A 121472-nucleotide genomic window follows, 5' to 3' on the forward strand; every position below is an offset into this window, starting at 1 on the left:
ACTGATGGGCAGTCAACCCTGCCTCTCAGGAGGATCGCCAATGGAGGGGTCAGACTGTTGGCCACAGCAAGCATGACAAGTGGTTTCAGGCATTGGACCTTTGACTGGGATAAGGAGATGCATTTTGTAAATTAAGATAATTGCTTTGGTCATCTCTAAGTCATTTTAACCATTGAGCCTCTGACATTTCTGCCTAACTAATCACATGTTAGCTTTTCCAGGCTCTTGTAAGCTAATATCCTAGAAGAGGGGACCTTCTTCATCCTGTCCAATTCTCTGAGACTTAGATTTTAATATCAAGGAAGTATTTTATGTCAAGGCATTAAGAGGAAGAATGTTTGTCTTATGCAAAACTTGAAGCAAGCTGGAAACTTGTATACTATTCCATCTTTCCATTCCCTCAAGCTCAATTTTTATGTATTTATTTTTTTTCAGCTCAGTTTTTATAAAGAAGTATAGAGGCTTTATGTGGGATTTTATGCATGTCACAGCAAGGTGTTGGAGCTGAAGCATCCACTAATCAAACAATCAGATCTAAATTCCTCACCTGCCAAATCCTCACTCTCTACATATGACAGTCTCTGGTGAATTCATTCTGACTTTCCCTGGAGCTTAGGCTGGCAATCCTTATGAAATTTGTTGCAGCCTGCAAAATATGCCTAAATATAGATATAAAATCCTCAAATAGTCCTCCGAATCAACGTTAGCCATTTGCCTCCCCCAGCTAGGCACCCATAAATGTTTGTTGAATGAAGGAAAGAAAGCATTAGTCCTTAAATTTGTATCTGCCTAACACCAAATAGTTTGGGAAGCTAGTTAAACTTGTTCTGTTTTTACTGAATTGACTAGTCATTTTGCCATACATACTTTATCGCTTATGTTTTCTTTTTTTTCGAACATTTAGCAGGGATAAGAATATGTTCACGCCTACAGATTGACCTCCCACACATGTGACCATTTAAAAATATAGGGGGCAACTTAAGGTCACTTTCATCATTTTAAATAGTGCAATAGCTTTGTAAATTTAAAGGAATTGCTTATATTTGAAACCAATAGTGTCAAAGGTAAAAGTGAGTCAATAGATTACATTTCTATCCTGGAGGGATGGAAACTAATCCATTTACTAATGTGCACAGATGTAATATTTCTTTAAACTATATGTGGGTGTAAGAATTATTAAAGAAGGAAGAAACTTGCAAAAAATTTCAATATTTCGTTCAGAAGGAAAGGATATAATAGATCAGCCCATAATAAAATTAAAATTGTACTCAAAGGAATTGAAAAATAAAGCTTAACTAAAAATTGACAACTCAGAATCTTAAATTAACTTGCAGTTTTTTTCTGTATCCTGATTTTATGAGAAGCATATCGTACTCCCCTCCGAAAAAGTCTAACAGTTAAAGATATTAAAATATATTCCACTGTATGTTCTGATAATCTGGGGTCCAAATATATTCAGCCCAATTCCATACAGAATGCATTTTCATTTAATCTTTGATTAACAAATGTGTTTGAGTAACTGACCAAAACAGAAATTTTACTGCTGGGGTCTTCATTTCCTTTAAGGCAGGTACAAGCATATTGTTTTTCCACTAGCTGGGATTAAATCGAAAACCGTGGAAACAAACATATGCTTAAATGGGAGCTAGTTTTGCCATGCAAATCCACTGGGTTGCACATTTTTAAAAAGAACCATGTGTGTCCACTCTTTTGCTCCAATTCAGGATTGCCCTAATATATGAATCAGAGGAAAGCTGTAGATATCACTTTGTGTCAGTCACACCTTGGCAGTTCTTGAGAAGACTCCCTTCCCCTCCTCCCAAAAAAAAAAATAATAATAAATAATAATAATAATAAAAAGAGAGAGAAACTTGTTTCTACTTGTTTCTAAATATGCAAGGAAATGTGCCAGTGAAAAAATATGTTAGGTAGTTTGTAAATGCAGTTGGAGACAGAATTTTAAGTCGAAAGTCCTTTTTGTCCTCATTAAAGCTGGCCTCTATTCATGTATTTGGAGATGGACACCAACGTGGTCGAAGATTCAGAACTCTAAAACTATTTTTTTTTTTCAGTGTGGTGAAATGGATGTAATTAACTATAAACCTCTCAGAACAGAAGGGTATCTGTTCTGAGTGACTTAAGTTCCCTTTCTACCCCTGGAACTTCCGTGAGTTTAGGATCTTCCATGATTTGCTTCCATGAACAATGTCACCCCTTGGTTTCTTACTTGCTTGGAAGGCATTTTCATAACAAAGTACAGGTTTAGTAAAAGTAGTAAGTAGGAGTCTCCATGCAAGAGAAATTGGAGTTTCCTAACATGCACATGATTTAAAAAAAATAAATAAATAAAAATAAAATAAGATGCCTGGAGATGCTGGCAGTTTTAACATTTGGAACAAAAGAGTTCATATGTATATTTACATCCTAATTGCTCAATTTTACCTTACAAGCTTCAATTTAGGAAAATATACAGTACTTTTGCATATAATGGTAACTTGTGAGCCCCTGAGTCAAGTAGAGAGGATTTAAATACAAAAAAAGGAAAACAGCCATTAAAAGCACTTACATTGTATGTGGAGTAAATAGTACAAAATGATTATTTCCCCGGAAGACCAGGATCAGAAACATGCCTATGAAGACCCAAGATTCCTACAGTGCTTAGGGATGAATCTGTCAAAGAAGGATGCCTAATTGGATGAAGGTAAGTTTTTCTTTGCCGCGGGTGAAGCTCTAAAGAGAGATCACTGTCTTGTTTTAAAAGTGAAGTCAAGTTGTCTTCCGAAGCTGTGTTCAGATGCACCCCACTTGAGAGGGAGTCTTTGGATTTAAGTTTAGATTTTTCAAGGTCTAGAAATTCAGGACACTGAGAGAAAGACAAGAAAACACGTTTTTACAATTCATTTGGACAGATTTCTAAAATTACACTCACGAAATCAAAATACGTTTTATTTCCCCATTAATCTATGATTAGTGGTATTAACCAAACTTTCCCTCCCAAGGCTGGATCAAGGCTTTGGAGGTTGGGCATCAGTTTATCCTAAACAATCATTCTAAGAACTTTAATTTTGCACTGAAGCCAGATCAGATTCATACAGATACATACACATACATACATACATACACACAATTTAACATTGAGTTTGAGTTTCCAGATGAGTCTTAATTCAAAATTCAAGACAAAACTAAGATCAGAAATGTGTGTCATTTGGTGACTAGACAGTGTAAGGAGGAGAGGGAAAAAAAACGAAGGAAAATCACCCATCCTTGGTCAGAAAATATTACCTAAATCCACTGAAAACAAAGAACAAAGTACACAGTTTTGCAAGATCGGAGACATTCAAAACTAGCTAGGGAAAAAAATTTCTACTTTCATATCTCAGAAAGATTTCATTATTTTCTTTCTTCACATTTCTCCCTGTTATTAATGTAGCTTAATTTCCCATAATATTTTGCACTAAATTTCCAAACTTCTAAAACAATCTTACAAGACTGTGCTAGGTCCACCTTCCTTAGAGTCAGTTTGGCTATTCGGCTTAAGTAATTAAAAATAATTTGCCATGCAGACCTTCATATTAACATAAGTCAAAAGGCCTTAGAAGTCTTTAGGGGCATCTGGGTGACTCAGTCCGTTAAGCATCCAACTCTTGATTTCAACTCCGGTCATGATCTCATAGTTGGTGAGATCGCACCCTGAATGGGGCTCTGTGCCTACAGTGGGGGGGCTCTGTGCCAATCCCTGCTTGGGACTCTCTCTCTCTGCCCTTCCCTCTCTCTCCCAAAATAAATAAACATTTTTTTTAAATTTATTAAAATATTTTATTAAAAAGACCTTAGAAGTCTTCAGAGGCAAGATAAAGGATACTTTAACATTACTCCTTTTACTATCATGGAGATGTGAAAAGTTTAGAGATCTCTGGTGATGGGTGGGGCACAAATGAGATTACTAGTCTGATCTCACTGGAAACCTCAGATCCTCTGTGGACAAACTGCTCTTTCTCCTCCCTTACTTCCTTCTGGAGACGGTGCCCAAGAGCACCTCTTGTCACCATAGTAAATTACAGACCATTCTTGAAGTGCTTTTGGACCCAGGGCTACCGCTTTCAAAGCTCTACCATATATAAACTCAAGCAGATTGATTCTTGAAAAGAACTTTTTCTTAGGGGAAAAAAATTACTAGTGGTTTAAAATCATTCTTTGAGGTCCACTGTTCTCAAACTTGAAATAAACATAACCAAGGGATACGGCATTTTTTGTTTCAAAGGGACACATTGCACCCCAACGTTTATAACAGCACTATCAACAATAGCCAAGTATGGAAAGAGCCCAAATGTCCATTGATGGGATGAATGGATAAAGAAGATGTGGTGTGTGTGTGGTATATATATTAATATACACACACATATAATGGAGTATACTCAGCAATAAAAAAGAATGAAATCTTGCCATTTGCAACTACCTGATGGAACTAGAGGGTATTATGCTAAGCGAATTAGTCAGAGAAAGACATATATGACTTCACTATGAGGACTTTAAGATACAAACATGAACATAAGGGAAGGGAAGCAAAAATAATATAAAAACAGGGAAGGGGACAAAACATAAGACACTCTTAAATATGGAGAACAGAGGGTTACTGGAGGGTTTGGGCGGTGGGATGAGGGGGATGGGCTAAATGGGTAAGGGGCATTAAGGAATCTACTGAAATCACTGTGCACTATATGCTAACTAACTGGATGAAAATTAAAAAAAAAATAAAAATAAATGAACAGAAGAATTATTGGGGGGCTGGTTTAAATTCAATTCTAGGGGCATTCCCAGAAATTTAATGGAACAAAACAGATGGGGATGAGACCTTTATTTCCCATAGCACCCCAGATGGTTCTGACTCATGTGGTCCCCAGAAACACCCAGAGAGAGACTCTCGTTTATACAGCATCTACACTTACTTGTGAGGAAGGACTGAAACTTCGATCAGTCTTGATGGATGCTGCTGGATGCTGGATCTCATCAGGCGAATAATGGGTCTCTGATACTCCGCTCCGGCAGTTACCATACTGTAGGCGGGGGGAACCACAGTGGTTTGTTTCTGCAGCAACTGTAAGATGGTCTGGATGTCAGCAGTCATTTGGGATTCAAGTCTGCAGGACAGACACAAATGGGGGAAGGACAGTCCTAAAATAGTCCAGGATTGCAAGGCATTTGAGGAAAATTCAGTACCACCAACAAACAGAATTATGGCATGCTTTAAACAAGAAGGACAGGAGAGGGAGCACACAGATTCTCTCCTGGCTGCTGCTCACTTTTCTCTGTTCAACTAGTGGTTCTGATAACACCATTGCTTTCCTGCTTTCCTGCTTCTTTAATAAGATCTTAATGGAAAAGCAGCTGAATTGAAATAGACTACATTTTTACCACCTTTATTGATTTCACGTGTAAACATACTGAGAATCCGTTGTTAATGATAATTTTCTTTGCTTTTTAATCAGGCTTTTGCCAGTTTCTTGAGAACATTTTTGTTTACTCTTTAAATATGGACTGGTAGCATTTCTTTCATAGCTGCAACAATGTGTGATTTCTTCTGTATTTCAAGTTACCTTTATTTTTACCTTGTTTCTGTCCTATTCACAGTATGCATGTTATTCATTGCATTTTTTTTAAAAAAAAAAATTTAATGTACCTATTTTTTGAGGGGGGGAAGGAGGAGCAGAGAGAGAGGGAGACACAGAATCAAAGCAGCCTCCAGGCTTCAAGCTGCCGATGCGGGGCTTGAACTCGTGAACTGTGGGATCATGACCTGAGCCGAAGTCGGACGCCTAACCGACGAGCCACCCAGGCGCCCCCCATTGTGTTTCTTATTGTTAAATGCTGTTAGATGCTACAATTTCTAACCAATTTACAATTCAGGCCTTTGGCATTTAAGAAACAAACCCAAATATACAAGTTCACTTGCTTCTATTGACCATCTGGCTTGCAAGATGCCAGTCTGATGTTTTTTTCCCCCAAAGCTCAGAAGGATCCAACTGGCCCTGTTAAATTCATTCTCTATTTTAAATTAAAATTTGAAGGAAAATAGCAAATACAATAGGACTAATTTTCTTTTTTTGCATGTGTTAACCGCACTTTAAAAAAGGAAAGTTTGTGGGCATAAGAACAGAAAATTTGGACTGTATGCATCTTTAGAAAACTTTAAATCTTACTTGTGCTATTTTGTCTCTGAATGAAAGGATGCAAAGAGAAGGTAAATCTTACCAAAATTTTTAAAATCATAGAACTAATTTTGTCCAATTATATACATGCTGCATTTGTTTGTGACATTTGAAGTGGAGACAACTTAGTCTTTTGATTTAAGAACAGGTCATTTTGTTTTTCTTTTAGTTCTTAATCCTGCCACTACAGATCTTCCTCCTGAGAATCATAATAACATCATTCGTACAGGTTTTCTATACTTGGTATACTTAACCATATAGCTTCCTGTCTTCTAAACCAAAAGCTATAAATATACATGATTGTGCCTCACAAATGTCAAACCACACACTGAAATGAGACAAAAAAGGAGTTATCGACCAGTTTATTTATCTACTTGTTACCTGTAGGTCTGATCTATTTCTTTATGGTGCCAACTAACTGGAGAAGACTTATTATTTTGTTGTCATACGTCAATTTTTCCTTTCATTTCTCAAGCTCCAGTTCAAATTTTATCTGCACCCGAAACTCTTTCCATCTTGGACTCATTCAGAATTCATTTCTCCCTCCTTTGCACCCCCAAAGAAAAGTCTGCAAACAGGACTAATGTTTAGTGAGTGGCTTACAAAGTATTTATTACATTGAATATAAATAGACTTGGGGGTGGGAGATGGAATAAAATTTCAACACATGGATTCAAAATGCAACAGAGAATAAAAATCATGATACTGTTTTTGAGTCCTTTATCAACAGCAGTGGTCTCTGAGAAACGGGATCTTAATATCATGGATTCTATTTGAATAGTCTCCATGAAGAAGAAATCTGTTGGAAGGTGGGTCTTCAGTAATGGCAATTGTACTACTGTAAGTAGGGCTCATGCATGCAAGGTCCCTGGCAGGTGAAGTAGCAGGTGCAGGGTGAGAACTGAGACTGTGTGGACCACTTCTGTCAACCTGACTTTGTTGTTCGTTCGGGAAAACCTTGCCTGAAAAAAATAAGACTCAATATAAACTTCACTTCACTTCTTCAGGAATTTCTATAGACCAACTCATTGGAGACAACAGTCTGCTCATCTGAGCAAATAATTTGTTTATCAAACAGAATTTTATTTATTCAGATTTGCTTGAAGATCTTCACCTCACTGTGTCCCTCAACCTGGATTATAACAGCATGAACTTTGCCCAATTCCAATTAGTTCCCAGCCTTGAAGGGCCCAGATTTCAAAGTCCTAGGAATGTCCTACTTACTTCCCCTCCTGAGACACACTTAGGCTCTTTCAAGATAGCATTCTCTCTTTCCTGCAATAATTTTGGAATACTTAGTTTTTGTTTATTAACTGGTTATTGATATTTTGGGTAGTTCAGTGCAATGGCTTGAATGTTTATATACTCAAAATTCGTATGTTAAAATCTTAACCCCCAAGGCGATGGCGTTAGGAGGTAGGGTATTTAGGATGTGATTGGGTCATGAGGGTGGAGCTCTCATGAGTGGGATTAGTGTCCCTATAAAAGAGACCCCAGAGAGCTTCCTTCCTTATACCTTTTACCATATGAGTACACCCCAAGAAGACAGACCACCTATGAATCAGGAAACCAGCCTCACCAGACACTGAATCTGCTGGTACCTTGATCTTGGACTTCCCAGCCTCCTGTGTTGTGAGAAATGAGTCTCTGTTGTTTATAGACCACCCAGTCTATAACCCGGTTTTCAAACTTTTTTTTTTTTTTGGCCAATGAAAGGTATACTTTGGCCTATTGATTATTTGAGTTGTAGGCACATGAAAAACAGAAAATGCAGAGAGAGGCTTTCTCTGAACTTCCTTACCTTCCTAAAAGCAAGATCCAAAAGGAACTCAACTGTGATAAATTCACTCCTCTGGTATTTCATCAGCAAGAGACGATTGGCTCTTGTCACAAGAGAAAGACTGGAAGCCGACACCACACTGAGACAAACTTTTTCACAAACTATCAATCTTCTACCTCTTCTTCTGACTATCCATTTACCTTTCCTAAAAATCATTTACTCTCCTCTAAGAGGCCTACGTCCCCCTACACTTTCCCTTAACAAGGTGGTGTCTAATCACGGATTCTAAGCGACCTTGGGGATTTACTCATTTTCCTCTGTATATCTCCCATGTATACATGAGGGCAATGCGTTAAATAAACTTATTTGTTTTTTCTTGTTAATCTGTCTTTAATTACAGGGTCTTAGCCAAGAACTCAGAAGGGTAGAGGGAAAAATATTTTTTCTCTCCTACATCAACATAACTATTCAGCTGCATAAAGTAAATGCGTTTCATGCACTTAAGATCCAACAATTATACCCAGGCACTTTGTTGGGCAGGAAGGGTGAAAAGGAGCACCTGATGAGTGATATACGTAGATCTCGAGTCTAAGGTGCTGCGAGAAGCTGACCACGTAGGAAGGAAAAGAAGGAAGTACATAACTAAGTATAACACTAGGTGAAGCACATGCTCAATGCCATACTAACGGCACCACAGTAAATTGCTCTGGATGATCTGTAAGACATTGAATCATTATTAAAGCTTTACATGCTCCAGAGCTCCCTACCTGTAGCGTGGTCAAAGCTGGGCGATTGTTAGAATGGAGTTCTAGATCTACGGGACCTTAGAGTCTGCATTTTAATAAGATTTCCAAGCGATTCCTTCACCGTAAAGCTTGAGAAGCCCTGTTTTCGGATCAAGTGCTATGCCCTAAATATGTATGTCTGTAGACATATATATAAATATGTAAGAACCCTCCTTTTGTAAACCTTTAACCCTACATATAGTTAATGGTCATTAAAGCAGGAAAGTGGTAGCAGCAAGCTGATTCAAGATAGACCCATTTATATCTGTTCTTATTGCACAGTTTGCTTAATATGAATATTTGAAGGAGACAAACGGGGTGTGATTCACAGTTCTACATTCGAAACAGAATGCTGAAGCTAAACAGGGCAGACCCAATTCCAGAAATGTCCCAGGATTCCCACTCAAAGTCAAAGTTTGAGCTGAGTACCTTCTTCAAACTTGTTCTTTATACTTTGCCTTCGTGAGTAAAGTGGAGGAAAGATGTTGGAGACGCCAGTGCGGTTAAAATGTACTATTTGGATTTCAAATCCAAAGAGGCTAAGCTGAGTTAGGCCATAAAATGTTTGTTGAAAATATTGGAGAGAAATAGAAGTAAGTCAAAGTGAGAAGTAGATCAAAGGACATATAGATGCTGGGACTATGTCAAAAGAGATGCCAAGATAGATTTTTTAAAATATGTTTATTTTGAGATGAAGAGAGACAGAGAGTGTACACACGTGCATGCACGAGTCAGGGAGGGGCAGAGAGAGAGAGGGGGGAGAGAGAATCCCAAGCAGATCCTTAACGCTGTTAAGGCAGAGCCTGATGTGGGGTTTGATCTCATGAAGCGTGAGATCATGACCTGAGCCGAAATCAATCGTTGGACACTTAACCTATTGAGCCACCTAGGCGCCCTAGGAGACATTTAATTGTACTTTAGAGATGAAAAGTTTCATATAAAAATCATAATAAGTAATGTAATAAGATAACAATAAAAATTATTATTACTAATGGGCTATTGCAAATCAAATGCTCCTTGATGGGTGTGCCCTTAAGAGTTTACACTTTTGGCCCCGGGACATATTGAGACATACGTTTTCAGTAATCTCCGACTTATCTCAGCAGCAATGATTGGGACCCCTGTAAAGGCAACTAAAGGGATCCTAACACCTTAACTTTAATCCTGAAGAAAGGACTAAGGAAGCAAATATTAAACTAGGAGAATACACTCAGGAGGAACACCAATAATAAAGTAGAGTTCATTGTTCATCAGATTTTACCTAGCTGCTGGTACAACCCCTCCCCTGGTGAGCATCTATAGTTTCCACATATCTATCTTAGTCCTTAAATACCATGCAGGTGTGTATGAGTCAAAGACAGAAACTCGAGGCCAGAGAACCATAAACCTTGTACATAGTTAAGTAGCAGAGCTATGACCTTAATCTAGGCTAACCACAAGTATTTTGTAAAGAAATCACTGCTGTCCCTGTCAATTCACTTATTCATTCACTCATATTTATTTATTGATTGATTGATTGATTGATTGATTTTTATATTATTTTTTTTCATTCACTCATTTTTATATCCCCTCAACAAATTGAACACAATTTTTATGTCCTGGCAGTAAAGAAATGGACACTTATTTTTCCCTAAGTCACAGGAATCAAAAAATTCAAGTCCAGAGATCACACATATCAATTTTTATGTGTGTACAGTATATATTTTTGTGTATGTTGTGGCTAAAGGATCAATGTGACTTGGTAAACAAGGCAAGGAGAGTAAAAAAGCAAATGTATTAATTAAGCCACTAAATATGCTTCTCTGACCAATAATAAGTATTACCATGGCAAGTTCTTATACTTGAATTAGGGATTGCTGACCCTAAGTAAATGACACGATACTTTAATCTTCTCAGGTATGTTTCAATTTATAAGACTTGCATTTGGCACTTGAAAATGGTGTACGGACCTTAGCACCAGGAGGTTTTAAATTCAACTAAAATCCATGAAAAGACAAAATGCAAAATAAATCTTAGCTCCTGCAATATTTCGTACTTTTGTTTGAAATGAACAAATTTATTTGAATTTACAAATCTGTAGATTTTCTATTGTTTCAATTCCTAATTTATTTTTTTGTGGCACTGTATATGTGTGTGTACACGCATTTTAATGTGCTTACTGTATTGTTTGTCCGTATTCATTTCTGGTGTAAACATTAAAAAAAACCCATGAAAGATAGATATAATGGATAAAGCACATAGGAAACATTAAGCAAGTAGTTAGTAAACCAGGAGCTTATGTGGTGTAGGCAAAAGTCATAGGACGTGTTAGTTAAGTATAGATAATGAGTAAGTAGCTTGCTAAACGTGGAGAGAATTATAAGGTGTATTAAATACAGACAGCATGCTAGGTACCTGTAAGACCTTCCAAAGATTAGAACAGACATAGGATGTAACAAACCAGAGTGTGGCTTACAGAGACAGAGATAGAAACAAGAAATTATTCTCAAGTCAACTCAGGACAGACAGCTGTCACCCCCAAATTTGGCCATCCAGTGGTGACACACAGCATAGGCTCACTCCAGCTCCACATGGGCTTTACCTACAGAGAGCAAATAAAATACATAGTTGTTGAGCAGACTAACTGGAGAGCAGCCACGGCTGTGGCCGGCATATCCAGCCTTACGTCTCCGTGATAGAGCAAGTGTGTGTCACTGGAACAGATTTTTTTGTCTGTGGATGCTTTGTGCAAACTGTCCACTGTCGTCCTAGTCACCACACATCAGGGCAGGATGATGCAGCATATATGAACATGTCATAAATCAGGATTCGGGTGTGTGTTCCTTTTACCGCGATACCACTTATTAGAAATGTGTTAAGTATCTCATCTAGCTTTCCTCAACTCTCATTGATGTTTTTTTTTCAATTTTTAAAATTTTTTAACTTTTTAATTTTTTTATTTTTGAGAGAGAGATGTAGACCCAGTGAGAGCGGGGGAGGGGCAGAGAGAGAGAGAGTGAGACACAGAATCTGAAGCAGCTCCAGGCTCTGAGCCGTCAGCTCAGAGCCCGACGTGGGGCTTGAACTCACAGACTGCGAGATCATGACCTGAGCCAAGTCGGACACCCAACCGACTGAGCCACCCAGACGCCCCTCTCATTGTATGTTCTACATTGATTTAGTAATTGTGTGATTTGAGCATTTTAGTTTAATCCATGAAGCTTTTCGTCTATGAACACTGCCTTGCCTGGTGGTGTATTCAGAGGCTACCTTTGAATCAAGGTCAATTCCCACGTGAAGCACAACTAAAGCAGTGATATTCATACTCAATCACATATTTTTTTTTTTCCTGACTTAGTGACCAGTTTGATTTTACGAAATCTACACAGATTGCGTTAAGGAATTCCATTCTCCTTAAAACCAAAATTCATGCCTCATCTTAAAAGGGTATAGATCAAAGACGGAAGGAAAATGGAAAAGATCTGGGCTTCAACGCTGTGCTATTTTGATTCAAATACATTTTTCACATGTTGACTGAATATCTAAATGTTTAAATAATTTTGTCTATACTTAAAAAAAATGCCATCACACATAACTAAGTTACCAGAAACAACCAAAAGTGTAAAAGCAGGATTAAAAGAGGGTGTTAGTAAACAAGCCAAATATGAATTATTTTGAGGGACAAAAAGGATTTTTCTTCAGCAGCTGGTGTGGGTGATATACTAATTTATGACAAGTAAGAAAAAATAGGATTATGTTGCCAGAAGCATGACGGTTCTAAATAAATGCTCCTTGCAACACAGATTAATAATTCTGTCAACTTGTAGTCTTATTTTACTAAGTGAGCATATATGAAAACTACGAGAGTATGGTAGTAGGAATTTGCTATTTACAAGGAGAAAAGCTAGACCCCACCAAGGTTTGAGTGATGCTCTCTCTTTGCCTTGCCGTTACTGTACCTGTTAAGTTGTTCTTGAAGCAAATCTAATCTTTGCTCCACTTCCCCATAAGTGAGGTCACTTTCGGTTTCAAGAGATCCCCCAGGCAGCTCGCTGAAGTGCTGAGGGGCTAGACTCATCAGCCTGAGTCTGCGCGTTTTCTTGCTCCCAGCTTCTGGTGTCAGCGATATCTGTGGGAAATAGCAAGATGGATGTCAACTTCTTTGGGTGCCTCTTTGCCTCAATAATACAGAGACTTCTACAAGATAAGCAGGAAAGGACCTCAGAGTAGAAGCCTAAAGACCCAGGAGAGTGATTCAAGGACCTGTCCAGGGGCCACAACCAATTGGTAGCTGAGCCTTACCCTCACCCTGCCTGCCACCTCCTCTGTCCATTTCCATATGAATGCACATACAGGAGGGCAAGAGTTTTGAACGTGATTTTGTCTCTGATTAGACAAATTAGATTACTTGGGAAGAAACAGCATATTTTGCTTGTTTTACTGCACCTTGCTTTGTTGCACCTCATAGATCCCGGTTTTTACAAATCAAAGGATTGCGGCAACTCTGTGATGAGCAAAAGTCTATGGGCTTCATTTTTTTTTTCCAACAGCATTTGCTCACTTCGTGTCTCTGTGCCACATTTGGGTCATTTTGCAATATTTCAAACTTTTTCATTATTATTATATTTATTACGGTGAACTCTAACTAGTGATTACAGCTTGCTGAAAGCTCAGATAAACTTCAGCATATTTTTAGCAATATAGCATTTTTTTTGTAAGTACGCTTCACACCCAGGGCAGAGCCCCATATGGGGCTTGAATTCACGACCCTGAGATCAAGACCTGAGCTGAGATCAAGAGTTGGATGCTTAACCGACACACCTCGACAACACAGTATTTTGTAACTGAGGGATTGTACATTGTTTTTTAAGCAAAATGCTATTGCACATTAAAGAGTGATACTCACTTTTTTTGCAGTTGTCTGGAACTGAACCTGCAATCTCTCTGAGGTATGCCTGTACTGCTTTGCCTTGCATTTAAGATTTTAGGGCCATTCTCCCAGGATAATCAGCATACTGTGTGATTCAGAATGGGCCCAAGGAGAAAGCCACAGAAAAGTGCCGAGCTTCAGGGGTTTCCCTTGGGGCAACTCAACTCAAAGTGGAGCCCTTAAAGATGGCAAGGGCGTTAAATGTCCTGTAGGCCCACTACATGTTTTTATCTTTCCTTGTAGCTCCTTCTGCACTGCCCTTTACTATAGTCTATAGTCACGTTAATTTCCAATATGCTTTCTTGTGGCGCTTTCATTTAGAATATTTTTATGTTTCTATATTTGAAACATACCGCTTATCTGTTCAAGTCCACTTTTCAAGTGCTCTCAGTCTCTGTTATGTCCCAGACACTGCTAAATGTGGAGGAATTTAAGGCAAAGAAGACAGGCCCTACACCGGAAGAATTTGGTAGCAAGGTTCTGATAGTTTTCGTACAGAGATTCATCTGTTGATTAATCTTTTAATTTACAGCTTCTCTTACGATCTGTGCTTGCAAGTTATCACTATCTGAGGACGGATGTAATATCTTACTTTTCCTCTCATTTATATCATATACTTTGATGACTTTTGCTCTGCTTTCTTACCCTCTACATTCCACAAGAGAGCATATAAAATGATTAAAGGGTTGGAAAATAAAGCCCATGAAAAATTACTTGTGGAGCTGGGAGTTTATTTCAGGGATAAAGAAGAAGTGACATCTTCTCACTGGGAGGGTTGGTAGGAGGAAAAGAGTATCTAAAACTGGTCTTCATTTTCACATAGAAATATATTTGAATTATAGAAAGTGATTTTGGTTTGATAGAAAAACTTTGTTTTTCTTTTCTTTCTTTCTTTCTTTCTTCCTTTTTTTTTTTTTTTTTTTGGACACTAGCTATGATTAAATGCGAACAAAAGTTATATAAACTTAAGGAATTTATATCCGCAGCTATTTAAAAAATGGGTAGAAAGTAACTGATTTGGGAAGATTAGGTATGATTCTAGAAATAGGGAACAGGATTTGCAGGGCTTCTTGTAGTCCCTTTCCTGCAGTTTCTCCAAAAGTACAGTCAGATAGCTCAGAAGCATCCCCTCTCTTTAAGGAGCAGAAAGATCTCTGTATTCTTTCTTCATGCTTTTTTTTCTATCATTATCTCTTTATCATTGAATACACAGAAATTTCTCTTAATGAGAGGCCTACAATTGCTGTCTCATTTGGGTGAAGCTGTACCAAGGAAGCAGCAGCTTCAAAAAAAATTTTTTTAATGTTTATTTAATTTTGAGAGAGATAGAGCATGAGTGGGGGAGGAGCAGAGAGAGAGGGAGACACAGAATCTGGAGCAGGCTCCAGGTCTGAGCTGTCAGCACAGAGCCCGACGCGGGGCTCGAACCCACAAACCGTGAGATCCTGATCTGAGCCGAGGTTGGCCACTTAACCAACTGAGCCACCCAGGTACCCCGGGAATCAGCATCTTCAAAGACAGCATTAGAAAAATAGAAGGTCGGGGTTCCTTGTTCTCTTGAAATGGGCAACAGATCTCATAGAGCTTGTTAAGCATTCCAGAATGGCTCTTTGTGATTAAGGCTTCTTAGCCTATGAGATCTTTGGTGTTTTGTTTTCTCTTTTAAAGGGACAGTATATGATCTCTTTTGATATTTTACCAACACAACAAAAGGAAAATGAACCTAGAAAAATGACAGTGCTGAAGTTTGGGTAATATATATCAGCAGATTTTCACTGAAAAGTATGATTTGCCATTCATAGAATTGTGACTCTATTTAAAAGGAAAAACAATAATATAATGTCTTAGTACACCAGTTTTTCAATTTGGAGCATCAATGTCCAACATTTAGGGCACACATATAATGGTTTGGGGATGCCAATCCTTGTCTCTGTCTAGCTACCTGCTAGCCGGCTAGGAGGAATCTTTACAGAAGACAGTAAGAATCGATAAGATGGAAGTTACATATTATGCTCAGAAGTTTTGTGCCAAGAGAGCGTATAGAATTTCTGCCTGTGCTTACAGCTCTTTCATTCTCAAATCATGTATAATAAATGATTTTTAAATAACAATGGTGAATCGCATGCAATAAATTATGTATGATTATATATATATTTTACTGCTCAAGAAAAAAACTGATTATCTTCTCAGCAGAAATGAATAAAGTGTAAACTATCAGGTAAAGGCTTCCTTAATTGTAATTTACTTTGTATTAAAATCTGGCTATGCATGATTAGCTTGTTTTAACAGTAACATAGAAAAAAGTTCAAAGGGGGAAATCCTGGTTAGTGGTCTTAATCAAAATGAATGTCCTTGTAGACACTTTCTAAATATAGCTCAGAAAGAATCTGCACTTGGTTGCCTTGGAAAATGTTGCTATAGTTGCAAGACGCATTTCTGGAAACGGATGAACAGAAAGTAAACTTTCACTTTGCTCTGGGTACACGATATTTCTAGAGTTAACTTTTGGCCTCAATCTAAGTAGGGTCAGAGTCCACTTAATTTGCTTTTTTCCTCTTAGTTTTGCCAAAAGGTGCTCTTCTGCTGGATTCAGCATAAGTACCAGGAATGTGAGTAATGGAACTTCCTATTGATGACAAAACTAAAATTTGCGGGGATTTAGTAGTTCAAACTGTAGCAGTTACAGCTACATCCTACGTATTATTCAAATTCTCAAACATTCCATAATACTTCCCCTTAAAAAATCATTAGGGAATAAAATTTGCAGTGAATGAAGTTTTAGAATTCTCCATCAGTTGATCACATTAATTAACCAGGTTAGGGGCGCCTGGGTGGCGCAGTCGGTAAGCGTCCGACTTCAGCCAGGTCACGATCTCGCTGGTCCGTGAGTTCGAGCCCCGCGTCGGGCTCTGGGCTGATGGCTCAGAGCCTGGAGCCTGTTTTCTGATTCTGTGTCTCCCTCTCTCTCTGCCCCTCCCCCGTTCATGCTCTGTCTCTCTCTGTCCCAAAAAAAAAAAAACGTTGAAAAAAAAAAATTTTAAAAATAAAAAAAAAAAATTAACCAGGTTAACCATGTGTCACAATGCTATAGGCCATCAATTATTTTTATTCAATTGGCATGAATATTTAGCTATGTATTTCCATTCAAGGTAATGATTTATGACTGAATAGGGATTGAATTGTACATTTCTGAAATTAGAAATCTGGGAATATTAAGATTATTTGTTAGAATACTTTTTTTATTATGCATGTAAAATAGCTAATTAAAAATAATTGGAAGGGGCGCCTGGGTGGCGCAGGTCGGTTAAGGGTCTGACTTCAGCCAGGTCACGATCCTGCCGCTCTGTGAGTTCGAGCCCCGAGTCGGGCTCTGGGCTGATGCTCAGAAGCCTGGAGCCTGTTTCCGATTCTGTGTCTCCCTCTCTCTTGCCCCTCCCCTGTTCATGCTCTGTCTCTCTCTGTCCCGAAATAAATAAACGTTGGAAAAAAAAAAATTAAAAAAAAAAATAATTGGAAGAAGCGGCCAAGAAAATACAAGATGAAGAGCATGACAATTCACTGTCAGCAAGAGTCATGATAAAGTCAAATAAAGTCCCCCAAGTATATCTTCAGTGCCCTGTCACTTGAGACTCTACAACTCAAGAAGAAAACAATGGAAGGTACTTTTTAAAAAATCAAGTCCACATTATGCTGACTTTTGGAGAAGTAGAGATGGCTCAGTGAGCTCTTCAGAACTTCTGACTTCGATGATACAACCTTTTCCTATTTTTAGCACTTCCCAGAATCTGATTTCATAAATAACTAAAATGGGACATTTGGTAATCACATCGAATATTCCATTCTTCCATTGTGATAAATGAGGTACTATTTTCATTCACTTCATCAAGATTTTAAATTGTCCAGAGAACATTTGCATATATTCTTAGCTTACTTCAACACAGGGTCATGGCAAAAGCTGATTTTATACACGATAGGGAAAGATGTAAGCCTAAACATCCAAAATTCAATGAACGATTGTTGCTAGGTATAGTCACTTCCAATAATGGTGACAATGATACGTAATATTTATTTACCTGGTGCCATAATTTTGCTATCCTGCCAGGCCAAGAGCATCCTATTTTTCCTTCAATTCTGTTACATTCTTTTGATTTTTTTGGCTACGCATTCTTTATTTCTACATTTTTATAGCTCTATTTGTATAGGCATTTTATATATACATTCAGTAATTAAAAGGTTAGGAAATAAAACCTGTGAGACAATACTAGACTGATTTAGGGATTTTATTTCAGAGAAAGTAACTTATGCATGTTCTCCTGTTCAATAATTGCAATCAACTATTGTTGGTTAGAAAATGTTATTGTATTTGAAAGAGGAGCAAGCTGGGGCACTTGGGTGGCTCAGTCCGTTAAGCATCTGACTCTTGATTCAGCTCAGGTCATGATCTCAAGGCTCATGAGTTCAAACCCCACATCTGGCCTGCTCTGACAGTGCAGAGCTGCTTGGGATTCTCTCTCTCCCTCTCTATCTCTTGCTTGCTCTCTCTTTCAAAAATAATACATGAACTTAAAAAAAAAAAAAGCTGAGCAAGCTGAGCCTTAGTGGGGTCTGTCAAGTCACTTATTCAAAGACATAAAGGGGCAAGTGAACAAAGCAAAGAATAAAGGGAGCCAGGTTGGGACCCAAACACCTGTTCTTGCACCCACTTAAAGGTTAGATTTAACCACATCTGTAGCTCTAGCTCCTGTTATGCTAAGTTATTTGTTCTTCCATGTGATAGTTCTCAAGTTTTCCTAAGTTTCCCATCCTTTAGAACCAAATCTGCATACATTAATTAAGCATTATTATCCATCTCATGCATATTTTCTACACCCCCCCCCCATATTCCTTCTGGTAGAGATGTTAAACAAATGTGTTTAAATGAGTTGGATAAAGCACATACTTTATTTACGGGCATTTCTTCCCATTTCTTCAAATTCCCTATAAACAAATTCTTCTTGGCATGTATTATAGCGTTACTACATTGGCTTTTCATGCTATAAAATGGCTGACTTGGGAGTGAGGAATAAGTACAGAGGGTACATATAAGAATCAACTGGTTAGCTCTCTTAAAATACCCATTAATCCCTCCTCTCTCTTAGAAGCACAATTGACCTTCCCACAATGTTCTACGTGACATTATGTTAAAGCTCACTGCCACAAAACCTCTTACACTATCAATGTTAGAAATAATTAACACTGTTCCAGAATTGCACAAAAGCTTCGTAGATGATCTGAGATCTGAACTCTGCAAATATTTCATGAAGTTGTAAAAGATTAAATTAACACGTGTCAGTACAGTTCTTGATTTGTGAAAAGCCACCGTTTTACAATTAGCACTAAAGGGAGACAACGTGACTCCTGAGAAACTTGATTACCTTTGCAAGAGTGACTTCTTTTATCTATGTGAATTCTTCCTGAGGTTGGGACTGTTTCTTCAAAATGGAGTCCAGCTGCTTTCCCTATTCCTGGAGGAGAATCTACTATTCCTGAGAAGAGAGGCTTTTGTTCATCATCAATGGATGAGATGAAAGATGAAGATCTGCTTTTTTTCTCTTCAAAGTGTTTCTTGGAACTCTGATAATGTCTTATGGTATCTACAGAGTCTTCGGGACCATTTGTACTGTTCCCTTTGCCAAAATCTATCAAAAAAATTATTTTATACAAGATAATCAAATGTGAGACTCTATGCATATTATACTGCCTAACTATACATAAACTGCCTTTTTAAGAGTTATGGCCTTTAAATAATTTTAACATAGAATTTCCTTTAAAACCACCAGAAAGGATGTTCATTCTCCTTTTCCCATTGAGAATGTAGCTACCTAAGGAGAATTTTTTTAATTCAAAGGACATTAGAGTATTTTTGTGAAATACATATCTGTTTCAGAGTTAAAAGAATATCTACAATAGCAATAATGTTTATATCTCAGAAAAAAATGATAACATAACCTTATTTACACATGCTCAATGGTCATTTGTATTCTTAAAATCTGGTGCATTATCTCTTTAAGGAAAGGGAATAGGGAGGGAAAATATGTCCCAATTCTAAAACACCACGACTATGCACCTTGTTTGTTTTTAGCCTTCATGCTCTCTCATGTGGCAGCCATTCATGCATGGCAAAGGTCAAAACAGGAAGCCTCCTCGTAGCAAAGGCTGAAGGGATGAATTTCAACCTTAGTTCAATGTATGTAAAGGCCTTGACGTTCCAGGTAGTTTGGTCTTGTGGCATATTGCAAAGAATATAAAGCTTAAATACAGTAATTAAGGTGAGTTTACCTAATTACATTAAAACCAGCAGTGCATATTGGCTGTATTATACTGAAATGTCAGGATAATTTTAGCCCTGAAGGTTGTGTTAGAACATATTTCAGCAGGAAAAGCTCAAAAAGACAAATCCTGAAACTTGTTTCCATTAGTGTCCTGGGGAGACAGTATAATTCTCCATCTGCTTATGGCTAATAACTAACCAACACAACTCCAGAAAGTATAGTATTTTCAAGAGAAATGGCTGAGACGGTGTCCCCATCTACTTAATGCCTGATTGCTTACTCTCTTATTTATGGAAGAGGCCAAATGAACTGATTTAAGGCCACTCCAGATAAACTACCAACGATTCTTTAAAATTCTTATATGGCATAGAAATTAAACATAGAATTTTTCCTTTATTAAAATATATATATATATATATATATATATATATATATATATATAATAATTTAAAATCTGAGAAACCAGGGACGCCTGGGTGGCTCAGTCGCTTAAGCGTCTGACTTCGGCTCATGTCATGATCTCACCGTGATTTGAGCCCCACATCGGGCTCTGTGCTAACAGCTCAGAGCCTGGAGCCTGCTTCAGATTCTGTGTCTCCCTCTCTTTCTCTGCCCCTCCTCACTCACTCTCTGTCTCTGTCTCTCTCAAAAATAAATATAAACATTTAAAAAATTAAAAAAAATAAAATAAAATCTGAGAAACCAGAAAGCAGCCCAAGGTAAAAAATGAATAGAGTTTAAAAATCAACTTGATGTGATTAAGGAATTAGTTTATGTCCTGTCAATTAAAGTTAAATGTGGCAAAACCAGACTGCTTAATTTAAGATTTCACATTTGCTCAATGATTTCATCGCTGAGAGCAGAGAAGATCACAGATCATTCTGGTTTCCAGCACTGTGGGCAGCATTGGTTTCTTGGTGTCGCGTTTCCCCACTGAAGCGCTAATCTAACTGCCTGTAAATATTCAGATCAGCATTTTCTTTTCTCTCCAGTGACACGGACATGAACCTTCTTAAACTTCTAGAGTTCATTATTGTCATCTCACCCTCTGTTTTTTTTTTTTGTTTGTTTGGTTTTAACTTCTCCCCTCCTGAAAATTTGATCCACATTCCCCATCTTATGAACATATTTCATTCCTCAAAAATAATAATTGTTTCCAGTTGTATGCTAGTAAAAGTAAAAAAAAAAAAAACAACTTTCCTTTTCTAAATTGTTCTCACACTTGCTTAGTGAATTGCATCAGTTTCTTGTACAGCAGATAGGTGCAGTTTTGGGCAGCAGTAGGATTTGAGTCAACTCTGGCTTGGCTTCTCATCTTCTTGAAAATGCCTTTCTAAAAAACACTTGCATGGAGTCTTTTTCCAGTATATTCAAAGGTAAACTGAATTAACCATCACTTCTCATGCCTCCAATCTAAGTATGGATAATGCTAACATGGATCTTTGTCATGAAAGTACCTCACAAATTACACAACCATTTTGTCTTCTTGGCTTGAGAGGTCTTGGAGTTCTCTGTGGATTTTCAAATCCTCCCAGATGGTAAATGTTCTGTCCTTCCTACTACCTGGGCCTCGGTCTTAGTTTAACTATGACTTGATTTTGGATGCTTAGGCACAAATTCATCATATTTTTTAATTGAATTCTAACTTGCTGATTTCAACTCAGGACAAGTATTTGCGACATGTGGTGAAGGAAGGATCATTATTTTGTTCTCTTGTAAAACAGAACAAATTACTTAAATTTTTTTTAAAATTTTTTAATGTTTATTTATTTTGAGAGAGGGAGAGAGAGTGAGCAGGGGAGGGACAGAGAGAGAGTTTAGACACAGAATCTGAAGCAGGCTCCAGGCTCTGAGCTGTTAGCACAGAGCCTGACACGGGGCTCAAACCCACGAACTGTGAGATCATGACCTGAGCTGAACTCTGACGCTTAACCAACTGAGCCACCCAGGTGCCCCAGAACAAATTACTTTATATACATGGTCTCTAACTCCTATAGTAAAAATTCCAGGGAAAAGCAGAATCATGAGAGAAGAAGCAAGAGTTAGGTATCTTTGAACTTTTCCAGTATGTAAGGAGAATTACCCCACATTTATTCTGGGTTCACTGCCACTGGATAATAAACCAGCTGCTTCCTGGAACACAGGCCACATGGACAAGTTTCTTGAATGCAACCTAACTGCAACAACATTTTCTTATTCCTTATTAGACAAGTCAAAACTTCACATTTTATCATATAAAATGAAAGTTGAAAAGACAATTTATTTATGGCTTAAAAATGGAAACTGCTCAGGGTTAAGCTGGAGGTGGGTTGAAGGAATACATGAAATTAGGCTAAATGTATTATAATTAGCCTCTGGGTACCTCTAGATTTTGATGGACTGTTCCATTTCTGTTTTTTTTTTTCTAATTAAACTGAATTCTTTGATAGATATTAAATAGTATTAGATACTGTTTTTTCTTAATACTAGTTTTTTCTTAATGCTATTCTTATTCTATGTAGAAATAGTACTCTGAAGTAAGCTGAGGGAGTTTCACATTTTCCCCTTTGCTAGAAGTGAGATTGTATGTTTGCTCCTGTTCCCACCATTTTACAAAGAAAAAGTTTTGCTTGTCGATCTGGAAGCAAATGCTTGTGCTCACTCCATCTTTAATGGAACCTTTATCTCAGATTAATGACCATTTTTATTCATCAGACCCGATAAATAGATGCAAATTTTGGTCAAAGGGAGGCATTTAATGTGCCCTGTCAGCATTCGAGTTTTGTATTTTCTATTGGTAACAGTTTTGGAATAAGCTGAGCATTTTCCAGCTAGATGCCTTTTAAAAAGTTATTCCATGAAAAATTGAGGTCTGAGATAAATTTTTTCATTTTATTTTAAATACCTTAGTTCCTCTCTAGCGTCAAGGAATGTTGAAAGGGGACTAGTGTCATTTTTCTATACAAATGCAAGATAAAAAACATTTAAGCTATCTTAAAAATGAAAATAAGCAAATCACATTTATATATCACTAAAATACGTAACAAAAGCTAACTACTGTTCGTATTGGAGGAGATATTCCAAAAAGATGCCAAAGTATACCACCAACATATTTAAGGCTTAATTTAATAGAATTAAATCACCTTTATTCTATAAAAATAAGTTCAACTGCATATATTTACTACTTACTTCAATAACTTTCATACTACTATACCACTTTGATACTGCATATTCTGTGCATAGGAAGAGTTGTGCAGAATATTCCAAATATTTAGTTACAAATACCTTGTCGGTTAAAACATACATGGGTGTGAGTGTGTATGTGCATATCTCATGTGCTATTATACATGCTAATGTACTTATAGACTATGTATTTTATAAAATAAACACAACATAAAATCTTAATTATTATTCCCATTACCCAATGAATCATAGGGTCATACTCTGAAGTAAGCACAACTTAACTCTGGAAACTACTTTAATCCAGACAATTTTTTAGCATGTTCCAAATGACTATACCTCATTTACTTCTGTTCTGTCCAACCATCTTAACAAGTCCTTAATAAAGGCCACTAAATAGGTCACTAAAGCATCATTTTTCTTCTTCACTTTCTGTAACAATGACTTTATTTCCATCTCAGGAACTGTAGGACCTCTTTCTACAATGACCTTAATTAAGTTGGGGGGTTCCGGGGCACCTCCAATCCAGAATTTCATGAAAGAAAGAGAACTACTTGAAGATTACAAAAAAAAAAAAAAACACCAAAAAAACACTAGATATTCTGAAACTCATGCCTAAACTAACAACTCTCTCTTGTTGAGAAGTAGGTTTATGTCATCAGAAGAAATGTGAAGCTCATGAGGACAAGCACGTTTATTAACACATTAATTCTAAGAGATAAGTCCAAAATGTCTAGCCTCTATTTTGTTCAAGTCAACTTGCCAGGGATTCTATATACCTTTTCTTTTTAAATATTTCTTTCTTTCTTTCTTTCTTTCTTTCTTTCTTTCTTTCTTTCTTTCTTTACTATTTTTAATGTTTACTTATTTTTGAGAGAGAGAGAGAAAGAGAGAGAGAACGCATGCAGGGAAGGGGCAAAGAAAGATGGAGACACAGAATCTGAAGCAGGCTCCAGGCTCTGAGCTGTCAGCACAGAGCCCGATGGTGCAGGGCTTGAACTTGTGAACTGCGAGATCATGACCTGAGCCAAGGTAGGATGCTTAGCTGACGGAGTCACTCAGGCATCTCTTAAATATATCTTTTTGAATGTAAGCTCCTTAACAACATGTAGTTGGCATGATTGTAAGGGGTAGGGGGCGGTAAGGATTGAAGTCTGAAGAGTTCTGGTGCCTTAAGTAGATAGTGGATGGCACTGTAGGACTTAGCCTGTCTCTCTATCCCCAGTGCTCAGCTTTGTGTTCTTCTGTCTGGTTCTTGGTGCCTCTGCTGAGTGATTCAGAATCATCGGCGCTCTTGGATGTCTATGTTTCACACAAGCAGTAAACAATCGATGCATTTCATGGGCAGCTTTTAGTTGATGTACTTCCACAGTATTTAGCGTCAATAATTTTCTAAAAGTTCCCTGTTCTTCATACTAGTGTATGTGTTTTTCTCTTACACATTAATTCTACACCAAGATACGTATCAAATGAGTGGCCACTCATTTGTGGAACATTAAATTGAGTCCATGGGGACTAAATTGCTTTCAGCAAATTTTATACTTGCTGTAGTGCTATGGAGTCCTAAAGACTAGTGCTAAAGTCTAGAATCGGTCCTCAAGCTGTGTATAACCGGAGTTAATTTGTGTTTTCTCATTGCCCAAATCATGCTTACTCACTGACACACCAGGAAATTTCAAAAAGAGGCAGGCAGGCAGGCATATCCCTTACTATCTACACTTGATATAAACTAAGTCTCATAGATTAAGACTGTGATTAAAGGAAAAGTTTCCAGAATTAATAGAAATGTCCAGTTGCATGAGCACAATATACATTGTGACACACTCTGAGGGCCTTATCAGGAGATATAAACAGATTATTTAGCTTGAGACTGAGGAAACTAAACAAGATTGAAAGGAGATTTAATTAATCTTCAACTGTATGGGGAACATTATTATATAGACACATTTTCAAGTTTTCTTCATCTCCAGAGAGATAAAAATAAGAGATTAACACCAGGATAAGGGATTTTGGTTAAGCCTACAGAAAAACAGCTTGACAGTAATCGTGCTTATTTTAGAAAAAGTTACCAAGAGAATAATGAAAGACACTGCAGAAATAAATTAGCACCTATCTGAGTGGCTTATTGTTCTGCGATCAGCTAGAGGACTCAACAATTAGCCCAATTAAGCAAATATGTATCAACCATTCTTTGTTAAAGGAATCTACATTTTTGTGGAGAAAAAAGACAAGAAGCATTAACCACTGTGCAGGGCATATTTTGACAATATCACCAAAGGAAACTGACACAGGAATTCATAAAAGGAATAAAATCTACATATTTGGGCAAATCAAGAAAGAGTTCATGTTGGGGAACATCTCTCTACTTGTTAGATAGATGCTGCCCAATTCACGAATTGCTTATAAAACCAATTACATCTCTCTAAAAAAAAGAGAGAGAGAGAGAGAGAGAGAGTTAACGTTGAATATATCATTGGAGATTAACCATGACTAAAAAAAAAAAAAAGGGTAATTTTGGATGGTGGATGAAAACAGTGGTGTGGTTGCATGTGCCTATGCTTGAGGATAGGGAGGTAACTTCTGATTAAGGGAATAGTAGAAGCAAAAAGACACATGATTTACATGGAAGAGAGGGAAGTGAAGTTTACTCGAAGTGTAGTGAGTGTTGAAGCTAGCAGACAAGCTTCCCAAGGGAAAGAATTCAGAGAGAAAGGGCCAAGGAAAGAACCTGGATGAAGGCAAAAGAAGAGAATCAAAAGGAAGATGCTCAAATTCTATTTCATTATTAATTTGCTCTTTCAACAAATATTTGCTGAATACCTGCTGTGAGACAAACACTGAATAGTCTTTAGGTGACTTATAGGTGACACAACTTATAGGTGACTAAATATTTCCCACCTTTATAGAGTTTATAATCTAGGGACAGATAGCATCAATTAAATAATGATGCCAATGGACATAGAAGTACAACTGGAATTAATGCTGCAAAGTAGATGAGCTGCTGGGAGAAAGCCAGATTAGGGTTGTTGAGGGAAGGGGAAGTCCTTAGAGGGCTTTAAATATGGGCATGACATAAACATAACTGCATTTAGAAAAAAAAATCACCAGTGGTCCAGAAAATAGATAAGAGAGGGGCAAGTTAGATCTGGGGAGGTGAGTTGGGATGCTGTTTTGGTATTCCAGGTGACAGATTATGGTAGCTTGGCCCAGAGGTGTGGCTAAGAAGGTGGAGAGAAGTTAAACCAAAGGGACATTTGAAAACTAAACGAACATGTGGGGCACCTGGGTGGCTCAGTCGTTGGGCGTCCGACTTCGGCTCAGGTCGTGACCTCGCAGTTCGTGGGTTGGAGCCCCGCGTTGGGCTCTGTGCTGACAACGCAGAGCCTGGAGCCTGCTTCGGGTTCTGTGTCTCCCTCTCCCTCTCTGTCCCTCCCCTGCTCGCACTCTGCCTCTCTCTCTCAAAAATAAATAAACATTAAAAAAAATTAAAAAAAAAGAACATAAATGAATGTGTAGTGGAGAAACAATAACAAGAATTGATGGAGAGGTTGAGAGAAAGTCACCTCCTAGATAGATAATTGGATTAGTGCAATTGATTGGGTTGTGGTTCCATTTAGAGATCTGGTAAATGATGGAGAGAGGTTTCCAGAGGGCCATGATGAGTTCAATTTAGGGAATGTTCAGTTTGGGCTGCCTTTGAGATTTCAAGTCAGTGTTTTTGTTTTGTGGTTTTTTTTAATTTTTTTTTAATGTTTATTTATTTTTGAGAGACAGAGTGCAAGCAAGGGAAGGTCAGAGGGAGAGTGAGAGAGACACAGAATCCAAAGCAGGCTCTGGATTCTGAGCTGTCAGCACAGAGCCTGACACGGGGCTCGAACCCACCAATTATGAGATCATGACCTGAGTCGAAGTCAGATACTTAACAGACTGAGCCACCCAGGTGTCCCACAATTCGATGGTTTAATAGGCAGTTGGATATATGAGATTGAAGCTCAGATGGTCTGGGATTACAATGTGAATATTCACATCTTTTATGTGAGAATATAAATAAACTCAATATAAATGAGATCACCTAGGAAAGAGTTCGTATAGAATGAGAAGAGAAGAAGAGCTAGGGCCATACCTTGAGAAAATCTAATAACTAATAACTGGTTTAGAAGATAATGATCCTGTAATTCTCCTCAGGGAATTACTGAGCATAGAAGGAAAGTAGGAAGAGTGCAGTAACACAGATGCCAAGAGAATATTATTCAAGAAAAAGAGGGGACTTGTTTTAATGAGAGCCAAATAAGGTGAAGAATAGAACACTTATTGGATCAGCATGGGAAAAGTGTAGATGCTTCTCCAGAAAAGCCTTCACTCATCTGCCCACGCACAATTAAATATACCTTCATCTGGGTTTCCATCGAGGTTATTCTGTTACAGCACCTGCTGTTTTTATTCAGAATTATAAAAGGTATGTGCCATCTCTCTTCCTAGGAAGGGTAAGGGCTGTTTTACACAATTAGTTTCTCAGAAATTGAGTAGTTCTTTAAAAATGTGAAATGTTAAATATTTTTTGAATACATGAGTGAAACATAAAGAATAGTTAGAAGGGCAGAAAAACCCAGAGACGAGTAGGAGTGGCAAGCACTTCAGAGGGTGTAAGGATGAAGAGACCTAACAAATACCACCTTCATCCATGTCACACACGCCTGTGAGAGGGTTTAGCAGTCTGGCTGTCACAAGGGTCCTTCTTCCAGAACACTCTGTTCAAGACTTTGAGTGTAGTTATTCATCTGCTATTAATTGGTCTCCTTTTTTTTCTCTCTTTTTCTTTTTTAACCAACCTACTCTATATCTCTATCTGTGATGTCCCTGTAGATATCAGATGGCTTTGCTGAATGACATCATTGATAACTATCAATCAGAAAACACATTATTAGCTACTGAGAACAGCAAAGGATTTGCCTTTCTAAAATCCAAATGAAACTTACCCATGAAATCAGTAGTAAATGGGCATTTAGTAAGAGGAGCTAATCACCACATGCTCTACGTTTAAATTTTAGAAATAAAATGCATTACCTTTGTCTCCTTCACTATCAAATGAAAATTTCCTTCTTCGTAGCTTACAGTTGTCTCCTTCAGAATCATTCACAGACTGTGATCGTAGTAAGAGATCAGCCTTTGTTAATGGACATGAAGATAAAATGGAAGATTATTCAATTTGAACATATTATCAGTAACTTCTCTACTGTTTCATATCATTTCAACCACTTTGAGACTTAACTATTAGATTGCAGGCAAATAGCTACAATACTTTGTTTCCCGGTTGTCTCTAAATTATAAAATGGACTAATAGAATAATTCAAGTAGTTTCACCATCTGATGGGGAAATCATAGTTGTATAAGTTATTTATCAGAAATGTTTAGGAATAATGTCAACATTTAGAGACAACATATTTCTTCATGTAGAATGTATTTTATGTAACTTGGTAAAGTTAAAATAAAAATAATAATTAAAAAAATTGCAGGGGGCTCCTGGGTGGCTCAGTCCGTTAAGCATCTGACTTTGGCTCAGGTCATGATCTCACGGTTCATGAGTCTGAGTCCTGCATCGGGCTCTCTGCTGTCAGCACAGAGCCTGTTTCAGATCCTCTGTCCCCCTCTCTCCCTGCCCCTCCCTTGCTTATGCACACACTCTCTCTCTCAAAAATAAATAAATGTTAAAAAAAAATTCAGAATCTGTATTACAGCAGGGAAAAAAGTGTAAGCTAATTATAATTAGCTATGATGTTTAAATACATGGTAATGATTACAAAGTTAAATTTCACAACAATAAATATAAAGTTAAGTTCAATGAACACTATGCTGTAAGCATTTTCTTATTTTGAGCTATTTATTATTTCTCCTTCCTCCCCTTCTGGAAATTATGATCATTTCTGTAATAAAAATGGAAGCTCCCAAATAAATAAAACAAATGGAAGTTCCTATTTTCTTTATTTGCTTGCTGCTTAAACTTTTTTTTAATGTTTATTTTGAGAGAGAGAAAGAAAGTACACATGTGCAAGGAGCAGAGAGAGAGAGAGAGAGAGACAGAGAGAAGCCCAAGCAGGCTACACACTGTCAGCACAGAGCCCAACATGGGGCTCAAACTCATGAACCGAAAGATCATGACCTGAGCAGAGATCAAAAATCGAATGCTCAACCGACTGAGCCATCCAGGCTCCCCTGGTTGCTGCCTAAACTTTTTATGTGAAGAAGTTATCTGGGGAGTCTGGGTGGCTCAGTCCCTTAAGCGTCCAACTCTTGATTTTGACTCAGGTCATGATCTCATGAGATCAAGCTCCATGTTGGGCTTCACACTGAGTGTGGAGTCTGCTTAAGATTCTCTCTCCCTCCCTCTGCCCCTCTCCCCTACTTGTGTTCTTTCTCTCTCTCTCTGTCTCTCTCAAATACAAAAATAAATAAATAAATAAATAAATAAATAAATAAATAAATACATAAATAAATAAATACATAAAAGAAGTTATCTTGCTGTTCATCAAGGCAAAATCAGAATGAGGTTGGTGACATTAAACAGATTTTAATAAAGTACTGAATTCAAACCATTATAAAAAATATATGCTCTTGATAACTTGAATCTCTTATCACCTAGATATTTTTCAACTTCAGTGTTTTGAAAAGAAGCTATTATCTGAGCTGGTGCTTCAGATTATGAAATGGTACCCTGGTGACCTTACAAGTTTGTCTTCTTTAAGTTTCTCACAGTACCTGGGAATGACTAATTCCGGGGAGAATTAAATCTACTACCTTTTACCTAACTATTGACTTGAGGATTTTTTCCTTCCAGAGAGTATATTAGTTAGCATTAACAAAAAAAAAAAAAAAAATAAACAAACAAAAAAAAATGCAAGAAAAAAACCCAAAAAACAAACAAAAAAAACATTTAGAAGTTTCAAAAGCCCTAACGTTTGATTTCTGGCAAAAAGCTATTTAGAATCAGAGCTGAGGTGATGGGGTTTTGGGGAGGAAAGAAGGAAGAATAAACTAGTAATAAATTGTAGACTGCAATTCTGTATTCTTAGCATAGTGATGTCATAAAGACACATTTTTAATAGTAGTAGAGAGTGAAAGAGACAAAGGCTACACTCTTAAAATTCACTCAAGGTTAAATTATGTGTAGAATCATTTAAAATATTATTTCTACTTGACCATATGCTATTCATTTTTAGCACTAATTTTGACTCAGGTTTAAGCCTGATTCATTTATATTTCTGTGATTTGGAAATTGTGTGAAATATGGACCTAAACTTGAGTGAGTTTAAATGTTTCATTTTTATTGAAAAGACATTGCTAACCCATGTGTGGTATAAATAATAGCTTGGAGAATATTCTAACCCTTGTGTAAAATAAGCTCTTCTAGGGGACTTAAATAGTCTAAGATCATTCATATCTTACAAATAATTGGCACACTCAATATAAACCAAGGCTATTTTAAATTTTTTTTTTTCAACGTTTATTTATTTTTGGGACAGAGAGAGACAGAGCATGAACGGGGGAGGGGCAGAGAGAGAGGGAGACACAGAATCAGAAACAGGCTCCAGGCTCCGAGCCATCAGCCCAGAGCCCGACGCGGGGCTCGAACTCACAGACCGCGAGATCGTGACCTGGCTGAAGTCGGACGCTTAACCGACTGCGCCACCCAGGCGCCCCAACCAAGGCTATTTTAAATCAAGTATGTCACCTAAGTGTTTCTGAAAGGTCAAATTTAATTGACCTCCTTGAAGTTATTCAATATATTTGAAAGTAATTAGACAGAATTCCTTCCCTATAATTTAGAAATTCCAAAATTAAGAGTTGGTATCCAAATATTCAGAGTTGGTAAAGTTTGCTATATTTTGCTTGATATTGCAGAAGAATTTTGGCAATCCAAGAATAAAATAAAATGTCATAAATCCAAAAATAAGTAAACCATTAACATATACCTTTGCACTCTCATGCCTTAGGTTAAAAGTCAACTCTAAGTTTGTGAGAAAGTGGTCGGAAAACTCGGGATACATATCCAAAACCTCTAACAAGTCTTCTCTCTGGATCTTATGCAAGTCACAGTACGTGAGAGCTCTTACATCTGCATTAGACTTTCCAGGTTTGGCATAAAGATGAACCATTTCTCCAAATATATCGTTTTTCCCTAAAAATAAATAAATAAATAAATAAATAAATAAATAAAGGAGGTAAAAGGAATGTGAACTTAATGCTTTCTTTCTAAAAATACAAGGGGACCAGTGACCAATCCATGGGCCAAAGAATTCAAATGGAAGATCCCCTGGCCAACAGACACTAGAGCCTCAAAATTCTAGTACCTCCTACTGATTGCTTCAGTCATGTTTGTTTGCTGAGTGGTATTTTACCTCTTAACATACTGGTCCTGATATAATGACTATTATTTCCATGTTTTGATTTTTTGGCTACATGCCTAGAAATGTAGCAAATATGGCTTTAATCTGCTATGCTTTACATGGCTAGAAAAGGGTCTTGCCATCCAGTAGGTGTGGTCCAATTTTGTCAATCCAGGAATATGAGAAAGGCAGCAGTGAGTCAGATTCACAAACTTTCTAACTCAGGATGGTCTCCAGGGGTGATGGCAAACATGGGGGTATAGTGGCACACTTTCAACACTTACAGGACTAGGGGTATAATTTGAACATACCTTGTTTCCTTTACTAACCACTTCAGATTTGCCCGTAATGACTCTGTCCAATTATTGAATATATCTAGCTTTATTTATAGTCTTGCTTTTTACCAAATGGCCTTTACTCTAAAAGTGTGTCCTCCTTGCTTTCTTGCCAAACCTGGGATTATCTCAGTGTCTGGCTTCTGATGGGTTCTCCTCATCCCCTCTCCCTGGCCACATGCCACCTACTTTTCCAGGCTTTGTTTAATACTGAGGATGATGACAGCAACAACAAATGCTTATTAAGAATTAAGTAGGTGCCAGGCACTGTGTCAAATGCGTAGGTGAATTATCTCATTCAATCCCTAAAATAACTTCATAAGGAAGTTACTCTCTATTATTTAAATACTATGACTATGACAAGAAGATTGAAGAGGTAAACTGATTAGACCAAGGTCACCTACTTAGTGGGTGAAGGGAGGGAGAGAGTAGCCATGTTTAAATCCCATGCATTCTGACTCCAGTCAAAACTTTTTCACACTTGATATGTTTATCTCCTCCCAATATTTTACCTGAATGTCATGGCCATTTAGGTTTTTCTGTCTCTGAATGTCAAGACACTTAAAAATTATAGCTGTGAAATAAATGCTTAATAACTACCAATAAATTATCTATCATAGATCTTTTAAAGATCATCAGTGTAAAATGGTACTTTCTTATATATATCCTGAAGCTTCTTTTCAGATTTAGAAAAAAACTTTTTGGATCTGTTAAGTTATTTTTTGACAGACAAGCTTATATATACCCAACTATAGAAACTATCAAAGACTTTTAAATGATAAAATTCTAACCAGTCAAAAAATGCTATAATGTTCTTATTTTAAATGTGAATTTAATGGGTAGAAATCAGAGAGCACATCTCTATGACAGAAACTGATATGGGAGAGAATATATTAACTTTGTTTTAAATAAATACTTAGCTTCAAAATGGAACGAAGAATCATAATTTGTGAGGATTTTAGGTGCAGATTTACATGGAAATGGGGACAGAAGAAAAGAATCTCTTGAAATTCTTTATAGTTTTAATACTTCAGTATAGATATTGTCAAAGAAAAGCTCTCAACTAAATTCAGCATGGGCTTTGCATCTTAATTAGTTTACACGACTGTAAAAATGAGCAAAAACTAAGCCAGTCAGCGTGTACTGCTTAACTACACTCTAAAATTACTGTTTTATAAAGCAAGAAGTCTTGTTACCTCCCTGTAGAAGGTGGGGCAGGCTCATTCTAAGATCAGGAAAGCACTGAAGCATGCTTCTTCCCTGGCAACATACAGAGCAAACTGTCAAGGCCGAATGTGGTGAAAATCCAACTTACTATGTAGCCACTACCTGATTTATGTTTTTATTCTTTGCCTTATGCATCTTGTCAATATGGGATTTTAAAAAACCGTCATTAAAATAAAATGATCAAAATATATAGGAATCACTCAAATTTCTTTGTCCTGTGCTAGGCCATACTCTGGTCCTACTAGGCAGCAGAGAAAACAGACAACATCCTGTCCTTTTGGATGTTGACATCACGAATCTAGTGAGAGGAAGTCATTGAATTACATGTTCATTATCTAAATGGACCTGGATTTAATCCACAGGAAAACAAAAAAGTGCAAATGTTCACAAACATTGGGAGTGGATGTTCCCTCAGGGAGACTGAGTCTTAAGGCTGCTGGCTAGGTGTTAGGGACGAAACACTGATCTCCCTTCTCTCTGCTTCCTTCCTCTTCCCCACTCTTCTAACAGTCCAAAGAAATCCTACAAGATGACACTGACTAAATTTGCTTTTGAAGACACAGATTGGACAGACGGACATTCTTTTGCACCCAAACCAGTTTAATTAGCTAGTAATTTTAATTTCCTCAACACCTTTATCCCTGAATGCTAAGTTCATAGCTCATAGCTCATAGGTCATAGTTCACAAGTAAGGACTATGTAATTCCATTTGGTGGGACACAGCAAGTAAAAGTGCAGAGCATATAGATGAAACCTATCAATACATAGACACAGTTCATGACAGGGCATTGGCACATGCTAGCAAGTAACCCACAATGGACACATTTTATTTAAGGTGTTAAGGGATCCGAAATGAATCCAAGGCCCTCCAATATGAAAAGCGAAATGCTGACTCTTTTCATACATTTGGGTTCTGATGTTTAAGTAGCTTCCAAGAACTAAAGAGAGTCATGGAAGTGTTTACACATTGGAGGAAAAGTGAGATAGTCAAGAAAACGTATTTTCTGCAAGGTCAATTTGATTTGAATTGAATTTTAAATAAAGCTTTAAAATCACTATCAGTCTTAAATAGTACTCATAAAGAAACAGATCAATCCTTTTTTTCTATCATTTTAAAATACACATTGCACCATCTAACAACTGAATCTGTCACCATCCAGTTCTAAAACACTCACCCAGAATAGCTACCACAATGTCATCTTTGAGGATTTCGATGGAGCCTCTGGATAAGAAATAAAGTGCAGTGAGAACATCCCCACAGTGAACCAGGGTGTCTCCTGGAGGTGCATGGGTGGTCTTGAACTTCATTGCCAAAGCTCTAAGGCAACCTTTACTTGCCCCCCGAAAGGCTTTGCAGTTTTGCAGCAAAGTCTGGTTGAGGTGTAGACAAATATCAGCTTGTAAACATTCTGGGAAACCCTTTAGGACCTGAAGAAAAAACATAAAGAGTTTCATACTACCAGTGCACAGGGTACATCCACTTGAAATAAAGTATATTTCTTGCTCCCAGAACTGCAGGTGTAGTCATTGTCACACGAGTTCTTACAATGCTTCTACCTCGCCAACCTTAATGAATATTTGGTTTGCTAAACATGTCAGAATTTTAACTCAAATACTTGTTCTCTGAATTAACTGCAGGCATTCAGACTCAACACAAATGCTGTCTCATTAAAATGTGATGCCGATGTTTCACACTGCTTCTCATTCCCTGAATTATGTGAGGTAGCATCATACTGTGCACATATATAATGCAATGTGACAATTAATAAGACATAACTAATGAGAGGCGGTACAGCTAGGAAGACAACCTTTTGAAGGAATCTCAAGTCAATTTGGATTGCTATCTCTGGTATACATTTTAATTATAATTAGTAAAAATAATGATCCTGAAATAGCCATGGCATTTGTAAATGTCATATACAAGAGAGTGCTCTTAGCTAACAGTACGTGGAATATTTATGTTTCATATGCACACTATTAATACTAAATATTTTGATAAGCACTGAAAATAGAGAAAGGGAAGGATAACAGCAAACATACTTTAAAAGTATAGTTCTGTTTTCAGAAATGGAAATCGTGCCAGAGTTTACAATGCAAACATAAAGCTTCTAACAGCACTACTGTTTTGACAACTTATTCAGTAACTGATTTAAAACTTGTAGAAGAAATTAAATAATAACTTGTGACAAGTGCTACTCAGTTTAAACAGAATAAAATTGTATATTATTTTATAAAAATCCCCAGGATATGGGCCAAAGACACTCAACTCTTACTTCTCTTTGTGTGTCTCAGTTATCTTGGGTGTCGTATCTAGATTTTAATTCTCATGTTGACTGTCCTCTGTCATTAAAAATAAATCCATTTAAATATGCTTTGGAGTAGAGGGAGGAGGCAGCACATAGTACCTAATAACGCAATTTTAGGATTTCCTAACCTTTGGGTCAACCTTGCTATTTCTGTCCGATAAAGCTAAAAATAATCATGAATCATTTGTACAGATAATTGAAATGTATATGGTCCATAGGAGAACTTCAACTTAGATCATATTTGAGTTACCTTACACTTATTTCTATTTTACATGTTAAAGCTGCCACAGGTCTACTGCATCTGTAGGACCACTGTGTGATGCAATTGGTCAGACCAGTTGTGGTATCAAACAAACGGATCAATTAGAGACCTAAAACATGGCAGCCACTATCTGCAATCTTCTTTCCTTCATGGTAACGTCACCCATAGAAATGGGTCAAGGGTGTTTTAGAAGAAAACTCACAGAACATGAGTTCTGGTCATGAATTTGCCACAGGATGACACTTGTGCAAGTCACTTGATCTATCTGTGTTTCTTTACCAGAGAATAAGAGCTTTTACAATTTTGAAAATTGCCGTAAGTTACCAATGCATAGTGTGCCAATTGCTAGATACCGCTTACCCAGCTCCAAATATCTGTAGGAATTCAGACATTTGTCCCGAAGTTTCTGTATTACCTGGCTCAGACCTGAAAGAAATGAGCCTTCCTCTGAGTTCCTGGGCACTCATCTGAACCTCTGTCTTTAAATCTCCCTTTCAGACTTTGTCTACATGACTGGACTTCTGCCAGATTTCCTGCATGGATGGAAGACCTCTCCAAAATGATAACTTGCCTAGTCTTTGCCCATTTTTGCTTTGGGGGGGCTAGTGGATCTTTCTGCACTCTGTCAGATCCTACACAATCCAGCTCCTCTCCTAGAGCCAACCCTCTGGTACGTCACCGATCCCTCCTACATGGGATTCTTTGGCAAGTTATGCTAGACTAGAATTGAGTGATGTTTGTATACGGTTTTCTGAAATGGGACCACTTTATGTGGAGGTGTTACAGTAGGAAAAACCCCAGTTCACTGGTCTTCCTGCACACTTTTCCTCCCTGAAGCCCATTGTTGTGGTCTTGGCATGATTTTCAGATGTCCCCAACCAGGTAAAAATGTAAAGGGCCTCACACCAAGTAACAAGTTAGACATGTTTATTTTTCTCCTAAGATTTCGCTTATTTATAATAAGGCACAAAAAGACATTTTATATTTCACATAAATGGGGAACTAGCACTTCTACTATAATAGTTGGAATGAGATTATTGAGCTTATAGCTGCTATTTCTGGCATTTTCCTGAAGTTCCTCCATTACACTTTCTGACTATAGCTTGCTTATAAAAGGAAAAACTGTGCATGTGTGTGTGCGTGCACACGTGTACACAGGTGTGTATGCATGCTTTGAATTGGAAGGTACAGATAAGATAGACACAGGGACTACTCATTTCTCTGAGCACATTAGATGCGCTATGGATTCAGACAGGCATGAGCTGAAGTTCTAGTTCCATCACTTACTAGTTGGGACTTTGGTTGATTCAATTCAATTTCTTGAGATTCAGTTTCTTCAATTGTAAAAATAATTAATAATATCTACCTCACAGGGTTGTGCTCACGATTAAATGTGATAATGTATGTAAATCATCCTATCCATTGTAGATGTGCCATAGACAGTTTATTTCCGACTCTTTTTTGTCATATATATTTGTTGTTCCTGAAGAGCTGGTAAATTATCTTTAGCCAGAAATTGAGATATGCAACATCCAGTGTATTCTCCTTGGTCTCTGGTGAATAGAAAATTCACCACTAACTTTTGTGTAACTAATTGTCTCAACAGAGCTTAAGACTTCTTTTTTTCTCTCCTCTTTCTAACTTCTGTTTCCTGTTTCTGACTTGTGTTAAATGTTTTGGCTTACTTGCACTTAGGTTTTCACTGTGAGTGTTCTTAAATTCTTTTTGAGAGTAGGCATTTACTAAATTAATATAAATATGTTATTGAAATTCCGATATTCTTAGAAACACTCAGAAGACCATGAAAGGCTCTTGGGAAAGTCTTTCAACTTCATTCTACTCTCTTCTCAAGTGTCCTTGTTAAGTGTCATTTTCCTAGCATTTATCCTATCAGATGTGACACCCACTGGAAAGACTGGTCTCAAGTTGGAGGTACCATAGAGTTTCATGGAGAAGTCTTTGCTTGTCCACAGAGAAGATACACACCTGTTAGCATGAAGGACTTGTCCAGATTAAGGAATTGTCCTGTGGGGTTAGTCCTTCACTGACTTTCTTGATTTTCTTAAGTCAGTTATGTAGATCACTCAAGTAAAATTCCATAGAAGTTAATATTTAGTAATTGAATGTCTTACTAGCCCAGAGATTTAAATGTCATACATAAGTCAGCAGCTTATGTATGAATCTGGGGCATGCCTAAGTAAAGAGACTTTATAAAAGCAGAGTTAAAAGACAGAAACACTAGAGAAATAGAGGTAGAAGAACACTGGAAAGAGTGAGGAGAATGGGGTAGGTTTAAATAGTAGTCATTGGAGACACCTATTTCCATTGGTCCCAGCAGTGTTCCCTTCCTTACTTCCTACTGATTCATTGTACTTTTATTTGTCAGTTTTAGTTCCTCTGCTAAATTCCCTGACACAGAACTTCCTCATTTAACACTCAAATATTGGCATTTTTACCAGGCCTAAAAGATCTGGTAGTAAAGGGTAGCTATGTCAAACACACAGGTACAAACTAAGACACAAGCTGGCTTTGTGATTGTTAAAATTATTTCTACTCCACGCAATATAACCTTCTCTGTCAAGTTCTGAAGCTCTGAGGGTACACAGCACCTTTCACTGTGTATCTTGAGTCATTATTTATTGAGTTAATTAGATTTCAAAGACCAAGGAACATCACAGAGAATCAAGTTCATGGCCTGCAGCTTGGAAAAGTAGCTCTCACTCTTTTAGCAAATATGTAATAAGTATCTACCCTGTACCAGGCACTCTACTGGGTATAGAAGCATAACTATGAAAACACACACACACACACACACACACACACACACACACACAAAATAAACAAACAAAACAACAACAAAAAACATGTTCTGAAAATATCCCTGAAAATTTACCTAAAGCCCAGATTTAAGTGCCCAGATTAAAAAATATATATATATTTTATATATATATAAATTATATAAATATATATATAAATTATATAAATATATAATATATTTATATAAATATATAAAATATATATATATTCAGAATTTCCCATTGTTTGCTCTGCATGGACATTTATAGCACACATTTGGACATTTATAATAGACATTTATAATACCAATGGTTGTTCAAATGAACCCTCAAAATACAGTTAGTTAATTAGGTGAATGAAAAGCTCTCATTTAACTTTTCTAATATTTGCAGTTATGAGGGATTTTTTAAACTTTCTGATGCTCCAGAAAATTTTTTCAAGGCTAATAAAAATCTCATGTCTTTTTTATGGTATAAGGTCACTTGAATATTTTACAAATGTAAGGTTATCTCCCCTTTACTTCACTTTATGTGAATAAAACTCTTTGGGATCCTCAAATTATGTAAGACAAATGAGACATTCATTCTTTTGAGTTTGAAATGCTTTCTGTGATTGTTAAAAGCAATCAACCCATAGTTTAGTATCAAAGGACCCAAAGTTTAAGGGCATTCAAACAAGGATAACCCAACAATTACAAAATACAATAGCATGATCAAATCAAACTAAAACTCTGAAGAATCACACAAAGAGCAAAAATGGAAATAACTATTCCATTGTAGGCACCTATCAAACATGATTAAATATTAATTCAGAGTATTTAACTTTACACTAAACTTCTCTCAAATGTGAATTTGCTGACACACACCTAATGGAATAAATACTACAATACTGTTAATATTTGCAATTATGCAGTGTGTGAAGTCAAATTTCTTCCACACTGAGCAATGAATACAAAATTTAGAAAGGAATGGTGGCTGAGGTTAAAATAAACCTGCAATTTCTGATTTGATATGAATGTGCCCATCAAAATGACATTAGTCTCATTTTCTTTTTAGTAAGCAGATCTTAAATTAAACTTTTATACTTAGGTCAATAAAAACAATTATAGTACCTAATTTATGTATTGGGGTTTCAGTGAAAAACAAGTTTGGCTTAAGTCTATGACAGATTATAATTAGAAAAATGTGTCCAGGGCTTCCATCAGTGGAGTCTAAGAAAACAGATATTAATGAATATTAATTAAGATGATTATTGTCTTTTATATGAAACTATTATATCATCCTTCAGGGTGAGGGACTGCTGTCCATTGGATTTTGCTCTGGAAAAAGTTCTCTTGTAATCATACTTCAATACAACTTTGTCTTTTAACAGTAACTATATGTCTGGTGGGTAGGGCAGGTGACGTATAGTCTTAAAGCCACATTCTCTTCCCCATCCAGAAGTTCAAGGCTTCCCTTTATTCTATGAGTCTCCATGGTCCTGGCCTCACTCCTATGTGATTAAAGGAAGGTAGAGGTTGCAAGAGAGAAATGTAGTTAGTTCCTCAATCAACTTTTACTTGGATGCTGATAGGTAAGGATTTTCAAATTAAGTTAAATATTCACAATATACTCTATTATTCCTTCCTCAAATTTAAGATACATGATTCAATGTTTGCTGTTTATTAGGCTGGACTGCCAAATACTCTTTTATGGTGGGTATATTGTCTAAATTCTGTTAGAAGAAATCAACAATGGAGTTTTTTTTATGAAGATGTTCTCCAGACACCATCTATAGTGTTTTAAACCCTCTATGTGCTCTGGAAAGAATCACAATGTATTTTCTTATAGATATCCTCTATCCAGATAATATTGGAAAGTTGGTTTATGTTGTAATGAATGCATTTGTATTTGTTTCACTTAGCATAGCTGCAGAGAGGAACATTCCTAAAGGCAGGCTGAAAAGAGCACCGTTGAAGAAGACAGTCTGTGTCAAATGATTCCCCTAAACAGCAAATTAATCTTATGAACAAGTTTGGTAACTATGATAACTCACATTAGGAAATTTTCTGAGGGGCTTCTCTGGTTCATTAAATACACTTAGATCTTGACAAATTAGGATTAATCAAAACACAAATTAGCACTCCCCTTGAAACACTAATCCTCAAGTGTGATTATCAAATAGAAGATGCAGGCAATATATTAAATCTTAAATCTCTGCCCTTAAGACTTTATAGCATTTTCTGATTCTGATAGAATCACTGTTTGCCATGTGGGCATTCAGCATTTGATAAATCCTTACCACTTACAAGATACTGAACCTTGCTTTTGTTGTTTCTAGAAACTCATGCATTCCCTAATTTTGAGGTCATCCCAGATCATGTTATTGCTATGGTTATGGTTTATCATTAAGGAATAGGAAACATATATTTTTCATCTTTCCTTGGAGATTACATGTTTAATACTTCATGTTTACCCACTGATCATGAAAAGTGGATTGTTTTAGGAGTTATAAACATTCAAGTGTATGCAGCTGTGGTCTGAAGCTCAAACTGCTTTGCTATCTGCTTTCTTATTTTACCTTCATGTGACTAATGAGAATAAGGAATTATTTTATTGTATAAGGATACCATATCTGGCCAGATTGTTGGCAAAGCAAAGTATCCTGCAATCCATGATAGGGGGCTTTATAAACCTTGAGAAAATTAACTAATTTTAAAAATGTAACTTTTCCACATTTGTCATGTCACATGGTTACATCATTTAGAAACAAAATCATGAACAGAACACAAACGTGCCACACACAGACAGGGAAACCAGTGTCATAAATCCTGAACCACTTTTGATACAAGTAATGATTCCTTGAAAAATGAAACAGTTTTCCCTCCTGCTTCTTCTCCTTGCCTCTCTCAGTTAACAGCATGATATGTGAGATGCGTCTTTGCTTCCAGAAGGACAACTTTAAACTGACTCCGATTAAGTCAGGGCCAAGGATGAGGTGGAGTGTGGGTAATGATGAGTAGGCAGAAAGGATTTATTGCTTTTACATCCATGTCCTTGTTACCCAGATTCTGGAGTTCTGACTCAGCAGAAGACTGATTATTTTTATTTTATTTTTTTTTTTAAAGGTGCATTAAGATGTATGCAGTGAAATCTCAAGGGAAACCCACGGAACCCACTAGGTTTTCTTAAGGTAACAGGAGGAACCTGGATACTGAGAACAATTGCAGGACCTTCCCCTGAACCCAACTCCTTGAGAGAGGGAGCGAGGGCAGGCATTAACAGAATAAATTACAGTGGGGTCTATTGGATGCTTTGAAAACACTTCTTCCAAAATGGATGAATTGTAAATGACCTGAGCTTGCTCACAAAGAAAGGAAAAGGGAGTGCAGCCTGCCAGGTAATGAAAAGAGTGATTTAAGTACCACCCTATAATTGATATGCTGTCTTGAACTTAAACCTAGTTTTGTTTCCAGAAACCTTTCTCATGTGATAATATTTTAGAATCAAATGTTTTGATTCAACTTTATATAAAGCATAGAGAGTGGTGATTACCTCATCTTTTATATGTGAAAGCTTAAATATAAATGCATTAGGGATTTTATTTGTGGAGGAACTAAGACTTCAGACTTAGTCTAGGGTTCCTTCAACTATTTGACTTACCACAGCTGTCCATTACACTGGATTTCTAAAGTTGCGTCTAATGTGGTGACAAAACGTTCCCCATTCATTTCATTTATTGGTTTTTATCAATAATTAACAAAGAGTAGAAATGTAGCATAAATGTCATTTTCACTCTGTACCAGTTAGGGTATTTGTTCCTTCGAATGGTTAGGGTCAGACAACAATTCCAATTGTTTCCTAGAAAAAGTGATGACTATATCAGCAACTACCAAACTTTTCACAAAATAGGAGAAGCTCTCAAAATAGCAGAAGTTCTCTTCCTCCACCTATCTGATTCCTCTTCTGTAAAATGTATTGATTCTTGCTACCCCGGCACTCTAATAAATGTTTCAGATATTGTTCCTACACATTTCTACGTCTGCCAACTGAATTTTAGACCAGCTGTGCGTGTTCTGAAATCTATTTATGCCAGCTGTACTTGTTAGTGGAATCATGTAACTTAACCATGTTGCACATAAAATAATAAAATATGTGTAAAACAAGAGAGCAGTTTCCTTCATCCCCATGAAAAAAAAAAAGCTAAATGCTTTGGAAAGACTTCATAAAGATGAGTCATCTTAAAAATTGCAACTACAGATTGTTTTTACATTAAGTGTATGTGCTTAAACATTTATAAAAGTAGAAATGTTATATAGTCCATTAACTCTGACTATAATCCAAAAAGTTTTAAAAATTATTAAAACATGACCAGAAAATCAGAAATACATGGATATTAAGAACCACACTTTATGATAACCTTTGGATCAAAGAAGAAATAATGCAGAAAGCAATAAAAGGAGAACAAGTCATACCAAAACCGATGCAACCACAGAAAAGCTTGCATTGAAAGGAAAATGTACAGTCTTAATGCCTTCGGTATTACAGAAGAAAGACTCCAACAATAAAAGACCTTAATACAATCTTGAAAATAATAGACCATTCCAAAGGAATAAAAAATGGGGAATTAATGAGGGCAAACTCTGGAAATAAAAAGAATAGTGGCAAGTATAAATTAATGCAAAGGCTAGTTCCTTGAACAACATCCAATGAAATTCATAAATCTTTTGAAAGCCTGCTAAAGGAAAGTAGAGAGAACAAAACATACAAGTTTAGGAATGAGAAGGCAGATGTACCTGCTGATACAGAAAAGACTGGGTTAGAAGAGAACCCTACATGCCATTTTACAACTCTGAAAGCCTAGATGAAATGGACGAATGCTTCACAAAACAAACATTACCATATTGGCCAAGGAAGAAAAAGAGTAAATAAATACCTAGTAGAGTTGAAATGGTGATTAAAGACCTATATGAAAACCTCCAGGACCACATGGTTTTACAGATAATTTCTTTCTAACATTAAAAGAACATATAAGTGTATGCCATATCAAAATAGAGGCAAAATTCTAAATAATTTACTATCCAACAGAATCAAAAAAGAATAAAAAACTCAGTGACCAAGTAGCGTGTATTTCAGGAATGCAAAGATATTTTAAAAGTATTAGTCTTAATGGTGAAGTTATTTTTATTGAAGTCAGCTATCCCTATTCAAAATTGTTTTGGAAGATCTAGTGAACTAAAAATCATAATACATAGTATTTAAAAAGAGAGAATGAATTTCTTTCTTTTTGATGCTGATATAACTGCACACCTAGAATATCCAACATAAATGCTCAAGGAAAATCCTCCAAAACCCCAAACCAAACCAAATTACATTAAACTAAGAAAAAGTCCTATCAAAACAATGTAGGGAATGTACTAGGTTGCTGTAAAGAAGATAGTTTGACTCCTTATTATCTATACACAGGCAAAAATGGAAATGTGTAATATATGTCATTTGTTTGACTATGCTGTACAAAGTTGAAGAATAAATTTAATAGCAAAGATAAGAATTTCTTAAAAAATTTTTTTTAATGTTTATTTACTTTTGAGCGAGAAAGAGAGACAGAGTGGGCGTGGGGGACAGGCAGAAAGAGAGGGAGACACAGAATCCCAAGCTGGCTCCAGGCTCTGAGCTGTCAGCGCATAGCCCGACCCAGGGCTCCAAACCACGAACCGTGAGATCATGACCTGAGCCGAAGTCAGACGCTTAACTGACTGAGCCACCCAGGCGCCCCCATACATTCTTTTCTTTTTTTAATGTTTATTTATGTATTTTGAGAGACAGAGTCTCTGCACTGTCAGCACAGAGCATGATGTGGGGCTCAATCTCACAAACTGTGAGATCATGATCTGAACTGAAATCAAGAGATGGACACTCAACTGACTGAACCACCCAGGAGCCCCAAATTATATACATTCTTGACATTGTTGGTAAATCTTGATATTGGTTACAATTTCCGACTCTCATTAGCCAGATCTGACAATCTCATCTTTGGATTATCTCAAATGTCAATGTGGACTTTGTTGTAATTGAATGAAAACAGTCATATATCTTATCTGGAAGAATAAGAACTCTCAAGTAGCCAGGGAAAATAAGAAAAACAAGATTAGTTAGGGTTGACCTACTTTGTCAGATATTAAAGCATAGTATAAAGTCACTAAGTACAAATTATTATATTGCCATAGGAATGAACAAATAGAGCCAATTTGAAAGTAAAGATACGTATACCAATTATATCTGACAATTTAATGTTTAAATAAGATGGTATTTTGAATCACAAGAAAAATAATGACTTATTTACATTCTACCTTCTATTCAGATAAAGAAAATAATCTACAAAGTTACATTTCAAACAGAATATAGAATTTTCTTTCTAATCACACAACAAAATTTACAAGCAAATCTGGCACACTACTTGTATAATCCATATGTTTCATAGGACCTTTGAAAATCAGGACAAGATCTCTGAACTATATAAGTTGACTAACTGGACCATATTTAAAATAATTTTTAAAAAAAAAAAACATTTTTAAATCTGTAAGATATTTTTAACAAAATCAACATATTGAAAAGAGATTAGAAACAAATTGCAATATAGATGACAGACAAAACACTATTATCTATAATTCACAGAGATTTCTTATAAAATAAGAAAAAGGTAACCAAAAAACTATGCAAAAATGCTACGTATAGGTAATTTATAGAGGAAACATCTTGATTAACCATACATGCTTTATTATAATGCTGTGACCTCAGTGTTTTGTGTCTATTGTTCAATATGAAGCACTGGTCATTGACAAAGCAGACGAAATTAGAGTCAGATTCTGGGCTAAAGTGCCCATCTTAAAATACGACTAACACCCCAATTTCCTGGCATCCACACATAGTGATTCCACTGTTAGAACAAGCTGAGGGTGGGGCGCCTGTGTGGCTCTGTTGGGTGAGCGTCCCTCTTGGTTTTGGCTCAGGTCATAATCTCACAGGTCCCGAGATGGAGCCCTGCGACCAGCTCTGCGCTCATGGCGCAGAGCCTGCCTGGGATTCTATCTCTTTCCTCTCTCCCTGTCCCTCCTCTGCTTGTGTGCACTGTCTCTCTCTCAAAATAAATTCATAAACCAAACCAAACCAAAAAAAACAAAAAACAAAAAACAAAACCAAGATGAGGGCTAGTAGAAATGGAGCTCTATGATTCAAATACAAGAATTATACCTGCACAGAATGAACCTTTGACTTATCTTCTCACCCTGGTTAGGTGTTTCTAGCTACTGATATGTTTCAGTTCTGTGGTGGTGTAAAGCATTGTGATCTAAGAAGATTCCAGTGGAGTGGGAAAAAAATGAACTGCAGCACTTATATAAATGATTTAGCACAGCTCCAGAGTATGAAAATGTACTATCTTAGGTGCTGGAGCCTGAATAAGAATGATTCTTATCAGTTCTTAAATTGAGTGTAGACTTCTGGGGGTGACCCGCCTGACCAATAGGAGCCCCAAGATGCAAACAAAAAGAGGTTTTTAAGGCACATCTGCTATAAAAGAGGCAAGGATTATATATTTTTTCCACTCACGCTCATCCACACGGATAGCATAATGGGTAAACCAAGAAAACAATTAAAAAATATGTCAATTCCTTAAGTACTACTGCCTTAAGACTATAAGAACAATTGAACTGGATGAACTTACTCTTGTTTGTTTTTACCCCTAAAAACTGATATAAAAAAAACTCTGACATCTGTTTGGATGTATATTAAAAAAATAAATTAAAAAAAAAAACACCTAAACTCTGACATAGTGGGTGGACTATTTACATATCCATTTCTTTCTTTCTTTCTTTTGTTTTTTTTTTTTTACACATCCATTTCAATATAAATTTCCAGGTTCCTGCAATGTCTCAGATAATTCTCCCACTAAAGAAAATACTGGACTTTATTTTGTGAGAAATTGTGAATGGCTTGATTTCATTAAGTTTGATAAATGCTGAATTACTCTGATATTTGAATTAAAAGTGACTTAAAGTCATATTTACAGAATGTTGTAAAGCTAAATTTTGATGTCTTTCTGTAATTTTTTAAATTATAGGCTAAATCTGTGTTGAATAGTAAGTGACCTCAAACTGAATGGAGTTTGAATTACTCCTGTGCTTCTAGGACTCCAGAGAAAGTGTTTGGAAACGCATCACATGCTCCCGCAGGAGAAGTTGCACTCTAGAGTCCTGTTTGAATAGTACCATTATTTCAAAGAGCTAAAAAAAATTGGACACATCATTTCCACTATCCTATTGTTGGGAGAAGAACATTATTAATGAACGGAAGAACTGCAATACGTTCACTGCCTCAGTGTGGTGTTTTTGCAATGACTGTTTTTTCATGCATAAAGCCCCAGGCCACATTGTCATTTCCCGTGGTTCAGGAACCACCAAAGATAAAATCCCACTGTTAAGAGCTCCCTTTGCACAGAAGCAGCATGGTGCCAGCCGTAAATAAGTCCTTCTTGATAACAGTTGGAGACAAGGATGAAGTGACCATAATCATTTGTGAAACATGATGGAGCACATACCATTTGGGACACGAAAATACCAGATGCCTGTCTGAAGTCTGCTATTGTGCATGTCAGGGGTTCCAGATGGTACTTACTGTTCTATGTGCTATTTTTGAGACTTTAGAGTAAGTAGCTTGGTAAAAAATAGGAAAGACATGCACCTTGCCCTTTCTAAAGCACATATGGTTCAGGTACTGGCTACACTAGGCAAGCACGTGTGTTAGGAGATTTCTTGCTAGCGAGAAACTTTGCTGCCTACATAGTTTCTGTAGAGCCAGGCAGTTTCTGTTAACTAATCAGCATGCAGATGAAAACATCTTCTAAAGTACATTGTAGACAGCTATTTTAATACAACTCCTAAATAGTACCTAGGTATTTCCTTACAGAAAACTAAAAGATGTCTCACCAGTCCTGATGGGATGAGCCCTTGGGTGTTGTAAGTGATGAATCACGATATTCTACTTACTGCTGAAGCCAAGACTATACTGTATGTTAACTAACTTGAGAATAAAAAATAAATAAATAAATATAAAAAAAAATAAAATAAATGCAGGTTTTTGCCACTCTCCATGCCCCATTTTCAAATGTGTGAATTTACTCGCTAGTCTGTGTAGAGAAGCAACATGTTTTTTTTTTTTCAAATTCGGCAATATCTGCAATGCTTTTTGCAGGCTGACTGCTGGTTTTGAAACTATGCTTTTTTGTTAAGAATATTACCGGTCAAACAAAAAAAAAATATCAATGCAAACTATACACCAATGTGAAAATTGTGTTGTGCTATTGGTATCTTTAAATGTAAGTGATTTTCTTCTCTAAAGAATTCCTAGAATCCTTGCCTGCTAGAGGGGTAAATATGAGGCCACCGTATTTTTAATCATGTTTTTAAACTTTATGACTAAAGAATCAAAGGTTTTCCATTGAACCTATTTATCAACTTGGCTGCATAAAGGATCCTTAGAAAAAGTTAAAGGGGGATGAAAACAATATGGTAAAAACAAGCCATGCTGTTCTGTGTATTTTGCTTAACATTTCCAATGGGGTTTAATGTCACAAGGACTGTTTCTATATGAGTGGCTGACTTGCACAGGACTGAAAGAGCTCATCATTACCTTTCACTATGGTGTATCAAAATAGACTGAGTGGAGGAGATTTATATAAAGGTCTGGCATAGATGAAGTCATTTCAGTTAGCATAGAGAATGGGTACAACAAAGTGTTCGATGGCGTAGAGTTAGATCATGGATGCAGAAATAATCAGTATTTGTAGTTAACAATTAAGTAGAGAGTAGTCAGCAGTCAGTAGTAGTCGTAGGTAGGTAGTAGTTAGTACTTAAGGTCAATAGGTAGAGTTAACAAATGATTCTCTGAGGGATAGCAGAGGAGCTGGAGAAGAGCTGTTGAAGGAAACCAGATTTTCACTAAGATGCTTCTTAGACATCACATCAACTCCAAGGAGTAAGAATTTCTATTAAACAATATGCTTATTATTTATTTGTCTCTTCTCCATTTTGATTGGCTTTGTTTGTTTGGGCTATTATAAATGAATGATTTGTCACTCCGAGTCCTATTTTGGTTCTAAGCATTTTTAGCCTACTCAGTTGACTCTTGAATGAGATCCCTAAAAGTTCTCCCTGCTTCTTCAACTCTTCTCCTATTTTATACCTCCTTCTTTCTGAGGACTTAATTTACCCTCTGCTTAATCAAGGAGATTGGACCATGTGGTGCTAATACCATTGAGTTTTCTCCTTTTCTCCTCAAAGTCAGTGCCTTTACCCTTTTTCTTTTTGTACCTGCCTGTCTTTAAGGAAAACTTGTCTGTCTACCCTGCTGAAACATTCATCCCTCTTCCTAGGTTCTCATTCCAACTCCTTTCTATGTCTCTTTCTCAAAAATTTCTCCATTAATACCTCAGGATAAAAAAAAAATGTCAGTTGCTCTCTTTCTTCCTAAAATAAATTAAACAAAGTGGTTTCTGCACTACCTGCCTTAATTTTCTCTTGTGCTTCCCCACATATGGGACTCAATTCCTGTCCTAGTGTTTACCTGAAATGGTTCCCTTCTGTTCTCTGTCATCGACAATTCACCATAAAAGAGAACCAGAAGCTCACTACAGATAGCAAGGGAGCAGGCAGCAGGTAGGTTTGAATCTCCATCTTTAAGCAGAAAATCTCCCATAGTAATTGTTGTATATGTTTAGCATATTTGAGTTCTGGTGCTTTAAAAACATTTGACGATGACAAGTTTCATGAAATTACAGAGAGGTTAAGTGACTTGTCCAAGATGAGTGGCAAATTGAAGAGCTGGTATTTAGGTCTTCTGAATGCCTATTCTTATTTTTTTATATTATTAGGCATAACTAGGGGGGCATTTTTAAGATAAGAAATAAAATTCTCCCTCAGTTGTTCATAAAGGATTGTCTTCCATGTCAATATAATTTTAAATTATGAAGTCGTTTCTGTCATGAATGATTTATTTCCCTCCCTCCAGGATGATGTATAGAGCCTGGTCACATGGCCAGGCCCTTGTGTGTAATATGAAGAAATTTGACTCTATATTGACTTTCAGTTCTTGACAATGTTGTAACTAAAATCAATGTGGGATAATGTCAGAAAGTTTCAGACTGGGTCAGAGGACAGCTTTCAATTTGGGAAAATCCTTGAGATACCCTTTCTCAATCTTAATCTGAGAAAGTATCTCCTCTTCCTAACTGGTCAAATTTGGAGGAGTAGAAGGGAGAGAGTTTTTCAGAATTGACCTATAGACATTTTTGAAAAAATTGTCATTATTCCTAAGCTTGACATCAGATACAAAAGAACACTATCCTTTCTTTAATTTCATTATCTTGACTCTTTTCCCTTTGTACTCTGAACCATTTGGTTCCATTGAAAGGGAGCCCATAAATGTCCCCAGAATACTTTTGGTTCTGGAATATTGTGACAATAGCTATTTCACAAAAAGCAAAAGATCCAGGGAATAAGAAATATGGCTGCACATTTTAGGCCTATTTCCTATGTTTTGAGTTCTGTCAAGGAATCCCATGTTTTGGATTATGAAAAATAATTTTGAGTCAGTTAATACATGTAATTGGAAACCTTATACCTCATTTTGACATGGTTGGACAGTAAAAAAAAAATGACCTGAAATGTTTCACGAGAAACTACGTCTAAGGTTGTGCTTAAATGAAATAACGTGAAATGCTGATGTAAAATACACCAGTTTGATGTACTTTATGTATCACAATACATAAATTTAAATCACTTTAAATTATTATTAAATTACTATTTGGTTAACAATAAACTAACAAGACACGGGGATTATAAGAATGTGGTTTTAGAGGTAAAAAAACCACTTTGTTTTTTTTTTAACCTCTCAATAGTCTAAGAGTACAGTTACTTTTCTCTAACTTTGTTTTGTTTTTTGCACATTGTGTGTAACAAGCAGGCATCTTCCACTTGCTGAGTTTTCAGTTATCTTGCACTTTGATTTTTTTACTCACTTTGCAGTCACAAGATGAGAAATGTAGACACTGTGTACAAACAAGAAGTTCGTGCAAAGTCAAGCTCTCAAAACCACATGCAAGACTCAGTGGCACATGGTTTCGAGCTTACACACTCCAGGATCATGTAATTACAGGCATGCAGATGGAAGGAAAGTAAAGCACCTACATCATGAAAATAGAGGATGATGAAAGAGAATGACATTTTCTTTATGACAATTATCTAATGCAAACCGTATACCCATAACCTTTATCAGAGTGGAGGAAGGAGCAGATAAGTAACTTTTTGTGGGGAGGGGGAAACTGTATATAAATATTACTAGAGGTCAAGTTCTTGTTAAACTTAAGGATTTCTATTCTGTACTTGGCCTCTTCCAGGTTATCTTCTCCAGGTCCTTGCTTTGTATTTCCTTTGCTACATCATGCAAAAAAGATCAGAACTAACATTGGAAATCACTTAACAAGCTCTAAACCTGACAGATAACAAGGGTGTTCTCCACAATTTACACGAGAATTAAATTGGATATAAATACCTCCTGTTCTTACCGGTGGGTGTTGTGATTCCATGTATTAAGGTGTGAAGCAGACAGGAAAGAGATAAATCTTTCATAAGTACATTGTAAATAGGCAAGTGGTATATAAACCATATTCATAGGTAATAGAGTCAAACAATGAAAGCTAAATAGTTGTCAAAAAGAGACTTTATCACAAAAATGGTCACAAAACTAGTTATATGGAGAGGGGATGTACAATATATAATTGTTTTATTACTGTTAGTGAAATAATCTGGCAGTATGGAACAACAAAATTGAGTGACACGTGTTCTGATTAAAAAGTCTTGACACTGCTTCAGCCAACCCAGAGTTACAGAATCCCCAATAGTTTCTGAATGCTGGTATCTTTGTTCAACAATAATACAGATGGAAGCATCGAAAGTGATAAATTGGTAGGTGCTTTCTTATGAAATTTAAGTTATATCTTAGTGATATAAATTTATCAAATGAATTTTCTCAAGTAACTTTGGGATAATTAGAAATAACTCATGGAATTCAGTTATGCTTTTATATGAAATGTACTAATTGATTGGCTTATCAAATGTCAATTTTTATACCGGCATGTCCTTACTTCTCAGTCAAATACATCACATTTGGCTTTAATCTGCTTATCCTTACATGGCTTTCAAATTGGGCAACATTTGCCATGCCTTCTGCCCTTTGACTGCTAATTTTGAACCTTTGCTTTTTTGTCAGAATATTACCAGTCAAATAAAAAATGTCAAATTAAATTGGATAGGCTTACTTATGCAAAAATTGTATTATGCTGTTCATGTCATTAAATGTGAGTGGTTTGATTTTCTAAAGAATTCTTAGCAACAGGGTCCTTGCCCACTGGAGGAGTTGACACATGGGAGGCCATCATATTTTTAATCTTTCCTAATAGATCTGTGATATGCCATAGAATTTGGGTGTGTCACATAATTTATCTGTAGGAATCAGTCTCTGTAGCTATACAGGTAGGTCAAGAGAATGTGTGCAATTCACCTAATAATAAAAAGAGCTCTTTATGCCATGGTGATGTCCTTAATTATGTTGATTTTTAAACATTGATGGACGTGGGAGGAATTATGAAAAGTGATTGTTGATGTTGAATTTGCTTAAAAGTTATGAAGAAATCCATATTTCCTCCTTGAAAGGAAAGATGCATTAAACCAGGTACAGTAAAAGGGCACATAGTTAATTGTTGTAAATATAGAAAAATTTGTCCTTAACAGAAATATGAAACTTCCAATCATAAAATGTTTATGGCATGCTGAAGTTCCCTAACCTCTCCCACAAATCCTCAAAATGTCCTGTTTTTTTTAAAGGAATGTTAACTTTGGATTTCTGTTTGGGGGCATCAGAGTGATTGTTACTATTTACTTGTCAAATCTTAACACACATGGGTCCAACTATTTTTTTGGGTGCTGGAAGCTAGGACAAGTGCTGAAAGCCCAAATCCTATGTTAATCATGTTCTCCCTAACCAGAAGTGGGAACTCTACTACACAGTTATATCAGTTTGCATCATGTTATAATGCCTTTGCCACACAGTATAACTAGATATAGCACCATGCAATGCCATGAATTGAGAATGAGAGACTATCTCCAGGGGAGAAAATAAACATCCGAGAGGAAAACAAAAGCAAGGGGTTCAAAGCTGGTGAGACTGGCTTTCCCATTTGAACTGTAGCTATAATGCCTGAAGTACTTCCATTTTGGAAAACAGAAATACATACCATGTTCATGTCAATGCCATTGGTGTATGTCCATGCATGCTGGAAATATTCTTCAAGCCGCTGCCTCAGAGGGTTGGGGATTTGGTGAAAGCGAATGAACTCTTTTACTCGAAGCATCTGCATGTGGTACCTGGCAGTTCCCGAGTATAGTCTTTGGATAATTGCAGATACATTTCCAAAAATGCTTGCATACATTAGTGCTGGATTGGATAAAAAACAAAGTTATAGGGGAAGACTGCACTTGGGCATTTTTATATCTTGTCAGAATCTCAAGTTTGTAGATTTTTTCATGATCTCAATCCAGTTGTAAAGATTTATCACTGGCCAATGGGGAAAAAGTTAAGTTAAGCCAATATTATAAATTTTATAAATTTGATAATAAACCTGGAGAATCCAAATTCACCATGGATTCTAAATTAGAATATAAACTCAGATTGCTTACATTATCAACCTATGATCTGGAATATTGACTACAGAGATAAAATGCCTTTAAAATAAACATTTTCTTTGTAATGTAATAAGGATATATGTCACAGAGTTACCACAGATATGTTTTTCTGGAGCTGGATTAAAATGTTTATTTTTAAACTGTGACATCTCTGCCTCTCAGACTCAAACCTGACCTTTTAATATTAAAAATCTATTATAAATCTCAAGATTATTTTGAATATTTTGGTTTTGCTAAGGAATGATACATTGTTTTAAGGAACTCATACTTTCCTTATTTATTTGTATACGATTTTTAACCTATTAAAATTCAGTTTTACAGTATTTTTACATGAGAAACAGATATCTCAGGCTTGAGTATGAGGACATCATTTTATTTTTGTAGAAAAAAATAGAATATACATTTCCCTTTTGTCTGTGAGAAGAAAGAACTGCAATGAGAATCCTTGCTATACATCCAGTACTTATGTAGGATACCCTTCTAAGTGTTTTCCGGGCTAAATCTTTGTGATTTAACATAAGTTCTTTGAGTATCTTCTCTTTCTTTTTATGTTTGTATTGTTTCCAATAATCCTAAAACAGTGCTGTATTCTATACGGAAAGTCAAATCATGATACATGGACCGTATTCTGATCTCTGGGCATGTGCCAGAACCGTAGAGAGAGGGTAGCATATGTTTAAGGCACTGGGCCTGCAATATCCTGAGCACGTGGTAAAAAATGACCACAGTGTTTGATTCAATTGTATTCAACAAACACATTCCCCACCCGCCCCCCAAGAGCACAACACACTTTACAAACCTTTACTTCTATAAACCCCTTAATCGTTTTTCAAGTAGATTTTGACCAAATTCGGGTTAAGCATTTTAAAACAACTTATCTTCTTGGTCATTTGCTTAATTTTCCATCTGATCTTTGTCTCTTGGTTCATATGGCCTTGTATACCATAGATGTCTCAAGTCAGAGAATGCCATAGAGAAAGGGGTGCCCCTTTGTTTTTATCTATTTAAAGAGATGAAAGTTGGGGAGATCTATAGTGAGCCTGACCTGGGATGTGTGAAGGACAGTAATTCTCAGTAAGGTAGACAAGCTGTTTAGATTGGACCTTCCAAAGATAAAGACTCGTGCCTAATTTGAGTAAATGAGTACTTGATTAAGAAGAGAGTTAGCAATACTTGCCTGAAACTGATTCCTGTGATCCAAGGAGATTCCTGTGAAAAATGCATTTTACTCTTCCTAACTGTAGTGTCAGAAATATTTATGCATGCTGTTGTGTCTCCAAAGTATCTATCATTTTCTCAGGAAACAGTTACAGGTAGCACACATTAAGTTCATTTGATTTAATCAGGGGGACATAATCAATGCCAGTTATTTTTTTAAAATTTTTTTAATGTTTTTATTTATTTTTGAGACAGAGAGAGACAGAGCATGAGCAGGGGAGGGGCAGAAAGAGAGGGAGACACAGAATCTGAAGCAGGCTCCGGGCTCTGAGCTGTCAGCACAGAGCCCAACGCAGGGCTCGAACTCAAGGACTGTAAGATCATGACCTGAGCTGAAGTCGGACGCTTAACCAGGTGAGTCACTCAGGTGCCCCTCAATGCCAGTTATTTTATTTAAACCACATAACTACTTGGAGGCGGGTCAGGGAAAGCACTCTTAATTTGTTTGTAATACATACTATGGTTTCATTTCTACATTGTGGCTTTATCTCCATACTGCTATGAAAATGAACCAAAACATTAGTCTGGGTCATAGACAGGTATTTCCATTCATTGACAAAATGGCAAAATCTAGATTAAAAGCATGTAGTTTAATATATGAATAACATATATTTCTCTTAGGCAATTCTATGTGGTGGCTTTTTAAGTTGTAATGAAGGCACAAATTATTTTTTCTGATTTTTTTTTTTCAGGAGCAACTGGAGCCGTAAGCAAGAAAGAAGCACAACATAGTTATATTCTTTATACATTATTCGGTTAATGCTTAACAATTGGCATACGAGTCAAAAGTAAGATGGCAAATATGAATCCAAATATGAGTCAAAAGCAAGATGGTAGACTATATAAAGGCATTTCTCTCTTCAACTCAATATTTTATTTAGCTTTCCTCAATAGATAGTTGTAATTTCACCAGATGGTTTGTTTTAGGCTTGGATATTATAGAAACAAAACAGGTATATCTTAAAACTTCTTTCAGCACACCACACCTAAAATCTGATATGCTAACCAAATGAATGTATTTAGTAGGCCATTAAACATTAGCTGAAATGTACCGATAGAGCAAATACACGTTTTCTACCTAATACACAAACTTTTAAAAAGTTTTAACCTAAAAAATTAGATGTTATAGGTGTGTAATTTACATACAATAAATTAAATAGGTGTTAATGGTACAGATCAATTAATTTTTACCAATGTATACGCTGCTATAAACGCAATCAAGATATAGAACATTCCATCACCCCAAAAGATTCCCCAGCGTTCGTTGGCTGCCTGCATACTCACTTCAGAACCTAGACAACCACTAAGCTCCAATGTATGTCATTAAAGATTAGTTTGCATTTCCTAGGTTTTCATATAAATGGAATCATGATGTATACATTCATTTGTGTTGACTTCTTTTGTTCAGCATGTTTTTGAAATTAATCCTGTTGTTGTATAAATCATTAAAATGTTCTTTTCTTTTTTTTTTAATCACTGTGCAGTATCCATCCAATGGCTCTACCAGTTCAGTTCACCTCTTCTGTTGACAGAAAGCTCATTGTTTCATTTTTGGCTACTATGAGTAAAACTGCTGCGAACATTTGTGTACAAGTCTTTGTATGGGCATATACTTCCATTTCCCTTTCAAACACCTAGGAGTGGAATTGTGTGGTATGTTTAACTCTATAAGAAACCATGCGACTGTTTCTCAAACCTGTGTCAATTTATACTCCCTCCAGCAATATGTGACAGTATCAGTTGTTCCCAAACCAACAGTTGGTATTGCCAGTCTTTCATTTTAACCTTGTAGTGGCCATGTAATACCTCACTAGAGTTTTCATTTGCATTTCCTGATGACTAATGACATCTTTTCCTGCACTTATTGTCCATTAATTTATCTTCTTTTGTGAAATGTGTTTAAATCTTTTGCTACTTTTTAAATTGAGTTGTCCTTTATTACAGAGTTGTAAGAAGTCTTGATATATTCCAGATACAAGTCTTTTTTTTTTTTTTTAGGTCTAAGTATGGAGAGTATTTTCTTCTAGTCTATCATTTGTTCCTTTTCTTAATAGTGTCCTTGGAAAAGCTGAGGTACCAATTTTGATGAAATACAATTTATCAAATTTTATTGTATGGCTCAGGATTTTTTGTTTCAGTTTTGGTAATTTGTTTCACTATGGAGCTTTTCTATCACATCTAAATTGTCATATTTATTATTATAAAGTATTTCATAATCTTATTTTATTATTCTTTTAATATCTTTATAATGGATAGTAACATCTTTTCTTTCATATAAGACATGTTAACTTATGTCTTCTCTCTTACCAGTCTAATAGGAGGTTTATCAATTTTATTGATCTTTTAAAGAGCCAGAATTAATTTTCTCTAATGTATGATTTCTATTTTATTAACTTTTGCTCTTATCTCTGATATTTCTTCTACTTATATGTTTAATTTGCTTGTCTTAAAATAGAAGCTTAGATCCTTGATTTTTAGATCTTAAGACAGAAGCTTAGATCTTTGATTTTTAGATCTTTTTTTTAAAAATATAAACACTTAAGGGGTGCCTGGGTGACTCAGTCAGTTGAACGTCTGATTCTTGATTTCAGCACAAGTCATGATCTCATAGTCATGGAATCGATTAAGCCCCGCATCGGGCTCAGCACAGAGAGTGGAGACTGCTTGGGATTCTCTCTCTCTCCCTCTCTCTGCCGTTCCCCCAACTCATGCTCTCTCTGTCTCCAAATAAATAAATAAACTTAAAAAAAATAAAAACACTTAAAGGTACACATTTCTCTCTGAGCACTGTTTTAGCTGTCTCTTACGCATTTTGATACATTTTATTTTCTGGTTCCCTCCCCCATTTTCAGGGAATCCACATACAAATTTGTTAAAGTGCTTGGTATTGTCTACCAGTTTCATCATTTCTGTCAATTCTGGCTCTGAGCTTCATTTGTTTGTTTTATTAAGATATGATTGACATATAGCATTATATTAGTTTCAGAAGTACAAAGTAATGATTTGATATTTGTATACAGTGAGAAATGATCACCAAAATAAGTCTACTTAATATCCATCACCATAGTGACAAGAACTTTTAAGATCTACTTTTTTAGGGGCACCTGATGGCTCAGTCGGTTAAGCATCCAACTTCTGGTTTAGGCTCAGGTCATGATCTCACAGCTTCGTGGGTTAGAGCCCCACATCAGGCTCTGTGTTGACAGCACAGAGCCTGCTTGTGATTCATTCTCTCTCTCTCTCTCTCTCTCTCTCCATCTGTCTCTGCCCCTACCCCCCTTTTTCTCAAAATAAATAAATAAACATTAAAAAGTAGCCTAAATTTTTTTTGGTAGTTTAGGGGTGCCTGGGTGGCTCAGTCGGTTAGGTGTCCAACTTTGGCTCAGGTCATGATCTCGCGGCTTGTGAGTTCGAGCCCCATGTCCGGCTCTCTGCTGACAGCTCAGAGCCTGGAGCCTGCTTCTGATTCTGTCTCCCTATCTCTCTGCTCCCCGCCTCCCCCCAGCCCCTTTCACGCTCTGTCTCTCCCTCTCTCTCAAAAACAAATAAACATTAAAAAATTTTTTTTGGAAGTTTATAAATGTTAGTTTAAAAAAATTTGGTAGTTTAAAAAATTTTAAAAAAAGATCTACTCTTCTAGCAAGTTTCAAATGTACAATATAGTATTATTAACTACAGTCACCATGCTGTACATTACATCCCTATTTGTTTATTTATTTATTTTTTATTTATTTTAATAACCAGAAATTTGTACCTTTGATTCCTTTCACCCATTTTACCTACTCCTCACCCCAGTCTCTGGTAACCACCAATCTATTCTCTGGATCCATAAGCTTGTTTTTGTTGTTGTTGTTGTTGTGGTTGTGGTTGCGGTTGTATCTTACTCTACTCAGTTAACTAAAGTGTTTTCTCTTTTCCTAAAATATGAAAATTGTCTGAAGAAACCAAGTATTCTTCTTAAGGAATCAATAGAAATAGCTTAGTGCTATATTTAAGAAGGAAGGTAGGAAAGAAAGGAAAAAGGTAGGAAGAAAGGAAGGAAGGTAAAAAGACTGCCAACAACCCTGATTTAGGGATTAGAGATTGGGTATAGGCCAAATAAAGAACTGGGTTTTCTTTAATTTAAGATAATTCACAGGATAAATAGTAGTATGTATTTAACAATCCTCACAAGTGATGGGTATTCCCTAAGTGGTGAGCAGGTTAAATTTCAGTGCATTTGAAAAATTCCTTCTTGCAAATTCTAAGTTTCAACATGCAGGTTCTGTTTTCTTTATGAAAAGTATATATATTTTTTCTATACAGATGTTTGAGTAATTAGGAACAGACTTTTAAAAATTTTGTTTGCTACCTGTTTCACTAAGATTGATAATCTCTTTAAAGTATTTACTGGCAGTTGTAATCACAGAGTGGGTGGGACTGTGCTTGTTCCGAGAGATTTAGTCTCTCTGGAATGAATTTTTCCATTTTTCCTAGTAGGTCCCTCTTCATTTCCTTCTGGGTACACGATTACGTCTGTGTTTGTAGTACAGACTTAGCCTGCATCTGTAGAATATCTCGGGTTATTTGAATATAATACCATTTGCCTATAGCAATCCTAGCATAATAAAAATACTAAGACATACATATGAAAAGTAAATTTGAAATACATTGAACAATAAACTGGGTGAATTGATTTAAGTTTCATAATAAAGGTTATCTAAGTATATTTCATTAGTTAATGTGTTAACATTTAAAAAGCAACTCTGGATCTGTTTTCATATTTGTATACAATCTAAGGATGATGCCCTTTTTTAAGCATTCAAAATCCATTATGCTTTTGTCAATTGCTGTTTGGTATCAGCAAGGTTATCTTTAGTGACTCCACAGTATGATTTTTAAGAAAAATTATACATCTTTTTTAATGTGTTTTTTTTTTTTGCTTCTTATTCCAAAAAAATATACCTCATTAATGACACTGATGTCATCATCCTATTACAAGGTAAAGAGCAATAACTGAAATTTGGCCTGATGTCATAGGAAAAGGCATTTTTAGTCAGTAAGTGGTGAAGAATAAATATATTTGTGCATATATGTGTATAAATGCAGATACATAAGAAACATTTCTATTATTTCTATATATTTTATATAGAAATATATATTCTATATAGATAGAAATATATATATTTTATATAGAAATATATATTCTATATAGATAGAAATATATATATTTTATATAGAAATATATATTCTATTACTATTACATTACTAGATAGAAATATATATATATTTCTATCTATCTAGAATATAATGTAAACTAGTCTTTCCCATTGTAAGCTGACCTCAGCTTAAAATAGAAAATAACCATTGGTAACAAATTACAGACACTTTTACAGCAGTAAAAGTGAACTGCAAGTCTCAGTTCCTGGATCCCAAGATCCATGTCACTCCAGTTTTCAGTTTTTGGTTTTCTGAAGTCCTGAAAGTCCTTCGGTGTCTCCCTTTCACAGAATCAGTTTTGATAGAATATAGTACCCATATATGTAATCCCATTATCTCTACAGTTTTCTATAATTTTTTCTTTGCCTTATTCTTAATGTTCTAGAGATATCAATTTTGTGATATTATCTCATCCTAATAGATAACAAAAGAGAAATCTACTTACAGCCAATCAACATGACACAGATTGAAAAGATTTTCTCCGAATTGGTGTTAGGAGACACATTCCCGAATCCTACACTGGTTAAGCTGCTGAAGGTAAAATAAAGTGCTGTGACGTATTTGTCTTTAATGGATGGTCCAGAACTTGAGTCACTGTCATTGTAACGTTTCCCAATTTGTTGTCCTAAGGAATCCAACCATCCGATTTTGTCTGTCAAGTAGGGCCTTTCTACATTCCCAATTGCATACCAAATGCAAGCCAGCCAGTGAGCAATCAAGGCAAATATGCACATTAAGAGCATTAGAACAGCAGCGCCATATTCTGAATAGCGATCAAGCTTCCGGGCCACTCTCACCAGACGAAGGAGTCGAGCTGTCTTCAAAAGACCAATTAATGTTGTTGTCTGTGGAAACAAATGTGTATGGTCAGAAACAGTTGGCAAACAACTCAGTGTATGTTCCTGTGAAGCAAAGTAGGTAGAAACAGGTCAAAACAAGGTGGTAGCATTGAAGATAAATGCATATTTGAATGAAGTATTAAGGTTAGTTTTTGTTTGTTTTAACTTTACGTCTGCTTTGGAAAATACTTTGAAAGTGTGTGGTACATTCATATCTTGGCATGCAAGACCCATGGGACAAACACTCCATCTGTCTAGCTTTATGCTCTAACCAAGTGCCTTGGAGATAACGAATAGTCAGTAAATCATTCATTCACCAAGAAACGTCCCATGTGTTACTGGTGTGCCTAGCAAGTGCCTACACACTGGGATTATAGCGTTGAGCAAACAGACGTGATCACTTTTATAATAGAAAGATATTTATTTACTAGACAAAATGCTGTCTCTAGTGAGGGGAAATGAGGTCCACTGTCTCGAGGGGAGAAACAGATGTTTTTTAAAGAAACGAACAATAGGATGTTTAAAGAGTAAAAAAATGTGACAACAATAATAAGACAAAGTGATATGATAGAGGGTATTTGAGGGCATGAGTCAGGATGGAGACTGCTTTGGAAAGAAAGGCCAAAGAAGAACTTGCTGAGGAACTGATACTAGAATTGAGAGAAACCTGCATAATGAGAAGAACCAGGCAAGCAGATAATTGGGAAACTTATTGGATGATTGCATGTATGCCTTAGACACTATATTTAAATTCATTTTTCCTTCCCAAATGTGTTAAATTGATAAATTGTTTCTTGAAGTCCCAATGATATTACGTATTTTTCTTTGGGGTGTGATATGTGTAATTAATTGTATGATTATTACTGACCAGGTATCTAATGATAGGACACTTCTATATAATAACAGGATACTTCACTGGTTGTTTGGATTTGAAATCTGATAAGTACAAATTACAAGTTCATTTCTTAGGTTTCCTAAATAATGTCAGCTATAAGTACTATATAATTCACAGGGCATATAATTATTCCATAGTTACATGGTGTTTACCAATCAATTATTGAGTCATTTTATGTGTTCATTGTTGGTGTTTATTTTGCAAAGTACATCCAACCGCATTAAGAATACTTATATTTTAATTAAAGAAACAGCACATTGCAGAACTATCACCCTCTATCCATATTGATTTGGTGGAAAAAAAGCACTAAATATTATGAAAAATAGTTTCATCAGAATTCTATAATAAGTGTTGTAGTTTCTTTCTTTTTTCTTTTTCTTCAGAGTGGTCACTAAGAGGAGGGGAGATCCCTTGGTCTCCTCTAAATTCTTTTTAAGTTGTATTGGACCCTTCTAGAGGTGAGAGGAACTTGTGTAGTTGGGATGTGCTTATTACATTTGGGCTCTGGTCTTTGTTCATTATGGGATGTGTGAAGAAGTGAGTCTTCTCTGCTCCCAATGTTGAATTATTGTTTTTCAAGGTGGAATAAAGAAAATAGCATTTTTTTTCTTCACAAATGTAAGAGTATATCTCTTCTTAAATAAAGGGAGAGTCTAAGTTATTATTAAGTAGTTTTCTGGAAGAAAAAACTTTCCATCATTTGAATTATTAACATTTTAGATGATCAGTTTTTTTTTCAAATTTCGTTGGTTCTTTGTTTCAAGTTTTTGTTTAAACTCTATTTAGTTAACATATAGTATAATATTGGTTTCAGGAGTAGAACTTAGTGATTCGTCACTTCTATGTAACACCCAGGGCTCATCACAAGTGTCCTCCTTAATACATCACCCATTTAGCCCATCCCACACCCACCTTCACTCCATCAACCCTCAGTTTGTTCCCTACAGTTAAGAGTCTCTTATGGTTTTGCCTCCTTCTGTCTCTTTTTTTTTACGTTCTTTCCCCTATGTTCATGGGTTTTGTTTCTTAAATTCCACATATAACTGAAATCATATGGTATTTGTCCTTCTCTGACTTACTTAGCATGATACACTCTAGCTCCATCCACATTGTTGCAAATTGCAAGACTTATTCTTTTGATGGCTGAGTAATATTCCATTGTATATATAATGGAATATATATTCCATTATATATCTATGTCTATGTCTATATCATCTATATCATCTATATCTATATCTATATCTATATCTATATCTATATCTTTACCCAGTCATAGCCCAATAGACATGGGCTCTTTTCCTAATTTGGCTATTGTTGATAATGCTGCTATAAACATCAGGGTGCATGTGCCTTTTTGAATCAGTATTTTTGTATCCTTTGGTATAAATACCTAGTAGTTCAATTTCTGGGTCGTAGGGTAATTCTATTTTTAAATTTTTGAAGAACCTCCATACTGTTTTCCAGAGTGGCTGCACCAGTTTGCATTCCTACCAACAGTGCAAGAGGGTTCCCCTTTCTCCACATCCTTGCCAGCATCTGTCATTTCCTGTGTTACTAATTTTAGCCATTCTGACAGGTGTGAGGCAGTATCTCTGAAGTTTTGATTTGTATTTCCCTAATGATGAGTGATGTAGAGCATCTTTTCATGTGTCTGTTTTAGCTGATCAGTTACATATTGGGGCTTTGGAACAAACAAATGGATGTATGAATTCTGTATCCATACCCATCTATCATCTTGGAGAAGTTGTTTACTTCATTTCTAGACCTCAAATTTTTCATCTGTAAATGAGCATAATAATGCCTCCTCATAGGTTTGTAGGTAATTCCCAGTAAATAGTAGCTTTTTGTTCTTATTTAAATATCTCATAAACTTTAGTTTCTATCAGTAAGTGGGAACACTATATTGTAAAATGGATGGATACAAATATTTTCCAAATGCATTACTTCGATATCTAGAATTCCAAATGGAGGCTTTTCCAACACTGGCCTTGGCATCCTCAGGAAAGGGTGGGAATTTTAAAGACAAAAACATCATCTACATGCACTGATTGCTTGGACTTTAGTAGCAGGAATCACTGGTTCAACGTGTCTCTTTCTACACTTCACAACTTGTTTGTGTGTTTATATTTCCTCCATGCTCTGTTAGCTATTTACTTGTGTTGAAAAATCAGAAATATTGAAAATTATTGCTTAAAACTTCTTTTCTTTGGAAGAAAAATTTTCTCTCAACCTCAAAATAAGTGAAATATAATGAAAATTCTCTAAGGTATTTGGTTAATGAAGTGAAATGCTTCAAAACAAATGAGATGTTTTAATAACATCTTGTGATAATAAGTACTAATAACTCTTCTGGCTGCCAAGATAGTAAAGCAAAAATGATGTTATATAATCCATCTGCTGTGTAGGCCAGCTTCCTCCTTTTTCTCTCCCTTCAAAGAAACATCTGATGTTTCTTCTAGGATTGTATCAAAATAAGGCAAAACCTAAATGACAGTAAGTTCTCTAAGCAGATAAGTGAATATAATTTATATAATAACACACAAATGACATCTTTTCTGGACAAAAAAAAAAGCTTAACAAATATGGTACACGATGAAGTCTCAAACCAACTGACATGATACTAAATGACTGCAAGGGTAGAGAGAGGGAGATGGGGAGAGAGGGAGGGAAGAAGAGAGAGAAAAGAAGAGGGAGAGAAAAGAGGGAGAAATTTCTAAGCAGTTGTTTTATCTTTCAGTTGCTTCTGAGGATGAATGAAAATGGACTTCAACAGTCAAAGCCATTCTCTTGTGATTCCGTAAGATGTACCCAAGCATAACTACATATGTTGTTTGGCAATGTAACAAATGACTTGATCTTATTTGTATTGTTATCAAGATGCTGCTAACACACCTGGGCTTTCTTCCTTAGCTACTGTTGTGTGCAGCCTATCTTGTAGATAGATGACACGAGACTGCAATAACACTTTTCTTCTTCTTTAAATTTCTCTTTAAAGATTTAAAGGGTTTTTCCCATTTTACACAAAGGAAAAACGACTGCAGCAAAATCTCAGAGAGCAAAGACTAAAGAATGATCAGTTTCCTCTTGCTGATTTGTTGGCGACTATTTGTCCCTTTGTTTACTTCAATGTACTATCTCCGTCTTATGCACAAATGAAAAATGAGACCCACACCTACCTTATAGCTGTGTTAACATCAGAACATGGCTGAAGGGAATGTTTTTGGCATACATGTTTCTCTGACCATATGTCTAATTTCATGTAATACTCAGCTATACTATGTAAATTTATTTTGTGTTTTTTTTTCAATTTTTGAAAATAGAAATAAATCCATCCTTACACTTACCGCAACAATTAAAAAAACAGTAGAGGTACAAAGAATCTTAGGTATTATTTTTTAACTTTCCACTGGTATCAGAAAAAATATTGTCTGCTTTTTGCTACTTTGGGTAGACTAACCAAGCATAAGAGCTCACAAGAGGTATGTGTGATTATGCACTACAAAGATATCATGACAATAAATAAGATGGAGAAAGAGGTGAGCGACTTGGTAGTAGATGGAAGCAAGGTACTTTGTTTTTTGGTCGTGCCCATGAATTGCAGCAAAAGAGACATAATGAACTCTAATAAGTCATGTCTCTGCCTCATCAGTACCTATGCCACTTCAGAACTCCTTTCACTGTGATTGAATGGTATTTCAAACTCTTTTTGCCTGAATGCCACAGTAAAGAAAGTGTACTTGTTTAAGACTTGTATTTTTAATGTATTTTGTCAGAACTTTTTAAATGTAAAATGATTTTTCCCCTGGAATTTCAAATTATTGACATTTTTGGGTGGCTGAAGCATATCATCCAATTTAAATTTTTTTAAAGACCTACCCACATCCATAGTTTATTAAAGCCTTGGATACTTTCTTATACTGAGGTAGAAGTTAGTCTCCATTATTATGGATGACTTTCTTAATGAAACTGTATTTAAAAATATATCCTCTAAGCAATTGAAATTTTGTAAACACGTTAGATACCAGACCCAGACTCAAGATATTTTCAAATGGTTCAGGCAATAATCTCTCTCAGGGTAAGTGGGATTCATTTTAAAGACCTGAAATTAGAATAGGGGATTTCTTGCTAGTGTCCAACAATTCTCTACTCAAGAATAAATTTGGCTACAGTCAAACTGGGAAAGCCTCCTCAATACGAAAAGTCTTATGCTCAATAATTTTTCAAAATAATTCTACCTTTTTTAAGTGAGCACTTTCAAGAATCTTACGTGTAAAATACTTTATTTCAGAGGCTTACTCTTCACAACTTTCGCCTGTAGTCAGCGGACAGAATTATTCTTTTATAAATGAGGAAATATAAGTATGTGATCTTCAGTGTTGTCTACAGGACTGAAAGAATGAATCATCGTTGAAAATCTCTACTTAATCCATCATTCTGTTCTGTTTGTCAAGAAATATTTGGGTTCAAGTGGAGAAATGGGAACACTTAGTGAGTAATACATTTCATAACTCTGCATTCCTGTTTTGCTTTAGATTTCATTTCAATTCCCTCCTAAGCCCTGGTACTTGTATACACCATTCCATGAATTACTTATCCAATAAAACCCAGTAATATTGAAGCTAGTTTCAAGTTCCTTCAGCTTGAGCCACATTTTTTCAATATTTCTAAGGACACATTCACTAATACAATAAAAAAAGCCATATTTGAATATGTAAAAAACCTTAAGGAAATCACCTAGCTTATCCTTTCCTTATGTACCAAAACCTCACAAATCTCTGCACAAACTGTGGCTTTCAAACAGAAGGTTTTACAACCTGTCTGGGACAGTCACTCCAATATTTAACAACCTTTACTGTCAAGATGCTTTTATACTTATTTTGTTTATAATTAACATTCTATTTTTGCTGCAGTTGGAACTCACTTTCCCTTTCTTTAGTTACAATAACATGGAAAACTGGTCATCAAGTGATTTTAAAACAGCAGTAAGATATGTTACAATGAATAAAAAATTATGGATGTTGTATTTTTAAAATGGAAGTTTGACTTGTTTTGAGAAATATATAACCAAAAATTGAAACTTATATCATCTCTAGCAAATTGTAGACAAAGGATGACATATACATGATGAATAAATGATCCACTTAGTGCAAAATATATTTTTTGATGGAATGTTCTTATCTTTCCTTCGTTCAAAAATTACTGCACTGGGGATCCTGTGTCTCTCACTTGTCATGCCACAAATTTCGGCAGGCATGACCGACAGCCTCAAATACATGCCAATGAAGACATCTGCCTTAACTCCCAAAGAACTATCTAAAGAGAGATGCAGTCACTTTATGTGTAGAAATATATTATGTACACAGGTCTTCATAATGTATTTTTTTATTTAAATTTGAACATGAGTGTGTCTAATGTTTTAGCAATTCACTTCTAACAAACTAATGGTAACTACTGTAGAAATCAGGTTCAGAAAGAATGCTGACAAGATGATCAGAATTGCTATACAGATACTTCCTAAGTTTTTCCTTGTATCCATTCTATGATGCATCTAACAGACTAATGAAGCAAACATACCAATGTGAATAGAAACTCCTCTTTTCTATTAAAATTTCCCCCAAAGAGCACTGTAAATACTTAGGTTTCAAACACCTTACCTGCATTCAGGATTCATGAAAAATAGCAGTAAAGTGGGAATGGAGACAGGTTGACAAAGCAAGCGATGAATCAAAAGAACACCAATTTTCAGGAAAGGAAGAGGTTAATGAAGTGTGTAGCTAAAGAGAGTGCTCTAGATTCTAACAGTTGATCTATCTGAAACTAAGATTTGCCACAGATAAGCAAAATATGGGAACACTTGAGGCAGATAATGAAAAGTTGACTTTTTGGACACTGAGCCAATAGTGTTATTCTCTTGCATCAGTGATATTGAGATAATTTTCTATGGATGGCATCATACTTGACGATGTAAAAATTAAGAAATAGAGAATCCCTTCCTTCCTGGGTCTGACTGGATGGCACTGACATCAGGAAGATATTAATGACACAGGCAAACCAAGTTATTGTTAGTATTCCTTTCTTAAACATTTTTTTAACATTTAAAAAGATTAAATGGTTGTTTTGAAAAAGTGAGCAATTCTGCTCATGTATCTGCTTCAGTAAAAATGTATATGTCAAACGGTCCTCAGCATTGCTAGCATGTATGTATTATAGCTAAAATAATATAGATCCAAAATTTGTAAAGGTTTCCTTCTTCAGAGTTGAATGTAAATGAAACTGAAGTGTCACAGTCGCTTACCACTTAGAGAAATTGGCAAGGAAGACATTAATGTTTAACTGGCATTGACAAAATTGTTTTCTCTAAGGTTATCCAAGATGCTGTGATGCATAGAAAACAACATTTTAATAATTCAGCTAGAATTAAGCAATTACGAAATCATGACTGTTCTTATATTTAGTTTTAAAACACTCCTTCAGTTGATTATTTATGTCTTCATTTCATGGAAATGTTCACCTATGAGCACATGAAAGCCCTCTCCTGGACTTCCTCTTTGTCCCAGATAAGGCCACCAGTTCTTGGATATCTAAACAGCAGAATCATTCCTGCCATTTTTAAAAATGCAGGTTTCAAGGCTTTACTTTAGACCTACCAAATATGAATCTACAAACTTTTTTATAAGACCCACACAGAAATCAGTGCATGGTCCTGATGGAGAAACACTGATCTAAACCAATCTTTACCATGATTTCATCTAATTTATGTGTAATTTAATGGATCTCACTTCTTTTTGTTATATTCACATATATATCTTCTAGATGCTCATGGAGTCCTCGACTTGCCTACATGCCATCTGTACTCGGATGACTGATAGGCATCTCAAACTTCACATGGTTCAAAGAGGAATTTCTGCCCTATAACGCACCTTCTTTTCCCCAGGCTTTTCCCATTTGGATACATAAGTGGCCACCTATAAAAGTTGCTTACGTATTCTCCATCCTCCAAAATATTTCAAAGAAGAAGAAAGAAACAACAAAATCTTTGAACCATCATTAATTCTGCTTTTTTTTTCTTACTCCAGCAAAATTTAGTCCATCAACAAGCCCTAACAGCTCTTCTACCATTTCCCAAATGTATTTACATCTCTTCACCTCTATTGCCACCATGTGGTGCAAACCCTTGTTGTTTTGTCCCTACTACATTATAGCAAAAGCTCTAATATCATTCCTCTGCTTCTACCCTGACTAAACTTTCTGCAGACATCCACCATGAGGTCTTTAAAACTGTCCATTATATCATATTATTCCAACTCAAAAGGCTCCACTGCAGCCAGAATAAATACCAAATGTCACTGCTCCTTGTGATTTGGTCCCTGTCTCTGCATTCTCATATCTTGGCACTCAATGGTTCAGCCTAGCTGCCACTGGCCTTGTTTCTATTCTAACACACCAAGCTTGTTCCCCAGTTCATTTTCATTAGTGTTTTCTTCTGCTTGAAATGCTCTGCATGTGTTTTCACGAGGCTCGTTTCTTTGGATCAAGTCTCAACTCATACGGCACCTCCGCAAAGGTCTTTCCTAATTTCCCCATCCAAATTAGCTACCCACTGAAGTCGCACAGCACTACATGGCTGTTTTCTTGTCAGTTCACAAAGTTCTGAAGAGGAAAAACAAAATAGCCTCTTCCTTCACCATGTGCAACCTTCTAATACCGCTCTTTCCTCTTCTCTTTATTACCAAGATTCCAGCAGGAGGGAGTCCTACTCCCTGCCTGTTAATTTCTGAAGATACTTCAGTTTGGCTTGGGACCAGTATCTGATCCATTTGCTACCAATGCATACTGAATTGACACACCCAGTGACTTGTTTTCAGCCTTTATCCTACTTTATATATTTACAGTATTTGACACCATCTTCTTGAATTTTTCCTTACTTCCTAGTTGAGTGAGGTAGTAGAAGTCCGGTAATGCCTACAGTGGTCTCCAACAACAGCAAAAATCTTCTGTGTCCTATATAATTTTTCCATGTATCACAGTCATTTGTATGGGCAAAAACGAAATTTATTTACTAAGCGTCACTGGGTTTTAATATAACAGATATTCACTTTTGCACATTTTAACATTCGTGAAAATATCCAGGAATTTAGCTACCATGTAAACTGAGAGATGATGAACTAGTCCAGTTTGGACCTTCATTAACAGGTGTTTGCTATTTCAGGAAATTACATCTTCAATGATATCAGGTCTTGTAGTACGTGTGTACTGTGCATATACATCATGGCTCTGCCAGTCTATGAGCACTAGGAGTCTATCTCACAGTCCTGAGATTTCTAGGTATGTTAATATATGCATGTATATACGTATCTACCTGCATACATGTATGTATACACATAAAAACCTATATAAGCACATACATATATATTCAACCCTTATGTTAAGATGCAAATATAAAATAAACCAATAATGTCCAGTTTAATGTTTAATTTATTGCTCAAATATGAACTTCCTCATTATAACTAAGTACAAGCATCTGCTAACTCCATTATATCATTTAATGTAGACCTATCTGAAACATTTACATATTCAACTAGGTATTTTATGAACATTTATTTCTTCTTTATATTAAGGGTGGACATTATATTTCATATTTGTGAAATTATATGTATAAGAAGGCTATACCATCTATGACTCTTATTTAACAATAGTAAAAGGGGGCATTATAAAATATTTCTTATATTGGTTCTGATAAGAATGGGAACCGACGCTTTATAGCTCCATGGTTCTAGTGGGCTTCCTCTGTAACTGGCTTGGCTTTCCTAAACTCTCTACCTGAAAAACTTCTACTGGCAATCAGGAACCCTTCCTTCCATGCTCATATGTCCTCCTGTACCTAACATTATGAAAGCATTTATCAGATAGTACTCCAGCTGCTTATCCACTGCTCCCCATTCTAGACTGCAAGCTCCCAGACAATGGGATCTTGTCTTACTGTTTTTGTTTTGTTTTGTTTTGTTTTGTTTGTGTAAATACAGGATCTAGCCTGTTGGCACATAGTTTGTTCTTAATAAATGCTTATAGAATGAATGAACCCACCTGAGTGGAGGCTACCATAACACTTTCTGGGAATGGCAAAATGAATTAAGTCAATTCTCATTCAAATTTGTTAAAAAACTACATGAAATTCTAACTGGTAAAGCAGATAAAATCAAGCCAATCCTTTTTAGTGGAGGTGGATGGCTCTGAGTCTTATCAGTCTGTCTTGATGTCAACTCTTGAGGGCCTCTGAACTCAGTCCAACTCTCTCAGGCACCTCTTTGATACTCCAGTTTGAAAAACATTGCACTGGATAATTCTCATCAGAGTGACCTCTAGCCTAATGATTTTAGGATTTGTCACTTAATTTGGGGTTAAAAATCCCCAAAAGTCTTTTTTATTCTATACTCATATGATGAAATGTCCAAAAATAGTTCCTTTGAATATAAGAGCTATTTTCTCTGGAAGCATTTTTCTTTTTCTTCTTCTTCTTCTTCTTCTTCTTCTTCTTCTTTGCAAGAAACAAAATGCATGCTGTATATTTTTAATACTATTATTACATGACATTATACACTTTTGGAAAAGTATTATTCTGAAATATCATTTTGTACTGAAAAGCCTGATTAAGAGTTTCATTACAATTATATACTATAGTTTGTATATAAAAGAAGTATCTTCTTTATTACTCTTGAGAAATGTATGAAGTAGTCCAATCCATCACAGGTATTATTATTACCTCTCATAGCTGACTCAGCCCAATAGCTGATAACCCTTAATCTCCTTCCAGACCCATCCCTGCACTTGCTACCTTTGATGCCCACATACTTTCCTCACAATATGCCTCATGTTCCTGTGCTTTGCAATCCAGTAACTGTCCTCAAAATATTTTCTTTCTGTCTCCCATTTCTTCAGGTTTCCTACATGCAACTAGCTAATCTAATACTATTACATGATCATAGATAATAAATATTTGTTGAATAAATGCCTTATTAAAGTATTTGCAGATTACTGTGGTAATGTGTAAGTAAAATGTAAGTAAAATGTAAGGAAGATTTCATTAAGAAACACAGACTTTAATCCAAAGGGATGGGAAGAAGAGGAGTAACCTTTGGCAAGCACATATTACGTACCTAGTACTGGGTTAGTCTCTTCATATATGCTGTTTTTATTTTTTTTTATTAAAAAACTTTTTAACATTTATTCATTTTCTTTTGAGAGACAGAGAGAGACAGTATGAGCGGGGAAAGGCCAGAGAGAGAGGGAGACATAGAATTCAAAGCAGGCTCCAGGCTCTGAGCTGTCAGTACAGAGCCTGATGTGGGGCTCAACCCCATTAACAGTGACATCGTGACCTGAGCCAAAGTCAGACACTTAACGGACTGAGCCACCTAGGTGCCTCATATGCTGCTTTGCTGCTTTATTTTTAAAAAATCACAAGAGCCTACCTTTCACCATTTTACAGAAAAATAAATGAAATCTTAATAAACTAAGTATCTTGCCAAAATATAGCAAGTAAGTGACACAGACGAAAACCAAACCCAGGTCTAAGTTCAAAGTCAGAGCTCTTCACCTATCAGATCACATCTTAAAAAAATGAGAGGTTGGGGCGCCTGGGTGGCGCAGTCGGTTAAGCGTCCGACTTCAGCCAGGTCACGATCTCGCGGTCCGTGAGTTCGAGCCCCGCGTCAGGCTCTGGGCTGATGGCTCGGAGCCTGGAGCCTGTTTCCGTTTCTGTGTCTCCCTCTCTCTCTGCCCCTCCCCGGTTCATGCTCTGTCTCTCTCTGTCCCAAAAATAAAAAAAATAAAAAATAAAATAAAAAAAAATGAGAGGCAGCTTTGGGAACATGGGGGAAGCCATGACAGTACACAGGAGTGGAGAACTGGCATTGCTTTCTTTAGGCAAACTTCACTTTTTCCTTGATGATATATGGGAAATGTGGTCCGGAGACCATTTTTTTCCAGCGACTATTTCATCCTCTACTAATGTGAATCACATAAATTTTCTCCTGTTTCAGCTCTCTTAAACTCTTGCCTAAAATAGTGATTATCTAAATTGCATATAGTAATATGATATACTATATCATATATATTATATATATCATATAATATGATATAGTAATGGGATTAAACAAGTCAAATGTTGCATCCTAGAAATTCTACCTTCATGGTCATAATCAGCATATCCAAATACTCACTGGTTTGATTATTACGGATTAAATCTCATCAGTAAAGCAACTACACTTAACAATCCTATTTACTTATTTATTTGTTCATCCATTCTTCTATTTCACCAAGTTGAAATTTAATTTGCTGTTGGTGTACATATTTTAAAGTTTGGAAGAGTGAGATTTTATTCTATTGTTTACCAATAAGAACATATTTGGTTTAAGTACATGGCTCACCCATTGTAAGAAACTCATAAAGATAAATATCTATAAAGAAGTATTTCACTTTCTTCCCTCTTACTTAACAACCAAAGTTAGGAGTATCTGACATGAAAAATTCAACTGGTTTAAGAGCAGCCAACTTTTTTTGAGTATATTTCTAAGAGTTTCACATGCATTATCTCCCTAGATCCTCAAATTAAAAATAAATAAATAAAACAATGTAAGGGGGGGGTAATATCATCCTTACAGAGGAAGAGAGTCAGGCTTGAGGCTTTGTGTGAGGTTTGTAGAACCAGGAAGGATATATTGCTTCATTGCCCTGCTCTTAACTGCTCAGAGTTTGACAGGCAGGGTCTGTAGGACAGAATTTACTTCTAAAGCAATTGTTCCTCTTGGCAGAGGAGGATTCCTTAATCGGTCAGGGAGCAAACATCTGCAGAGGCATTTTTGATATTTGATCTCCTCTTGAAAAAAAAAAAGAAAAGATGCGGTTTACCCTGAATTTTAAAAATTCACACACTGAGGTTATCTTTTTTTAAGTTTATTTATTTACTTTGAGAGAGAGAGAGAGAGAATGACCTGGGAGGGGCAGGAAGGGAGGGAGGGAGAGAGAGAGAGAGAGAGAGAGAGAGAATCTCAAGCAGGCTCCAAACTGCCAGCATGAGACCCGATGAGGGGCTCAAACTCACAAACTGAAAGATCATGCCCTGAGCTGAAATCTAGAGTCTGACACTTAACTGACTGAACCACTCATGAGCCCCCACATTGAGGTTATCTTTCCCAAGCCATTCCCTTAGAATTACTTTCACATCTTCTGTAAATCCTTCCATGACAGAATCCAGGAAACTTATTTACAATAAAAATTAGTGGCAATTAAGTGGAGGGAACGTTAGGAGAACTTCTTTTGGATCAAAGAACCTTTTGAGAATCTGATTAACGTTATGGACTCTCTCCAGAAAATGCACACTATACACGTACTTGTCAGATTTCCTTGAAGTTTCCAACTTTATAACATATTGGGGACACAGAAGTATTTTCCAACGTAGATATTATTTAAGAGAAAGAGTTTTGAACACGACATTTCAGGAGATGCCTCTTCTACATAATTTGGACATAAACTAAGCTCTGGCTGTCTCAAACTGCAATTATGAGTTAAGAAAGAAAGAGACTTTATACCCATGAAGTTAACATGTAGAGACTTTACATTCTGGAAATGTGTTATGTGTTATGAAACACTTTTCCTACAGTCTGTTTTCTTGGTTAAAAGATAAATAGTCTTTAGTATCTCTTAGTAGAAAAAGAGAGAACTGTGAATTATTTGCACTGGCAAAATTGTTCCATTTCATTTTATAGCATTTCCAATGAAGTGAATTTCATCTCTGAGATATAGGACGTTTGTAAAGCAACCACTTGTGGTTTTTTGGCAGTCAAGATAGATGCACTTTGGTAATTGTGATTTTTCAGAAAATAAGAGTCTTAAGCAGCTCTTACCTCATCAGAACCAGATCCAAAAATCAGCAAGTCAAAAGGAATTGCTGCCACCATGTCGATCAGGAACCAGCCTTTGAAGTAATGTATTGCTATTTTGGCCGGGTCACTTACCACTTCTTCATTCTGATTTACATATGTGGTTCTGAAGTTTATTAGAATATCTATGATGAACATAATATCCACAATCAAGTCCACCACATTCAAAGGGCTACAAGAGTAGCCGCATTCTCGTCTTTTCTGTTCTTCTCTGTCATTGAGGAGAAAGGCTGCAGAGTAGGGCGTGAATATAGCAGTATATATGACCAACAGCAGAATAAGCCAGTCCCAGACTGCCTTGAAGGGGCTGTAGTGCAGTATTGTAAACTTGTTGATACGTGGTGTCTGGAGTTTATATTCTGGCAGGACATCTGCTCCTAAAGAGAGAACCTGAACACAGAAGAGAACATTACACAGTGTATAAAAATGTCATTATGTAACCTCTTAACCTATAAAAATATGAAGGTAATTATACGTCAAAATCGATTAGGAAGAATGCATGTAATTGTGAAGTGTGTAAGTAAGAAAAACACGTACATTGAAACGAACCCAAATACTGCCCCCCCCCCCCACTATGTGGCATATTTGACCCCAGAAAACTCCATTGGTAATTCTTGCTAAACATGATTTGCACTGAAAAGTAATGGATATTGTCACTCTGATAGCAAGGAATGGTTACGGGTTCCTTTGAAACATACTACTACTCAGAAATAAAAACACATACCCGTTTTTAGAAAATCATAAAATCAGACTGATACACGAGTAATTCAGTTTTCAAGCCTTAGAAAGGATTGTCTGTAATGAATAGAAACAGCCTACTTGGATCCAGATTCATATTTAATTTACATATATTTAATTTATAATTAAACCCTGATAAATTAAACTCAACTCATTGAAATCTTTAATTACAATTTTTCCACCTGCAATCTGTTTTTAACCTTGGGGGGGGCGGTGCAGAAAACACAACAGATTAAAATAAACACAAAGGAGTCTTTTTCCTAAAAGGTTGAGAGAATATTTTATAACCTGGGACAAATGTACTTTCACCCAAACTCCTCCATCACATGTAGAGAATCACGAAAAGACAATGGTGCAAAGAGATGTTCAGAATATCGATCTGGAAATGTTGCAAGATTATTATCACCAAGGGGTACGTAAACCCTGAGATTTGTTCTACATAACAAGACACTGGGTAAAATAAAATAGCTCATCTTTTAGAGTCTTGATTGATCTGAAAAAAATGAGCGTTCAATTTGAATCATAACCCAGTAGAAAATTTCATGAGTTGGTAATTTTTTTAACTTTTTAAATGTTTTATTTTTGAGAGAGAGAGAGGGATAGAGTGTGAGTGGGGGAGGGGCAGAGAGAGAGAGAGAGAGAGAGGGAGAAAGAGAGAGAGAGACAGAATCCAAAGCAGGCGCCAAGCTCTGAGCTGTCAGCACAGAGCCTGATATGGGGCTTAAACTCACAGACTGCAAGATCATGACCTGAGCTGAAGTCAGACACTTAACCAATGGAGTTACCCAGGTGCCCCCATGAGTTGGTAATTTTAGACTAAGTTTCAAGAACAAAGCTCAAAACAAAAAGGTTACCTAGCTACCTAGAAAATGTAATTAGTCTAAATATATGGGTTTACAAAAAATAAAAAAAAATTTGATGACTCCATAAATGGTACATAAAGACATGTTTTAAGGGAGCAGTGAGTTATAATCTTGTATTATGAATATTCCACCTATACACAATGGCCCTATTTCAGAGTTAATTTCACTAAATAAATTTTCTTAGGCTAGATTCTTGTAAATACAGCTAATATATGCTCATCTTTGCAGTATGAACCTCAGGCAATCTCCTATTGGTTAGAGAGTATTATTTTTGCGTTCTTGATAATTCTATCCCTGTAGGTTTTAACTTGACTATAACAATATCTTAGGCAAATTTCATTCTTAAATCTTATTTTCATTGTCACATCCCACACCTTTTTTCTCCACATATAATGAGTTACCATTCTTATTTTTAAAAAAAACTTGAGAAGTATAGTAACAACCACAAGTGAGGTACAACATGATTTTTAAGTATACCAGAAGAGTTCAGTTAAAATAGGCAAAGATGTTTGAAGATAAGAGCTAAACTGATTTAATTCAGTTTAAAAAAATAAATAATAATAATAATAACAAATCAATAATAATAATGAACTTAACCATTTTTTCAGTCCAGAGTAAATCTGAACAGGAAATAGGGCTTTATTTTAAGCTATTATGAGAAAGGACAGGAATTAATTATTGGTAAAAAAAAGAAATCTAGAAAAAAAGCGATTTCATTGTTTCTGGAAGACTAAAAATCTTCAGAGTCCAAGATTTCAATCTCGATCTGTAACTCTAAAGAGGAATATGTTTGGAAAATCTGTCAGTTGATGAGTGCAAACTGATAGGACTCTAATCCTGTAACGGTCAGTACAGAAAACAAGCCTATAACATTTCGATCCAGAAAGAATGGATCAGCTCTTAAGATGTCATTATATAATGTCCTTTTCTAAAAACAAAACAAAACAAAGCAAAACAAAAAAAAGCAGGGAAGATTCGGAGTGTAAGAAGTAAAACCCAAAACCTTATTTTGCCTCTCAAAGTCATCTAAAACATGGACCTATTATATCTTTCCAGTTCCCTCTCTCAGTAGATTCTTTTATGCACTCTGACAAGTCTTGGCTAAAATTTTTCAACGTTTTGTTTTTTTTTTTTTATTTATTTTTGGGACAGAGAGAGACAGAGCATGAACGGGGGAGGGGCAGAGAGAGAGGGAGACACAGAATCGGAAACAGGCTCCAGGCTCCGAGCCATCAGCCCAGAGCCCGACGCGGGGCTCGAACTCACGGACCGCGAGATCGTGACCTGGCTGAAGTCGGACGCTTAACCGACTGCGCCACCCAGGCGCCCCTTGGCTAAAATTTTTGAACTGTGGAGATCTTACCAAATCCCTAAATTCACAAATATCTCTCATTAAAAAAGGGTATATAGTTATTCAAAGAGAATGCCAAAAAAGTCATTTTTAAAGAAAGGGATATTTGTCTAAGTTTGTTTCCTGCTTAAGTGACATGCCCCTGATACCAACCTCCCACAGAGGGCAGTTTGAATACTTGTTTTAGCAGAAGTCTAAGTTAGAATGCATTCAGCACAATGGAGCATCCCCTGAGAAGTGAAAACTGTGGATGGAGCCCTTTCCATCCCACACATGCAAGCATTCTTTTAACAGTTAGATAACCACTGTGCTAAGGGCTGGAGACTGAAACCTTGGGAAGATACTGTCCTAGACATTGCAGAGTTTACGGTCTACTGGGAGAAAAAGACATGCAGGAAAATGGGAGCCCTGCTGAGGTCCACTTGGTTCATTTCTGGGGTTGGTGGTGGTGCTGATGAAAGGGGCCTCTAAAGAGGACTTTGAGGGAAGGATGTCACTTGAACTAAGACTTCAAGTGGGAAGAAGAAAAGAATGCAGCTGGGGAATGAGGATACTGGCAAGGGAAGAATAGTACAGGTAGAGGAAACAGAATGAACAAAGGTAGGGAAGCATGGAATAATCTGTTGTGTGTTGAGGAATTACAAGCTGCCTTATGCTGCTGATGGATAAAAGGCAAGGGAAGCTGTGGTGGGGATGGCAGTGCCGAGAGACAGTGACAGGCTGTGGAAGATCTAATGTGATAGGGATATCTAGCTTTCTCCTATAGGTCAGTTTCTCACACTTGAATAAAGTACAGACTCCTTTTAAGGGAAAGATACTTATTACAGGATCTCAATGGTAACGGCTATTATTTTTATTTATAGTGTTAAGGAAATACATGCAAAAGTAAAACGAAGTTAAAACTCCTTATGTTTATATCTCTTAATACGACTGTTGTGGGTTGAACTGTGAATCCCAGAAAGGTATGTTGAAGTCCTAACCTCCAGTACCTGTGAATATGACCTTAGTTGAAAAGAGGGTCCTTGTAGATGTAATCAAGGGAAGATGAAGTCATCTTGGATTGGGGTGGGCCTTGATGCGATAACTGTTATCCTTATAAAAAGAGGGAAATTTTGGGGCAGAGACACAAAGAAACAGAGGGATGATGCCATGTGACAATGGGGAAAGATATAGCTGCAAGTCAAGAAACACAAGGAATGGTGGTAGCCACTAGGACCTGGAAGAAAAGCCTGGAACATATTCTCTCCCAGAGCCTCCAGGAGGAACCAACCTTGTCAACATCTTGATTTTGAACTTCGAGCCCCCAGAATTGTGAGACATTAACTTCTGTTGTTTTAAGAAATCCATTTTATTTTGCTATGGCAGCCCTAGAATACTAATACAATGACAAAAAATGACAATAGATGAATTACAAAATATTTGCAAGCCAATGAATTCAAACTACCATCACTAATTGAGTATTTGACACATCTGTAAGTCAAAAACTGTTGACTTTTGGCTACTGTGTGGGGTTTGATCTAATGGGTAAACTATTTTTCTCTATTCTTAACCTCAATGCCTTTATATCAGGTATGCTGTCAAAATACTTCAAAGATTGGAGTCCTAGGTGGCTCAGTCAAGTGTCCAATGCTTGATTTCGGCTCAGGTCATAATATCATGGTTGTGATATTGAGCCCCACATTGTGCTCCACACTGACAGCAAAGGGCCTGTTTGGGATTCTCTTTCTCTCTCTCTGTGTTTCTCTCTCTCTCTCTCTCTGCTCCTCCCCCCTCTCAAAATAAATAAATAAATAAATAAATAAATAAATAAATAAACAAAATAACACTTCAAACTTTTACTGTTATTTTAGGGTAATCTGATCTAACTCTTAATTCAAATTTTTCTCCTACTGGGCTTCAAAAGCCCATTTAAATCATGTTCCTCCATACTGTATAAAAGTCTTTGCTTACCTGAAGTTCAGTTTTGCTTTGGGGCATTATTAAATTTTATATTTAGTGATTATCTACTCAAATGATTTTTGGAACCGCTTCAGAAAGTTAATCCATTTGTTATATTGCAATATACCTATTGATAGCTAACCATTGAAATTTGTTAAATATAGCAATGGAATGTGTTTTGACAATGCATTTGCAGTAATTGGTATGGTACCAAATTATATGGTACAAGTTCTTTTGATTTCTGCATGGGTATGCCTGTGTTATATAATCATTCAATTCTCTCATGAATTCTACTAGCCAATCACTTCAAAACTTTTATTTATAGAGCATATTTTAGCACCATGAGGTCTCATTATAAATCCAAATGTGGTCATAGGCACTGAAGTCAGGTAGCACTCTGTTATTAAGTGATTATCTTACTGAGTCAGATTATTTTGTCGTTTTGAGCTTTCACCAACATACACAAATTTTTAAGATTTTCTGGAGGAACTTAGGGCTGTTTGAGAATATTCTTTTCTGTGAATATTGGTTTAAGAATTGTTAAAGGTTACCATACAGAGAAGGCAAGGTGACCAAATTTAGTTTTAGATAAATGCATCTGGCAATGGAAAGCGGGAGAAACCAGAGGGGGCAGGATTAGAGGCTTGGAGATAAATTAGGACTTTGGTATGGAAGAAAGACAGACAAATGCGGAGAGATCAGGAAAGCCTATATTAAGGAAAGGCGGCAGAGACTGAGAAAAGGACACTTTTGAGAAATAAATGCATCTTCAGATAAGGATGAGGAGTAAGGAACCATTTGTTTCTTTGTGGTTTCAATGAGTTTTATTATAGCCTATCATAGTAATATAAATCTATGAAGGCTAACCCATTTATGGAATAAGGCAAAGAGTTCTAGACTTTACTTATTTTATTTTCAAATTTTATTTACATTCTAGTTAGTTAATCTACAGTGTAATATTTGTTTCAGGAGCAGAATTTAGTGATTCATCACTTACATATAACCTCAGGGCTCAACACAAGTGCCCTCCTTAATCCCTATCACCCTTTTATTTTTTTTTTTTTTTAGAATTTTTTTTTTTTTCAACGTTTATTTATTTTTGGGACAGAGAGAGACAGAGCATGAACGGGGGAGGGGCAGAGAGAGAGGGAGACAGAATCGGAAACAGGCTCCAGGCTCCGAGCCATCAGCCCAGAGCCCGACGCGGGGCTCGAACTCACGGACCGTGAGATCGTGACCTGGCTGAAGTCGGACGCTTAACCGACTGCGCCACCCAGGCGCCCCCCTATCACCCTTTTAGCCCATCCTCCACCCACTTCCCCTTCATCAACCCTCAGTTTGTACTCTATAGTTAAGATTAAGAGTCTCTTATGGTTTGCATTCCTTTTTTCCCCCCTGCCCTTATGTTCATCTGTTCTACTTCTTAAATTTCACATATAAGTGAAACCATATGGTATTTGTCTTTAACTGACTTATTCTGCTTAGCATAATACACTCTAGCTCCATCCATGTTGTTGCAAATGACAAGATTTCACTCTTTTCATGGCAGAATACTATTCCATTGTGGATATATATATATATATATATATATATATATATATAAAATTTGGGATTCTCATATATATATGTGTGTATATATATATATATGTATCTATCTATATATCTATATATATCTATATATCTATCTATCTATCTATCTATCTATATATATATATAATCTTTATCCATTCATTAGTTGATGGACTTTAAATGTGAAGATCTGGCTTTAAATTCCAGATACATTTTTTTCTTGTAAGTAATTTAATCTCTCTGGATCTAGGCTTTTTTGTTTTGTCTTATGTTTTCATCTGTGTAATGGAGATAGAATCTTTGCTCAAATCACCTCTCTATACAGAGCTACCATATCACATTAGGTAATTTCTATAAAAGTAGCTGATAAAATGGGAAGTATTTACATAAAGTAATTTCATTATTGTTTAGAATTCTAGGCTTACTTATTTATATCTTGATTCAGACAAATCAACTATAACCAAAACATTTATGGACCAATTGGAGAAAGTTCAACATTGACTAGACATTGATAATATTAAGGAAATGTTTAGTTATCTATTCACTGGAACACACTAAACCAAAACATAGTGGCTTATAGAGTGGCTCTCTATGGATGAGAAATTTAGGCTGGGCTCAGTTGGGCCATTCTTCTGCTCCATAACAGTGTCAACTGGGGTCACTCAATGATGTTTTGGTGTGGCTGAGCTTGTGTAGAGAATCCAGAAAGTCTTAACTGATATTTCTAGTGCCTTGGTGGGGATAGTTATAAGGCTGGCTTCATGACAGATGCTGGAACAGCTGGGTGGCTCTTTTTTTCTAGATAAATATAGATATAGATAAATATAATCTAAAGACATATATCTATATTTACTTATCTAGATATAGAGAGACTTTATATATACAGTTTTTATAGAAACTGCGTGTATATATAGAGTTATATAGAGAAATATATAATATAAAGGCTCTGTGTGTATGTATATATATGCATATGTGTGTATATATATATACATATACATAGATACAGTTTTTATAAAAATTATATATAATTTCTTCATATAGTCCCTTTTCATGGCACTTTTCCCTATGGTCTCTGCAGCAGGGTAGTAATATGTCAATGTGGAGATTCAGTTCTCCCAAGAGAGAAATAGAAACATCCAGCCCTCTTAAAGTCAAGGTCTAGGTATAGTACAGCATCATTTTTGCCATATTCTATTAACCAAAGCAGTCACAGGCCAGCCTAGATTCAAGAATATGGAGGAGTAGTCTTTACCTTTTGATAGAAGAATAGCATAGATGCAGAAGGAAGGAATAAATTATGGCCATCTTGGAAACAAACTGTCACAGGAATTATTGACAATTGTTTTTAGGTGTGATGATATTGTGGTTATTTTTTACTAGTATTTACTTTTTAGGGGTACATAGTGAAATACTTTATGGATAAAGTGCATTTGGGAGTTTGCTTTAATATATGGAATAACTGTGGGGCATACATTCCAAGACCCATGGTGGATGCCTGAAACTACAGATGGTACTGAACTCATATATATATATATATACACACACACACACACACACACACACACACACACACATATGTTTTTCCCTATACATACACTCTTATGATAAAGTTTAACTTATAAATTGGGCACAGTAAGAGATCAACAACAGTAACAAACAATAAAATAGAACAATTGTAATGACATGCTGTAATAAAAGTTATGTGAATGTGGTCTCTCTCTTTCTCAAAATATCTTATTGTAGTTCACTGACCTTCTTGTAAGGAAGTAATAACATGTCTATGTGATTAGATGAAGTGAGATGTATGTATAGGTATTGTGACATAACATTAGGCTACCATTGGTCTTTTGTGATAATCAGACGATCAGACGGAGGGTCATCTGCTTCCAAATTATGGCTGACCATGGGTAACTGAAACTGAAGAAAGCAAAGCTTCAGAAAGTGGGGGTGATTGTAATCCAGAGAGGTGGAATGGAAGGCAGAGAGAAAGTCTGGTTATATGTAGCAACGTTAGCCATATGTTGACTATTACTGAAATTGGGGGGTGGGCATATAATATTCCTCTTATTTTCATAATAGTCCACATTTTTTCACAATAATAAAAAAAGGAATTTTAGAAGTTCAGCCAGAAAAGCCTAAGATAATTTGAGGATGTAGTTTCCTGATGGAAAAAAAAAGAACTGGGTCTGCACAAATCACAAGGGCTCACTCTTATCAGAAATGAGTTGGTTCCTTGCTGGGTAAGCTTGGATTGCTATTTTTACAACAGAATGTTTAATGTGCTCTCTGCACATCTCATTCATATTATGTCGGTCTCCATCCATCTACACAGACTACACACAATGCCAACTTTGCCAGCCTTCAAATGTTTGCCTTTAAAGTCCCGTGAAATTGGTGGCTCAGACAAATCATGTTACAAGAAGACAGTTGAACATGCTAAGTCTGCAGATGCTCATTCCTGTGGGTATACTTGGCTACTTTGTTCATTAAGTTAGATTAAAAAATACAGCCACATCTCAGAGACCCATTAGGTCAGACCTTGTCTTGAAATACTTTTACTTTATTAACAATTCATATTCAAACTTCAAGCTTTCATTCTGGATTGGCATATGTATGCTTTTGCATTTTTCCTCCTTAATGCTGCCACTAAACACAATGTTTATGTTAGTTAATGTCATTTTGGTAAACATTGGCATTATATAATCCTATTATAATCCATTTCTAGGAAATAATCTATATTGAGAAATCAAACGGTTTAATTTCTTTTTTGTTTAAAAAACATGACAATCAAACATGATGGGAATGCAAGCTGGTGCAGCCACACTGGAAAACAGTATGGAGATTCCTTAAAAAACTAAAATTAGAACTACCCTATGACCCAGCAATTGCACTACTAGGCATTTATCCACAGGATACAGGTGTGCTGTTTCAAAGGGACACATGCACCCCCATGTTTATGGCAGCACTATCAACAATAGCCAAAGTATGGAAAGAGCCCAAATGTCCATCGATGGATGAATGGATAAAGAAGATATGGTATAGATATACAATGGAGTATTATTCGGCAATCAAAAAGAATGAAATCTTGCCATTTGCAACTACGTGGATGGAACTGGAGGGTATTATGCTAAGTGAAATTAGTCAGTCAGAGAAAGACAAATATCATATGACTTCACTCATATGAGGACTTTAAGAGACAAAACAGATGAACATAAGGGAAGGGAAACAAAAATAATATAAAAACAAGGAGGGGAACAAAACAGAAGAGACTCATAAATATGGAGAACAAACTGAGGGTTACTGGAGTGGTTGTGGGAGGGGGGATGGGCTAAATGGGTAAGGGGCACAAAGGAATCTACTCCTGAAATCATTGTTGCACTATCTGCTAACTAATTTGGATGTAAATTTTAAAAAATAAAAAATAAAATCAAAATAAAATAAAATAAAATAATCGAAAAAAACATGACAGTAAGAGTTCTTTCATTAATTACAGTCTTCATTTGCCTCCTTGCAGAAAACTGAGTTTAAAATTTCAGTACAGGAGCACCTGGGAAGTTTGCTTGGTTAAGCTTCTGGCTCTTTATTTTGGATTAGGTGGTGATATCACAGTTTGTGAGTTGGAGCCCTGTGTCAGCTTTGCGCGCTCTCTCTCTCCCCTCTCTCTCTGCCCTTCTCTCTCTCTCCCCACGCCCCCCCCCAAAAGAAAAATAAAATAATATAATGTCACTTCATACTTCTTTGGAAATAGGATAAATATATAAATCATAAGTCACAAGTAAGTTAATACTAATCATGAAAGTGCTTTAGAGCCATTATGTTGGAAATGACATAGTAGGCAGGCAAATATTTGTTTTAAAACTGTGAATAGGATTCTAAGGTGCCAGTGATTGAACAGACAAAGGCTGCTACACAATCTAGTACATTTCCTTAAGAGAGCCAACTTCTCCCACACATTTGAGAAATAACATACTTGAGAAACATAAAACATGATTAATTGAACTATTATAAGGATTCTCTTTTAAGAGTGAAAGAAAAAGGGAAAAAACCTCTCACTATATAAAAAGGGGAACTCCATGGTCTCCAGAAAGACACTTCTATTTTCTCTTTCCTGAAACCACCAATTAAATGTACAGTTTAACACAGACTAAAATATGGTTTTCTTTACCAAATTCAGTTTTTCTTCTTGCTTGCACATTGCTATTTGTTTAACCTGTAACAGTTCAGAGTTATATAAAACCAAAATCTTTATACAAAATAGCACTATTTATTCAATGAAGATCTACTGCGAGAATTGTGTGCGAATACCAGGATTAATAACTACTCTTCTCTTTTGAAAAGTGCAATAGGGAACGATTAAGCTTTCCAAAAGATTATACAGTACTTTTGGCAGCTGTTAAACTCCATGCTGAGGTGTTGGTAGAAACTGCTCATCTGTTATTTATCCTTTACTTGGGACTTGCAGTTAACTAATAGGCTAGCTGTATTTTTATCTATCAGAAAAAGTAGTAACAAAATGAATCAGAGAGATAAGATAGCATCAGGAGAGATTTAAATTCCCCTGGCTTTTCAGGGGATGATTTAACAAGTCCAGCAAAATCTGAGTAATTTTCCTTAAAACAGGCAGCCCCACTGATGATCACCCAAATATTTAAATTAAAAGATGCAAAAGATTCACACAATAAAGTCTGTCACATCGGAAGCTTTTTAAACAAATAAAATATAGGACTTAGGTAGTAGAAACACTGCAGCTGTTCATAATCAAAGAATTTTCTAAGGCTTAGGTTAAAGTAGACATCTTACAATTTGTGCCTGTGTGTGCATATATATGTTTGCAGGTATATCTGGCTGAGTCGGATGACAGTACAATTTTGTAAAAATCAGAGTCATGTAGGCTCAGTTAAATGTTACGATTAGTGTTTTGTTTTGTATGTAATATATATGCTAGTACAAAAAATATCTGCTGCTCAAATTTTGTGACTCAATATGAGAAATAGTTTAGATAATATCTTCAGCATTCATAATATTCATAAATTACTGGAAACACATGTCTATTAAAAAATTACAGGTTCTTTCAGAGCCATAAACTCTTAACTCTCACACCAATGGCCAGCTGGACACGGCCTTTGGTTTTGACACCCCACTTCTGGCCGATCTGGGGAGCTCGTGGTATCACCTTATTGCTGATACCAGATGCTCTCTGGCCTGTTTGCTTCCTTGCCTCCTCTCTCTTTTCTTGTGGAAAATTCACACATGCACTCTTCTCTCCATTTCTTTTATCTTTATTTTTAAATGGATCTGATTTAAGGAAAAGGAGCACGTAGCACACTAGTTTGTAAGTAAACCTTTCATAAATGCTTTTCAAAAGCACAGATAACTAAGAAACAGACTTAGAGATGGGAAAGGGAGATACAGAGTTTAGCTAGGATACCTGGAGGTAGACGTTCCAGGTGCCAATAGGAGAAGATACCTGGAGGATAGAAAGTCTAGGATGGAACCCCCAAGGGGGGTGGAGCTCAACATTTCATCCTGGATAGGCAATGGTTGAAGTTCTGGAAAGTGGATTTGCCAAGAGAGTATAAAAAGAGAGAGAATATGCTGAGAATAACTGAATGTGGGAAAAAGAAAAAGGGCATAGCCAGTATTTCTGGGGCTTAGCATTGTGACTGGAATACATACATAGTAAGTATGCCAAAGAGTGGGCATGTCTGTAGTTCAGAGAGAGAAAGAGAGAGAGAGAGAAAGGGAATGGAGATGGCAATATGGAAAATACATGAGAGAAAGGATTATGGTAGACAGCTGCTGTGCACCAAAATTTGTTGTTCTTCCTTCCATAGAATAGAATTGTTGTTGCTGGAACATGTCTGCTTAGCCCCAAATGACATTCCCAATCCTATTTGAATCTAGGTATGTGTATGTGTCTGATGAATAGCACTTCTTGGCTGAAGCTTCCAAGAAGCAGGTGTTATCTTTTCCTGCTCTCTCTTTTTCCTTCCATTTGGTAAGCACAGATGTTTCCGAGGCCTCAAGTCCTTAAATCCAGTGGAATGGTGGAGCCTCAAATTTAGGAAACTTTGTCACCAAATTACAAAGGGAAAGAAAATCACTCATTGCACAGGAATATTGGCTTCTGCTATTGCTTGAGCATGAAATATAATACTGGGTAAGCTACAGTAATATGGGTGTTTATTAGTTCCAGCAGCTAGCATTACCCTACTACTTGGATCTTTTCCTTGGAATATGCTGCAGAGATTAACACGGACTCCCGACAGATAACTCCTACACATTTTATCAATGCTTTGTCTTTGAGAGAGAGGGCAGTTAATACTGAATATCTTTCACGTTAGTTACCAGGCTCAGTACTGAATTATAGCATTCAATTCTCTCAACAGCTCTTTTAGATAAGCATAATTATCTCCATTTTTATAGGGTAAGAAACTGACTCAGAAAGACTGAATAACTTATTTGAGTTCTCAGAGCCAACTATAATATTATCAATCATAATATTCTCTAACTTTATTGAATGCCTATTATTTACTGAAAATGATATGGGCAGTATCTCATTTAAATGTCATAGTTGTAGGTATTTATTGTGGGCAGAACTGCATCCCCAACCAAAAGATATGCTCAAATCTTAACATCCAATACCTGTGCATGTGACTTTATTTGGATACAGGGTCTTTGCAGATATTATCAATCAAGTTAAGATGAGTTCACACTGGATTGAAATGGGGCCTAATCCAATGTGACTTGTGTCTTTGTAAGTAGAGGGAATAGACACAGAAACAGATCCACAGGAGAATGTCATGTGGCAATGGAGACAGAGACTGGAGTGATGTATCTATACACCAAGGAACACCAAGACCGCCAGCAACACAGAAGCTAAGAGAAAGGCACGGAACAGATTTTTCCTTAGAGGAGAGGGAGAACATTCTTCTGCTGCTAACACCTTGATTTCATTTTCAGCCTTCAGAACAGTAAGTGAATAAATATCTATTGTTTGAAGCCACGTAGTTAGTGGCAATTTGTATGACAGCCCAGAAAACTAAGACAGTGCTATTGTCTTTTTCACTCTACAGATGTGACTACTGAGGTTAACTAACTTCCCAAAGCTGTCTGGTTCCACAGTGTCTGTTTTCTTATCTAAGCAGTATACCAATATTCAACATATTTTTTAAGGGAATAAAGTCTGTGTATTTTGACCAGAAATTCTATTTCCAGAAGAAGAAATTCTTTTCTTTTAATTTTTTTTTTAATTTATTTTTGAGAGAGAGAGAGAGAGAGAGAGAGAGAGAGAGAGAGAATATGAGCTGGGCACGGGCAGAGAGAGAGGGAGACAGAATCCACCAATCAGACTCCAGTCTCTGAGCTGTCAGCACAGAGCCCAACGCGGGGCTCGAACCCGTGAACCACGAGATCATGACCTGAGCCAAAGTCAGACGCCCAACTGACTGAGCCACCCAGGCGCCCCAAAGAAATTATTTTCTAAGGGTCTGTGTGAATGTTTTCATAGTTATCAAATACTTTCTAAAATCCTAATCACCTGTGACAAAATAGTAAAGAGACTCATGTAGAACCACTTCTTGTCAAGAGCCTAAATGCCACTTGTTTGGATGGATATACACGTGTAGGACATTGAAAAAACAAACAAACAAACAAACAAACAAAAATGTTAGATGGCCATGATGGCACCAAAAATAAAAACAAAGATAATTTCCATGAATTAGTAATCCATAATCTGTCAAATATTGCTGAACAGGACAGACTCTGGACTGAAATAGCCCTGTTACATATCCCAGCTCTGCCATGGCCATTTCATTTTGAGCCTTCAGAACAGTAAGTGAATAAATATCTATTGTTTGAAGATAGATAGATAAAAACTCACCCTGAGGGAGCACTTGGGTGGCTCAGTTGGTTAAGTGTCCAAACTCTTGGTTTTGGCTCAGGTCATGATATCATGGTTTTGGCATAAGGCCTGCTTGGGATTCTCTCTCTCCCGTTCTCTCTACCTCGCCCTCACTAGCGCTGTCTCTGTCTCTCTCAAAATAAATAAATAAACCTAACAAAAAATAAAAAATAAAAATAAAAATAAAAATAAAAATAAAAGATCTCCCTGAGTATTAGATTCCTTAGTAGCAAATTAGGACAGCAATATCTTCCTCACAGGAAGCTGTACAATAAGTACAGTACACAACAACTGTATAAATTTCCACAAATAATTCCCGTCTCACCATAAACACCAAATAAGTGTTATCATTATAATTTTCAGTGTTTTTAGTTTGAACAACTCAAAATTTAATTATAGATAACATTCAATGCCAAATGTAGTTATTGACTGAACCAAGTTCTCTGAGGTGACCCTTGGAGAAGTCAGTTATGCAAAGACAGAGACAGCAGAAGAGAGATGGTTCCATTTCTTGATTGCATGTGTTTGCTGGTAAGATAGCAATTTGTCTTTGTTTATGAACAACTCAATTATGCTATATTGACCCATGGTCCAGGTCTAAAGTGGTGATTTAGGAAATCATCTGTTTTTTAAAAGATCTCAAACACTTTGAAAGGACCCAGTTCAAACAAATGATAGGATATTTTTTTTTCTCATGAAAGGATGTGTCCTAGACATAGAAAACATCTAGTTGATTTGGTTGGAATGCTTTCACAACTGAACATCTGATGGGTGGTTGGTGAAAATTACTCTTGAATATCTTTGAAGAGTGTATGGATTTCTCTATTTTGCTGCAAATAATGGGATGCTATTTCTTTAATATGAATTCAGTAAGTATTTATGGAATCGCTGTCAGTTTTTAAACTTGATTATTCTTCCCAAGGATCCTATAGAAATGATATACACCACAAAATCAGTGGTGATCTCTGAAATTCTATAATCCTGTTCTTTTTTTTACCTAACAGGTTGTTTACCCTATTACACGAAATTAGTGTGATTTTACTGCGTCTGCCTCATCTGCAGGTCAAGGATCAAGGTATTTAAGGGAAGAAATTGGAAACCCTCTCCACAAAAATTTCGGGATGATGGGGAAATGTAAATGTGTATGTACGTGTGTGAATAGCACAGTGAATTATCCTGAGATGTATAGGTGGGCTTTTGTGAACTCCTTGAAATTATCTAAAAAATATGAGATAAGTGGTGCTATTTATATCTCAGGCAATATGTGTACGTGTCTTTTATCAGAGTTTCAGGCATCTATGACCTACAAGTATTTATAAACTCCCTGACTTAGGTCATGAACTTTTATGGGTCTCTGAATCTCTTAGGAACACAAACACATTTAGAACCATCAAGTGAAAGAAGGAGATGCAAAGAGAGAGGCAAGAAAAGTAAGAACAGGAAATGTTTAGAGAAAAAAATGAAGCAGAAGGTGATGGCGGTGACACTAACAGGGAACGTGCTCAAAGTTACAGTGAAGACAAGATGGTATCTTGACTGAAGCACAGTTGAGCTGTTTCTCTATTATTGATAGAAATTTTCTGAGTGTTTACGGGGTGAATGGTCTGTTAATTCTCAAGCCTGTGTTTTGCTTTTAAATAACTTGGTTTCAAGGACAGTTTCTCATTCCTGCTAAATTTTCGAATGAAGAATGTCTTCCTGTCCCAGATGAGTACATTCAGTTACTAAGCGGCCTTAGCAAGTGTGACATTGCTACCAAATTTGTAGTTGAGAGTCTTACTTGGTTGGGTCAGGTCTGTTGATGCAGCGGTACTCTCAGGCTGCCTTGCTAAGACAGTCAGGCGCCGGTGACGTGGCACTATCCCCTGACTTGCTGAACCCCCGAGAGTGAAGGCAGCTGCAGCACTCCTTCGCTCCCTGACCAGGGCATTCTCCTGCTCCCAGCCTAAAGCTGGCCGACATATGTAGACAAAGCACTCACCTACTGTCTTCCTGAAGCCAATGGGCCTGTACAGTCAAGACATTCTCTGCTGCCTTTCTGAAGACTGCAAGCATGCCCTGCCCCCTACACTCTACAGCCGCCTTGTTAAAGCCAGTGGGTATGCACAATCCACACAGAGGATTCCCCTTGATCTCGCCTGGCCCTGGTGGCCAAAGGGGATGGTGTTCCTGAGCTCCACAGGAATGTAACAATTGGAAAGACAGTTCTTAGCAGGCCACCATTCCCAGGGCACTGCACAGACAGTAGACTGAAATACAAACCCCATCTTCCTGCGAAAGATGCCTATTTACTTAGCCTGGAGCTTCCACCTGAGGGACAGTCTTCACGTTTCCCACATATCTAAAAGCTAAAGAGGTGCTCCCAAGGAACATAAACAGGGAGACACCATTCTTATACACTGCCTTGGCCTCGTTACCACTTGACATGACCTCCCAGAAAGGAGCTGATATGCTTGTCTGGAGCCCCTATTTTTACAACTGTCATCCAGGGGACATGTCCAGATTTCTTGGTCTGGAGGCTAGCAGGGATTATGATTGCAGCCCCACAGGATTGTGTATATTCTTATACTTCAAAAGCTGCTGTCTGTGGCTCAGGCTTCCAATCAACCTGAAACTAGGTGCTCAATGAGATTCTTCCCCTTGGATCACTGGCAGGTGCTGAAACACCCTCAGTACAACAGAGGTTTATCAAGAATAAATCAAGCAGTTTAGATGACCACAAAGGTTTGAAAGACAAGCTGAGGGAAAGATTGAATGAGAAGTTTCATTACCTGCACAAGGCCACTCCTTTGAGACTGAGGGACGTAGCTGTTTTGTTACATAGAAATACATAGAAACAAACACAGAGAGTCCAGCAAAATGAGGAAATGGAGAAATATGTTCCAAAAAAAAAAAAAAAGAACAAGATAAAACCTCAGAGAAGTAATCTACCTGACAAAGAATTCAAAGTAGTGGTCATAAAGATGTTCAGCAAACTCAGGAGAAGAATGGATGAATACAGTGAGAACTTCAACAAAGAGACAATATAATAAAGTATCAAACAGAAGTCACTAGATAAAGAATGCAGTAACTGAAGTAAAAATACCATGGAAGTGCTCAACAGTACACTGGGCAGAGAAGATATGCAGATAAGTTAGTTGGAAAAAGAAACAATGCAACTCACCCAGACACAGCAAGGAAAAGAAAAAAGAATTTTAAAAAATGAAGATAATAAGTGACCTATAAGACAATAGCAAGTAAAATAAAATTCACATTGTCAGGGTTCAAGAAGCAGAAGAGAGATAAAGGGACATAAAACTTATTTGAAGAAATAATGGTTGAGAAGTCCCCTAACCCAAGGAAGGAAACAAACATTCAGGTCCAGGAAGCACAGAGTTCTAAATAAGATGAGCTCAAAGAGATTCACACCAAGACATTACAATTAAAATGTCAAAAGTTAAAGAATCTCAAAAATATCAAGAGAAAAATTATTACATACAGAGAAAACCCTCTACGGTTACAGCAGATTTCTCAGCAGAAACTTTGCAGGCTAGAAGGGAATGAAATGACAGGTTTAAACTTCTGAAAAGAGGAGTGCCTGGGTGGCTCAGCCAATTAAGCATCTGACTCTTGGTTTCTGCTCACGTCGTGATCTCATGGTTCATGAGTTCGAGCCCCACATGGGGCTCTGTGCCGACAGCACCGAGCCTGCTTGGGATTTTCTCCCTCTCTCTCTCTCTCTGCCCTTCTCCTGCTCTCTCTCTCAAAATAAATAAGTATACTTAAGAAAAAAATAACAAAAACAAAGTTCTGGAAAGAAAAACAACTACCATGACAAAAAACTTCCAAACAAGAGTACTCCACTTGGCAAGGTTATCATTCAGAATTGAAGAAGAGATAGAGTTTTTCCAGACCAATAAAAGCTAAAGAAGTTCATCCCTACTAAAAAAGCTGGAGGTACCATGCTCCATGATTTCAAACTATCCTACAAAGTTGTGGTAATCAAAACAGTTTAGTATTGTCATAAAAACCAGCACATAGGCCAACGGAACAGAAGAGAAATAAACCCATGTATATGTGGCCAATTAATTTGTGACAAAAGTCAAGAATATATATACAGAGTAGGAAAAGACAGACTTCTCAATAAATGGTGGTGGAAAAACTAGATTGCTACACATAAAAGAATTAAACTGGACCACTATCTTATATCACATACAAAAATTAACTCAAAATGGATTAAAGACTTGAAAGTAAGACCTGACACCATACAACTCTTAGGAGAAGATATAGATGAGAAGCTCCTTGATGTTGGTCTTACTGATGTTCTTTTGGGTTCTGACTCCAAAAGCTAGGGAAACAAAAGAAAAAGTTAAAAAAAATGGAACAACATCAAACTAAAAAGCTTCTGTACAGCAAAGAAAACCATCAATAAAATTAAAAAGCAATCTACTGAAAGGGAGAAGATACTGCACATCATCTATCCAATAAGGGGTTAATATCCAAAATGTATAAAAAACTCATACATCTCAATAAAAAAACAAACAAACAAAAAATGCAAAAAAGACAATGTGATTGAAAAATGGCCAGAGAATCTGACTGGACATCTTTCCAAACAAGACATACAAGTGGGCAACAGTCACATGAAACGATGCTTAACATCATTAGTCATCAGGGAGTGCCGTTCAAAGCCATAATGAAATATCACCTTACCCTTGTCAGAATGGCTAGGATCAAAACACAAGAAACAACAAGTGTTGGTGAGGATGCGGAGAAAAGGAAGTCCTCATGCACTATTGGTGAGAATGCAAACTGGTACAGCCACTGTGGAAAACAGTATGGAGTTTCCTCAAATGTATGGAGTGATCTAGCAGTTCTACTTCTGTGTATTTATTCACAGAAAATGAAAACACTGATTCCACAAAATATATGCACCCCTATAGTCATTGTAGCATTAGTTACAATAGGCAAGATATGGAAGCAACCTAAGGTGTCCATCAATGGTTGAATGGATAAAGAAGGTGTGGTGGATCTCCACAGTGGAATATTACTCACCTATAAAAAAAGAAGTAAGTATTTCCATTTGTGACAACATGAATGAACCTGATGGTTTATGCTAAGTAAAATAAGTCACATAGAAAAACAAAAAGGACATGATTTCATTGATATGCAGAATCCAAAAAACAAACCAACAAATGAAACCAAACCACACCCAGGCCATAGATACACAGAACAGATTGGTGGTTGCCTGAGGGAAAGGGGATGCGGTGGCAATGGAGGAAGGGTATCAACTGAAGTACAAGCTTCCAATTATAAAGTAAGTCATCCAATTATAAAGTAAGTCATTATAAAGTAAGGATGTAGTGTGCAGCATGGAGAAAAAGTCAATAATACTGTATTAATTTTGTAAGGTAACTGATCTAGACTCACAGTGGTGATCATTTCACAATATACACAAATGTCCAATCACTATGTTGTGCACCTGAAATTAACATAATATTGTAGGTCAAGTATAACTCAAATAAAATGGTAAAATATCTTGCCCTCATGGAGTTTACCTCACAAGGAAAGTTTCAAAAATACTAAAATATTAGCCTGGAAAATGGATATAGTAAAAATGGGTAACTTGTAGTTTTCACAGAAATTGTTTAAAAATAAGACCCCTAAGCAGGTCATGTAGGTCTCTTGTGTGCAGATATTAAATAATATTGAAGGCATATCTTACTTTTACTGTTATGAGTACTGTTTGGTATACTAATCAGTTGTAGTGTACATAATTATACTCTTCGTGTAAATGCACAAATCTACTATGAGTTTACAAAACCTTGGGTCTAAAAGTGTAGGAACAATATGCTTTGTTTTAATATCTTCGAGAATAAAATTTTAGACAAATAGCACTCTCCCTTTTATACCAAGAATAAAATCAATTTTTAGAAATATAACTGCTATTGACACTAGGTCATAAGGTTATAAACCATTGTTTTAAAGGTATTTTTTCAGTAAAGGTACGACAAAAAAGGGCACACATATGGTAGTTAAACTACATTTAGAATGGTTTGGTGTTAAAAGAGAAATTTCTATCTAAGTTGGATTGTTGTTTAATAGAGCATTCTTGGAGATTAAATTTTTTTAAAGAAAGAAATACGACATTCTTGCATATTTAAAAGACTTGATGTAGAAGCAAAATTTTGTACCAGGGATTCATTATCTTCCTATTTTTGTGCATCTTCTTGCAAGGATCACTTTTTAGGAGGTAATTTACCCTGATTCTAAGTAGTCCTGAATTCCATTTTGCCTGATATTATACTCTATATCTCATTAGAAATTCTTTTACTTTTTCACTAAAAAAAATTTCTAATATTTTTGACTCCTCTCCATGAATCTGATAATGTCTGTCTGAAACAAAACGTATTACGCATGTGACACAGAACAAATAGAAATCAAGCCAGTTTATGCCTCCTGATGATAAGTATCGCTTTCTCTACAACCTTTATCCTAACAAATGTGTAACAATATGATCATGACCATGCTTCCTTCTCTTTGATTTCTTTATTCTTGCAGATTTTACATCTTACTGAGTGAAAAAATAAATGCCAGTTTCTTTTCAAATACAGCTAAAAACTGTTAAATTTATTCTCTTGTCTAAGTCATGCATCAATAGCAAAAGACGTGTATAACTTCCTTTGAGACCGTTTGTCAAATTTTACGTAGAAAACAGAATCAGTGTTCTTTCACATAACTCATTTCATAAATAACCCTTCTTAGTAATTTTGCCTTTTTGATAAATTTAAACCTCTCATACATAGAATAGGCAGTGGACTCCATTTATTATTGGAATCTAAGTCGGTAGTTCCCCCACTCTTGGATTTTATAATCTGGTAAAATTAAAAAAGAATTGGAGCACATAACAAGGTGGCCAAGTATTTCTCTAATTCACTACAAATGTAAGGAAAAGCAACCGTCTTTCTTTATCCTCAACATTTCATAAAAGAATGTTAATATAAGGGCAAACTCTTAGAAAAAAGGCTATTATTTTAAATGAGTAAATTCAGCTTTATGAAACTTTGTTACACTGTTTCATCTTTCTCATTTTGTTGTGGACAGTATAAACTTCCAGCAAGCATTGCTCTGCAGGCCAGAGTTTAGAAACATTATCATGCAAATTGGCTCAATTAGAAAATACATGGGTTGAATTAAGTGATCTCTAAAGTCCTTTCCAGCCCTAACATAGTCTAAGTTTCTGATTGTTACTGCATTTTTTGTACTGTAAATTACTCTGCTAGTTGGGAGTGGTTATTGTGTTGGTGATATTGTATTCAAACTCTATCATAAAAGGAAAGAATTCCAATACATGACTGCAATTTTTAAGCATAAGATGTATCCTATACACTTATTAGATAGGCAATGGCTGTGATAGGGCAGGACTTCATACAGGCAGACCACTGAGTGCTAAGATTTCTGCCCAAGTGTATTTTGTGCTAATTGAAATGTCCTAGAGTGAAAGCTGCCTCAGATTAATTATTTTGGTCACAAGGATATTATTCTGTACAGGGACAATTCAGTTAGTCCTGCTGAGTAATGGTGTGTACTGTATTCTTGAGGATGCACGTAGGAGCTGACTATGGCTAACTACGTATATTAATATTATACATTGACCCCCAAACCCACTAAGTACCATGCAAGTGTGCATCCTACTATGCAGTCATGCATCTCTTTCTTTTTCATCTTTTTTTCTACGCATTTTAAAGCAGCTATGGATCCAGAAAAGGCATCTATTTTCCTAGAAGATAGACTGGCCACCATTCAATTATTTTTCAAATCCATCTTCAATATTTGCTTTTATAGAGGGTTCCTTTGAACTAAACTCAACCTCTGAAAGTAATCAGACTTTACCCAGCATGGCAAGAAATCAAACTTAACATCTCAGTAGTGTGTTGTCTTATCTCTCTGTTTAATTGAATGCATCTTTTTCCTTGCCACTATAAGTTCAGTGGTTAGGGGGTAAGTTTATAACTGTGATGCAAATGAGTGTATAAATATAGTAGCGTGTGTGTGTGTGTGTGTGCGCGCGCGTGCGTGCGCTCATGTATCAATGTTAGTATGTTGGCTGGAGTCCTAAAATAGCAAGAGAGAGACAGTACAGGTTAACTGTGGTAGGAAGCTTTGGTTGGCAATATCATATCATGAAAGAAAGCTTAGAAGACATCAAAACCACATTGCTGTGACTTACTATACATGCTGTATAGTCACGTTTCATGGTGACTAGTTTAGGTTCCATATTCAATTTAAGGACTGGCAATGGGCTTAAAGTAATGGGTGCTCAGCCAGAATACTCAAAATTATCTAATGTCTAGGAAAGTTGGAACAATTTAACTGGCATTAGCATCATAATTAAGTTGTGGAATGAAGAGAGGTGATTCTAATATATTAAATATTCAATAAAGTAATAGTGAATGATTTTAAAGGGAGAAAGAATCACTTAAAAATAAAGAGATCCATTGCTTTATCAACTTTTGCCCACGTCTGTTCTTGAGGGAAAGAGGTGGATTACCATAATCAGCATATCATTTACAAATAATTCTATACGATTCCATGATAGGTTTTAATTCCTTCTAATGATAGTGGAGAAAGCTTTGTTCTGGGACTTCACAAGATATTAAAAGGAAAACCATACAGCCTAAAGAATCCCCCACTGACTGAGGACTGGAAAGCTATGTAAATTGCCTGGCTTTAGGGAAGAAGTTAGTCAGCAGACGTCATGTCACAGAAAAGACGAAAGTGATTCTTTCACCGAAGGTTGTGAAATCAATATGTCAACTGAATTCTAAATGTAATCTGCCATGCTTGATCAACTGGCAAGCTTGTGCATTTATGTGCCAGGAGCTGACTTTGTCAGCTGCTCAGGTGTTCTGCTGCCCGTACCTCTCGATCCTCCCCATCTTGGAACAGCTACCCTGGTAGTGGTAGACTCAGCAATGGCTGCATTTAAATGCTTTTGGTTATTGAACCTTGGTGACTGTTTAAGTTGGAGGAGTCTGTTTACCGGCCACCTGATAGGGTCCAAGTTGCAGTGAGAGAAGAAAAACTCAGAAGCAATCTCAAAGTATTAAAATAACTGGGACATCCAAATAGAAATAAAAATACCAATACGATCTGAACTTATGCCTTTGTACTATGGAATATAAAGCCATTATGCCAATATAACTAAAAGTTGTACATTATCTAGTTTGCAGTTAGCTATTCCAAATTATGCAAGATTATCAACAAATGTCTTGGCAGAAGAATTTAATTTAATGTCCTATTTATATATCTTGGGGAAGCTATATATTCTTTATTATAATGTCTTTGAAACGTTAAGGTGGCACGTTATGGCTAAATACTCCTATGATATTTTTTTTATGTTTTAAAAAGTAAAGTCTTATAGACTAATACAGGATAACACATTTGAGAGCAAAATAGTATTTTAATGTAATAGCTAAAATATCAGGTAACATTGAACAATGACTACTTTTGATCTTGTACCGAAAGTGCTGCCAGAGGTGGTCCTTGCACTCACCTTGTTCTTGAACTGACCTGGAGAATGAACATGCAAACTAATAATTTTCATAATGTGTGCCAAGGGCCAAACAGAATCCATCAACTGCTGTGGGGCCATTGAGGAATGCTTGACAAGGGTGCTATTTGAGTAAATCTTAAAGGGTAACTGGGATTGTTTTTTTCAGTTGGAAATGAGATGCTTTTCAGGAACACTAGTAAAGCTTGGAGACGTGCTCATCAAGACCATTCAGCGGGACAAGGGCTATGATCTTCAAGCCTTTCTATGTATGAGGATTACCCATGAAACTTGTCAAAAGGCTGATTTCCTCTCCTCTGCTCTCTGAATCTAGGTGAGGCTTAGGAGTTTGAATTTTAAGAAGTGTCCATATTGAATCCCAGGTAGTTAGTTTTTTTGTGTATATATTTGTGTGTTTGCATATGTATGTATTTGTGTGTGTGTGTGTGTGTATTCTTGTGTGTGTGTGTTTAGTATGTGTGCGTGTGTTTGTATGTGTATGTGTATGTGTGTGCATGTGTTTGTGTGTGTATGTGTGTGTAGGCAAAGGAAGAAGGGGGTGTAGAGATGGTGTGGATGGAAGGGGCTGTAGGAAGTAGTTTGAGTGCAGCCTTAAATGCCTATCTGAGGAGTTTGGTTTGCGAAGCAATGCAGTTATTACAAAGGTGTTGACTTCAAAAGCCCAAATAAAAGGAAATCAGTAAAAGAGATATGGGTTTTCATCCAATTTGTGTGTTAAGAGCTGCAAGCAAAGAGAAACATGTTCTTTGATCTAAACAAAGAATAGCAGTTCGTGCAGCAGTCTCTTCAAAGCCATAGTTGAAATGTTCTTATGGAACCAGGACCTGTAGGTGAAGGTATGAATAAGTGAGGGCAAGCAGTAGTATTAAGAAATGGAGAAGGAAGGAGGCTGCATCAGAAATCTCTCAAATTGCTTGTTTAGTAAATCATTCCACCACATATATTGGGGACATACTCTGTGCCAGTCACCGAGCTAGGCTCTGTAGATGTAGAAATGTAAGATTTATTCTTTCTCTTGAGGAGCTCACATTTCCACAAGGCCATAGAAAAATAGACAATGACAACACAGTGTGATAAGTACTATAAGCAGTTAGGCATGTGAGCTGAGGGAATACAAGAAGATGCACCTAGCCCAGGAGGAAAACTGAACTCCTAAATTGAGTATTTAAGCATAAACAAAAGTTCTCAGGTAAAGGAGAATAGGGAAAGGCTTCCCAAGCAAAGAAAACAGCCTTGTAAGAAGTCAAAATGGCCTCCTCACTGTAGGTTGGTTTAGTTAGTTGCATGATATGTTGTGAAATGGCCTCAGATAAATGGAAAGTTATAACAACTTATTCTTATTGAGGTCTTACTATGTGCTAGACACTGTGTTGTCTCAGGTTTTGACAAAGAAATCAAAGCCCAATGAGGTTAATAAACTTGCTCAAGGCCATGAAACTGATAAATTGTGGAGCCTGGCTTTATAGCCCATGACCTTAGAGACCATCTGATATTGCCTTTATGCACCATACATAAAGGGTCTTGTGTGTCATATTAAGAAGGTTTGACATTCTCCTGAAGACAGTTAGGAGTTGTTAGATGACATATTCAGATTTGCAGTTTTTAAAGACCACTTCACCATAGCAAGGGTAGGTTGATAGGAGGGGATCAAAATTAGGCCCTGGGTCTAATTAGAGGTGGTTGCTATAATTCCAGAGATAAATGCTGAGGTTTTAGACTAAGAGAGACCCTCAGTGTGGTAGGCAGCCCCTATGATGATGGTCCCTGATGATTCTGCTTTCTGGTATTCAATGTCTTCGCCCAATCGCTTCTCTTGAGTGTAGGCTTGACTTACTGACTTGCTTCTAATGAATAGAATACGGTGGATGAAGTAGGATGTCACTCTCAATATGAGGTTATAAAAAAACTGTGGCTTCATTCCTACAAGTGCTCTGTCAGTCTCTCTTGGATTGCTGCTCTGGAAGAAGCCAGCTGCCATGGTGTGAGGCAGTCCTGTTGGGAGGCCATGTGAGTGAAGTCAGGAGAGGATCTTCTGAGGTCAGTCATTAGCCTTGGGAGTGAGCTTGGAAGAGGATCCCACCCTAGTCCAAGCCTGGAGATGACTGTGTGCATGCTGTCACCTTCTTGCAGCCTTGTGAAGGCCCTGAGCAGAGCCACCTAGCTAAACCTCTCTTTGATTCCTGACCCACAGAAACTGAGATAATAAATGCTGCTTGTTTTCAGTCACGAAGATTTTGTAATTTATTTCTCAGTAGCAGCTAACTAAAACATCAGGAGTCATCACATATACCACCAGCCCCTGGAGACACTTGGTATAAATGTGGCAGGTTGACACTATTTAATGATGCCATTTGTGTACAGAATACTACGTAGGTGGATTTTTCCAGGAGGATATTACTACCTCTAATTGACAGTAAAGGCCTGAGGAATTCAAACTGTTTATATAATCTGTTTTTGTCTACTTTTCTGACAAAATTTATTTTTTGGCATCTCCAGCATAACTTTGGAAGATCTGAGAGTGAACCCTTATGCGAGCTAACATGGCATGAAGCCAGATAATGGGGCTTGAACTCCCAGCCTCCACCCAAATTGCCCCTCGCTCTGGATATCGAGCCAGTTCTTTATTCTACATCCGGGCATATGGAAGAAACCACACTGTTACGGTATAGTTGTTGTAACACATAGAGTACAGCCAAGTAAGTGACTGTTGAGACATACAGCGAATGCGTTTTGATATGGATGAGATTATTATGCACTCTTATGGTGGAATTTCATGACTGCATAGTATATTTGTAACCCTTGAATAACTGCCTTTCATTACGTATTCTCCCCCAAACAGTTGACAAAAAAGAGAGCAAATTTAAAATGGAGTCCTTGAAGCCCCGCCCCCCTATGATGTGTATTTCTCAGTCTTATGAGTCATGAGCTGTGTGCATACAGTTGGCTCAGATGAGCTGGCACCCTTGGAACTGCAGCAGCTGGGCTAAACAATTACCAGGCTCTGACTGAGAAAATTTCCCATGGGGGACAAAGAGCCAGCTGGGTATTGCTGATGCTTGTCTGGTGGACGTTGTTAGTTTGTACGAACACTGAAATTCCCAGGGCAGCAATCATTGGATGAGATAATTCAGCCTAGAATACATTAACCCAGAAAGCTGCAATTGGAGAAGACCCTTTTGAGGGGGATCTCTGTGCCTTCAGCAAAGCAAATTGGCAAGCCTTGTCCTGACCATTTAGAACCTGGATGAAGCCCCTGAAGCTTGGCATCTCATTAAAGGAGTCTGGCACCCATTAATGAAGTTCAACCTATCAAGCCTCAGTTTTCTCAATGTAACCTGCTGAAATAATGTCCTGAAACTTTCTGGTCAAAATTACACCAGAGTTTTATATACAGAGCAAACTTCTAGTGCTAATCCTCTAAGACATATTCATTATACCAAAGGCTGCACCAAAATATTAATATTTGCCTGGATTACTGTCAGATAAGAATATCTCAGAGCATCTTAATACATTCAGTGATTCAGAAAAACTCATTATCTTGAGACTATCATTTACCTTGTTATGAAGACAGAAGGTGAAATGAGGTGATTTTTATAGTAGATTTTATATCTTTAATGTAATATATATTTCAAATAAAGGTTGTAAATCTTAAACTAATGAAGCACGTTCTTACCAGTTCATTTCAAATTACTTCCATTTTGCTAAGTTATATATCATTTACTCTGTATCTTTAAGATTATAGATTCATTAGTACATTTATTAATACATTTAAAAACATCTTTAAATACAACTAAATCTTGAGATAATTGATCAAACAGAGGTTAACCCTTATACTATCTCTAGAAAATGATAATGGCAGAAAGCATTTTATGCCATTCCCTTAGAAGTTGAAGAAAGAATAGCTTTCCAGAGAATATTTGCAAATGTGAAGCTTCAAAAAATAAGATCCTGTTGTTACCTCTGGTAGAAACATAACTTCTCAGATGTTAAAAGTAGTTATGCATATAGTTAAGTTCCACAAGTGCAATAGAAGCTTTTATTGCAGCAATAAAAATGTGCATTGGTCAGGGGCAGAAGACGCATCCCTGAACATCTTTTATGTTTCAGGAATTAGGAAACAGGACATCTAAGGCTTAGGCTAGCCACTTAAACCTCATTCACAAGCAATAAGAAGAGAAAAAAAAAGGATAAAAGAAAAGTTTGCAATTTTTGCCTGGGACGTGGCAACAATTAAAGGCAGTATCTTGAAAGATTTAGGGCTTATGATCATTCCTGTCACTCTGCAGAATTTCCTGCCATGATGTCTCTTTCGGGTTGAGAGCTCTCCTCTCCTAGCTATGGACTTACCCAGCAGGAGACTAAGGCCCTGCAGGCATCACAAGTGTTCAGAGTTTAACAAGCCCTGGGAGAGTAAAAGAGCAGAGCATGCAAGAGGTAGAGCCAAGATCCAGGATTTGTGGAGTACAAAGGAGCCCGGCACAGTCTTACTCCTTTGGCTCCTTTCCCAATTTCGGTCCTATCTTCCACGACAAGCAGACTTGAGAAAAAAAGTCAACAGGGTCTTCCCTGTAGGCTTCAGAGATAGGATAGGGAAGGGAAGGTTTTAAATGAAGGAAGTTTTCCTGTTTTGTTGTTGTTGTTGTTGGTGGTGGTGGTGGTGTGTATGTGTTTGTGTGTGTGTGTGTGTTTGTGTGTGTGTATGTTTGGCAGGCCCTAGAGAAAGCAGCTTGTCATTTCTTTCTTTCCAGGAAATAATATTGATGCACATTTGAAGCAAAATATTATATTTTGTTCCAAGAATATATTTTATTAATAATCCTTTCTTATTTTCAGTTTAAAGACTTTTAGTATCTTTCAATAGAAAGATATTACTGGGTGAAATATTGTTTAGATCTTAAAAACCAAATACTACTAAAGGTTTAGAAGGGGCTTTGGTGGAACTCTGGCCCCACTTTGCCTCTTCAAATATATGCCTATTTTTCATATATAGCTATCCATGCATCCATGCATCCATTGGACATTTCTTGAGCACTTACGATGTATCAGACATGGGGAAAACCATTAGAAAGAAATATGACATAAGCCCCCGCCTTCACCATGCTTACATACTCGTGGGAGAAGGCAAGCAAGACACAAAAAACTACACAGGTAAAGATTTGATTACAATTGTGATTTATGTAATAAATGATAAAAGGAAGGAGCTATGAGAGTGTAAAACTGAGTGAATTTAACCCAGTCTGGTGAGGGTGGGGCAGCCGTTCTTGAAGAAATGGTATTTGGGTTGATGTGGGCTAGATATGTTGTTGGCACACGGAGGTGAGACTAGAGACAGGTAGGGCTCACACGCCTGGAAGAGCTGCCTGGAGACTTGCAGTCATTCCCTGGACCTAGAAATCTAGGCCTCTCTTGTAAGAAGCATTCACCACCTCCCACTGATACCCCATCTCTTCCCACTTAGTAGTGTCTTTACAGCTTGGGCAGCTCTGGTGGTTGTCCCATGTGGATGATAGTATTAGAGACGGAAGTGGCCGACAGACTGTCCAGCAAGCAGCTGTGACCTGCTTAAGGTCCCAGAGCATCATGTGTTACCACGGTGGTGAACATCGTATAGATTTAATCTACTTGTTTGCTATAAAAATCTCAAGTTTAGTAAGAATTATTTGTAATTGGCACATTCATTCTGTGACTCTTCTAAAATGATCCTTGATCATATTCTGTTGGTCTCTAGCCTTACAGGCTGAATCGTTCCTTAATTCATTTTGCAAATTCTCCCCTCCACTCCACTTCAACTTTAGAGAATGCTCACAACTATTTTGAACCAGGTCATCATCTGAATTAATGCAAATTAAAAATTGCATAAGTCTGAGTGAATTTGGTTTTTATGGCTTTATTACACATTGTAGATCCCCATCTTCCTGGTCCAATAGGAAACCACGGAATCAGGAGTCATCGCAATTCTGGTGCTAATTTAATTTCAGACTTGCTTGCCTCTAGTCTAAAGTAGGCCCTTGGGCAGTTTAAGCTCCTGACCTACTTCGGAGTTTCTTTTATGCTCTGGAATGTAGCACATTTTATAGAGCAGGTTAGACTCTAGAACAGGTCATTAATCACTGTAGCTCCCTGGGCTTTCCTTGTGCTTTTGAGAAGGAAGCAGAACTGATACAAATAAAACATGTGGGAAATTTTTATTTTGAAAGCTTCAGATCTGTTCACAGAAACCACGAGGGAGGGAGATGTACTGCACTCTAAATTTAGGTAAGTAAGGATGACTCAATTACTGGAAAATGTTAACTTCCTCTAACAGGGATAGGGAATCTAAGGATCTAAAAGTCTTCTTTTCAATTATATAAAAGGTTTTTGAATATCTTGAATTTATATCTAATATTTATTGATAAACTGAATATAGATTATTTATCTCTTAAAACTAATGTTAACTTTTTATTAGCTAAAGGATACTGTTACATATCAATTAAAGGTTTTCGTTTATGTTTAGGAGTAGTACCAGGAGTTGGATTTTTGGTGAAATAGAAAGCTTATGAACTGTATATATTCTTGTGGATTCCAAGCAAGCACATTTATTTATTAATGAGAGCAAATGATCAGTACCCAAAACACAACTCAAAATTCAACTGAAGGAGAAATTCGTGCTCACAATTTAAACATAAATCAAGTAATAATACATATTTTGCTCTTTGTTTCAATTTTTATAGATTAGAAATGGAGTTTACATGTATACTCACAGGATAGATAGGCACTCTAAGGGGTATTCATCTGAGGGAACTCAGAAAGACCTAAAACAATTAGGTATGGAGAATAAAAAGTGTGAAGTCACAATGATAACTTTTTTGAGACTGGAGTGTGTTCTCGTGCACCCCTTCTCAATTCCACAGCTGGGGCTTGCCTCAGCTCACCCTCATGTCCACAGGCCTTCTCCACACTTCCAAACGCTGCTCACCATTCAAGGCCCACTCTGGTTTTCCATGAAGTTTCTCCTGACTATGCAGATATATCCTTTCTCTGAATGCTAACTGCAAATATAGTCTGGCCTATACAGGTTACTCTTTAATCATACAGAGCTTAGTAGTATATTCTCCTATTATGTCATATATTACAAATAGTCTTCCTACTTAGACTCATCAGAGGAAATCACTGTACATACTGCTTCTGTATAGCAGATAGTGTCTTATATGTCATAGGTACACAACATATGATGTTCCCAAAGGATAGAGGCAGTGGAATTAAACCTGAGATACAACATTAAAGAATTGTGTGTGTGTGTGTGTGTGTGTGTGTGTGTGGTGAAGATTGTTCTTACTCGTATGATGACTGAAGTATGTATAGCTGGAATCAGATTTTAAGAGCTGAAGAAAAATATTTTTACCTACCTGGGAATGCCTTTGGAGGGGTCTAGATAGAATCCCTATTAATGCCACTTTTTAAGTTCTATTAATTTCTGACTCTTTGTCTTTCTTAGAATAGAAATAACTCAGGCTGGTCCTCAAGATAGAGGGATGGAATTTATTTTAATTTCTACTTCATGACATTCTCATCTTAGATTTTATTTGAAGGTATTGCAAATATAAACCGATATTTTGTGAAGAATGATTTTGCCAAGGAGACCATAATTTCTCAAGGGTTTAATGAAGCTATTTCAAGATCTTATGGGAGGAAAGAAAATCTCTAGTTGAAGGCAACCATTAGATTAAGCTATAAAAAATTGAGTTCTGGTTAGTTCATATAAGAATTATTATTTAAAAAAAATGTAGGTTTATTGAAATGTTACTGTTTTAAACAGACACCTGTGGTGTATTGCACTTTTCTTAGTTTTCCTGACCAAATACTACCCTGTAAATGGTTCAGTTTACACTAAACACAGGAAGCGCATCTACCACATTTATAAATTTATTTTGAATAACAATGAATGCTCCTTCATCAGGAGAAGACTGTCTTACTGAGCCCAGAACTCCTCCTGAAAGGGAAATGATAATGGCAGGGGGTTGAGTGATACCTGAGAAAGGTAGTGTGGCAGGGAGTTTGGAAGGATACAGACATAACCAGAAGGCCTGCTTCTTAAAAATAGCTTTTCTTGGGCTCGTCATCCCTTCATCTCCCTCCCTGGCCTTTCCATCAATAAAAGATTCATTTGAGTTAATGAGTTTCTCCTGCAAGATGCAAATACATCCCAGTGAGACCAAAACTCCTGGTTTTTCAAATAGCTTTTTATATGAAATACTCCAATCAAATTAGCAAAATTCAGAAAACATGGATTTTTATTATAATGAGAAGAACTGGGGGAATTTATTTTTAACCGATATTGTATATTACTATAAAACACTTGGGTAGTCTATTGGATAGTCATCCAGGATACAGAGGGAGTATTTTGGAGTGGAATATAGACCAGAAACAATGTTCTACCTAACAGAGTAAGAAGTTATTAGGTGCAAGGGGGTCAAGGAAGAGGAGGCAGGAAATAGGAGGGCAATTCAGAAATGGAAGCTATGTCACCATACTCTACATACACTGGCTTCTGGGGCTTTGCTTCACTTATTTCACTGGCTTGGAAACCTCTGTGTGAATGTTTGTATGTACTGTGTGTCCTCACTGCTTATGTCTCTAGCTGCTTCTGTCCACCTTCTCCCTTCATATTTCAGTGGAGGCACTGCTGTCTCTTACTCCTCCTCACTAGGTTAGATGGCCTTTCTCGGGTCACGACTTACTCCACAGTATGATTTTTATCATACTTTTTAATGGGTTCTGTTAATCTTTCAATCTTTGTCTGCAAACCTAGATGGTGGGGATGTGTTACCATTGTAACCAGACTTTCAACACAGCAGCCTGTTCAAGAGTAGATACTCGGTACATACCTGAAGAATTAGAGAACTGTTTGCCATTTTGCCTTGGGCCTGCCACTAAACATTTAGTGAGTGCCTACAACAAGGAAGAGATAGATCATCCTTACTCAGATCCTAATTACGAATTCAAGGCAGAAGGATCAAACAATGTAGCTAAGAACACTGGCAGTATTAAGGGATGTGGGCTGGAATTTGAATCCTGGTGACATTCTTTTATCTCCATTTGGAAGCTAATGGTATCAGAGTCTCTACCTCTTACAGGTCAGCCCAGGTTAGTCCTGTCCAAATTGCTCTATCCAGTCCAATGTCTCCCTATCATTCCTGGCTCTTTTCCCATTGGTTAACAGGAGGTAACAGGAGAGGACAAGGGGGAGTAGAATTAATTTTCATATGTCTTATTTGACCCTCCTGACACTTAGAGGAACTTAAAAATGTTAAATGAATGGATATATGAGCTCCTTATTTCTTATTGCCAAAGTATTATCAGAAATTAGAATCTTCTTTTATGAGTGCCAACGATATACTATATGAAATAGCATTTTATTGAGCCTGACTACCAGTTGATGAATGAGCCCTGTGTTAGGTCTTTAGGGGCATATTTTAAAAAGGTGTTATAATCCTATTGTTCAAGGCATAGTTAGAAAGATGAAAAAAGTCATTATGAAGGCACACATACACACAAATAATTATCATCTCTCTCCCTCTATCATCTATCAATTATGTATGTATGTATGTATGTATGTATGTATGTATGTATTTATCTATCCATCCATCTATCATCTATCTACCAAGATATATAAAACAGCATGAAAATAAATTGTTTAGTTTTATGAAAATAGACCAAGTGCCTTAGAGTTTAAGGATAGGAGAGATCAACCCAAGCTGTGAAGGATGACATATTCACCTGGAGATGCTATGGATTTCAGAAATGGGTAGGACTTGATATATAGAGAAGAGGATGACAATGTTGTAAGTGTAGGAATCCTGCCAGCAGCCCTCCAGGTCTTGTAAGTAGAAAAAATGGAGACTTAAGGAGACTCTTTGCTCAGAACAGACAGTATGTGTTGGTGAGGAGTAAGAACACAAGTGGCAAGAAAGGGGAAAGCATACGCGGTGTGAGGGTGCTTTGAGGAGAGAAAATATTCAAATGTCTTCTGCAGTGTGTGTGTGTGTGTGTGTGTGTGTGTGCGCGCGCGCACGCTTTCCAGAAAGATGAGAGGAGTCAATTCCAAAGGATATACTGAAGTGAGTCGATGTGGGTGATAGTGCAAAAAAGGAATTGCCTCATTAAAATACCAAAGTTTTCTCTCTGAGTCAGTGTTGGGAACAACTGTTTTAAACAATGCCAGTACTTTTAAATAGCTACATTAAACTCGTTGTTTGAAGCAGAATCAAGACGCGCAGGCAGGTCACTCAAGTGAAGCATTAAGCCAAAGCACGAAAAGAGAATGATATTATTGATGTCTGTTGCTCTCTGCAGATACAGAAACTCGGGGAGTTGAAAATGTTCCAGAAGCAGGTTCTCCTAACCTTCACAGATTAATCAGGAATCTTTCCTTCCTCTACTGGATAACTACACCAAAAATAAATGTTTCCCTATAAACTTCAAAGTCTATTCTTAATGTTTTCTGGAACACAAAGTGAATGTCAAGTGCCAAGTGAATATAATTATATCCCAACTATTAGCAGGTTAATTTTCATATGTTGCAACTGAAAATTCGTGGAACTGTTATGTACCAGTAACTGTGTTCTGGGTTTTTCCTCAAGGGTTGAGGATAGGAAAGGACTCTTACTAATAAGGAATTAACTCTTCATAAGCTATGGACATAAAAATAGCATGCTGAACAAAAAACAAGGTATATTCCTCATTTTAATATATTCTCAAATTCCACTCTTGACTCATAAATTTTAAAATAGCTAATTTGATATTCTATATGGGTAGGAAACAGAGATGTACATGTTAAAACATAGAATATATTTTTAGGGGCGCCTGGGTGGCTCAGTCAGTTAAGCATCTGACTCTTGATTTCTGCTCAGGTCATGAACTCACTGTTCGTGAGTTTGAGCCCAGCATTGGGCTCTGTGCTGAAAGAACTGAGCCTGCTTGGGATTCTCTTTCTCTCCCTTTCTCTCTTCCCCTCCCCTGCTCTCTCTCTCAAAATAAGTAAATAAACTTAAAACAATAGAATATATTTTTTAAAGTCTTACCTTAATTTTATAATTAAAATCAATAATTATAAAATTTTACATTGTAACCTCTTCAAATACTGTGGACAAGGACCCATACTGGTTAAATCAAGTTTTAAGCTATTTCCCCTACCCACAAGGCACCTGTTTCTCATATATTGCTTTGTGGTCTTTTGATAATAGATTTTAATTTTAAGTATAGTGGAAGAGGGATTCTGGAATGTCAAATTACTGCTCTTGACCTCATTTGGGAATCCTATTTGTCAATGATAAAACTAATTTCTTAAGGAACAGAAGTTCACTGTTTTCTTTGTTGCCTTTTTAAAGTTCTTGTATATTGTGTTTCTTCCTGACGATATCAATTCTACATTTGAAACTGCTGGCACAAAAGTAGCATCAGATTTTTTTTTCCCGAGAGTATTCTCAGAACAAATGAGTAATAACAGTCGAAATTTTAGTGACTGTGTTTAAAAAAAATTGTTTGCTTTCCCACATAGTTAATTTTCTGTCTTATTCTTGAGACAGGTAGTAGAATATTCATCTTCAAAAAAGTAGTCTGTTTGATTACTTGGTTTTAACTAGTTATGAAGACTCACATTCAGTGGTGCCTACACTACTTGAACAATTTATCCTGTAAAGAAGGGGGTTGGAGTTAGAAGTTGGACTAGGAGGCTGATTAGATTCTGGGATCCTGCCAGTTTAGTGGAAAGGAGAGTATACAGGAATCAAAATGGTCCTGCTCTCAAGTGGGCATGTCAAGTGGAAAAAATCCTGGACTCCAAGTCCAGAAATGAAGGTACGTGTCTTGGGTATTCAGTTAACAATTTGTGGGACTCTGGATAATTCACTTATCTCAAAATTCTCTATAAAAATAAACTCTTGACTAGAATCAATGAAAAAGTCAGAGATTGCGATAAAAGAAACCACAAAGTAAATAGTAGAACTAGAGCAAAGTTTAATGTCTGACCCTTTCAAATTCCTCAAAACATATACACACATATGAAACCTTAAGAGAAAGTCAATATATAAAGCCACTTGGAATGAAGTGGATCTGACCAACCTGGCCATAATGTGGGGGTCCCAGAGGTCCTTCCCTTTGGTCCCATCCTGCTTCTTGGCACCTATTACCCTACGGAGCACAAGTTACAAAACTATTGGAACAATTATATTTTGTAAAGGAGATTTCCTCCAAAATAGCACTAGAGTATTTCTCTATATTACGTTATTTTGTCTTTACTGCTAAAGCAAAAACATGGAGGAGAAATCAGAAAGACTGCCACTGTCACGATGTACCCCAATCCAGTCATTCAACATGTAATAATGTTTTTATTGGCAGTTTGATATGCTAGACAATATTGCTGGCTGGAAATAGGAACTAAAAAAACCTATGTCTCTGGTATCTTCCCTGAACTTAAAAAAAGGGGTCGGTTTCAAGATTCAGGATAGAACAAAACTGTCTCGTTGAAGGCAAGATTCCTTCAACTTGCCTCTGAAAAGATTGTTTTCCCCTCTGATTCTAAAGGACTAATTTGGTTCCAAAATGCAGAAAATTTTGAGGAAATCTATGTAAGAAGCATATTCAAAATCTTAAAGTGACTAATGAGAAGTCTAGGCAGAGGGGTTATTTTAATTCATCATATAAATAATATAAAATAATTCTAAAATGTAAAAATATGGTAATGATTTCTCTTTTTAATATCCAGAAAGTTAATGCCTTAATTTTTACCCTCTTTCAAGTAATAAATTGTATAGAGTAGACAGTAATACTTGTTCTTTGGGAAATACTTCTTTTTTCCAGTTAGCTTTATACTGAAATCTCATGGTTGCAGTTTGCTGTCCATTTACTGGACATTCATTCATTAGGATTTATTCATTCATTTTTGTAGAAGGAAATATAGGAAAAGGAGGGGAGGAAGCTGTCTTCATCTGAGACACAAAGTGGGCTGTTAGGATCTGAGGATGGTAGAAAAATTGCAAGGGCACACGAGGTAACGTAACAGTTTTGGAAGTAATTCAGGTGCCTGCAGGTAGGAAAATTTAGGGGCCTGAAATCACTATTCTCCAATACCAGCCCATGAATAATGGATATAGCTATGGGCATAATTTACAAATGACAGTTTATCACTTGGAACAGGATTGCATAGCTCAACCGACAGGTGCCAGTCAACTAAGAAATAGTATTAGGATATTTCTCTCAGTACATCTTTTCTTCACCAATTTCACCTAACACTGTTGCCATGACCTGAAAATCAAGACTGTGTTCCTAGGAATAGTATGGAGATTTGTCAGCTTGATTATTCACTTCAAATGTAAGAAGGATCAATAGGCACCAGGAGCTAGCTGCAGACCATTTTTAAATATTTTCTGCTCCATCTGGAAAGGAGAACTGAGACACCAGAATGACATAGAAGTGCCAAGGAACTGTGGAAAATGGCATGTTTATGTGACCTGGTTCACCTCATATCACAGGCCACCTCATCCCTTCCCCACCATTAAAGTGATATCGTGATACCACCAACCTCCGGATATTGGAACGAGGGGCAGAAAAAGCAAATTCCCCATTCCCAACAATATGGCCACTAAAACACAGCAAGTCAGCCTCAACTATGGCAGCCCCAGAAGAAAGACACTTGTTAAATCTCTCCTTCATGATCCTGCACTGCACATTTTTTCCATTTCTAAGTGATTCTAAAGAAGTAGGCTTCAAAATACAGTTATATTTGAAACAGCTGTATTTAAAACAGAAAAAGGAATAGAGATGGGATTTTCTCCAGCTCCTCTAAGCTGAATTCTATATGGTTGGAAAAGAAACCTAGGCGGACTTCATTAAAAGAAGGAAGAAAAATGTACTTAACATGTACTACCTTCTTCCCGTCTCTATTGTCTCCTGCCGATCCCAACCTTGTTTCTTTTAAAAGTTTTAAGATTTCTATCACATCCATGTTTAAGTTGAACTACAGTGCTCATAGTTAGCCACGAAAAAGCCTTTTGTCTGGGCTGGTATTTCCTAGAGACTCTCCCCTTAAATATGAATTCCTCAGAATATCAATACATGTATTATATATAAACACATTACAAATGGTTTCTGACGGGGCATCTGGCCAGCTCAGTCAGTTGAGCATATGACTCATGATCTCATGCTTGTAAGATGGAGTCCCATGTTGAGTGCAGAGTTATTTAAAAATAAAATCTTAAAAAAAATAAAAGCAAAAACAAAATAAAATAAAAAAATAAAAATGGGTAAAAAGATGAAACATTGAGCCAAGCAAATATCCATCAAGCAAATAGTCATCAAAAATATTGAGTAAAAGTTGTACAGATTTCTGTAAATTAGGACTTTTGAAAACTTCTAATGTGCTAATTTGCTATGGTAATCCCAGGTGGGGGGGAGATGGCAGTGGTGTTATTTGAATAAGAAAAGTTTTCTGCTAGGAAATGTTTGTGAGACCAGTGTTCTGAAGACACTTTGGAGCACTCCAGCCTATGTTCTCTAGAAAAATGTTCTTAAATGGAGATTGTTTCTTAGACGGTTGTCCAGTAAGTGAAAATGGCAGTAGTTTCTCTCGGACTCAGTAGTTTGCCTGTGAAAGTAAGTCTGTTTCTCCAATATGAATTGCATAAGTAAGAATTAATATGATTTTATCTCATTCAGAAATCTACAGAAAGAGATACACCTACAATAACAATAAAGAAAGATAAAACCTAGCTTTCTACTTGGGTTTTCCTTTTAGTTTCTTTAGCTGCATAATGAAAGGATTGAGCTACATCCATATTTCCCAAATTTGTCTCATCTTAAAAATGTGAAAGTAGAGGTTGCAAATGGAATGGAGATTGCTAAAAATCAGAATCCTTGGACTCCACTGAACTTTATCGATTTTCTAGGGAGTGTATGTGTGTTGGGGATGGACGGGAGAAAGAGAGAAGTGTTCCAGATGATTCCATTGATCAGGAAGTTTTGAAAAAAACCTAGGGAAGATGTTATCTAAGTTTCTTTGAATATTAAAATTCTATGAAGATTAACTGCTTTTTAATGAACTCTTTTAAAGCAATTGAGTTTTAGAGGGTTTATTATCTAACTACATAGTTTCCATTATAAATGTGATTTCCACAATATAGAGAACTAGGGCTAGAGGGGATAATATATTACCCAGGATATCACCATCCAGAAAATCAATGGGATATTTTATTTTATTTTATTTTATTTTATTTTATTTTATTTTACTGTATTATTTGGGATTTCCTTTCGAATAAGATTCCATGGTTGAATTAATTTCTTAACTCTAGGGACAGTTCACAGCTACTTAACATTACAAGACCTTGTGCTGCCTGATATGAGACAATGGCATGTCTGCTCTGGAATTTCCATAGCTGATAAAAATACTTTGCCTGATTCTCATCCTGTGAAACATGAAAAATTTACTCCTTCTGCCTACTCTCATTAGGCAACCCACTTTGAACTATGTTTGTCCCAGCCCCTAGGCTATGAGGGCAAATGAGCAAAGAAACTCTCCTTTCAAAACTTCCTTTCTGTCTCTGGGTCTGACTTTAACCTAAGGCTCACACAAACTGGAGGGATTAAAAACGAAACTTCTTGGCAACAGATAGCCACAATCTTTCTGTGTCTCTGTTGCCGTAGCAACCAGGCTATCACTATGTATGCTGAGCCAAATTATTTTTACCTGTCTTTTGTGACCACTGGTATTTTGCTTCTTTTCTTCAAGCATCTATTTTCAACATGTTTTTTTTTGGCTGACAAAACTTTTAAAGAAGGTGATATTTTCTCCTTCCTTCATTTAGAAATATATGATGAATGTACAAAACCAAACAGGTGTTTTATTTATTTATTTTTTAAAGCAATCATACCTAAATGCTTGCTCTACAAGCTTTGGCTCTTAGTTGCCATTAGGGCTTCATATGGATGCTGTGCTTCCTCATCTAGAGTATGGAGAAGTATGACTTTTGAACTAATTAGGCGTTTTAAACCGAAATAAACTGTATTTTAATGTAGAACATGTCAGCAAATAATGATCAGTTTTGATATGCATATAGTATATAGTAAAAAGAGATAAAAAATTAATGTTGCTTTTTAAAAATCACACATTTCCCTTTTCAAAATTATGAACATCTTTATTTTAAAGCAAAAAACATGCTTTTAGTAGTCAATGGCTACTTAAATGTCTATAGTTACTTTTTATCTTTTTCTCATCATAACTTAGATAGATAGAATATATTTATTTGTCCAGAGAAAACTCAATGACATAATCCTGGATCTCAAAGATCAAAGCTTTGTATTCAGTAAAAGACCCTTTAAGGTAAAGACCTTGACTTACATATTTTTGTATCACTACTGTACATAAAACTTTGACTAACAGCTGGTAAGCACTCACAAATATGAAATCCATAATTATCCTGATGAATGTGCTTTATTTTTACTTGCAGATCCACAAATACTGTTTTTCATTTCAATTTGCATGTATAGACATAGATCAGACCCAGGATAATGGGAAAACACTAGATGAAGATTTCTGTTTTGCTGAGCCAAGTTTGATAGTATTCTATAAATAACAGTAAGGTAATGAATGCAAAACCAACGTCATATTAAATTGGAAGTGTTCAGAGGCAATTTTGGACTCCTGCATTACATTTCAAATTTAATTTGGAATTTTGTGATTATTACTATTTCTGGCAGTTCAAGATGATCTGTACAGTTTTATTGAGGTTTGCATGATTTTATATTAGTTTAGGCAAGAAATGAAGTTTATGAAAACATTTAAAACATTCCGTTAGAAGTACTGTGACTTTTGTTTTTTGTAATTTCATGAGTGAAGAATCAATAAGGCTTTATAAAAATAACTGTTGAATTTTAGACTTTTTAATTAAATGTAATTTTGGATTCATGACCATGATATTATGGTTTATAATAAGAAACACGGATTTGGTCTTTCTCCCTGTTCCTAGCACAGAGCTCTAAAACCCTTGATTTTCCTAAGTGAAGAGAAAGACAAATGTGATTTTGTTACGTTAATGAGGTGACTCTGGAAAGCCCCTAGGTCACCTAAGGTCACCTGCAGATGGGGGGCTGGTCACCAGAAGATCCAAAGATGTGATTAAAGTTGGAATTTTCAGTCCCAGCCCCTACCTCTGGGGGGAGGTGGGGTGAAAATGGGTTGGAGGTTGCATCTATAGCCAATAGTCAATGAGTTAATCAGTCATGTCTATGTAATAAAGCCTCTATAAACACCCAGAAGAATGGAGTTTGGAGAGCTTCCAGGTTCCATGTACCATGGAGGTACAGGGAGAGTGGTGGGCCAGGAGAGGGCCTGGAAGCTCTCCACCCCTTTCTTCATACCTCACTCTTATGCATTTCTTCCATCTGGCGGTTCTGAGTTATATCCTCCTATAATAAACTGGTAAACTTAAGTAAATGTTTCTCTAAGTTCCATAGCTGCTCTAACAAATAGTCAAGCCCAAGGAGCAGGTCATGGGAACCTCCAATCTGCAGCCAGTCATGGAGGCACAGGTGACAACCTGGACTTGAGGTTGGCATGGTGGGTTTGTAGGGGGAGGGGGAGTTTTGTGACACTGGGCCCTTAACCTGTGGAATCTGTTGCTATCCCCGCAGGTAGATCGTGTCATAATTGAGTTGAATTGTAGGACATCTAGCTGGTGTCAGAATCTGAACTGGAGTTAGACTAATAACGGCATTATTAATGAAAACTATTGCTACATAGAAAACCACTTTTAATGTGCAGTGGTGTCAGAAACATTTTTTAATACTGTCACTGAAGAAAGTTGAGGATTAAATTTATCCAGTATGAGGGAAACTACAGCAAGTGTTAAGAAGTTTTGTACTGTTAAGCCTGAGATGATAAATGAATATTTTTGCTTTACTGAAGCTAACTGATATACAAAAATTATATGCATTTATGATTTTAAACATTAACTAATAAAATCAACACTATCTCTCTATTATAAACCAATCTCCATTTCTAAACAAGTCTGGAATTATAAGTATTGTTTAGGGTTTCTGTCAAAAGTAAATATAAGTTTAGAGCCACTGAAAAACATGAAGAGATAATGAGCATATTCGCAATGGACAACATTCAATGGCAAATATAAAGCCATAATCTCTAAGCTCCACTTTATGTCAGTAATCTCTGTGTAATTTTCCTTTTCCTGAGCGGCATGCTACCAACAAAAGCCAAAATCTTTTATCCTAATCTAAAAGTAGCATAAGCAAAATGGGATATAAATTTACACAAAAGATAATGCTGAAATGAAGCTCTCCTGTTAAGGATTGTTTTCTTTTGCTTTTTGAAGACTTTCGGGAGTTCTGGAGAAAATCTACCATATTCTCTTTCCTATTTCTGTAGACTCACTTTTCCGGTAAATTGCTATTAAACTTTCAGATTAACATTTTGATGAAATGGCCAAATGTTAGGGGTATATCCAAATGGCATCCTAACTTCTGAGTGGATCTAGGAGGCAAACAGGGAAACAGAATCATAGAGAGGGGGTACTTTAGAGTACTTCAAGTTTGGAGTCCTATGACCTCAGTTTGAAGGCTACTTCCATCATTTCCCATGTGACCTGAGCAAGTTGTTTCCTTTCTCCAAGCTTGATTCCTTTTCTATGAAATGGAGATGATAATAATAGTACCAAGTCACAGGAAGGACTGTTATGTGGATTCAAATTGACAATCCATTAAACCACTTAGCATAGAGCCTGGCGCATAGTGAATGCTCAATCAATGTCAGCTATTATTAAATCTATCATAATTCTATTTTCATGCCAACAATACACTTAAATGAATCCTAAATAATGGGAATCTATTCTGGCTTTAGAGTTCTATGTGGATTTCACGACTATATGGGCTTTTAAACATTCAGAGATTTCTTTCTTGTGACCTAAGTCTCTAATTAGCCCTAAAATTATTTTCTTGAGTAGTCTCTTTTAGTTAAGCTATGGAAAAATTATACTTGTGGACCAGCAGCAATTCTTTTCCCTGTCATCTTTTCCCCAAATTAAAATCTCCTGGTTCATTTGGGGCCTTTCATATGTCTTATTTTTCTGGTTATCACAATATGAATGTCTACTAAATTCATCAGACATGCCTCCTAAGTAATAATGCAATAAGTTGTAGAATTATTTGGTCATAATTTGGCTAGTATTGAGTCAAAAGGAAATGTAAACTACTTTTAGTTCATAATATATTCTTGTAGCATTTATTACATTAGCACTTTAAAAAATGCTATCATTATATATTGTTATATAGTGTTTTTCTGAGTAGTTTATAACCCCTAGTACTATTAGTGCTAGTTTTCTACTTCTGTGTCTCTAGTGCCTATCTGGCACATAATGCATATTTGGTGTGTGTGTGTTTGTGTGTGTGTGTGTGTGTGTGTGTGTGTGTGTATGTGTGTGTGTGTGAAAGAGAGAGACACTGATGTTTAACCTGAATCCCATCTTCGTCTTTGCAATGGGCCACTTATTTTGTTTTCCTTCTTTAGAGCCTCCCCTCCCCCACTGCATTTTTTTGATGTGGTCATTGGTCAAGGGGCTATACTTCTACAAGGATGAGCACAGGACCCATAGTGGCCAATAAAATTCCACTTTCTCAGGAATATAATGGACACCAGAGGAGAGAAGGCCCTTCTCGTCAGATTACCAACTGTGAGTATTATGTGAGTCAAGAGAGTCTGAGGTTCTTGCTTCTATCAGATGTGGAGAAAGGTCAATATAGAAGAAAGCATGGCTGAGAGGGAAAGAATGTCATCAACTCTTTAAACAATGAATGCAGCAGCCATGGCCCAAAGCAGGTCTGTCCTTGCACTTTTTGGTTATGTGACCCAATAAATTCCCCCTCCTCCTTTCATATTCCGCCTAAGGTGGTTCCAGTAGGCTTCTTTTATATTCTGTTATGGCACTGACTCACTGATAAAGTCTCGTGTGACCAAAAAAGATTTGGAACCCATAGTGCCTTTTTCTTAAATCTTCCTGATATTCTTATGCATATCCAGGGAGAGTGATCTACTACCAAATTTGTAAAAGCTGAACATGACAACATATAATATATTTTATCCTAAAATTAGTATAACATTCGAAGTAGAAGTAGAACTAGCCTCAGGAATAATGAAATCATCCAAGAGTGCAAAAGTTTGGTTTCCTTTTATTTAAAAGGGGGCAGATATAGCAAAGAATTTTATCCTCAAATGAGAACCACAATTACATGGTAAAAGCAGATCTTTATTCTTCACTCACCCAACTTTTATTCCAATCCATTGTCCTCTCTCCACTACTCCACTGCTATTTGGTAGGAATTAGCCAAGTAAGGCCCTGTCTCCTGAGGACGGACCCGACTACACATCAGCCTGTACCAGCTAGACTGCGGTTAAAAAAAATCCACATCTTCTGAGTTAATTTCTATTTTCTCCAATTAACAGAGAAGGTCATATAGAATATCAAATAAAGAGATGATGCATTCTAGAAGTATGCCTTATGAGACCAGCCAATGAAAGGGGTCTCTGGACCAGAAACAAGAGTCAGATTTAGAATATTGCCTGAAGGGAGAATTTGGAAGGCAAGCATTTGTTTGGGGGATTGTTGAGCAAAAGACGTACTCTTGCTTAATTCTCTCCAATGCCTTCAGTGGTTCATTTCCAAATCTTTTAAGAGTCTTCTTATATGTTGTATGTATCACGCTAGGCACTAAAAATACAAATACCTCATGTTTCATTCCTTCGCTGGTACTCACAGTTCCACAACTATGTCCTATTCCAGATTCTCATTCCTCGCCTTGAAACTTCTCAAGCTTCAAAATTTCTCTAAGAGTTTATATCCCCCAACCACTATCCCAAACTTCCAATATAGGTACTGTTTCCTCTTTCAGTACGTTTTGCACTCTGTTGTTTACCTATAGTGTAATCCTTTACACTGCATCCTAATGCCTAGGTATTGTACTTGTCTGTTTCTCTCACACATCTAAGGCACAGTATTTGCTTTTTCACATGAATTCCCAGAACTTACTAGCTCTTAATAAATGCTTATTGAGTGAATAAACAAACACATGAATGCATACATGCATGAATGAATGAATGAATGAATGACTAACAGCATGGTCTCTACTCTGAAGAAGCGCAGTCTAGCTGGGGAAGAAATAACCATTAGGCTAATTAGCAACTAACCATTGCATAACAGAGATACGATCCAAATATTGACAGAGCATAACATGAACAGAAATTAATTGTTCCTTTGATTTTGTGCCTTTTTTTTCCTCGTGTCTGCTTTATTGTTTGTGCTCAGAGGAATATTTAAAACTCACTGTTGAATTATCTATGAACAAAACCCTGATATCTTTGAAGGAAGGATTACCATCCAAATCTATAAATGGAATAAAACAAATAAGAACATTAGATAAAGAAAATACTGCTGGCTGCCTACAGAAATGCACTGAGACTATCTCAGTAAGGAACATTTCCACACAGGCCTAACAAAGGGAATAGTAAAATTATGGCCTAGTTTTTTTTAGTGACTAGAGGACCGTTGTTATATGTTGGGAACATGGAAATTCCAGAGATAGCTATGATGAGGAAGCTTCACAGACATTAAATGAGAAGAGTCCTGCTGTCAACAATCTCCAGAGGCTACGTCTGCAGGAGGAATTTATCAATATGCAATCTCTACCTTGTTTGGTTTGACATGTGGGTCGTTGGCGGGTTTGTTACTGGGAGCTATAGATGACACTAAAAAGAAGAGGGAGCATTCCTACCACCTCTTTTTTTTTTTAGTTTTTGGTCCCAGCCTTTTTTCAGTTCCTCATCATTTTGGCCAGAACCAGATCTGCTTAAATGTTCTGTCTTCAGAATGTCTTCCTATTGCTGTATTTTTCACATTTATTTTGAAGAATGATAGTTTATAAAACAGGATCTAATTCAAATCTTCTAGCATCCTTAAGATGCACTGTTTTTCATTTGGGGCCCTCTGGAGTCTGTGATAAGGGTACTATACTATTTGTGTGGAATATGAGAAACTATAGGAAAGAAATGGGGTGTTTCTGTGGGCTTGGGATTACCTCCGTGATAAGGATTGAAGACATTTTTTAAATGTTAAAACAAATACTGTGATATTATGAAAGATGAAGGTAAATATAAGAGAAGAATTTAAAGAGAAAGCATGAGACCTGAAAAGAATGCCAAGCTTTTGAGGTTAGCTGTTGCATTTTACTTTGACTCAAGGCATTTTTGTGAAAAGGTAATGGAGAACCATCTAGAGGGGAAAGTTGACCCTGTCCCAAGCTCGTACCCAGCCTAGCCTCTCCCTGGGCCAGGAAAACACCTGTTTCTAAACACCCAGGGACTTTTGTACAGTTTTTGAAATCTCTTAATTTCTATGTTATGGAATTATTATAAATAATCATTATAAGTTACATATTACAACATAAACATAAAATATATAGTAGCATATGGCATGTAGAATGTCTCATCCCAAACACAGACCACTCAGGACTATTTTGAACTGACTCCTGGTCGTCACATCGCTATTTCAGCTAACACATAAAGGATTATTTACTGACTACAGTATTGCTGGCAGTGATCATCACTACAGAAAAAACTTGATCAATTCAAAATCTTTAAGGCTTGGGACAGAGATTGGGGCCAAGTTTACCTATATATTTGTGACAGTTTTTGAAAAGATGTGCTAAGCAAATATACCAAGTAGTGTTTGTAAAAGAACTGTTTACTGGACACAAATTTTAGAGTCACGAATTCCCAACAATGTAAGTGCATTGTAAGCAAAAGCTAGATGTTGCTTAGGTTGGTATTTTGATATAATAGGTACAAATTATTTTTATCTATTCTTTAAAGCAGGACTTCTGCTAGACATTACATTTTTACCCTAGTTCAAATTGCAATATTTATTTGAAAACAATAAAATATTGTTCCTGTGGAAATGTATTATTTACTCTGACTTTTAATCATTTCGGCTCTTTTCCTCAAGTCAATTGACTTATAACTGAGTCTACTTAGTAGAGGAAGTGAACAAAAGGAGGTCACAGTTAAGACTAAATCCCAGTTAGTCACCTAAAGTTCCAACAGTCACATCCATTATATTAAGAAACTGTGCTTTAATAATGCAAGAGTTGGCAGCAAAACAATAAATGTCCAAACATGATAAATAGCAGGTTAACCACCTCTGCGACAGA

At 36.5% G+C, this 121472-nt stretch overlaps 1 protein-coding gene across 1 annotated transcript; it reads right to left on the reverse strand.

Annotated features, from left to right (window-relative positions):
* Positions 1–5070: 5070 nt before the first annotated feature.
* On the reverse strand, positions 5071–100209 carry KCNH7 (potassium voltage-gated channel subfamily H member 7). The gene is made up of 14 exons (XM_032594110.1): positions 99960–100209; positions 92160–92210; positions 90462–90632; positions 85877–86073; positions 84944–84988; positions 74284–74709; positions 60093–60492; positions 52783–52982; positions 34269–34521; positions 31118–31323; positions 28215–28314; positions 19095–19358; positions 12710–12879; positions 5071–5138 (listed from the first exon to the last, which is right to left on the reverse strand). Exons 1-13 carry the CDS (start codon positions 100207–100209, stop codon positions 12779–12781), a joined length of 2664 nt encoding a protein of 887 aa, XP_032450001.1. The 3' UTR covers positions 5071–5138; positions 12710–12778.
* Between the last annotated feature and the right edge of the window lie 21263 nt (positions 100210–121472).

The sequence above is a fragment of the Lynx canadensis genome, chromosome C1, assembly GCF_007474595.2.
Source record: "Lynx canadensis isolate LIC74 chromosome C1, mLynCan4.pri.v2, whole genome shotgun sequence".
Classification (NCBI taxonomy): Eukaryota; Metazoa; Chordata; class Mammalia; order Carnivora; family Felidae; genus Lynx; species Lynx canadensis.

Excerpts from the sequence above, each read along its gene's own strand:
- KCNH7 (XM_032594110.1), bottom strand. The coding sequence starts at position 100,209 with ATGGCAGCTGGCTTCTTCCAGAGCAGCAATCCAAGAGAGACTGACAGA. Across the intron at positions 74,710-84,943 it reads AAGAAGAAAAACTGAATTTG|GTTCTCTCTTTAGGAGCAGA; the intron begins GTAAAGAAAACC and ends TTCTGTGTTCAG. Across the intron at positions 12,880-19,094 it reads AAGAAGTCACTCTTGCAAAG|ATATCGCTGACACCAGAAGC; the intron begins GTAATCAAGTTT and ends TATTTCCCACAG.